At 43.8% G+C, this 131,798-nt stretch overlaps 2 protein-coding genes across 2 annotated transcripts; both read right to left on the bottom strand.

Moving 5' to 3' along the window:
* Nucleotides 1-32,363: 32,363 nt before the first annotated feature.
* On the bottom strand, nucleotides 32,364-76,661 carry LOC123760462 (putative uncharacterized protein DDB_G0286901). Its single transcript, XM_069338032.1, has 3 exons — nucleotides 76,520-76,661; nucleotides 73,216-73,663; nucleotides 32,364-34,668 (listed from the first exon to the last, which is right to left on the bottom strand). Exons 1-3 carry the CDS (start codon nucleotides 76,659-76,661, stop codon nucleotides 32,364-32,366), a joined length of 2,895 nt encoding a protein of 964 aa, XP_069194133.1.
* A 12,764-nt stretch (nucleotides 76,662-89,425) lies between these two features.
* Nucleotides 89,426-90,295, bottom strand: LOC138372553 (uncharacterized). Its single transcript, XM_069338031.1, has one exon. It carries the CDS (start codon nucleotides 90,293-90,295, stop codon nucleotides 89,426-89,428), a length of 870 nt encoding a protein of 289 aa, XP_069194132.1.
* Nucleotides 90,296-131,798: the final 41,503 nt, after the last annotated feature.

The raw sequence follows: 131,798 nt of genomic DNA, 5'->3' as shown, positions 1-131,798 counted from the left end.
AAAACGGAGGAAAGGGTCCTGAAAGATATTGTTGATACTAACTTTATCTCTACAGACAAAAATCAGAAAATACAATTGACTATTTACGATAAAACCAAAAAACGGCCATCTACTCATGGAAAAACTCCCCAGACACCAAACAGAACGCCATGAAGGAAACCAACGTCGTCTATGCCTTTAAATGCCCACTTGAGGACTGCAAGCCACAAAGAACTCTCTATATAGGCAAGACAACAACGTCTCTTTCCAGGCGATTAACAATGCATAAACAACAGGGCTCCGTCAAGGAACATATAATCTCTTCTCACAACCAGACCGTCACCAGAGAAATCTTAACAACACAGAAATCATCGCTAGATACAACGATAGCAGGAGGCTCGACATCAGCGAGGCACTAAAAATCAGAGTCAACACCAGCAATCAATAGCCAATTAATGCACAACTATATTCTACCTACTTCAAGATCCCGAACCAACATAGAAGCAGCAAAAAGGAGGTATGGGCCAATAGGCTTTCTGCAGTTACTTCCATTCTTATGTTTTCATACCCAATTACTACCCATTGTTTCGTGTTCTGGCTTGTGTTGGTCATCTTACCCAAAACATTTGTGCCATATCACCTCAACCAAAAAGAGTTCAAGTATGATGAATTTTTATGTGTAAACTAAGTCTTTGAAAATGTAATAAGAAATTACGAACCACGTTAAGGCGTCAGAAAATAAACAAAAATGAATTTGGGAGAATTGATCTCTGAATTACCATCAATAGTGAAAAGAAACGTAAGAAAGATCGAGAAAATTCGTGTTAGAATTATTAATCTTACTTTTTCGGTCATATTTAATAATATATATATATATATATATATATATATATATATATATATATATATATATAATATGCGAACAAGCCTGAATGGTCCCCAGGACTATATGCGACTGAAAACTTAGTCACTTCGAGTCACTTCGGTTCGAGTCACTTCTGGGGTGTGAGTTTTCAGTCATATATATATATTTATATATATATATATATATATATATATATATATATATATATATATATATGTCGTACCTAGTAGCCAGAACTCGCTTCTCAGCCTACTATGCAAGGCCCGATTTGCCTAATAAGCCAAGTTTTCATGAATTAATGTTTTTTCGTCTACCTAACCTACCTAACCTAACCTAGCTTTTTTTGGCTACCTAACCTAACCTTACCTATATATATAGGTTAGGTTAGGTAGGGTTGGTTAGGTTCGGTCATATATCTACGTTAATTTTAACTCCAATAAAAAAAATTGACCTCATACATAGTGAAAAGGGTAGCTTTATCATTTCATAAGAAAAAAATTATAGTAAATATATTAATTCAGGAAAACTTGGCTTATTAGGCAAATCGGGCCTTGAATAGTAGGCTGAGAAGTGAGTTCTGGCTACTAGGTACGACATATATATATATATATATATATATATATATATATATATATATATATATATATATATATATATATATATATATATATATTAAATATGACCGAAAAAGTAAGATTAATAATTCTAACATGAATTTTCTCAATCTTTCGTACATTTCTTTTCACTGCTGGTGGTAATTCAAAAATCAATTCTCCAAAATTCATTTTTATTTCTAGTCTGACGCGACACTTGAGCGAGTTTCGTAAAACTTATTACATTTTCAAAGACTTTAGTTTACACATACACAACTGAATAGAACTTACACATCTCCGATTTGTTTATATCTACATTTGAGTGAGGTGAATGGGGTGAGGTGATATTAATAGGGTATTAATTTCATCAACACAAGACAGAACACGAAACAATGGGTATTGAATGGAAGTGATTGTAGAAAGCCTATTGGTCCATATTTCTTGATGCTTCTATATTGGAGCGGAGTCTTGAGGTGGGTAGAATATAGTTGTGCATTAATTGGCTGTTGATTGCTGGTGTTGACTTCTTAACGTGTAGTGCCTCGCAAACGTCAAGCCGTCTGCTATCGCTGTATCTATCGATGATTTCTGTGTTGTTTACTAGGATTTCTCTGGCGATGGTTTCGTTATTGTTTAATTATTGGGGAATATAAACCTGGATATGCTATGGAAATGTCAAGACACACAAGCCTGGAAACCCACTTCGGCCAATCATTAGCCAGATACCCACACCCACGTACAGACTGGCGAAACGACTCAACGGCCTGCTGACTCCTTATGTTCCTTGCGCCTTCAGCCTGAAGTCTCCAAAGGAATTTGTTGACTTACTGCGGGGCACACGGGCCACAGGGATAAGAGCCTCGTTGGACGTAGAATCGCTGTTTACCAACGTACCTGTGGACGAGACAATCGGGATGATAGCCGACAGAGTGTATCGTGATCCAGCCTGTACTCCTCTTGACATACCAGAAAATATTCTGAGGAAACTACTCCAAGCTTGTACTAAAGAGGCACCCTTCTTGAGCCCGGATGGGCACATGTATAAGCAAGTAGATGGGGTCGCCATGGGTTCTCCCCTAGGTGTCCTGTTTGCAAACTTCTACATGGGTACCATCGAGCAAAAAGTCTTAGTCGACGTGAACTTGAAACCGGCCATATACTGCAGGTATGTTGACGACATTTTTACACAGGTACCTGATGTCGGACATCTGCAGGAGCTGAAGGAGGCATTTGAGCAGAGTTCCGTGCTGCGTTTCACTTACGAGATGGAAAAGGATGGGAAGCTGCCTTTTCTAGATGTAACAGTCATGGAAAAGAGCGGAGATTTCCACACTGCAGTCTACACTAAGGAAACAAACATAGGAATGTGCCTAAATGCCAACAGCGACTGCCCAGACAGGTACAAGAGGAGTGTTGTTAACGCATATGTCGACCGTGCTCTCAGCCACAGCTCAGAATGGAAGCAAGTCGACGAAGAACTCTGTAGGGTAAGGCAGGTCCTAGTCAACAACGGCTTCTCCAATGGTTTCGTCGAAGACATCATAAGAAGGAAAGTGAAACGCCATGCAACCTCCGAAGAGACAACTAACACAACACCTATACCCCCTATTAGACTATTTTACAGGAACTTCTTTTCCACAGCTCATAAAACGGAGGAAAGGGTCCTGAAAGATATTGTTAATAGAAACGTTATCCCTACAGATAAAAATCAGAGGATACAACTGACGATTTACTATAAAACCAGAAAAACGGCCAGCCTATTCATGAGAAACTCTCCAGACACAAAGCAGAACGCTTTAAAAGAGACCAACGTCGTCTATGCCTTCAAATGCTCACTTGGGGACTGTAAGCTCCAAAAAACTCAGTATATAGGCAAGACAACAACATCTCTTTCTAGGCGTTTAACGATGCATAAACAACAGGGCTCCTTTAAGGAACATATAATCTCTTCCCACAACCAAACCATCGCCAGAGAAATCCTAGTAAACAACACAGAAATCATCGATAGATACAGCGATAGCAGACGGCTTGACGTTTGCGAGGCACTGCACATTAAGAAGTCAACACCAGCAATCAACAGCCAATTAATGCACAACTATATTCTACCCACCTCAAGACTCCGCTCCAATATAGAAGCATCAAGAAATATGGACCAATAGGCTTTCTACAATCACTTTCATTTCAATACCCATTGTTTCGTGTTCTGTCTTGTGTTGATGAAATTAATACCCTATTAATGCCACCTCTTGTTCTGTCTTGTGTTGATGAAATTAATACCCTATTAATGCCACCTCTTGTTCTGTCTTGTGTTGATGAAATTAATACCCTATTAATGCCACCTCACCCCATCCACCTCACTCAAATGTAGATATAAACGAAATCGGAGATGCGTAATTTCTATTCAGTTGTGTATTTGTAAACTAAAGTCTTTGAAAATGTAAAGTTTTACGAAACTCGCTCAAGTGTCGCGTCAGACTAGAAATAAAAATGAATTTTGGAGAATTGATTTTTGAATTACCTCCAAAAGTGAAAAGAAATGTACGAAAGATTGAGAAAATTCGTGTTAGAATTATTAATCTTACTTTTTCGGTCATATTTAATAATATATGTCTACAGGAAAGACTGCTACCAAAATATACTAATATATATAATATATATATATATATATATATATATATATATATATATATATATATATATATATATATATATATATATATAAATATGTGTGTGTGTGTATTACGAAGAAATAGCACGTGATAAACATTGTTAGTGTCAGATCACGAAGGAAGGATTAAGACAGGAATTACCTTAAGTACTTAAGTATTTAATAATACACCTTCAGAAGTATCAATCTGATTCATCCGTATTATTATGATATAAGGAGAGACACTGGCAAACGAGAAGGAAAATACCTTAATATAATTGTAGAGAGAAGTTGTAGAAGTGAAAATAATGTATCGAAGTGGAAGGTTCAGATAAAAAGGATGGAGAGAGTGAGGAGCGGTCGCCGCAGACCGCTTCCTCCCTCTAGCTTGGCACGCATAAATATCGTCACATAATTAACCAATATCAGATAATCCATACTGGCATAGTGTGAGGGGGGGAGGTGGGGGCGGGTGACACCTCCACCCACCACTCTACACCCTGTGTGAGGGGGGGAGGGGACGGGTGACACCTTAACCCACCACACTCTACACCCTGTGTGAGGGGGGAGGTGGGGGCGGGTGACACCTCCACCCACCACACTTTCTACACCCTGTGTGCGGGGAAGGAGCCGGTGGGTCAAACACCCACACGCTCACAACCCCCTGTGAGAGATAGTTGACGTCCCCACAACACACTATTTGAAGGAGGCCGTCTGACACCCCGGGCATCTTCCCCGAGGCCCGGGCATCTTCCCCGAGGCCCGGGCATCTTCCCCGAGGCCCGGGCATCTTCCCCGAGGCCCGGGCATCTTCCCCGAGGCCCGGGCATCTTCCCCGAGGCCCGGGCATCTTCCCCGAGTCCCGGGCATCTTCCCCGAGTCCCGGGCATCTTCCCCGAGTCCCGGGCATCTTCCCCGAGGCCCGGGCATCTTCCCCGAGGCCCGGGCATCTTCCCCGAGGCCCGGGCATCTTCCCCGAGGCTCGGGCATCTTCCCCGAGGCTCGGGCATCAATCTTAGAACGGCGTTGGAGAAATCCAGGACAGAAAATATAGTTGGCACTAAATTTATTCAGAATTTAGATGCAATGTCACTGAACGTTGATTTTAACAAAATCTGAAATTGCATATTGAATACTTCTTGCATAAATAATTAAATCATGAATAGTTGTAAGGCTATCAGTATTGCATGAAATATAAACATGTTGACACATTTCCTCTACAATGGAGGATTGGGGAGACAAAGGAAGAGTAAATATAAATATTAAACACCACAATATGCATTCTAGGCTGATGGGATCAGAAGTGAATTGGTTCACGGTATTGGCTTATTGTTGCCCGTTTTCTCATTGGTCGGCTAGATGGGGTTAAGTGTCCGTTCTCTCTCTCTCTCTCTGTCGCGTCAATTATAACTCCTACACCAAGCTTAAGCTCATTTTGGTTACTGAATGAGTGATATGAAGTCCATCTACAATGTTAATCTGACGCTTATTTTGGTGATGCTGTCACGACGTGCGTGAAGATGTTGAGGATATGTTTGGAGTTGATGGAATATTCTAATAGAGCCATGATGTTGGTGACTGTATCGATGTTGTCGTTCTGCCTGAATATTTAATGGTTCCTGAAGTGCAGTGGTATTCGTCGTAGGTTCACAACCGAGTGTCTGGGTTCGAATCCATCGGTAGAATAGAAACGGTTGCAAATATTTCCCTTTACATGAGGACTGTTCAGCAAGTAGTAAATAAGTACTCAGTAGTTGGGCAGTTGTTCTGGTATGTATCTGCGAAGGTCAGTAGTGGCACACGCACACGCTTACCCCATGCCCGCACACGCTTAACCCCATGCCCGCACACGCTTACCCCATGCCCGCACACGCTTACCCCATGCCCGCACACGCTTACCCCATGCCCGCACACGCTTACCCCATGCCCGCACACGCTTACCCCATGCCCGCACACGCTTACCCCATGCCCGCACACGCTTACCCCATGCCCGCACACGCTTACCCCATGCCCGCACACGCTTACCCCATGCCCGCACACGCTTACCCCATGCCCGCACACGCTTACCCCATGCCCGCACACGCTTACCCCATGCCCGCACACGCTTACCCCATGCCCGCACACGCTTACCCCATGCCCGCACACGCTTACCCCATGCCCGCACACGCTTACCCCATGCCCGCACACGCTTACCCCATGCCCGCACACGCTTACCCCATGCCCGCACACGCTTACCCCATGCCCGCACACGCTTACCCCATGCCCGCACACGCTTACCCCATGCCCGCACACGCTTACCCCATGCCCGCACACGCTTACCCCATGCCCGCACACGCTTACCCCATGCCCGCACACGCTTACCCCATGCCCGCACACGCTTACCCCATGCCCGCACACGCTTACCCCATGCCCGCACACGCTTACCCCATGCCCGCACACGCTTACCCCATGCCCGCACACGCTTACCCCATGCCCGCACACGCTTACCCCATGCCCGCACACGCTTACCCCATGCCCGCACACGCTTACCCCATGCCCGCACACGCTTACCCCATGCCCGCACACGCTTACCCCATGCCCGCACACGCTTACCCCATGCCCGCACACGCTTACCCCATGCCCGCACACGCTTACCCCATGCCCGCACACGCTTACCCCATGCCCGCACACGCTTACCCCATGCCCGCACACGCTTACCCCATGCCCGCACACGCTTACCCCATGCCCGCACACGCTTACCCCATGCCCGCACACGCTTAACCCCCATGCCCGCACACGCTTAACCCCCATGCCCGCACACGCTTAACCCCCATGCCCGCACACGCTTAACCCCCATGCCCGCACACGCTTAACCCCCATGCCCGCACACGCTTAACCCCCATGCCCGCACACGCTTAACCCCCATGCCCGCACACGCTTAACCCCCATGCCCGCACACGCTTAACCCCCATGCCCGCACACGCTTAACCCCCATGCCCGCACACGCTTAACCCCCATGCCCGCACACGCTTAACCCCCATGCCCGCACACGCTTAACCCCCATGCCCGCACACGCTTAACCCCCATGCCCGCACACGCTTAACCCCCATGCCCGCACACGCTTAACCCCCATGCCCGCACACGCTTAACCCCCATGCCCGCACACGCTTAACCCCCATGCCCGCACACGCTTAACCCCCATGCCCGCACACGCTTAACCCCCATGCCCGCACACGCTTAACCCCCATGCCCGCACACGCTTAACCCCCATGCCCGCACACGCTTAACCCCCATGCCCGCACACGCTTAACCCCCATGCCCGCACACGCTTAACCCCCATGCCCGCACACGCTTAACCCCCATGCCCGCACACGCTTAACCCCCATGCCCGCACACGCTTAACCCCCATGCCCGCACACGCTTAACCCCCATGCCCGCACACGCTTAACCCCCATGCCCGCACACGCTTAACCCCCATGCCCGCACACGCTTAACCCCCATGCCCGCACACGCTTAACCCCCATGCCCGCACACGCTTAACCCCCATGCCCGCACACGCTTAACCCCCATGCCCGCACACGCTTAACCCCCATGCCCGCACACGCTTAACCCCCATGCCCGCACACGCTTAACCCCCATGCCCGCACACGCTTAACCCCCATGCCCGCACACGCTTAACCCCCATGCCCGCACACGCTTAACCCCCATGCCCGCACACGCTTAACCCCCATGCCCGCACACGCTTAACCCCCATGCCCGCACACGCTTAACCCCCATGCCCGCACACGCTTAACCCCCATGCCCGCACACGCTTAACCCCCATGCCCGCACACGCTTAACCCCCATGCCCGCACACGCTTAACCCCCATGCCCGCACACGCTTAACCCCCATGCCCGCACACGCTTAACCCCCATGCCCGCACACGCTTAACCCCCATGCCCGCACACGCTTAACCCCCATGCCCGCACACGCTTAACCCCCATGCCCGCACACGCTTAACCCCCATGCCCGCACACGCTTAACCCCCATGCCCGCACACGCTTAACCCCCATGCCCGCACACGCTTAACCCCCATGCCCGCACACGCTTAACCCCCATGCCCGCACACGCTTAACCCCCATGCCCGCACACGCTTAACCCCCATGCCCGCACACGCTTAACCCCCATGCCCGCACACGCTTAACCCCCATGCCCGCACACGCTTAACCCCCATGCCCGCACACGCTTAACCCCCATGCCCGCACACGCTTAACCCCCATGCCCGCACACGCTTAACCCCCATGCCCGCACACGCTTAACCCCCATGCCCGCACACGCTTAACCCCCATGCCCGCACACGCTTAACCCCCATGCCCGCACACGCTTAACCCCCATGCCCGCACACGCTTAACCCCCATGCCCGCACACGCTTAACCCCCATGCCCGCACACGCTTAACCCCCATGCCCGCACACGCTTAACCCCATGCCCGCACACGCTTAACCCCATGCCCGCACACGCTTAACCCCATGCCCGCACACGCTTAACCCCATGCCCGCACACGCTTACCCCATGCCCGCACACGCTTACCCCATGCCCGCACACGCTTACCCCATGCCCGCACACGCTTACCCCATGCCCGTCTCACTCTGCAATACTTCGATTTTTTTTTGTTATAAATGCACACAAGGAGAGTATACATAAGCCTGCGTAGTTTGGACATTAGGAGTGTAAATACTGATAGACAAACTTTGTTAATTCAAGACACGACATTTATGACATAGAATGACTGTGAGTAAGATGTACTAGATACTGCATTAAAGATATCTGAATTAGTTTTGCTTCTATGAAAGTTAGATAGTAAAAGTTAGGTTACTCTTCCTTGTTGAATAAAGAAGATATGACACCCTTAAGTCTGATACTGCATAAGAAGGTGTGTTATGAAAAGATGAAATATTAAGTTAAGGAGAAAAACGAGTTATGATATGAAAAGATCATAGTAACTCATGATACCTACCTTGGGGATACCTTGTGTAGCTTCCTGGGATCAACGGCCCAGCGGCCCGATCTCCGATCAGGCCTCCTGGTTGGTAGTCTGGTAAACCAGGCTGTTGGACGCGGCTGCGCGCTGTCCTGACGGATGAATCACAGCCTGGTTGATCAGGCATTCTTTTGAGGTGTTTGTCGAGATCTGTCTTGAACACTGTGAGAGGCCGGCTAGTTATACTCCTTACATGTAACTGTAGTGTGTTGAAATCTTGAGGCCTTGATGTTGATTGATCTCTCTCGGTGTACTTATTGCACATCTGTTTTTCAACGGGGAGGGGGGGGGGGGTATTTTGTACATCCTATCGTGCATATTGGTCTCATGTGATGTTATTTCTGTGTTCAGGTTTGAAGCCAGTTCCACTATACATACACAATCTATAGGTAAGTACAGTTATGCATGTGGATCGTTGAGAGGGTAAGGAGAACAATTACATGAGAAGGTAATCTTGTAATATCTAACTACACTTAGCTAAGTGTTAAGGAATAATTAAGAACTGACATTGAATAACTGCTAAAAGTTGGTAAGTACAAACAGGTATATGAACCTCTGAGAGGTAAGGGAGAACAATTACTGAAAGAGGTAATCTAAGAATAGCCAAGTACCCATAGGTAAGTACACTAGAACGACCTCGAAATGACTTGAAATTACTGACACAAGTAGGTAAGTTTAATTAGGTTATTTGGATCTGCTAGAGGGTAAGTGAAAACAGTTACTGAAAAGGTAATCCAGGCATGGGTTAAGTACACATAGGTGAGTACACAGGAACGAGAACATGAAATGGTATAGTAAAGATAGGGGTACAAGAGCTAAGTCCTTTACTGTGTTCAAAATACGACTGTTAAAATCAGATTAAAACAATCATGACTGGGGCCCAAGAGGTAGAGCATGTATAGGCAAGTAATGGAAAACACGTACGTAGCAACGCCAACCCGTCCTCATACCTAGTCCATTCCATCCAGCGGTCGACCCCAAAAACGCATTCGTCGATTTAAAAATGCTGTTCATTTAAAAACATATATGTTCTCATATAAATTAATATTATTAGTAGAAGTATGCATCCATCAGTCTCAGGAGAGACTGCATAAAGTTAATATAATTACTAAATATGCACAGTATGCTAATATATTAATATATTAGCATACTGGGCATATTTTGGAATTAGCTAGGTTAGGTTAGGTGATTAGGTTCTGTTGGCGATTATTTATATTTGTAGTACGTGGGTGAAACATTTACAGCGTGGTTGTGGTTCAAATAAAAGTCGTCAGTGTGTAAAGGGGACGGGGTAAATGACACTTTTTGTCCATTATCCCGCCCTTAGTTAACTATTCTAGAGTTCCCTTAGAGTTACCATGGCAACCTCTCTTGTTCAACACCTTGTCATCTAGGTTATTGTTTAACTAGGTACTACACCAACGAGGCATTGTACTTGATCAGCTACCCGTAACTCTAAAGAACTCTAGAACATTCCACTGCCACCACCTGATTCACTCCGCCCTGATTAATTCCCTCTAATGGACGACGAAACAGAAAATCGCCCATTAGACATAATCCCCTGAATATGGATCCCCAGTAATGAATAGGAGGGAGGAATTTACTATTAGATGTTGCTTGTTGAACTAGAACAAGGGAACATCTATTGAAACGATAATGAAACTTACTGGGAACCCATTTCTAATATTTCTCCTCGTGTTGTTCCTTCTTTGCCCCCGTGGAGAGTCCCCCTTCTGCAGTTTTGTACATCCTTGACCCACATCACTAAAGCTTTTACCCCTCCTACGGTTCTGAAACGCTTTTTCCTTGAGCACTTTTCTTCTCCCGCTCCGCTTCCGTCTTCACCGATGGGTCTAAGTCTGCGGACGGTGTAGGCTACTCTGTTGTTTTTCCTGATCGCACTTATATGTGTAGCTTACCTCCGGAGACTACCATCTTCACATCGGAGCTTTATGCTATTCTCTATGCTCTTCGTCTCCTGCGTTCTCGTTGTCAGTCTTCCTTTGTAGTTGTTGTTGACTCTCATAGTGTCCTCATGGCTCTCGGGTCCTTTAATCCGGTTCATCCAGTGGTTGTCGAGATCCAACATTGGCTGTTTCTTGTTCACAGTAAATTTAAGTCGGTTGAGTTTTGTTGGGTTCCCAGTCATGTTGGTGTCTCTTTAAATGAGCGTGCGGATGCTGCCGCCAGAGAAGCTGTCCGCTCTTGTCCCGGCTCTCATAAAGGAATTCCTTATTCCGATTTTTATCCGGTTATCCATTCCTCCATCCTTACCCGTTGACAGGCTTATTGGTCTTTTGTTACTGGAAACAAACTGCGTAAGAGTAGTGTGTCCTCGTGGCCGTCCTCCTACCACCGTAACCGGCGATGGGAAACGGCTCTAGCGTGGTTGCGCATTGGCCATATTCGCTTAACTCGTGGTCACTTGATGGAGCGCCGCTCTGTTCCTTATTGTCCAAATTGCATTGTCCCTCTTACGGTCGTGCATATCCTTGTTGAATGTCCTGACTTCCAGGACGAGCGTGTGTCTTGTTTTCCGACCGTCCCCCGCGGTCGCTTGTCCCTCGATAGTATTCTTGGTGACTCAGATACTTTTGATATCGTTCGCCTTATGCGTTTCTGTTCTCGTATTGGCATCCTTGGTGATATTTAGCGCCCTCTGATTATCCCGCGCATTTGATGGTGCTACATAGCTTCCTCATTTTTGGTGCCTTCTTTTGATAATTACTTACTGGGAACCCATGGTGTTATTGGGATCTAAATAAAACCCAGGATCTAAAGATCCGCATAATCATGAAAGACTAGAAAGGGAACTCACTAAACACGAATAAATAAATAATCAAATTTATTAAAGCACAAATTTTATTAAAGCACAAATTAGTTATACACGAATACTCCCAAACTGACAAAATCTTAATATGGTAAATGACATGACGTTATTAAACAATACATTAACATAGACTTTTAACCTTACTCCGTGCAAAGTCCTGGGCCAGAGGTCGTGACCTTGACACCACCCCCCCCCCCCCGCGGGAGGGGAGACCTTCTCCAGTCGCTGCCCCTAACCATACTGACTCTTCTTAGTCTGCTCTCTCAAGCTGAGACACCGACCTAGGCTAGTTGCCAAATTAATCTTAAGTGATGATTAATAAAGATTATTTTGGTACTGATCGCTGAAGGCGACTTAATATGACACAAAAGATTGTCTGCTCAGATACAGAACTAAGGACATTGCTCCCTTTATCCAGCACTAGGAAAATACATCGTACAGAAAGTCCCGAATGTCACTGTGTATTGAAGTAAGGGCGAAGTGGTAGAACAGCTTGTTGACAGTGCCCGAGTGCATGGAGGGAATTGCGTAAAAAACCCGATTTGTGTATCGGAAAGACTGCGAAATCCATAGTCTTATGTTTAGCTTAGTGAATTCCACCTATGCGTTGATTGCACATATAGTTTTGATCACTGGGTGTTTAAGGTCTTCCAAAGAGTTCCTGGTAATTTCCGGAAATTTAGTGTCATCATTGAGGACGTCGCTGATTTTATTCATATATTCTTCAGTTGGTATCATCTTTGGTTTGTTGCTGCTTTGATTAGTGGGGTTAGGATTTTCGATGAGCATGTTCCTCGTTTTCCCGCCTCATTTAGTAGTTCAGTCTGAAGTGTGTCAGTGGTGATGAACTTTTTCTGTTGTCCTTTTAGTTTATGAATGTCGTCTATAAGCATTTCGATTTCAAGGTGTTTTTTATGGTTTTTGGTTTTTGATTGGAAGTGACAGTTTAGACCAAGACTGAAGAGGTCTTGCTGGTCCTGATTAAGTTAGTAGATTCTGAGGTTTGTGTAGCCATCTTGTAGACGAGGGCATGTTAAACCATCCACCCTTTAAGGCTGTCAATATTTGTAAAGTCTTGGTTTCTACCTACGTTTTGTGTTCATGCTTTTGGGTGATGCAAAGAAATAGAAAATATGGAAGGCGTAACATTTATACTGCTGCTTTGTCGGCTTCACATATGTTGCTGATACCATTATTCGTATAAATATATACATACAAGATTATACAGTTACATATCTGATTGTTAACAAAGAGAACATTAAGAGGAAATAAGTGGAAGTATGTTTCCTAGAGGCTGTAGATTTTTATGAACTCCTTTGACGCCGTGTAGGAACCGAGAACGCAGCAGGCATTCCCCCTCTGGATCATTACTCTCAGGCGCTGGAAGAGAAAACTTGCCGTTCTAGGGTCTCTGGTGTCAATGAGCCTGGAACCAAGTTCATTAAGAATATATATATATATATATATATATATTATATATATATATATATATATATATATATATTATATATATATATATATATATATATATATATAATATATATATATATAATATATATATATATATATATATGTTTCATAGAATATGACCGCATATTCTGTGTTTATTATTTTCTGGTTTAGGGCTTCTATCCCTCTAACTATTTTCTTAGCATCAGGGCTTAGTTGAAATAGGAGTTCTCCAAAACTCACTTTCGTACTTTTAAGGTGAAGAAAAGAAGTGATTTACTATAGAGTGTATTACACTTATTTATACAATTTGCACAACGTTTCGAACCTCCATGGTTCATTCTCAAGTGAACAGATCTTACAATGCTGGTTGATTCTATACCCGCACTGGGTCAGGTGATAATACAATAAAGGTGAAAACATGGGGGGATACATAAGGGATAAATGTGGGGTGAAACATAGAAGTAACTGCAGAAGGCTTATTGGCCCATACGAGGCAGCTCCTATCTAAATACAAAGATTAATCCAGTGTAATTGGCCTGTTATGTTGGACATTGTCTTCTGTGTTGGCATCGTTATGTTCTGGTCTTGTCCTTACTCTCATGGTGGGTAGAGTAAATAGTTCCGTGATTTGGGTGTTCATGGTAGGTTGTTCTATTCTTATCTCAATTGCCTCAAGAATTTGTAATCTTCTTGCATCTTGGGTTTTGTCTATTATGCAGGTATTCTTGTTCAACATTTCTCTTGTTACAGTGATGTCATGGGCTTGTCTCATGTGATTCCTAGGGGCACCGGATTGAAGATGGCATGTCAAACGCCTCGTCAGCTTGGTCGACGTCATACTAATGTACTTAGATTGAATGTTACATCCTTCGTGGGGGCAAGTGTACATGTATACAACTCTTGACTGCTGTAGTATACACCAATATATATATATATATATATATATATATATATATATATATATATATATATATATATATATATATATATATATATATATATATATCATCATATTGCCAGGAGCCCAAGTTATCGCTCCCACCGACAGTGTGCTGCTAGGGGCACCTCTGGGCTCGAGCGCCATTGAGCTAGTCCTCGAAGAAAAGCTGAACGACCTGAGGAGGATGGAGGGAAGAATAGGGGCTTTGGACGCCCACGATGCTTTGTACCTTCTCAGAAGGTGCCTGGCTTTGCCCAGACTGACCTATTTCCTAAGGTGTGCTCCCTCCTTCGACAGCCCAAAATTAACAGAATATGACACACTCCTAAGGTCAATAACCGTGAAAGTGTTAAACCTCTCCCTGCAAGATGACCAATGGGACCAAGCAACGCTCCCAGTTAGACTCGGGGGAATAGGTATTCGCAAGGCGACGCAGTTAGCATTGCCGGCATTCTTATCCTCGACCAGTGCAACAGGTGAATTAGTTAAGGAAATACTACCGGAACACCTAAGAGACTCCATTGGGATTCATTGATCCCAAATTCGCGGAAGGAGCCGGTCAGTGGGACACTCTCGTCAACTCTCATCCTCGACCGACTTTTCCAAATGACTGCAAACAGTCCAAATGGGATAGCCCCATAGTGGAGAACATCGCCACATCATTGCTGGAGGCAGCTTCCAGGAAGGACAAAGCGTGTCTTCTAGCTGTGCAAGCGCCCCATGCCGGGGACTTCCTTGTTGGCAGTCCCTAATTCCGCCTTGGGCACCCGCCTGGACCATCGGACTCTAAGTATTGGTGTTGCCCTGCGCCTTGCCGCCCCTATCTCCACCGAGCACCGGTGTATTTGCGGCCATGCACGGGCAGACCAATACGGCAGACATGGTCTCATCTGTCGTAAGACACAGGGAAAGATTGCCAGACATGAAGCAGTCAATGACATCATCAAGAGAAGTTTGACTTCAGCTGGGTGCCCAGCACAAAGGGAACCTCAGTGTTGCAGACCTGACAACAGCCAAAAACGCCCAGATGGAGTCACCCTGCAGCCGTGGAGGGAAGGTAAACAGGTCGTGTGGGACTACACGTGTGCATCCACATTGGCTGATACCTATCTACCTTACAGTGCAGCTGAGGGAGGCGGGGCGGCCACCTTCAGGGAGACCCAGAAAACTAACAAGTACAGGGACCTAGAACGTTGTTACAGGTTCGTGCCAATAGGCTCTGAGACTCTGGGCGCCTGGGGTAAATGTGCACTTAAGTTCCTGAAGGAGCTGGGCGAGGAACTCATTGGGAAGACTAGAGACCCAAGAGCGGCCATTTTTATGTTTCAGCGCCTCAGTGTCGCTGTTCAGACGGGAAATGCGTGCTGTATCTTGGGTACGCACCCGACCCCCGAGGAGCTGGACGAGGTCTTCGAACACTGATTGGTATATTGTTATATAAGTCTGTGTTTTCTGTAAACTGTAGCATTGCAATAAAATCAAATAAAAAAAAAATAATAGGGGTGGTAGGAGAGGAAAAGATTAAAGTATTCAGTAAGAATCCACAAGGTCTTCTCTGAACACTATTTATTTTCTTCTTCGAGGATGTGGGTCCCTTTAATTAAACCAGTGGTGGTACCCCTAAAATATATAAAAAAAAAAAAAAAAAAAAAAAAAGTTTGGATGAAACAATCGGGATGATAGCCGACAGTGTGTACCGTGATCTGGCCTGTACTCCTCTTGACATACCAGAAAACAGTCTAAGGAAACTACTCCAAGCTTGTACTAAAGAGGCACCCTTCTTGAGCCCGGATGGACACATGTATAAGCAAGTAGATGGGGTCGCCATGGGTTCTCCCCTAGGTGTCCTGTTTGCAAACTTCTACATGGGTGCCATCGAGCAAAAAGTCTTAGTCGACATGAACTTGAAACCGGCCATATACTGCAGGTATGTTGATGACATTTTTACACAGGTACCTGATGTCAGACATCTGCAGGAGCTGAAGGAGGCATTTGAGCAGAATTCTGTGTTGCGTTTCACTTACGAGATGGAGAAGGATGGAAAGCTGCCCTTTCTAGATGTAACAGTCATGGAAAAGAGCGGAGTTTTCCACACTTCAGTCTACACTAAGGAAACAAACATAGTAATGTGCCTGAATGCCGACAGTGACTGCCCGGACAGGTACAAGAGGAGTGTTGTTAACGCTTATGTCGACCGTGCCCTCAGCCACAGCTCAGAATGGAAGCAAGTCGATGAAGAACTCTGTAGGGTAAGGCAGGTCCTAGTCAACAACGGCTTCTCCAATGGTTTCGTCGAAGACATCATAAGAAGGAAAGTGAAACGCCATGCAACCTCTGAAGAGACAACTAACACAACACCTATACCCCCTATTAGACTATTTTACAGGAACTTCTTTTCCACAGCCCATTAAACGGAGGAAAGGGTCCTAAAAGATATTGTCAGTAGAAACGTTATCCCTACAGCAAAAATCAGAAGATACAACTGACGATTTACTATAAAACCAGAAAAACGGCCAGCATACTCATGAGAAACTCCAGACACAAAGCAGAACGATTTAAGAGACCAACGTCGTCTATGCCTTCAAATGCCCTCTTGGGGACTGTAAGCCTCACAGTCTCCGTGGTGTAGTGGTAAGACACTCGCCTGGCGTTCCGCGAGCGCTATGTCATGGGTTCGTATCCTGGCCGGGGAGGATTTACTGGGCGCAATTCCTTAACTGTAGCCTCTGTTTAACGCAACAGTAAAATGTGTACTTGGATGAAAAAACGATTCTTCGCGGCAGGGGATCGTATTCCAGGGACCATAGGAGTAAGGACCTGCCCGAAATGCTACGCGTACTAGTGGCTGTACACGAATGTAACAACTCTTGTATATATCTCAAAAAAAAAAAAAAAAAAAAAAAAAAAAAACAGTATATAGGCAAGACAACAACATCTCTTTCCAGGCGTTTAACGATGCATAAGCAACAGGGCTCCATTAAGGAACATATAATCTCTTCCCACAAACAAACCATCACAAGAGAAATCTTAGCAAACAACACAGAAATCATCGATAGATACATCGATAGCAGGCGGCTTGACGTCTGCGAGGCACTACACATCAAGAAGTCAACACCAGCAATCAACAGCAAATTAATGCACAACTATATTCTACCCACTTCAAGACTCTGCTCCAATATAGAAGCATCAAGAAACATGGACCAATAGGCTTTCTACAATTACTTCCATTCAATACCCATTGTTTTGTGTTCTGTCTTGTGTTTGAATTTAATACCCATTCAATACCCATTGTTGAAAGTTTGTTTTCACCTCATCCACCTCACCCAAATGTAGATATAAAATCGAAGATGTGTAAGCTCTATTCAGTTTCAGTTGTGTGTTTGTAAACTAAAGTCTTTGAAAATGTAATAAGTTTTACGAAACGCACTCAAGTGTCGCGTCAGGCTAGAAATAAAAATGAATTTTAGAAAATTGATCTTTGAATTTCCATCAACAGCGAAAAGAAACGTAAGAAAGATCGAGAAAATTCGTGTTAGAATTATTAATCTTACTTTTTCGGTCATAATTAATATATATATATATATATATATATATATATATATATATATATATATATATATATATATATATATATATATATATATATATAATATATATATATAATATATATATATATATATAATATATATATATATATATAATATATATATATAATATATATATATATATATAATATATATAATATATATATATATTATTAAATATGACCGAAAAAGTAAGATTAATAATTCTAACACGAATTTTCTCAATCTTTCGTACATTACGCTTCACTGTTGGAGGTAAATCAAAAATCACTTCTCCAAAATTCATTTTTATTTCTAGTCTGACGCGACACGGGCGCGTTTCGTAAAACTTATTACATTTTCAAAGACTTCACAAATACACAACTGATTAGAACTTACGTATCTCTGATTTTATATCTACATTTGAGTGAGGTGGGAGGGATGATGTGGCATTAACACAAGACAGAACAAGAGGGGATATTAATAGGGTATTAAAAGTATCAACACAAGACAGAACAGAAACAATGGGTATTGAATAGAAGTGTTTGTAGAAAGCCTATTGGTCCATATTTCTTGATGCTTCTATATTGGAGCGGAGTCTTGAGGTGGGTAGAATATAGTTGTGCAATAATTGGCTGTTGATTGCTGGTGTTGACTTCTTGATGTGTAGTGCCTCGCAAACGTCAAGCCGCCTGCTATCGCTGTATCTATCGATGATTTCTGTGTTGTTTACTAGGATTTCTCTGGCGATGGTTTGGTTATGGGAAGAGATTATATGTTCCTTAATGGAGCCCTGTTGCTTATGCATCGTTAAACGCCTAGAAAGAGATGTTGTTGTCTTGCCTATATACTGGGTTTTTTGGAGCTTACAGTCCCCAAGTGGGCATTTGAAGGCATAGACGACGTTAGTCTCTTTTAAAGCGTTCTGTTTTGTGTCTGGAGAGTTTCTCATGAGTAGGCAGGCCGTTTTTCTGGTTTTATAGTAAATCGTCAGTTGTATCCTCTGATTTTTGTCTGTAGGGATAACGTTTCTATTAACAATATCTTTCAGGACCCTTTCCTCCGTTTTATGAGCTGTGGAAAAGAAGTTCCTGTAAAATAGTCTAATAGGGGGTATAGGTGTTGTGTTAGTTGTCTCTTCAGAGGTTGCATGGCTTTTCACTTTCCTTCTTATGATGTCTTCGATGAAACCATTGGAGAAGCCGTTATTGACTAGGACCTGCCTTACCCTACAGAGTTCTTCGTCGACTTGCTTCCATTCTGAGTTGTGGCTGAGAGCACGGTCGACGTATGCGTTAACAACACTCCTCTTGTACCTGTCAGGGCAGTCGCTGTTGGCATTTAGGCACATATCTATGTTTGTTTCCTTAGTGTAGACTGCAGTGTGGAAACTTCCGCCCTTTTCCATGACTGTTACATCTAGAAAAGGCAGCTTCCCATCCTTTTCCGTCTCGTAAGTGAAACGCAGCACGGAACTCTGCTCAAATGCCTCCTTCAGCTCCTGCAGATGTCTGACATCAGGTACCTGTGTAAAAATGTCGTCAACATACCTGCAGTATATGGCCGGTTTCAAGTTCATGTCGACTAAGACTTTTTGCTCGATGGTACCCATCGAGCAAAAAGGCGTTTCTAGGCGTTTAACGATGCATAAGCAACAGGGCTCTATTAAGGAACATATAATCTCTTCCCATAACCAAACCATCGCCAGAGAAATCCTAGTAAACAACACAGAAATCATCGATAGATACAGCGGTAGCAGGCGGCTTGACGTTTGCGAGGCACTACACATCAAGAAGTCAACACCAGCAATCAACAGCCAATTATTGCACAACTATATTCTACCCACCTCAAGACTCCGCTCCAATATAGAAGCATCAAGAAATATGGACCAATAGGCTTTCTACAAACACTTCTATTCAATACCCATTGTTTCTGTTCTGTCTTGTGTTGATACTTTTAATACCCTATTAATATCCCCTCTTGTTCTGTCTTGTGTTAATGCCACATCACCCCTCCCACCTCACTCAAATGTAGATATAAAATCAGAGATACGTAAGTTCTAATCAGTTGTGTATTTGTGAAGTCTTTGAAAATGTAATAAGTTTTACGAAACGCGCCCGTGTCGCGTCAGACTAGAAATAAAAATGAATTTTGGAGAAGTGATTTTTGATTTACCTCCAACAGTGAAGCGTAATGTACGAAAGATTGAGAAAATTCGTGTTAGAATTATTAATCTTACTTTTTTGGTCATATTTAATAATATATGTCTACAGGAAAGACTGCTACCAAAATATACTAATATATATATATATATATATATATATATAATATGTCGTACCTAGTAGCCAGAACGCACTTCTCAGCCTACTATGCATGGCCCAATTTGCCTAATAGGCCATGTTTTCCTGAATTAATATATTTTCTCAAATTTCTTTCTTATTAAATGATAAAGCTACCCATTTCATTATGTATGAGGTCAATTTTATTTTATTGGAGTTAAAATTAACGTAGATATATGACCGAACCTAACCAACCCTACCTAACCTATCTTTATAGGTTAGGTTAGGTTAGGTAGCCGAAAAAGTTAGGTTAGGTTAGGTTAGGTAGGTTAGGTAGTCGAAAAACAATTAATTCATGAAAACTTGGCTTATTAGGCAAATCGGGCCTTGCATAGTAGGCTGAGAAGTGCGTTCTGGCTACTAGGTACGACATTATATATATATATATATATATATATATATATATATATATATATATATATATATATATATATATATATATATATATATATATATGCAACAATGATCACAAAAACACTGATCCAAGTATGCAGAATAACCACATATGAAAAATAGAAAATGCTTAACGCGTTTTCGGCTAATTCGCCTTCATCAGAGCAAAGTAGAATGAAGATAAGATTGCTGATCAGACTTTTATATCCGCCTGGGCAGATCACCTGACCACCAAAAATAAGTGGGGGGAAAGGAATTATAAGAAAGAAGGTAACTGCAGAAGGCCTATTGGCCCATACAAGGCAGCTCCTATTAATATCTCCAAGTGCCATACGTGTTAAATGATTGCTATATTGTTTTGACGTGCTATATTGAGGCTTAAATAGGGATCCAACTTGTACATACTGGTAAATATTTGTGGTGGTCAGGTGATCTGCCCAGGCGGATATAAAGGTCTGATTAGCAATCTTATCTTCATTCTATTTTGCTCTGATGAAGGCGAATTAGCCGAAAACGCGTTAAGCATTTTCTATTTTTCATATGTGGTTATTCTGCATACTTGGATCAGTGTTTTTGTGATCATTGTTGCATATATATATATATATATATATATATATATATATATATATATATATATATATATATATATATATATATATATATATAATGTCGTACCTAGTAGCCAGAACGCACTTCTCAGCCTACTATGCAAGGCCCGATTTGCCTAATAAGCCAAGTTTTCATGAATTAATGTTTTTTCGTCTACCTAACCTAACCTAACCTAACCTAACCTAGCTTTTTTTTGGCTACCTAACCTAACCTAACCTAACCTAACCTAGCTTTTTTTTGGCTACCTAACCTAACCTTACCTATAAATATAGGTTAGGTTAGGTAGGGTTGGTTAGGTTCGGTCATATATCTACGTTAATTTTAACTCCAAAAAAAAAATTGACCTCATACATAGAGAAAAGGGTTGCTTTATCATTTCATAAGAAAAAAATTATAGTAAATATATTAATTCAGGAAAACTTGGCTTATTAGGCAAATCGGGCCTTGAATAGTAGGCTGAGAAGTGAGTTCTGGCTACTAGGTACGACAAATATATATATATATATATATCGTACCTAGTAGCCAGAACGCACTTGTCAGCCTACTATGCAAGGCCAAATTTGCCTAATAAGCCAAGTTTTCCTGAATTATTATATTCTCAATTTATTTTCTTATGAAAAAATAAAGCTACCCATTTCATTATGTATGAGGTAAATTTTTTTTTATTGTAGTTAAAATTAACGTAGATATATGACGGAACCTAACCAACCCTACCTAACCTAATCTATCTTTATAGGTTAGGTTAAGTTAGGTAGCCGAAAAAGTTAGGTTAGGTTATGTTAGGTAGGTTAGGTAGTCGAAAAACAATTAATTCAGGAAAACTTGGCTTATTAGGCAAATCGGGCCTTGCATAGTAGGCATAAAAGTGCGTTCTGGCTACTAGGTACGACATATATATATATATATATATATATATATATATATATATATATATATATATATATATATATATATAATATATATAATATAATGTAATATAATATTTCTATATATTCACATAAGTTTATATAAATCTTTAAGTAAAACAAACAAGCAAAGTAAACAAGTCTGCTATTTAGTTTGTAATAAAACTGCTGACTTACTGCAGTGGGTTACATGACCAACCCAACATTGTCTGAATATTGCCAGACTGAACCGTTTGCGACATTATTGTTTTCCATTTGTAGTTTGTGCCATTTAGAGAAAGAATGAATGAATGAAAATGTAAGTCAAGAAGCCAAATATTGCAAGAAAGAAACCATTCAGAATGAAGTGAAGGCACGTGAAGTCGGACTGAGACGGAACAACTCCAGGATTCAAACACGCCAACTAGAGTCTGAATTTGGAATTCAATTATTTTTAAAGTATTATAAAATAATTCTATCACATTTCAAATGAGAAATGTAATACAAACACAGAAGAAAAAAATACGATATTTAACAAATACAAATAACGTCATTGGTCATAAAATATATATAAAAAAACTTGTACTTAAAACACTGCCAGTTTCTGAAACCTTGAAAATGTAATTCGTGTCTAAAGAGATATGCGAGGAATGTATTTCACTGACAAGCAAATTACCTTGTTTCTTATGGAGGAAGAGTGGGGGGAGGCGGGGGGTAAGGGAGCTGGACCCCCCCAAAAAGGGGGTCCTGTGACAGATACTGTTAACACTCACTCCTTAACCCCCACCTCCCCTTCCCCAACCTCCTTCTCTGTTCAACCGCTTTACTGTCCAACCCCCTTCACTGTCCAACCCCCTTCACTGTCGAACCCCCTTCACTGTCCAGCCCCCTTCACTGTCCAGCCCCCTTCACTGTCCAGCCCCCTTCACTGTCCAGCCCCCTTCACTGTCCAGCCCCCTTCACTGTCCAGCCCCCTTCACTGTCCAGCCCCCTTCACTGTCCAGCCCCCTTCACTGTCCAGCCCCCTTCACTGTCCAGCCCCCTTCACTGTCCAGCCCCCTTCACTGTCCAACCCCCTTCACTGTCCAACCCCCTTCACTGTCCAACCCCCTTCTCTGTCCAACCCCCTTCTCTGTCCAACCCCCTTCTCTGTCCAACCCCCTTCTCTGTCCAACCCCCTTCTCTGTCCAACCCCCTTCTCTGTCCAACCCCCTTCTCTGTCCAACCCCCTTCTCTGTCCAACCCCCTTCTCTGCCCATCCCCCTTCACTGCCCAAGCCCCTTCACTGCCCAAGCCCCTTCACGGGCCAGCCCCTTCACGGCCCAACCCCGTTCTCTGTCCAACCCCGTTCTCTGTCCAACCCCTTCACTGTCCAACCCCTTCACTGTCCAACCCCTTCACTGTCCAACCCCTTCACTTTCCAACGTCTTCCCGCGGACCACTATTCCCCTCTCCGCCCCCCCATCCCTTTTTGCTTCCCCTTTACACAATTTCCCATTCTTTCCCCCCTCTCACCTCCCTATATTGTGGTAATGTTGTGGTTGTGGTTGTTGTGGTTGTTGAGGTTGTGATTGTTGTGGCAATGTTGTGGTTGCTGCTCTGTGAAATTTAATTATATCAACTGCCACAGTCGACTTCTGCCGAATTCCTGTCTTCCCTAAGGCACACCCCCACAAGTAGCACCTCACTTAGGAACTCCTAAGAAGTTGTTCCTTACAAGGAACAACTTCTCCGTCCAAGGAAACCCTCTCCAGAAGATTCACCTTCTTCCCTCGAGGGACTCCTCCCCACAAGGAACATTTCACCCCCTTCCCCAGGAACCCCTCCTCACAAGGAACACCTGTTACCCCTCAAGAAACACCTCCCAACGAAATCTCTCCCTCGAGGAACACCTCATCCTCCCTCGAGGAACACCTCATCCTCCCTCGAGGAACACCTCATCCTCCCTCGAGGAACACCTCATCCTCCCTCGAGGAACACCTCATCCTCCCTCGAGGAACACCTCATCCTCCCTTGAGGAACACCATCCGCTACCTACACTCGGGGGTCTTCATCTTTCTTCTGTGGTCACCTTCCATTGTTTCCTTTCCCCTATCCTTATTTCCCTAATTACCTCCCTCTTTTCCTCTCCCCCCTCCCTCTTTCCTCTCCCCCCTCCCTCTTTCCTCTCCCCCCTCCCTCTTTCCTCTCCCCCCTCCCTCTTTCCTCTCCCCCCTCCCTCTTTCCTCTCCCCCCTCCCTCTTTCCTCTCCCCCCCTCCCTCTTTCCTCTCCCCCCTCCCTCTTTCCTCTCCCCCTCCCTCTTTCCTCTCCCCCCTCCCTCTTTCCTCTCCCCCCTCCCTCTTTCAAGGTGAATATTGAACTTCATCCCAACCTGTATGACGCCACTCCTCTAACCACTTGGGCTGGACGGGATAGAGCGACGATCTCGCTTCATGCCCGCTGGAGTTCAATCCCCGACCGTCCAAGTGGTTGGGCCCCATTCCATTCCCCACGTCCCATCCCAAATCCTTATCCTGACCCACCTTCCCAGTGCTATATAGTCGCAATGGCCTGGCGTTTTCCCCTGATAATTACGTTCCTTCCTCACGTGACCTAGTTAACGAGGGACTAACGAGGGACTGTCGCTAAGTGGTGTTAAGAACGTGGCATTAATTTAAAGTAAAATTCCATTATATTCTCACATGTTTGTTATATATTCTTTTCTTGAGTTTGTTTCTCTCTTTTTGGTAATCTTAGGGACGAATGATTGCAAGTAAACATTTTATGAATTAGATAGCACGAAATTTTTCATGCAATTTTCAATATTACATTTTCTTGCTGGTATTTAGGATATATTAAAAAATATTGGAAATATTGAGGTTATTAAGATAATTATGGTGACAGGTCAACGAAGGACACTATTATATGTTATTAGTGCTAAAATAATCAGCCTTGATAATCCGCCGGTTGATATAAAGTTCAAGTGATCATCGACAAATTACTTCCAATATAAACTTTAATAATAAAGTAAATAGTTGTTGCGAAAATTAAAAAAAAAAATGCAAGTTTATTAAATACATGTCAAAACTCCCATTTTTAAGGGGGCGTCACTTCCAAATATAAAATAAATGAAAACTGGTTCGATTTCAAACTTTTTTGACTAGTTGTATATGAAAAGGGTTTCATTTGGTCCAAGTCTCAGCATCGTAGCATAAATAGGAAGGGAGAAAAAAAGTATTGAATTGTCAAAATTTTTCCAAAATGGTCAAAAACAATTATCAAACAAAAGTATCAACTGAAAGAGTTGATAGCTGAGAGTCTATGACTCTCAGCTATCACAATAGCATAAATTATAATTAGTTTTATTTAAAAAATTTAGTTAAAAAAATTGCCTTATTTATTTTTTATTTTTATTTTTTTTAATTTTATCTCTTGTTTATCGGGCGATTTGCATAAAATTTATACATCTGATTACACGTAGGCCTATCTGTAAGGGTTCCAATTTTGGAGAAAATTGGTTGATGTCAACCTCAGCCACAGATGGCAACACCTTAGACCTTTTTTTTACTTATTTATTTTCAAGTGACATAAACGTTCAAATCTTTCATTTTGTATTCAATTTACATGAAACTTACACTTTATATGCAAAGTTTGTCTCTAAAATCTGAAGGAAGCGTTTTTTCCTAAGTTCATTTATTGATTTTATAAATAGCAATAAACATGATATATTTGCATAATATTTTGGAGGAACTTTGACTATTTGTATTAGGAAAACTAAAGACGTTTTGGAAAATCCCCTTCTACATATCCTTTATTATATGCTAATGTGTCAGAAAAGTGTCATAGAATGATTATATCTGAAAGATGTGGTTGTAAATCTACACTTGAAAATGTGTAAAATTCGTTGAAAAATAAAATAAAATCTCCCTTACTATTTAGGCTACAGTACTGAAACTTGGAACAGTTGCAGCCATTTTCATATACAACTAGTCAAAAAATATTGGTTGACATTGAACAACTTGTCAAACTGACAAGGTCAAATATATAGAAATATTATTTTTGAACAGGATCAATCTCTTCACGTGTTTAAAAGACATCATAAGATCAGACACCTGTGAGTAGTCTCGCCTAAATTGGCAGGGTGAGGTGAATGGTCTGGGGTACAGGACTAACATAGGTTGCTCGTGGTAGGCTTAAATTAAATGCTTAAAAAAAATTGCCTGTAACCTCCCCTCCCCCCTACCCTCCACTCTCCTACCATGAAAATAGATGGTAGCGAAGATGGTTAGTGATGGAAATCGAGAGTAATGAAGATGGTTACAGAGATGAAGTTAGTGAACAGTAAAGATGGTTTAAAAGATGAATACAGTATGTATACAGCAAGATAGTATGTAGTGAAGTTGTAAGATGAGGGGAGATGGAGGGGGGGACGGGGGGAAAATATGGGGACAAGATAGAGATATAGAAATATATATAGAGATAAGAAGCTAGATAGGTATCGAAATGTAAAAATAGGTAGGGATAGATAGAGAGAAGAAATATAAAAAAAAATACAGAGGCAGGCAGAAATATAGACAGAGGGAGGTAGTGGGAGAGATTAATAAATAGATATAGACAGAGATAGATCTAGACAGCTAGATATAACAAGATAGATCTAGAGAGCTAGATATAAACAGAGATATATCTAGACAGACAGTTACAGACCAGATATATAGATACAGTCAGTTATAGACCAGATATATATATATATATATATAATATTCACATATATCTATGTTTCTATATCTTTCTATCTATATTTGAGATATATAAATAATGTAATATATAAATATATTAGATAGGCAAAGATGGCGATAGATATGAGAGAGACACAGGCAGACGATTCCAGACAACGCTGGACTCTCCCCCTTCCCCCCCCCCCCTCCATCTAGCATTTATTCCTCGCCTAGTTTTGTAAGGCCCACGATACGGGACGGTCACACGCTGCTTGGGGTAGGCCCAAATGCTTACTGAAATATTGCCTGTAACCCAAACCTGATGTACGATTGTCATGACGTAAGGTGAGGAAGAGGGGTAAAGAGGTAGAGGAGAGTAAGGGGTAGAAGATGGGAAAGAGGCAGTGAAGTTGGGAGAACAATGGAACGTGGGGAAGGGTGGGAAGGAAAAAGAAGGGGTGAAATCGGGTGTGGTTAGACACGCACAACTTCCCCCAGAGGTGAGGGGGGAACCCACAACCAAGGGGGTGGTAGGAGAGAGAGTCTCTCTCCTACCTTGAGAATATATATTCTTCCATGAGTAGCAGAATGGATCCGTTCCTGCAAGCGACAGAAGCTGCTCCTTCTGTTATAGAAGCTAGTTATGTTATGTAGCCATGTTGTTTCTATCATGAACAAATCCACAAGGGCCGTGACGCGGGATCGAACCTACGCACGGGATGTTCCCAGCTGCTCCATAGTCAAGTGTGCCACAACATGGTTAAGCGAATTGCAGTCCCGTGCGTAGGTTCGAACCCTCAACACGGCCCTTGTCGATTTGTTCATTTGATATATATCACGCTATTGTGATTTGTGTGTATATTGTTTCTATCATATTCCTGTCTGGGTCTTTCGTCATAAGGCAGGGAGCACGTCATATGACTACTAATATTGTGTGTTGTCCTCTAATTGCTATGGTGCCTGTTATATAGTCACCGAACCCTTCAAAGCCCAGAGTAACCATCTCTTTTAAACTCCAGTGTTTTCTTATCAACAGAACCACTCCACCTCTTCCTTACCTCTCTTCCTTGCTATCTAGTATTGCTATGGAAACACCGCACTTGATATGACCTTTCTTTTGCCTGTGATCATCTGCACGTGTTGGGCGCTTCCAGCAGTCTCTCAGATGCGCCCGACCATAATCATCTTGACTACAACCCTGCTGCGTCTACTAGTAACCTCGCACGTGTTGACACCTGTGTTTTGTGCTGGGGATGAAAGGCAAGGAGGAGACGGGCCACCCACAGGTTCCTCGAGTCTGATATGTCTCACTGTGTCAAGGGACTCTCAAAGGTCACATCACCCAGATGTTAGGCAAGCATGAACGGGGTGTGGAAGGCGTCGAGTGCCGGCAATTGTTGAAAGTACACCGTCTCTATTGTCTCATTAGTATTGCCTTGTGTTGATCTTGGTGATCGACACAAGGCAATCAAGCACAGTATATTTACCTGCACGTCTGGAACAGGTTGGCTAATCATCTTATACTTGTTCAGATATAAGAGGATCGGACTAATCCCACACACGTTTAGGGGTCTCGGTGATCTGACTTAACTCGGGAAAATTCTTATCTCAGTCATTTGTGTATTTCAATTATTGTTATGGTCTCGGTGACCTGTGTTAATTCCCTGATCTATTACTGTCACAGTGACGATTTATTTCATAAATTGTTAGTGTGTGTTGGTTAATTTATGTATAATTATTAGTGTGTTTGTGACTTGTCATTAATTATCGTGCTATTAAGTCCAGATATTTTTATGTGCGTTGTTAGGGATCATTGATCGTTTGTGTGGGTTACATGCTGGTGATTATTATGCGAGTGTACAGTTGTAACAGCTGCCAGTGTCCCTTGTTACTACAAGTGTCGTAACCAGTATGGATCCGACACTTGAAGTCATGACATGACATCAGTGTGTTAGCTCGGGCAATTCACTCTGGAGCCAAGCATGAGAGGCAGGACTCAGGGTCTCGGCAGCGTAGGAACGACTCCTGCTGCCTGTACCTTTGTCCAGCCCTTGATAGTGACGCTCTTCATTAACTTTATTTAGCTCCCTATGTATTAAGTTTGTCGAATAAACCTAACTTTGTTCATTAGTGACTTTCTGCCAACCCTTTCCTAAGTACTACCACCACGTTCTTCTTTTACTACTTAAATTATTGGGAAAATCCTCTGAGCATTGATGCCCCACAGCCTTTACCACTGAATAATAAATGCGGTGTGAGAGCTCAAGTGTCTTTAGCTCTAGAGTGCGTCGACACACTTGTACAAAGCTACCAGACGGTGACGGGATGTACGTGTATGGTCGCTCGAGAGATTAGTGTCCCACATAACCACTACATCCTGTTTGTTCCGCACTTCCTGATGAAAACGGTATGGTTTTTCTTGGTCTACTTTTATTCCGTCAACATCGCTAGCGCTTCCTAGGAGGATATTAAACAAGCGTGGACCTCTGATTGTGCCTGTAGCACCTCTACTCTTCACTGGCTCTGTTCTGCGTTTCTTGCTAAATCGCTGACTCTAATATGTTGTTGTTATTCTGTGCAAATTTGGGACTTGGCCTTCCAACATTTTTCATGTGTGTGTGTGTGTGTTATGTGGTACCCCTCTCTCACCTTTCCAGCGAATACATTTTGAGAGCTATGGGAAGATCTCAATAATTTAAGTGCTTTATCGTGTGTCTGCGTGCCGTGTATGTTCTCTGTATTCCCTCTTATTTCAGCAATATCTCCGACTCTGTAGGGGAAAGTGAGTATCGAGCAGTACTCACGGCGGGACAGCACAAGTGATAAGAATAGTAAGAGCATTGTGGTGGAATGCCTCATAATCCATCCTATCATTTTTCTAGCTGACATTATATTTATACTTGACATACCTTAATGTTAGGTCGTCAGATATCACTATTCCCTGATGTTTTTACATGTTGCTTTCCTACTCTGGGTAGGTCTGGTTGTCTTGTACCCTGTAATTCATTTAAGGTCTTAATTTCTTCCATACCAAAGTAACTGGAATTTATCACTGTTAAGCATCATACCATTTTCCACTGCCCAATCGAAAACTTTATTAACATCAGGCTGTGGTTTTGTCAGTGTTTTCTACACAAGTTATTTTCATACTGAATTTTGTGTCGTCTGCAAAAGATAGCACAAAGCTGTGATTTGTGTTTTGTCGACATTTGATATGAAAAATTTGAAAAAGCAGTGATGCAGTGCAAACTGTGTTCTGTCGCACTAAGTTTTTTTTTACTGTGCTTCTGCTTGATATTATTTGATCAACTTTTACTCTTTCCATTCTGTTTGATAGGAAATTGAATATTCTTCGTCCTACTTTACCAGTTATTCTAGTTGATCTCATTTGATGTGCTGTCACTCCACGCTCACACTTAACAAGTGCCATCGCAAAGTGGGTAAACCACGCCTGCATTCTCGTGTTCTTCTAATGCTTCCGTTTATTTGGCATAGTGGTGAAGTAGCTGCGAAAGTGAGAGAAGAACATCTACATCACTGGATGGTGAGAGTGGAGCACCCACATCACCACCAGTGGAGCAGCCACATCACCACCAGTGGAGCAGCCACATCACCACCAGTGGAGCACCCACATCGCCACCAGTGGAGCACCCACATCGCCACCAGTGGAGCACCCACATCGCCACCAGTGGAGCACCCACATCGCCACCAGTGGAGCACCCACATCGCCACCAGTGGAGCACCCACATCGCCACCAGTGGAGCAGCCACATCGCCACCAGTGGAGCAGCCACATCGCCACCAGTGGAGCAGCCACATCGCCACCAGTGGAGCAGCCACATCGCCACCAGTGGAGCACCCACATCGCCACCAGTGGAGCACCCACATCGCCACCAGTGGAGCAGCCACATCGCCACCAGTGGAGCAGCCACATCGCCACCAGTGGAGCAGCCACATCGCCACCAGTGGAGCAGCCACATCGCCACCAGTGGAGCAGCCACATCGCCACCAGTGGAGCAGCCACATCGCCACCAGTGGAGCAGCCACATCACCACCAGTGGAGCACCCACATCGCCACCAGTGGAGCACCCACATCGCCACCAGTGGAGCACCCACATCGCCACCAGTGGAGCACCCACATCGCCACCAGTGGAGCACCCACATCGCCACCAGTGGAGCACCCACATCACCACCAGTGGAGCACCCACATCACCACCAGTGGAGCACCCACATCACCACCAGTGGAGCACCCACATCACCACCAGTGGAGCACCCACATCACCACCAGTGGAGCACCCACATCACCACCAGTGGAGCACCCACATCACCACCAGTGGAGCACCCACATCACCACCAGTGGAGCACCCACATCACCACCAGTGGAGCACCCACATCACCACCAGTGGAGCACCCACATCACCACCAGTGGAGCACCCACATCACCACCAGTGGAGCACCCACATCACCACCAGTGGAGCACCCACATCACCACCCTGCACCCACATCGCCACCAGTGGAGCAGCCACATCGCCACCAGTGGAGCAGCCACATCGCCACCAGTGGAGCAGCCACATCGCCACCAGTGGAGCAGCCACATCGCCACCAGTGGAGCAGCCACATCGCCACCAGTGGAGCAGCCACATCGCCACCAGTGGAGCAGCCACATCGCCACCAGTGGAGCAGCCACATCGCCACCAGTGGAGCAGCCACATCGCCACCAGTGGAGCAGCCACATCGCCACCAGTGGAGCAGCCACATCGCCACCAGTGGAGCAGCCACATCGCCTCCAGTGGAGCAGCCACATCGCCACCAGTGGAGCAGCCACATCGCCACCAGTGGAGCAGCCACATCGCCTCCAGTGGAGCAGCCACATCGCCTCCAGTGGAGCAGCCACATCGCCACCAGTGGAGCAGCCACATCGCCACCAGTGGAGCAGCCACATCGCCACCAGTGGAGCAGCCACATCGCCACCAGTGGAGCAGCCACATCGCCACCAGTGGAGCAGCCACATCGCCACCAGTGGAGCAGCCACATCGCCACCAGTGGAGCAGCCACATCGCCACCAGTGGAGCAGCCACATCGCCACCAGTGGAGCAGCCACATCGCCACCAGTGGAGCAGCCACATCGCCACCAGTGGAGCAGCCACATCGCCACCAGTGGAGCAGCCACATCGCCACCAGTGGAGCAGCCACATCGCCACCAGTGGAGCAGCCACATCGCCACCAGTGGAGCAGCCACATCGCCACCAGTGGATAGTTTTGTCGAGAAAAAAACTTATAAAACATTTTCCATGACTGAAGATAAATACATAATTCATGCAACCGACAAGAACAAAAAAAAAATTAACGATGAATTATCTGACCTTTTTTTACCACAAAACATTTTTTATACATTAAAGAGAGTCCAAAGACGGAATTATTCCTTGTAACTTATTTAAATACTCATTAATATGCATAGTCACAGAGATTGTCGTGTTTCGGAGTGAAGAGGATTAAATGTGATTTTTTATTTTTTTACCGAACTCTAATTAAAATATGTTTACGCTAATGACCAAATTTAGACTCGTTTTTAATCCCTAATTGCTTTGCAAATTCTTAAATGTTGCAATTTGGAAATATTCGGCTTTTGTGTTAGGGTGAGGGTGTTGTGGTCTCTGATAATGTTTTTGTTGTCTATGATGTTTTTGTTGTCCCTGGAGATGTTTTTGTGGTCTCTGGTGATGTTTTTGTGGTCTCTGGTGATGTTTTTGCGGTCTCTGGTGATGATTTTGCGGTCGCTGGTGATGATTTTGTGGTCTCTGGGGATGTTTTTGTGGTCTCTGGGGATGTTTTTGTGGTCTCTGGGGATGTTTTTGTTGTCCCTGGGGATGTTTTTGTTGTCCCTGGGGATGTTTTTGTTGTCCCTGGGGATGTTTTTGTTGTCTGGGGATGTTTTTGTTGTCTCTGGGGATGTTTTTGTTGTCTCTGGGGATGTTTTTGTTGTCCCTGATGATGATTTTGTTGTCCCTGATGATGATTTTGTTGTCCCTGATGATGATTTTGTTGTCCCTGATGATGATTTTGTTGTCCCCGATGATGTTTTTGTCTCTGGGGATGTTTTTGTTGTCTCTGGGGATGTTTTTGTTGTCCCTGATAATGTTTTTGTTGTCTCTGGGGATGTTTTTGTTGTCTCTGGGGATGTTTTTGTTGTCTCTGGGGATGTTTTTGTTGTCTCTGGTGATGTTTTTGTTGTCTCTGGGGATGTTTTTGTTGTCCCTGATAATGTTTTTGTTGTCTCTGGTGATGTTTTTGTTGTCCCTGATGATGTTTTTGTCTCTGGGGATGTTTTTGTCTCTGGGGATGTTTTTGTTGTCTCTTGTTGATGTTTTGTTGACCCTGATGATGTTGTTGTCCCGGGTGATGTTTTTGTTGTCTCGGGTGATGTTTTTGTTGTCTCTGGGGATGTTTGTGTTGTCTCTGGGGATGTTTTTGTTGTCTCTGGGGATGTTTTTGTTGTCTCTGGGGATGTTTTTGTTGTCTCTGGGGATGTTTTTGTTGTCTCTGGGGATGTTTTTGTTGTCTCTGGGGATGTTTTTGTTGTCCCTGATGATGATTTTGTTGTCCCTGATGATGATTTTGTTGTCCCTGATGATGATTTTGTTGTCCCCGATGATGTTTTTGTCTCGGGTGATGTTTTTCTTGTCTCTGGGGATGTTTTTCTTGTCTCTGGGGATGTTTTTGTTGTCCCTGATGATGTTTTTGTTGTCTCTGGTGATGTTTTTGTTGTCTCTGGTGATGTTTTTGTTGTCTCTGGGGATGTTTTTGTTGTCTCTGGGGATGTTTTTGTTGTCTCTGGGGATGTTTTTGTTGTCTCTGGGGATGTTTTTGTTGTCTCTGGGGATGTTTTTGTTGTCTCTGGGGATGTTTTTGTTGTCTCTGGGGATGTTTTTGTTGTCTCTGGGGATGTTTTTGTTGTCCCTGATAATGTTTTTGTTGTCTCTGGGGATGTTTTTGTTGTCTCTGGGGATGTTTTTGTTGTCTCTGGGGATGTTTTTGTTGTCTCTGGGGATGTTTTTGTTGTCCCTGATAATGTTTTTGTTGTCTCTGGGGATGTTTTTGTTGTCTCTGGGGATGTTTTTGTTGTCTCTGGGGATGTTTTTGTTGTCTCTGGGGATGTTTTTGTTGTCTCTGGGGATGTTTTTGTTGTCTCTGGGGATGTTTTTGTTGTCTCTGGGGATGTTTTTGTTGTCTCTGGGGATGTTTTTGTTGTCTCTGGGGATGTTTTTGTTGTCTCTGGGGATGTTTTTGTTGTCTCTGGGGATGTTTTTGTTGTCTCTGGGGATGTTTTTGTTGTCTCTGGGGATGTTTTTGTTGTCTCTGGGGATGTTTTTGTTGTCTCTGGGGATGTTGTTGTTGTCTCTGGGGATGTTGTTGTTGTCTCGGGTGATGTTGTTGTTGTCTCGGGTGATGTTTTTGTTGTCTCTTGTGATGTTTTTGTTGTCTCTTGTTGATGTTTTGTTGACCCTGATGATGTTTTTGTCTCGGGTGATGTTTTTGTTGTCTCGGGTGATGTTTTTGTTGTCTCGGGTGATGTTTTTGTTGTCTCTGGGGATGTTTTTGTCTCTGGGGATGTTTTTGTTGTCTCTTGTGATGTTTTTGTTGTCTCTTGTTGATGTTTTGTTGTCCCTGATGATGTTTTTGTCTCGGGTGATATTTTTGTTGTCTCTGGGGATGGTTTTGTCTCGAGTGATGTTTTTGTTGTCCCTGATGATTTTGTCTCGGGTGCTGTTTTTGTTGTCTCGGGTGCTGTTTTTGTTGTCTCGGGTGCTGTTTTTGTTGTCTCGGGTGCTGTTTTTGTTGTCTCGGGTGCTGTTTTTGTTGGCTCGGGTGCTGTTTTTGTTTCTATTGACGTTTTAATATTTTATTTTCTGTATGTGTTATCTCTGTTGATGTTCTGTTCTCTCTCACTGTGTTTGTTGCAGACACGAGGCTGAATGTTTAGACATTATGAGTTCTTGTATATTCTCTGTGCGCGCGCGTGTCTGGGTGTATATTGTGTATGTCTGCGCCCAGCTGAAGTGTAATAGTCTAGCTGTTATCATCTACCAGTATGATTTGTCTAATCACCTAGTTGTAATTACCTAACCATAGTTACATTACAGTAATCACATATATTGCGTATTCTATCACCCTGCTGTAATGACTTAGGGAGCCTTTCGGCGAGCGGACAGCACGCGAGACTTGTGGTCCTGGGTTCGATCCCAGGCGCCGGCGAGAAACAATGGGCAGAGTTTCTTTCACCCTATGCTCCTGTTACCTAGCAGTATAATAGGTACCTGGGTGTTAGTCAGCTGTCACGGGCTGCTTCCTGGGGGTGGAGGCCTGGTCGAGGACCGGGCCGCGGGGACACTAAAGCCCCGAAATCATCTCAAGATAACCTCAAGATAGACTCTCATGTGCCTTAGTGGTCTTATGCTGTACGTTAGTGGTCTTATGCTGAACACCGGTACAAATATGCTTTAAAAATCTTAACGTATATCCCCCCCCCCCCCCCCCATTACTCCACCAGGTATATTCCATGCGTGGTTCCTTCTAATGTAAAACTATTACCAAACCAACTAATGAGTTTTATTAATTGGTAAAAGACAATTTACAAATGAGGTGGTAGAGGTGCTGGGAGTAAAAATAGAGAAAATAAAATATTTTAAATAAATAATAAATAAACAGATAAACAAAATAGAGAATTGCCTTGATAATTTGGCACACCCAATACCTAATATTATCTTCCTAGGTGATTTCAACCTGCCTAGTCTAAGATGGAGAATAGCAAACAATAATATTATACCGGGAAATCATACTGGACATAACCAGCCCCAGATTAAAGAACTACTTAGATTCTGTGACAAATTTTCCCTCAACCAGCAGATAACAGAGCCAACTAGGAACAAAAATATTTTAGATCTGGTCTTCACAAACAGTTAAGACATAATCACTGACATTAGGATCTCAGATACTAATTGTGGCAGATCCTTTACATATTACAATTAATGATGATATTGAACCTTGTGCATGCGACTTACGTGAACGCGCATAGCTCTATAGTCACGAAAGGATCTGCCACAATTAGGACAATTAGTATCCTTTACAATTGTGGCAGCATTTACATACACTTCAATTGCTCACTGAAGTACAAACTAGCATCGATACTCAGAATAGATCTAAAAATGATCAAGTGAGAGGGGTTATTCAGTAAATTCAATTTTAATGATAAAAAGACAGACTGGGAGACAATAAACAGGGAACTTAGACATTCAATGGGAAACTGTTCTAAGTAAAAAAAATCCAATAGAAGGGATAGAAAAACTTACTTCGCAAGCATATCAAGTCTGTCTGGAACATGTTCATTTGAGGACAGCCAGAAAGAGGTCCAGCGTAAAAAGAGAGCGCAGACGACACTACAAAAGAAGGAAAACAATAACGGAAATGCTTAAGCAGACACAACTATCCCTACAAAGAAGGAATAATTTAAACAGATTAAAGAAATCGAGCAGAGACTGAAGCGTTAATATCAGATTGAATAAATGCAACTAGAACATAATACAATACTAGAAATAAAGAAAACTAAATCTTTATTCATATATTCGAAATCAAATGCAAAAAACCACTGCCAGTAATGGATCTATTCGTACGACTGAAGGTTCATACACTGAGAATGACAAAGAAATTGGTGAAATCCTGAAAATAACGGTACGAGGACATGTTTAGCATAGCGATAAACAGCATGAAAGTAAAAAATCTACTACTATCGATAACTACTTTATGCATGATAACTGAACCCTTGTAAATATAACTGGTATCAACACGAGTGTGGCAGATTTGAAAGAAAAATTTACAACATGCCCATGCACTCAGCCTCGGGTCCAGACTCATGGAAATCATTATTTATAAAGAAATGCAAAGTGCCAGTGGCACAGGCACTTAGTATAATGTGGAGGAAGAGCTTGGACACGGGAGATACCAAATGAGCTTAAACCAGCAGATATAGCTCCTCTACACAAGGAATGAAGCAAAGAATTAGCTAAGAATAATATACCAGTTGTACTAACATCTGTTATGACCCCAGGTATCCTGAAGGAGGAGTCTACCTGTCTGAGAGTTATTCCACCTACCAGACCTAATTGAGAGGTCAGAGGAGAGAGAGAGATTTATTTATGTATGTAATAAAGGGTGGTGACTAAATTATAAGTATGAGCAGAGGATGAGTATGTAAATAAGTGACATGAAATGAGATGTCGACGCTTTGGTGACATGTGAGGCTCGAGGGACGACGGCATGACCTTGAGCAACAGGAGTCGCGTTTTGCTGAGCTCCTGGCAAAGAAGGAACCCTTAGTTGTGTGCTCCTTCAAGAGGAGGTAATCAAACAGGCGTTTATGTGTGAAGCCTGAGGATGACTTAATGTACTAAAGTCAGGAGCAGAAGAGCTGGGAGGCCGTCGTAAAGAAACTTTGGTGGAGGTCTGAGAGGCTGACCTCTGGGAGCCCCGCAGCTGAGCGCCCTCGAGACAGAGAATTCAGCGGTTTGTTTGGGGAGGAGTTGATGGAACAACTTCGAGGCCAGGAAAGAAGTTAATGGAGAAACTTAAGAGGCTGGAGAAGTGTATGCTGAAATCTGTGGGAGAGCAGAACTCCATAGTGAAGAGTTGACCTCAAGCAGTGGAAAGGAGCAGTGAAGAGTTTCACGTGTGTCTGTTGAAACAGTGGTGAAGCATCACTAATGTTGGATGAGGACTTCGTTGTGCAGCAGTTTAGGAGAACTGCAGAAGAGCCTTTTTGAGTATTTTGGAGGACCTTGAGATGTACATGGTAGTTAGCCTCACAGAGAAGAAGAGGTTTATGGTGGATATACAGGAATGTATAAGGGTAGTGCTTGAATGCTTATTGGCATGAAATATGCCATGTAAGGTGAGAGATTGATTTATTCTTGTGTTGGGGAATATTTATGTAGATGTTTATGGTGTTTCCGTCCCAGGCTGAGTTTTATATACTTTTAGGGCTGAGTGTGCGATATTATTGTGACGAGATTGTAACCCCATTTAGTGAAGGAGTAGTAAGTGGCAAGCCAAGAGTTGAGCAGCCACTTAATATGGACTCTTGATGAAGCTAGGATATGATATTGGAATGCTACCAGGTTGTAGCAGCTCAGTGTTGCATGATAATATATTTACCTCTTTTTTTTTTTTTGTCATGTATTGTATATGTTTTCCTCGTTCATTAAATGTACATTGTTAACCAGCTTTTCCTCTTGTCCTGGTGAGGCTTCCCAAAACGTAGGGGGGGGGGGGGCTAGAGAAGGGATCACGGCTGCGGACAGGGTGGCAGAAAATACTAATTTACAAAAGGGGGGATTGAGGAGATCATTCCAAACAAAAAGAGAGTGGGGAGTCACGGCGGCTCAAATAGGGTGTGTACACAAGACAACGAGGGCCAGTGTTGGAGCTGCACCCCTAAGTATGTGGCGATGAACCCCCTCTCCGAAATCAAAAGGCGTACAGGGTGATCTCCTGAGTAAATTTCAAGCACTCCAGTGTCCATTGCTGGTCGACTGATGGTAGAGGGAGTGTGGCTGCCGAGGTCGGTTGTCTGTTCAAGCAAAGAGTGTTTGGGGGACGTTGTCCGCCTGTACGCAAGTAACAGTCTGGTGCAACAACCAGAGCTTTCTTTGCAGGTTTAAGTTCCATAAGCCCCAAGCCCTTCAGGCCAGAACACATCCTACATAATAAAAGTATCAGAGAGTCAGGTCACTTTTTTCATGTAAACCAATGACCTCCACACCCCAGGCCAACGTGGATTTAGAGCAGGAAGATCATGCCACTTCAGCTACTTGACCACTACGACAAAATCTCTGAGGCATTAGAAGAAATAAGAATACAGATGTGGTATACACTGACTTTGCAAAGGCATTCGATAAATGTGTCTATGGAGTGTGGGGAATCGACTTGTGAGGTTTATATTTATTTAATTTATATGAATTTATATATAATTAATATTGACATTAATTTATATATTTCGATAGCAATTTGTCTGATGTTTTGCGGACTATATTTCTGCAATATTCTCACAAATCGACTCCTTGCACATTAGGAGGGGTATATTAAATTCCTATATTTGCAGCCAATCAAACTACAGTATTAAACTACTTAGATTAGTAATGAAAATTAAAATGTCATATCTCATTGTACAACAGGCTTAGTCCACCAGGTATAAACAAGGATTATGACACCAAATAATCCTCCTGGTTAGGGCTAGCATCTCCACCCCTGTACTGGAGTACTAAACAACTGTACTGCTTCCTCTTCTATACCTGTCAGAGGGCACTAGCTGTAATGCAGGAATCCTATATATATATATATATATATATATATATATATATATATATATATATATATATATATATATATATATATATATATATATATATATATATATATATATATATATATATATATATATAATATAATATGACAGCTACATCAGAGGAAATACTGGTATTTTATAAGATAAGGACCTAAAAATAATTACCTGGAATGTGTCGCATTCTCGTGGCCTAACCGGAATTAATCCTATCTACCTGACATTACCGGCCGGAAATAATTAGATAAGATTTCGGAAAGACACTTCCCTCGTTTAGATGTTGACTGCGTGTTGATGATGGAAGAAGCACTAACTTGATCTCCATAACACTTCGTCCAAGGGGGAATTATAGGAGCTGAACTCGCTCCTGCAACTCTGGTCTTAACAATGGCTGACCTCTCTCCCACTGACGCCTGGCTCTCTGTTTCCAGACATCAGTAAGTGATAGAAGGGTCACATTTACTCTATTTTGGTACTGATAATTAAGTTTATTCAAATGAGATGTTTTATGATGTTAAAAGTTCAAAGACTGCTGGATTAAGAATAATTCCCAATATAATAGCTGGTGAATTTATAGCTATGTGGCAATGATATCTCGTTTTCTATTGACGGAAATTTCTACTGTGCTACATTTTCTATGGGTGAATTTATATATACAACACAGCAGCAATATTATCTGCTTATTGTATTTAATATTAGTAAATGGTGTCGGGTTTTCCGACATGGAGTGATCGCACACAAAATGAGGTCAATTGGAATATCTGGCAAAGTAGGACGGTGAATACTCAATTTTCTGTCGAACAGAACACAGAGTAACAGTCAACCAAATAAAACCGAATCAAATCACAGTTAAAAGCTCTGTACCTCAAGGTACAGGCTCAGGGTAAATCACGATGAAAGAGGGAAGGAGAATTGAAGGAATTGCGAATGTGAGGGAGGGAGAATAATAGATGAAGGTAGAGGGGAGAGAAACAGACATAGACCAGCTACCCCTCCTAGTAGTAGCAGGCATCCATCAGTCTCGGAAGACTATGGTGTTGCACTCTGTTGGTATGGAGTGGCCTCACCAGGGCACAAAGCCAGGGTAGGTTATTGAGGAGGAGAAGCTGTTACCCAGGCAGCAGGTCCCCCTTCTCCACGGTGCCGAAAGTCTCCAATGGATAGGTAAACGCCAATACGATTGATCCTAACGTCGTCGCAGGAACTGAGAATTCCGGAGATGACCTCAAAGTTGGTGAAAAAAAAAAACACAGGGACTCCAAACCCGGAGACCGCCGTGGTCGGGGCCGGAGAAGAACCACCCCATCAAGGGTATGAACGACCCCAGCCTCCTGAAGCAGAGACTGGGCCGTATAGGGACTGGGACTTTCACCCCCTCGAGAGGTGAACGTCCCGGTCCTGCACCTACGGGTTCCAGACAGAGAGCGTCACAGCCCTATTTCACCCGAGGTCGGCCTCGGTCAAGACCAAGCAGAAGAAAGAGTGATACTTATCATAATTGTGGTATTTAATAATTAAGTGGCAAGCCAAAAGTTGAGAAGCCACTCAACTCAATGAACAAGAGAGACAGACGTAGACTAGCAACCCCCCTCCCCTATCTATATAAAAAGTGTGTCTGTGGAAAATTGGAAGCTAGACCCCTTACGTAACTATCCATGGTGATTGGCTATATGACGAAGTGTCATAAGGTGGTTGGTGCCAGCTCTTACGCCACCCTTGAAGGGCACTCCACCTCCCCAACACCTTCACGAGGTTGTGGCAGTGAAATGTGCGAGGAAAAGTCCTAAGAGTATATGTAGCATTCATTTAAATAATAGTAAATACAGATACTAACACTCAAAACGAATATTCAAAGAAGTTTTCTTTCTGGCCACAACTTTATTACAGTGATGTAGAGTGTGTGTAGCGAAATGGTTACCGCTATAGAGGTGTGATGGTGAGTGTGGGGGGGGGGGGGGGGTTGAGACGCAGAGGGTGTAAGTGGAGAGGCTCTCGTGTGAAGTTGTTTACTGTACTCGCTTATTTGTGCTTGCGGGGGTTGAGCTCTGGCTCTTTGGTCCCGCCTCTCAGTTGTCAATCAACTGGTGTATAGGTTCCTGAGCCTACTGGGCTCCATCATATCTACACTTGAAACTGTGTATGGAGTCATGCACCCTCCACCACGTCACTGCCTAATGCATTCCATTTGTCAACCACTCTGACACTTAAAAAGTTCTTTCTAATATCTCTGTGGCTCATTTGGGCACTCAGTTTCCACCTGTGTCCCCTAGTGCGTGTGCCCCTTGTGTTAAGGAGCCTGTCTTTATCTACCCTATCAATTCCTTTGAGAATCTTGTATGCGGTGACCATGTCTCCCCTAACTCTTCTGTCTTCCAGCGAAGTGAGGTTTAATTCCCGTAGTCTCTCCTCGTAGCTCATACCTCTTACCTCGGGTACTTGTCTGGTTGCAAACCTTTGAACCTTGTACAGTTTAGTCTTATACTTGACTAGATATGGATTACATGCTGGGAGCTGCATACTCCAAGATTGGTTTGACATAGGTGGTATACAAAGTTATGACTGATTCCTTACACAAGTTTCTAAATGGCAGTCTTATGTTGGCCAACCTAGCATATGCTCCTGATGTTATCCCCTTGGTATGGGCTTCAGACGACAGGTCTGGCATGATATCAACTCCGAAGACTTTCTCTCTGACTCTTGAAGCATTTTATTTCCGAAATGATATCTTATATCTGGCCTCCTGCTCCCTACATTACATTGCATTTGCTTGGGTTAAACTCTAACAACCATTTGTTCGACCATTCCTTCAATTTGTCTAGGTCCTCTTGAAGCCTCAAACAGTCCTCCTCTGTCTTAATCATTCTCATAATTTTGGCGTCGTCAGCAAACAGAGAGGAATGAGTGTATACCCTCCGGGAGATCATTTACGTATATCAGAAACAGGATAGGACCAAGTACAAAGCCCTGTGGGACTCCACTGGTGACTTCACGCCAATCTGAGGTCTCACCCCTCACTGTAACACTCTCCTTCCTATTGCTTAGGTACTCCCTTATCCTCTGGAGCACCTTACCAGTTACTCCCGCCTGTCTCTCCAGCTTATGTACCAGCCTCATATGGGGTACTATGTCAAAGGCTTTCAGACAGTCCAAAAAAAATGCAGTTCACCCAGTCTTCTCTTTCTTGCTTAATCTTTGTAACCTGATCGTAGAATTCTATTAAGCCTGTAAGGCATGATTTACCCTCCCTGAACCCATGTTGGCGATTTGTCACGAAGTCCCTTCTCTCCAGATGTGTTACCAGTTTTTTTCTCACGATCTTCTCCATCACCTTGCATGGTATCCAAGTTAAGGACACTGGTCTGTAGTTCAGTGCCTCTGGTCTATCACGCTTTTTGTATATTGGGACCACATTAGCCGTCTTCCATATTTCTGGTAGGTCTCCCATCTCCAGTGATCGACCTTCTATACACTTTAGAATGTGGCAAGCAAAGGCCCTCTGCACACTCTTTCAATACCCATGGTTAGATCTTATCTGGATCAACAGCCTTTCTCACATCCAGATCCAGCAGGTGTCTCCTGACCTCATCTCTCGTAATTTCGAACCCTTCCAAGGCCGCCTGGTTTACTGGCCCCCTCTCCTAGCGCAGTGACCTCACATGGTTCTATTGTGAAGACTTCCTGGAACCTCTTGTTGAGTTCTTAGTCATTCTCTGTGTACCTGTCCTCGTCTGTTCTAAGTTTCATTACCTGTTCTTTCACTGTTGTTTTCCTCGTGATGTGACTGTGGAGTAGCTTTGGTTCGGTCTTAGCTTTGATTGCTACATCATTTTCATAATTGTTCGCTGTTTCTCTTCTCACACTAACATACTCATTCCTGGTTCTCTGGTATTTCTTTCTGCTTTCTGGTGTTGTGTTATTTCGGAAGTTCCTTCACGCCCTTTTATTCAGTTCATTTGCTTCCATACATGCCCTATTAAACCATGGATTCTTCTTTTCGTCTCGTATTTTTCCTTTTGGGCCGGGATAAACCTGTTTACTGCCTCGTGACACTTTTGGGTGACATAGTCCATTATGTCTTGAACAAACTTAGCTCTGAGGTCTGTGATGAAAGTTGTTGAAAAAGTTGTGAAAAAAGTTGTTTGCAGGGTGTGAATATGGTTAAGAACTGATAGGTGTATGTACGTGGAGTATGTGGGCAGGTTTTTTCCTTCTCTCTCCTTCAGACGTGGCTGCACATTCATAAGGCTAATCAACATATATAGATTTTCTTCTGTCCTTCATGGACAGAGTTAGAGATCTGTTAAACATACAGTTCAGTATCTTATTGAAGAATTAATCACAGAAAGTGATGGAAGTGCTTTTAAAATGCTAACCTAACCTATAAACATCAATACATATATGCAGATTTACGTCTGCCCAACATAAACAGTGTTCGAGGTGTATTTTTACGTAGTGTTATTAATGTGCGTTTACAAAGGTGAAATGTAATTATGACCAGCTTCCACATAACCTGGGCCTCGTAGCCTGGTGGACAGCGCGCAGGACTCGTAATTCTGAGGCGCGGGTTCGATTCCCGCACGAGGCAGAAACAAATGGGCAAAGTTTCTTTCACCCTCAGTGCCCCTGTTACCTAGCAGTAAATAGGTACCTGGGAGTTAGTCAGCTGTCACGGGCTGCTTCCTGGGGGGTGTGTGTGTGTGTGGTGTGGGAAAAAAAAAAAAAAAAAAAAAAAAAAAGTAGTTAGTAAACAGTTGATTGACAGTTGAGAGGCGGGCCGAAAGAGCAAAGCTCAACCCCCGCAAAAACACAACTAGTAAACACACACACACACACACACACACATTGTCATCCACACTTCCGTGAACATAAACATTCCATTCACCTGGACTGTGTGGGTCTCAAACCCTGGACCCCACGCGTGAGAGTCCGAACCTCTATCGACTGGGCTATGAGTAGTCTTAAAAAGCACATACATAAATATACACATATTTGGCAGTGATTGTGAGGTTGTGTGCGGGGGGGGAGGGGTTGATGAGAAGAGTATACTTAAGGAAAAATGGGGTGTGTGTGTGTTCTCACCTAGTTATGCTTGCGGGGTTGAGCTCTTGCTCATTGGTCCCGCCTCTCATCCACCAATCTACTGGTGTACAGACTCCTGAGCTTCTCGAGCTCTATCATATCTACCTATGAAACTGAGTATGGAATCAGCCTGCACCACATCACTTCCTAGTGTATTACATTTACTAACTACTGACACTAAAAAAAAAAAGGTTCTATCAAATGTCGCTGTGGCTTATTTGGATACTCAGCTTCCACCTGTGTCCCCCTTGTACATATACTACGTGTTAAATAATCCATCCTTGTCTAGCCTGTCAATTCCTCTGAGAATTTTATATGTGGTGATCATGTCTCCCCGAGCTCTTCTGTCTTCCAGCGACGTGAGGTGAAGTTCACTCAGCCTTTCCTCGTAACTCATGCCTCTTAGTTCTGGGACTAGCCTAATGGCATAACTCTGAACTTTATTTTAGCTTCGTCTTGTGCTTGACAAGGTACGAGCTCCATGCTGGGGCCGCATACTCCAGGATTAGTCTTACATATGTGGTATTTAAGGTTCTGAATGATTCCTTACATAGGTTTCTGAAAGGCAGTTCTGATGTTAGCCAGCCTCGCATACGCCGCAAATATTATTCTTTTGATGTGAGCTCCAGGAGACAGGTTTGGCGTGATATGAACTCCAAGATCTCTATCTCTGTCAATTTCGTGAAAGACTTTATCTACCATTTCTCCCATTCTGTATCCTGTGTCTGGCCTCCTATTTCCTCCACCTAGTTTTATTTCCTTACATTTACTTGGGTTGAAATTTAGTAGCCATTTGTTGGTCCATTCCTTCAGTTTGTTTAGGTAATCTTGTAGCCTCATACTATCTTCTTCCGTCTTAATCCTCCTCATAATTTTTGCGTCATCAGCTAATATTGAGAAGAACGAGTCTATTCCCTCTGGGAGATCATTTACATATATCAGAAACAGTATAGGTCCAAGGACTGACCCCGGCGGGACGCCACTGGTGACGTCTGGTCACTCAGAGATCTCACCCCTCACTGACTCGCTGCCTTCTGTTGCTTAGGTACTCCCTTATCCTGTGGGCTACATTCTCTTTCACTCTTGCCTGCATCTCCAGCTTGTGCAATAGCCTCTTCTGTGGTACTGTGTCAAAGGCTTTCTGGCAATCCAAAAATATGCAGTCTGCCCAGGCGACAGGAGATGCCATCCCAGGAGACACCTGGGATGGTATGCACTCACCTACTTGTTCTCGCCTAGTTGTGCATGTAAGGTTAAGCTTCTCTCTTTTTCTGCCTCTCAACCATCAGTCAACTACTATACACGTTTCTGGACTTATTGTGTTCTAACATATTTGAATTTGAAGCTGTGCATGAAGTCTGCCTCCACCACATCACTTCCTAATTCATTCCATTTGTTACCTACTCCTGACACTTAAGAAATTCTTTCTGACAAAACTGACTCAATTGAGTACTAGTTACCACATGTGTACCCTTGTTCATATTCCACACGTGCTAAATAGATTGTCTTTACATACCTTGTCATTTCCTCTGAGAATGTTGTAGATTGTAATCATGTTTCACTTTGAAGTTATAATTATCTGCAACGACTGCAACTACTTGCGACAACACCTATCCCAGTGGTGGTCGGACTGCAGACTATCAATTGACAGAAATTATATGGGAGAGTAAACGCCAAGATTCGCTGAATCTCCAGTGGAGATTGGTGTTGCTCAACACCAATCTCCCAACGAGCATTCAGGTATCTCCTGTCACCGAGTCTTGCTCAGTGACAGCGAGCAAATTTTACGCCTTGCTCCAGTGCGAAAATGCAATTCAAGAGAAATTCCTGCAAGGGGTTTTCAAACCAAATTTATGTTGTTTAGTGTCAGTGGATTCTCAATACCTGGAGACGGTACCCAATAATGAAGCCGAATGTGAAAGGGAAGCACTTGGAGAAATGCTGTCGACTAGTCTGTTACTATTAATAGGTTTATTCAATTAACTTCCTGATACACAGGGAGCGTGGCTTTACGTTAATCAAGAGCATCACTACAAAACTATGCAAATCACACGCAGCAGGAATTGTTCCCACAGCGCTAGTATGAGGAGACACAGTCTCTCTACCCATTCGTATCAGTCAATGTGAACTAACTGAACACTTGTGAACACTCTGACGCCAATTGCAACTGACACAATCCAAGGTACATAGATTGGAGTTCGAGCAGAACTTTCGGGTAGCACACAATAAATACGAAATGCACAACAAAACAATCAGTGACACAATAATGAACTCAGCAATATAACAAAATGATTAATCAGACGCACGTCACTGAGACGATCATTAATCACCAAAATAAACACACGTCACTGAGACGATCATTAATCACCAAAATAAACACACGTCACTGAGAATATAATAAATCATGTAAATAGACAGGAGTCACTGAGACAAGAATAAATAAATAAATGCAATAACAAAAGTCACCGGAACTCTAAATGTGTGGAACGTGTAGGTTAATCCTCTTACCCAAAGTATTTCCATGCAGGTAAACGTTCAGACTCTTGTAGGTCACCTGGTTAGTTCTATCCTCTCACCTGTTCTATCCAACACCTGTTATGAGTGGACAAGGAAATATACTTTATCAGTCAGCTAATCAATAAGATCAACACATGCCACCTTAGAAGAATAGAAGAAATGTTCTACTTACAGTAGGCCGGTCTTAACACAATCCCATTACGCATATCCCCAACAGCTGGCTGATGACCATCCGGCTGCACTGATTCGGCGAGGCATGACTGGGCTCAGGGAATGCACAGATGGCGGGCACTTCCACACTCTCATCTCAAATACTACCACACGTGCATGAGCGTGCAAGGTTATTCGTTCGATGTAACAGGTACTACAAGGAAATATGTGAGGCATGGATAGGGGAGACGCAGGATGCTTCACGGGAATGGACAACACCAGCGGCGGGATCAGAGCGCAGTGCTAATCACGCCCACTCAGCGTGGGTTCTTACTCACGAACCCAGAGTCGGGTAGCAAGCTTAAATTCACTCCAGTCGTTCAGTAATCGAGCAGCAACGACCTGTAGAATAGTTTTATAACTTCAACCCTTCACTTTGCACATGGATGTATTAGATTAAACCCGATCGTGCTCTACAGCAGTCAGTTACTCCTGGTAGCGAGCACATGGTAATCTTCTCTCTACAACAGTTCTCACTATCGCCACTTTGAATCAAATAAATTGTGTGTATCGTGATTTTGGGGGACGGACGGTAGTTAATTTAAATGCAAAGGAGTAAGTAACTTATAACAGTTTCTGGATAGCGATCGACATCAATTTGGCCATTATTAGTACCTTGCAAGTCCGTTCAAGGTGAACTCCCTGCTCACAATGACGCCTCAGAGTTACACGCTGCTTGCCCAGTTGTAGGCCTTGTCTTGCCTACTTGCTTACCTTGCCGCTACTTAGTGGAGGTTCCACGGATCAACGTTCTCAAGACCCGGTCTTTACCTAGGCCACCCCTAGATGTCTGGTAAACCAGGCTGTTGGACGCAGCTGCTCGCAGCCTGACGTATGAATCACCGCCTGGTTGATCAGGTATCCTTTGGACGTGTTTATCGAACTCTCTCTTGAACATGGAGGCCGGACTGTTGTGCCCCTTACGTACAGCAGGAGTGTGTTGAGAAGCTTGGCCCGTTGATGTTCATAAGAGTTTTGCATATCAACGGGGCTATTTTGCACATCCTGCCATGCCTACTGGTTTCTTGTGATATTTGTGTGTGCAGATTCGGAACCAGTTCCTCTAGTATTTTCCACGTGTTGATTATGTATCTCTCTCGCCTGCAGTCTAAAGAATTCAGAATTAGAACTTTTGCTCAGTCGCAAAAATTTAGATGTTAATAGAGTGTATTCAAGCAGTAAAGGATCATTGCATGTTCAAATCTTCAACTTTAAATGGGGCTGTTATGGGGGCTCTGCACGGGCTGTCCAATAGTCAGGTAAAGGAATAAGTCAATAGCAAACAAACATAGTTGCCTAATCCAATGGCAATCCAGCACACAAGTCAACTAAGTCTATGATGCTATGGAAGAGTACTCACGAAAGTTAGAGACCTGGACCCATATTTACGAAGCTCCATGTATTTCTTCGTAAGTATGTGTGCTACGAAGGTTTCTAAGTACAGACTAAGAACGCGCCAAAGGGCGATTCAGAAAAGTATACTTACGAAGATTTTTAATTAGTTCACTTAGGTCTCGCTAGATGTCACTAGGGCTTTTAGTTTGGCCAATCAGAGAGAAGGTAACATTTTTCATCTTTCAGCTGTAGCCAATCACGACGTTGGCATATCCGAGCTTATCCGTGATGCACTTGCCACCTATTTACGTCGAATTTTCTTATAAAAATTAGTATATTTCGAAGTAAAACATTTTTTCAACTTGTACAGTTAGCACCGCCATTGCAGTAAACAAATATGTTACATTTTTTGTTTACCTCCGTAATTCTAAGAGATAGTGTATAGCTTTCCTTGTCGCTCCCAAGATTTGAGATGCGATGGTATATATTTACGTTTATATTTACCTAAATTTACCCAAATTTACCCAAGGGCCGCTAACTATAAATAAATAAATAAATAAATAATTTTTTATTCAAGAAAAGTATATACATAGTTGATTTACAGATATAATGTTGGATCTATAGATAGAGCTAGTACATACAATACCTAAAGCCACTATAACGCATAGCGTTTCGGGCAATTCGAAGTCGAGGCCACGTCGAGGTCGAGGACAAGTCGAGGCCACTATCTAGTGGCCTCGACGAGAACAAAAAGCCGGGGGCTTGTTAAGTCCCGCCAATTATCCTAATGATATTTTCTAGCTGGATTTTGGCATTTACGGCATCAGCAGGTAGGCGGTTCCATGGGTTTATAACTGTCTGGGTGAAAAAACATCTGTTTTCAGTCTTACTTGGGAGGACATACTCTCCAACACTCTATCTGTGATTGCCCTGTTATCTGTGACTTCAGCCAAATGGTATGAGGTACTTTGAGCTCTGTAATTACTTCATACACTCAGGAATATTGGAAGATATTATTGTGCTGTACCCAGATTTTACTATTGGAGGCTAACATATATATATAATATATATATATATATATATATATATATATATATATATATATATATATATATATATATATATATATATATATATAATAGATATATAATATATATAATAGAGGGAGAGGCCCAGGGGACGGACGTGTGGCGGAGGAGCTGCTGCCTTCTCAGCCATTACCCTGAGACATCTTGGCCTCACCGTACCAAAACTCAACCATATTCACCGTGAATACACCAAGCAGACGTGGGAGTGGCCGGAAGTGCCTACGGTGTACCATCTATGTGAAAACTTATCAAAACTTATCAAAACAGGTGGGTTGGCAGTGTGGAGTCATGGAGGCTGGTGTGAGGGGCCAGGATGGACCCTGCAGGCCTCCCATAGTGAGGGGAGGTGGGGGGTGAGTGGGGGGTGTTGTGTGGTCAGGAGAGAGAGGTGGGGGTTACGCGTGTGCCAAATAGTGTTTTGTGTTTTTCTTTTTTTGAAAGTTTTGTTGAACAAGTTACGTTGTCAGCGATAATTGGCGCAACATATCTATCATATGGTTAGTACATCACACGTGCAGTGAGTCAGATTACAAGTGTGTGATTCATTCATTATTGTGCAGTGATATACGGGGAAATTATACCAGTGTTAGTGTCGCCCTGACCCCCGCCCCCACCCAGCGCCCAGGCCGGGAAGTACCTGCTCTTCCCCCTCCTACCAACCCCACCACGTCGCCTCCCCACCCACGAGGCCACCTTGCCACCCGCCCATAGAAGCCGGGAGGCTCCCATGTGTGTCTACGCCACCCACCCACCCACCCAATGTATACCCACATATTGTGTAGTGGGTGTATACCCACACTTTGTATAGAGGTGGTATATGTATTACCACTCATCTGAGTAGTAGGTGCCACGGCCAGCTGATCATCCCCCCAGCCTCCAACCGCCGCCCACCCTCCAACCGCCGCCCACCCTCCAGTCTCCACCCGCCGTCCACCCTCCCGCCCAGCGCCCGCCCAGCGCCCGCCCATGTCGCAGCTCTCGACAGATAGCCAGGCTTCTCCAAGCCAAGATGAGCCATCAAGCAGGGATAGACACAGTAGATGTCAGACGTGTGACAGGGTATGCTATATCCGGTTGAGGGACGATAATGTGCGCATTCATTCCAACAACGGAGTCAGGTGTTTGGGTTCTGAGCGCCCTCCCAGGGAGAACACCAATCAACAGCCCACACCGCCCGTAAGGCAAAACACCTCCCAGACCTTCATTCCCACAGAAAATTTATTAGAAGCTTTCAAAGCAACATCGGCCAGAACCTTCCAACACATCCCTAAAGCAGCCCGCCCCCATGCAGCAGCCAAATTATCTGCCCTCCTGAGAAAGGTCAACAACTCTCCTGGAACGACCCAAGCATGGCACAACCTCCTAATGTTTGGCAACATATGTCTAGCCACCCCTGCAAGGAGAGACAAAACCTTAGTTGCCTCAGTCATCAAAGCTATAAATGATTTTCCCAGGGAGGACAACCAGGTGCGCCTTCCCACTCGCGCGAGAAACACCCACGGCAGGAAGAGCAACAGTGGCATATCCGAGACATCAAAAATCAGAACATCAGTCACCAAGAAAATAGAAGAAGGAAACACTATTGGCGCAATACGAGTCATCACCAGTGAGGACTCAATTGCCAACAGAGATGCCGCAACAGCTCAAGCCCTAAGGGAGAAACACCCACCCAGGACTCCGCGTGAGGACGACATTGTACAAGTGGGGGCTACCGGAGCAGAACCTCTCTGGGTGGCTGAATCTGTGGTCCATAAAGCAGCCATGTCCTTCCCTACAGGATCAGCAGGTGGGTTCACAGAACTAAAACCCAACCACCTCAAGCAAATGCTCAACCCTGCACTGGGTGACATTGCAAAGAACCTCTTGGTGGAACTAACCAGATTCACCAACACATGTCTAGCTGGCAACATACCAGCGTCCATAAGACCTATCTTTTTTGGAGCATCTCTCTGTGCTCTAAAGAAAAACGATGGAGGGATCAGGCCAATAGCTGTGGGCAATTCTCTCCGGCGTCTCGTCGCAAAGGCAGCTGCAAGAACAGTTAGTGATGCAGCGGCCAACATGCTGAAGCCAAAACAGCTCGGGTTTGGCATTCCACAAGGGTGTGAGGCGGCAGCCCATGCAGCTCGAGCCTTCATCGCCAACATCACAGACGAAAAGGCCCTTATCAAGCTAGATTTAAAAAATGCCTTCAATTTGGGGCGGAGGGATGCTGTACTCCGTGCGGTTCATAGTCATTTCCCTTCCCTCTACCCTTTTGTACATTCATGCTACAGTATGGATCTTAAGCTACTTTTTGGCGAACATGAAATTGACTCGCGAGAAGGCGTCCAACAGGGTGACCCCCTTGCTCCTCTCCTTTTCTGCTTAGTCATCAAACAAGTCACAGAGGTCCTGTCCAGCGAGCTTAACATCTGGTTCTTGGATAATGGTACCCTAGCTGGTTCCCAAGACTCCCTCCTGGAGGACATCAGAAAAATCCAGGAGCAAGGTGCAGTTTTAGGCCTCACCCTGAACCCTTCTAAATGTGAAATAATATGTTCCAACCAGGGCATCGTAGAGAGAATAGAGGGTCTTCTGCCAAATATCCATAAAACTAAACCTGAAGACAGCACACTCCTAGGAGCTCCCCTGGGGTTGAAAGCCATCGATGAGGTCCTTGATAAGAAAATCGCCGACCTTAAGAGGATGGATGGGAGGATTGAGGATATTGATGCTCATGATGCACTCTACCTCATCACCAGATGTCTGTCCCTCCCCAGGTTAACCTACTTTCTGAGGTGTTCACCATCTTACAGTAGCCAAAAACTAAGTGAGTATGACCGGTTACTGAAATCAATGCTAGAAAAAGCCCTTAACCTCTCTCTCGATGACCTACAGTGGAAACAAGCCTCTCTTCCCGTAAGACTTGGGGGCCTCGAAGTTCGAACAGCAACGCAAATCGCTGTTCCAGCCTTCCTGTCCTCCTTATCAGCATCCGACGACCTTGTGAAGGAAATTCTACCTGCCCACTTACATCAGCTGGCAGGTGTACATGATCCCAATTTTACACGCTGTGCCACAGAGTGGGCCTCTCGTGCAGGCCAATCACCTCAACCACCATCCCCAAAAGCCCACAAGCAATCCAGCTGGGATGGCCCCATTGTAGACCAAGTTGCTGCAGAGTGCCTGGGTGCTGCAACAACACAACACGACATTGCTCGCCTCACAGCAGTAGCAGCACCACATGCAGGGGATTTCTTGTTAGCAACCCCAATGTCGGCAACTGGCACGCGTCTCACACCACACGCCCTCCGAATTGCTGTGGCCCTCCGCCTTGCTGCCCCAATCCACACCAGATATAGGTGTATTTGCGGCGAGGTGGTGGCTGACAGGTACGGCCACCATGGCCTACTCTGCCAAAGCACAGGGGGGATGGCACTCGAGGCACAATGAAGTTAACGACATCATCAAGAGGAGCCTCACCACAGCTGGATGCCCAGCTGAAAGAGAGCCCCGTTACCTAACGCCCCGTAACTCTGATGCTCTTATTGGTCGCCCGGATGGTATCACAGTGAACCCCTGGAAGAATGGCAAGCAGTTGGTATGGGACTACACGTGCGTATCAACCCTGGCTAACACCTACATTAACCTCGGTGTTGCACAACCTGTAAAATCTGGGGGGCCACTTGACTTGGGCATCTGTTCACCCTTGTAGCAGGGTTAGGCTGTCTTAGGGGACATTCTGTCCACACATAGGAGAATAAGTCACTGAGGTCTACCCTCTGCGAGTCCTAACCAACCAAGTGGAATATCCAAGTGTTTATCCAAGTGGTCTGAGCACTCTCAAACCCACTGAGAGTGCTCTTCCCCTCAGAGCAGGTTTATGACTGTTGGCGCTGATGACTGGTAAGGCTTGCTGCCTGCCCTGCCATTTGTCATGTTATTCATCAGCACATGGTTATAAATGGTATTAACCAGGTATCGGACGAGGTTAGAGCAACAATTAATGCCGCCTGAAGAAGCAGGTATGGAGGAGGTAGCTGCTGGACCCTCAGGGCTCTCCCCTACCATGACCAGTGACACTGTCACCCCACCACCCAGTGATGGGTTTGTGGAGGTGCTAAGTAAGAGTCAGAGAAGGAAACAAGGGAAACAGAAGCCTGGTGAACAACAGGGTGGAAGGCGTCCGATAGCACCAAGGAGCGAGTACACACGTCTGACCTTCCCTAAAGGCACGAGTGTGGCTGACAGGATTGTGTGGAGTAAGAAACTGAGCGTGGTGTACCCACCTGGCTCTGCAGGCGTGCTTCGTCCACATGTCAACTCTCCATATGTGTATGTTTCAAGAGAGAAGCAGCAGGTTGTGGAGGCTCTTCTACAAGGGAAAATAGGTGATGTAAAGCTCTCCCCTCTAGATAATCCAACACGGAACAAGAAGATGGATGAATACCTAGTCTACAGGTACAGTCACAGGTATCCACTAGAGTGGGCCTATGAATTAGACGGGGTACACAGAGCACGAAGATTGACCAAGAATGGTAAGCCTACTGATCAAATAATCATAGTCTGGAAAAAGCCTGATCCGCCACCTGACCAGTATTGGTTTGGTGGGTTGTATGCGCCCCCCAGCACGTTCAGGGTGTGGGAGCCGAACCCTGTGGAGTGTTACGAGTGCTGTGGCAGTGGCCACATAGCTAAGTACTGCTTCTGCCCCACACCCAAGTGTGCTCTCTGTTCCGGTCCTCATCCACTGAAGGACTGTCAGTATAAGAAGACCAGAGACCAAAGAAAGCAGGAACAGGAGCAACAGAACACTGCAACAGAAGCAGGGCAACATCCTGAATCTGTGGCTCCGTCTAAACCGCCGCTGAAGTGTTTCAGATGTGGTATGGAAGGAGTCACCATCTGGCACTCAGACTGTACCAAACGGCCAGCCTCCCTTGGCACAAGGAGGCAAGTGCCCGAGACACAACAAGTGTCTACTGATGCCGGCTCTAGTACTGTTGACCCATCCCATAGTGGTGACAGTACCAGCAACGCCCCTGACAACACACAACAGCCTGATACAACAGTTAAAGAACAGTTGGCAACCTTGCAAGCACAGGTAGCTGAACTGACTGAAATTATACAGGCGCTACGTCAGGCTCCTTCACAAGAGATACAGCAGCCTCTATGCAGCTGTGTCACAGCCGTGGCCCGCGCTAGTAAAGGTTCCTGTGGTGGTGGTGGTGGTGGCGGCGGCGGCAGCAGCAGCGGCTGCGGCGGCGGCGGCAGCAGCAGCAGCAGCAGCAGCAGCAGCAGCAGCAGCAGCGGCGGCGGCGGCGGCGGCGGCGGCGGCGGCGGCGGCGGCAGCAGCAGCAGCAGCAGCAGCGGCAGCGGCGACAGCAGCGGCGACAACGGAGGCGGTGGCAGCGACGTCGTCAGTCAACTCAGGGATGACAACAGTGATAGTGACACAGAAACATTAACTGAACAAGGAAGTCGACCTGCATCAGAATATTTTAAAATGATTCATGACCTTAAGGAACGCGCTCAAGCCAAGTACGAGAATGAAAAGGATAATATTCTGCGTGACAGTAATTATGCCATACGACTTACAGAGAGCATTCACTCGCGGACCATCCCGAGTTCCTCAGTGATCAAGAATCTAATGATGTCACCAGATGTTCCTGACGACACCAAACGCCAGGTTGGTGTGGCTCTTTACGTCGTAGAGTCACTTATTGACGCATTGTGTAAGTGGGACAAGGACAACAATGGGACCACCAGTCCCAGGGAGGAACACCACCAAGACGATGGCTGCTGTTGACACAAGAACCATTAGGTTTCTCAGTTGGAACATTCGTAGCATCAACAAAAGACTGAATGACCTAATTGCATATGTTACCTGTAACAACATAGATATAATTGCTTTACAGGAGCCCTACACGTCCAATATGATAAACAAAACCCCACCAAAGATCAGAGGGTATGCATCCTATAATAACAGTAACGCCACAGGCCTATTAACTTACGTCAGAAGTGATTTACCGCACATTCTTGTGAGCACGTCACACAATGTACACACACAGTACCATCACTTTCATGTACAAACTACAGCAGGCCACTTTTCATTCCTCAACGTATATGCCAGAAGCCAGAAACTCAATGTAACATTGTTCCCAGATCTAGACAATCATGGGACAATATACATGGGAGATTTTAATGCTAGACATATTACGCTGGGAGACAGTACTAACAACGATAATGGATGCAAATTTATCAAATATGTTTATGACAACAGATTAACCGTGTATACTACGGATACCCAAACTCATTTATTGGGAGGCAGACTTGATTATGTAATGGGTAGAAACCTTGTGCAAGATAGGATGGAATGTTCGTTGGTAAATCACTTAGTTAGTGATCACTATGCAGTTTCTGCTTCCTATGAGGTACAGTGTGATGTACCTAATAGACATCAGAGACGGAAAATGAATATTCCATATGGCTTGCATGACCACTTTATTAATTGTATATTAAAATGGTATCAAGATTACACAATAACGAATGTACAAGCCTTCTCCAGAGATCTCGTTGATACGATTACTACCTACTACGACACATGGGTGTGTTGGGGAACAGGTCGTAAGCCTAGCAGAAGTGGGCAACACCTGCCACCACCCAAGTGGGTCCTTGACCCCGTATTTGTTAAAGAACATGAACGAGTAAAGCAACTTGGAGATACGTACAAACGAACCAAAGCACAAGGTGACCTGCATGCATTTCTAGTTGCAAATAGAGAGGTGAGAGACATGAGCAACGTTATACGTAATAAACATTGGGAAGAGTTCCTACAAAGTATAAATGAGCAAACAACACTTGTTGAAGTTTGGGAAAAGATACGAAAAATCTCTAGAAGCAGCCCAACCAAACCGCTGCACCACAGCCCACTAGAACAAGCAAACATCCTCCTTGATCAATGGGCACTAACATCGAGCTACGACTCACTCCCAATTAACATACAGCACAAACTTGATGACACACGCCCCAACAGACAACGAACCATCAATCTTGCCTGTACAGCTATCGACGTGTCGGACCTTAATGATGTAACTGAATGGGAATTAAATCATGTACTAAAGATGGGAAAATCAACTGCTCCTGGAGAGGACGGTATTACTTACAGTCTACTGAGATTAGTCTCACACGTACCAGGTAATCCACTATTAGTGTTGTACAGAATGAGTTTACGTGAAGGAGTATTACCTGATGCTTGGACAAAGAGTGTCATTGTTCCTATCCCCAAACCACACTCAGATAATTATAGACCCATATCTTTAACATCGTGTGTTTGTAAAGTGCTTGAACGTATTGTTCTTAACCGACTCATGTATCGTATACAGGGGCACCTGTCACCCCAACTGTTTGGATTTATGCCTGGGCTCAGTACACAACACTGTTTTGCTGAGTACTTCGCACATATTGAAGCTTCCCCCCAAACAGTCTTCATCGACCTAGCAGCAGCTTTTGATACAGCAAACAGAGGAATCATACTGGAACAGCTTGCCGAGCTGGGAATACAAGGAAAATTACTGAAATGGATAAAGGGCTATTTGTCTAATCGAACAGCATATGTTTTGTTTAATGGTGTTAAAAGCACAGAGAGCAAACACTTTGAACTGGGAACTCCACAAGGAGGGGTCCTCAGTCCCTTATTGTTCAACGTTCTGATGCATAAACTTATTAAAGATCTTCCAACTAATAATGAAGACACTGTCATTTGTTATGCTGATGATATATGTTTACAGGCTGCCACCGAGCCTAGAATGCAAGTTCTGCTCGACGCTTTTGCTACTAGAGCTGAGGAATGTGGCCTCCTTATCTCTGTACAGAAAACTCGTGCCCTCATTCCATGTGGTATTCCACCACCCAATTATCATATAGATGGGCGAGCACTTGAGAACTGCGAGTCTTACAGATACCTTGGTGTCCCCATTAACGACCCTGGGTACCTTTCTTCTCTCAAGAGGAGACTTTGGGAGAGATTAAAGCCCTTGCGGGTCCTTGTTGGTGTCAATCATGGGCTTAACGTGAGACTTGCTAGAATGTTTTATGTATCATTTATACGCTCTGTGATTGACTACAATGCTCTACATCTCACACTGTATACTGACAAAGAGCTGAAATCTCTTGAAACCTTGCAAAATGAAGCTATGCGTCTCATCCTTGGGGCTCCAAAGTCCACGAGAATAGTTAACATGAGAGCAGAGTTAAAATTACCTACCGTAAGTGAGAGAATCTTGTCTATTAGCACAGTTTTCGGCGTGAAGGCATTGAGTAGATCTAGACAACACATGAAGTTTCAAGCTAAACTTTCTAATATGCTACACTCACCTGAGGTCTATAGAAGAAGAACGAAATCTGATTATGTATATTGGTTCTACAAGGTAGCCAACTCCATCAAAATATTAAATATGTACCCAACTCGACTAATGATTAATCAGCCAATTACTCCATGGGATAACTGGGATCTATCAGTTGATTTTGTAAATGCGCCCAAGAAAGATAGTGTGCACACTACATTGTTAAAACAGTTAACACTGAAAAGCATCACTGAAAGTACTCAGAGTATGGGTAACGATGTTTATCAGTGCTATACCGACGGCTCTGTAGAAGAAGGTGGACGATGTACCGGATGTGCATGTAACATATTTGAACAATCTTCTCTCGTACATACAGCAATGAAGCGCGTCAATGACTGGGCAAGTACAACTCAAACCGAACTTGCAGGCATATACCTTGCCACTGAATTTTTAAAAGACAAAGGCAGTGGACTTATATACTGTGACTAGCAGAGTGCACTCCTGGCATTGAACGCACATAGTAGTGACACCCAGAAAATAGTCAGTGATATTCGAATGAATGTTTTAGCTGCCAAAGAAAACAGATTTGAGATTAAATTCCTATGGATACCATCACATGTTGGCATCTCAAGGCATGACACTGTTGATATGCTTGCTAAGTCAGCTTGCAGAAAACCAGTGGTAGAAATTGATATGGGTGTTTCATTAGCAGTGACAAAGAGAATACTTAAACAAATATCTAATGAAAATCTCACCGACCTAACAAATTCTCAAAGACCTGAAAGTTGTAGCATTAAATATTATGATAGATATCGTGAGGAGACATTCACATATGGGACTAATAGAACAAGAACCCGGCAATGTGATGTTATAGTGGCCAGAATACGCCTGGGATATAGACGTATCTGGCAGCTTTCTCAAAACCCAAATGTCGAGTACACAATGTGTCAACTTTGTGAAAGAGAAAACATGCACTCTCTTGAACATTATATTGTAGAATGTCCCATACTGACTGACTTTCGCCCTCCTGGGCTAAGGTATGCTGAACTCTGTAGTTACTATATGAGTACTGGAACACTTGATGATATATTGGACTTGTATCCAAAATTGACCATGTAATGTATCAATCATACAATGTATGTATGTGATGTAACTATATAACCTGAGCTTGTAAAAGCACCTTCATCACCTTCAGTGATTAAGTGCTTAATTGCACACTAGTTTCTTTATCAGCTACCTCACCCTGTCAGGGTAAATGAGACAAATGTATGTGAATGCATGTATGTGTGTATATATGTATGTGTATGTGTGTGTGTGTATGTATATGTATGGGTATAAAGCATATATGGAAGCTGATCAGAATTACATTTCACCTTTGTGAATGTACATTAATGACACTATGTAAAAGACACATCTAATACTTTATGTAGGGCGTACGTAAATCTGTGTATTTTTGTATTTACGTATGTAGGTTAGCTTAGCATTTTAAAAGCACCGAATCACCTTCTGTGGTTGAGTGTTCAATAAACCCTTGAACTGTATGTTTAACACTTCTCTAACCCTGTCCATGGAGGACAGAAGAAAATGTATATATGCTGGTTAGCATTGTAAATGTGTGGCCACGTCTGTGGTAGAAAATAATAAAAAAAAAACTGCATCCAGGGTTCCTGCCCGCCATCTGAGGAGCTGGAGGAACTCGACAACCTATGATAACCATCTTTGTAACCCATATGCAACTCCTTTTTTGTAACAAAGTTCAAATAAAGTAAATATATGTGTGTACATACAAAAGAATGGGGGTGGTAGGAGAAGATAATATTAGTGTTCAGTGAGAAACCAGAAGGTCTCCTCTGAATACTTTTTATTTTCTTCTCCGAGGCTATGGGTCCCCACATTGGCACCAGAGGTGGTACCCTCACAAAAAAAAAAAAAAAAAAATATATATATATATATATATATATATATATATATATATATATATATATATATATATATATATATATATATATGCGAACAAGCCTGAATGGTCCCCAGGACATATGCAACTGAAAACTCACACCCCAGAAGTGACTCGAACCCATACTCCCAGAAGCAACGCATCTGGTATGTACAAGACGCCTTAATCCACTTGACCATCACGACCGGACATAATGAGGTGATAGCCGAGGCTATTTGAACCACCCCACCGCCGGCACTCGGATAGTTATCTTGGGCATAGCATTTTACCAAATCACCTCATTCTTTGGGGCAACACGTGAGGAACACAAATGCGAACAAGCCTGAATGGTCCCCAGGACATATGCAACTGAAAACTCACACCCCAGAAGTGACTCGAACCCATACTCCCAGAAGCAACGCATCTGGTATGTACAAGACGCCTTAATCCACTTGACCATCACGACCGGACATAATGAGGTGATAGCCGAGGCTATTTGAACCACCCCACCGCCGGCACTCGGATAGTTATCTTGGGCATAGCATTTTACCAAATCACCTCATTCTTTGGGGCAACACGTGAGGAACACAAATGCGAACAAGCCTGAATGGTCCCCAGGACATATGCAACTGAAAACTCACACCCCAGAAGTGACTCGAACCCATACTCCCAGAAGCAACGCATCTGGTATGTACAAGACGCCTTAATCCACTTGACCATCACGACCGGACATAATGAGGTGATAGCCGAGGCTATTTGAACCACCCCACCGCCGGCACTCGGATAGTTATCTTGGGCATAGCATTTTACCAAATCACCTCATTCTTTGGGGCAACACGTGAGGAACACAAATGCGAACAAGCCTGAATGGTCCCCAGGACATATGCAACTGAAAACTCACACCCCAGAAGTGACTCGAACCCATACTCCCAGAAGCAACGCATCTGGTATGTACAAGACGCCTTAATCCACTTGACCATCACGACCGGACATAATGAGGTGATAGCCGAGGCTATTTGAACCACCCCACCGCCGGCACTCGGATAGTTATCTTGGGCATAGCATTTTACCAAATCACCTCATTCTTTGGGGCAACACGTGAGGAACACAAATGCGAACAAGCCTGAATGGTCCCCAGGACATATGCAACTGAAAACTCACACCCCAGAAGTGACTCGAACCCATACTCCCAGAAGCAACGCATCTGGTATGTACAAGACGCCTTAATCCACTTGACCATCACGACCGGACATAATGAGGTGATAGCCGAGGCTATTTGAACCACCCCACCGCCGGCACTCGGATAGTTATCTTGGGCATAGCATTTTACCAAATCGCCTCATTCTTTGGGGCAACACGTGAGGAACACAAATGCGAACAAGCCTGAATGGTCCCCAGGACATATGCAACTGAAAACTCACACCCCAGAAGTGACTCGAACCCATACTCCCAGAAGCAACGCATCTGGTATGTACAAGACGCCTTAATCCACTTGACCATCACGACCGGACATAAAGAGGTGATAGCCGAGGCTATTTGAACCACCCCACCGCCGGCACTCGGATAGTTATCATGGGCATAGCATTTTACCAAATCACCTCATTCTTTGGGGCAACACGTGAGGAACACAAATGCGAACAAGCCTGAATGGTCCCCAGGACATATGCAACTGAAAACTCACACCCCAGAAGTGACTCGAACCCATACTCCCAGAAGCAACGCATCTGGTATGTACAAGACGCCTTAATCCACTTGACCATCACGACCGGACATAATGAGGTGATAGCCGAGGCTATTTGAACCACCCCACCGCCGGCACTCGGATAGTTATCTTGGGCATAGCATTTTACCAAATCACCTCATTCTTTGGGGCAACACGTGAGGAACACAAATGCGAACAAGCCTGAATGGTCCCCAGGACATATGCAACTGAAAACTCACACCCCAGAAGTGACTCGAACCCATACTCCCAGAAGCAACGCATCTGGTATGTACAAGACGCCTTAATCCACTTGACCATCACGACCGGACATAATGAGGTGATAGCCGAGGCTATTTGAACCACCCCACCGCCGGCACTCGGATAGTTATCTTGGGCATAGCATTTTACCAAATCACCTCATTCTTTGGGGCAACACGTGAGGAACACAAATGCGAACAAGCCTGAATGGTCCCCAGGACATATGCAACTGAAAACTCACACCCCAGAAGTGACTCGAACCCATACTCCCAGAAGCAACGCATCTGGTATGTACAAGACGCCTTAATCCACTTGACCATCACGACCGGACATAATGAGGTGATAGCCGAGGCTATTTGAACCACCCCACCGCCGGCACTCGGATAGTTATCTTGGGCATAGCATTTTACCAAATCACCTCATTCTTTGGGGCAACACGTGAGGAACACAAATGCGAACAAGCCTGAATGGTCCCCAGGACATATGCAACTGAAAACTCACACCCCAGAAGTGACTCGAACCCATACTCCCAGAAGCAACGCATCTGGTATGTACAAGACGCCTTAATCCACTTGACCATCACGACCGGACATAATGAGGTGATAGCCGAGGCTATTTGAACCACCCCACCGCCGGCACTCGGATAGTTATCTTGGGCATAGCATTTTACCAAATCACCTCATTCTTTGGGGCAACACGTGAGGAACACAAATGCGAACAAGCCTGAATGGTCCCCAGGACATATGCAACTGAAAACTCACACCCCAGAAGTGACTCGAACCCATACTCCCAGAAGCAACGCATCTGGTATGTACAAGACGCCTTAATCCACTTGACCATCACGACCGGACATAATGAGGTGATAGCCGAGGCTATTTGAACCACCCCACCGCCGGCACTCGGATAGTTATCTTGGGCATAGCATTTTACCAAATCGCCTCATTCTTTGGGGCAACACGTGAGGAACACAAATGCGAACAAGCCTGAATGGTCCCCAGGACATATGCAACTGAAAACTCACACCCCAGAAGTGACTCGAACCCATACTCCCAGAAGCAACGCATCTGGTATGTACAAGACGCCTTAATCCACTTGACCATCACGACCGGACATAAAGAGGTGATAGCCGAGGCTATTTGAACCACCCCACCGCCGGCACTCGGATAGTTATCATGGGCATAGCATTTTACCAAATCACCTCATTCTTTGGGGCAACACGTGAGGAACACAAATGCGAACAAGCCTGAATGGTCCCCAGGACATATGCAACTGAAAACTCACACCCCAGAAGTGACTCGAACCCATACTCCCAGAAGCAACGCATCTGGTATGTACAAGACGCCTTAATCCACTTGACCATCACGACCGGACATAATGAGGTGATAGCCGAGGCTATTTGAACCACCCCACCGCCGGCACTCGGATAGTTATCTTGGGCATAGCATTTTACCAAATCACCTCATTCTTTGGGGCAACACGTGAGGAACACAAATGCGAACAAGCCTGAATGGTCCCCAGGACATATGCAACTGAAAACTCACACCCCAGAAGTGACTCGAACCCATACTCCCAGAAGCAACGCATCTGGTATGTACAAGACGCCTTAATCCACTTGACCATCACGACCGGACATAATGAGGTGATAGCCGAGGCTATTTGAACCACCCCACCGCCGGCACTCGGATAGTTATCTTGGGCATAGCATTTTACCAAATCACCTCATTCTTTGGGGCAACACGTGAGGAACACAAATGCGAACAAGCCTGAATGGTCCCCAGGACATATGCAACTGAAAACTCACCTATCAATGAGGCTATCACCTCATTATGTCCGGTCGTGATGGTCAAGTGGATTAAGGCGTCTTGTACATACCAGATGCGTTGCTTCTGGGAGTATGGGTTCGAGTCACTTCTGGGGTGTGAGTTTTCAGTTGCATATGTCCTGGGGACCATTCAGGCTTGTTCGCATTTGTGTTCCTCACGTGTTGCCCCAAAGAATGAGGTGATTTGGTAAAATGCTATGCCCAAGATAACTATCCGAGTGCCGGCGGTGGGGTGGTTCAAATAGCCTCGGCTATCACCTCATTATGTCCGGTCGTGATGGTCAAGTGGATTAAGGCGTCTTGTACATACCAGATGCGTTGCTTCTGGGAGTATGGGTTCGAGTCACTTCTGGGGTGTGAGTTTTCAGTTGCATATGTCCTGGGGACCATTCAGGCTTGTTCGCATTTGTGTTCCTCACGTGTTGCCCCAAAGAATGAGGTGATTTGGTAAAATGCTATGCCCAAGATAACTATCCGAGTGCCGGCGGTGGGGTGGTTCAAATAGCCTCGGCTATCACCTCATTATGTCCGGTCGTGATGGTCAAGTGGATTAAGGCGTCTTGTACATACCAGATGCGTTGCTTCTGGGAGTATGGGTTCGAGTCACTTCTGGGGTGTGAGTTTTCAGTTGCATATGTCCTGGGGACCATTCAGGCTTGTTCGCATTTGTGTTCCTCACGTGTTGCCCCAAAGAATGAGGTGATTTGGTAAAATGCTATGCCCAAGATAACTATCCGAGTGCCGGCGGTGGGGTGGTTCAAATAGCCTCGGCTATCACCTCATTATGTCCGGTCGTGATGGTCAAGTGGATTAAGGCGTCTTGTACATACCAGATGCGTTGCTTCTGGGAGTATGGGTTCGAGTCACTTCTGGGGTGTGAGTTTTCAGTTGCATATGTCCTGGGGACCATTCAGGCTTGTTCGCATTTGTGTTCCTCACGTGTTGCCCCAAAGAATGAGGTGATTTGGTAAAATGCTATGCCCAAGATAACTATCCGAGTGCCGGCGGTGGGGTGGTTCAAATAGCCTCGGCTATCACCTCATTATGTCCGGTCGTGATGGTCAAGTGGATTAAGGCGTCTTGTACATACCAGATGCGTTGCTTCTGGGAGTATGGGTTCGAGTCACTTCTGGGGTGTGAGTTTTCAGTTGCATATGTCCTGGGGACCATTCAGGCTTGTTCGCATTTGTGTTCCTCACGTGTTGCCCCAAAGAATGAGGTGATTTGGTAAAATGCTATGCCCAAGATAACTATCCGAGTGCCGGCGGTGGGGTGGTTCAAATAGCCTCGGCTATCACCTCATTATGTCCGGTCGTGATGGTCAAGTGGATTAAGGCGTCTTGTACATACCAGATGCGTTGCTTCTGGGAGTATGGGTTCGAGTCACTTCTGGGGTGTGAGTTTTCAGTTGCATATGTCCTGGGGACCATTCAGGCTTGTTCGCATTTGTGTTCCTCACGTGTTGCCCCAAAGAATGAGGTGATTTGGTAAAATGCTATGCCCAAGATAACTATCCGAGTGCCGGCGGTGGGGTGGTTCAAATAGCCTCGGCTATCACCTCATTATGTCCGGTCGTGATGGTCAAGTGGATTAAGGCGTCTTGTACATACCAGATGCGTTGCTTCTGGGAGTATGGGTTCGAGTCACTTCTGGGGTGTGAGTTTTCAGTTGCATATGTCCTGGGGACCATTCAGGCTTGTTCGCATTTGTGTTCCTCACGTGTTGCCCCAAAGAATGAGGTGATTTGGTAAAATGCTATGCCCAAGATAACTATCCGAGTGCCGGCGGTGGGGTGGTTCAAATAGCCTCGGCTATCACCTCATTATGTCCGGTCGTGATGGTCAAGTGGATTAAGGCGTCTTGTACATACCAGATGCGTTGCTTCTGGGAGTATGGGTTCGAGTCACTTCTGGGGTGTGAGTTTTCAGTTGCATATGTCCTGGGGACCATTCAGGCTTGTTCGCATTTGTGTTCCTCACGTGTTGCCCCAAAGAATGAGGTGATTTGGTAAAATGCTATGCCCAAGATAACTATCCGAGTGCCGGCGGTGGGGTGGTTCAAATAGCCTCGGCTATCACCTCATTATGTCCGGTCGTGATGGTCAAGTGGATTAAGGCGTCTTGTACATACCAGATGCGTTGCTTCTGGGAGTATGGGTTCGAGTCACTTCTGGGGTGTGAGTTTTCAGTTATATATATATATATATATATATATATATATATATATATATATATATATATATATATATATATATATATATATATATATATATATATATAATATAATTGAAAACTCACACCCCAGAAGTGACTAGAACCCATACTCCCAGAAGCAACGCAACTGGTATGTACAAGACGCCTTAATCCACTTGACCATCACGACCGGACAAAATGAGGTGATAGCCGAGGCTATTTGAACCACCCCACCGCCGGCACTCGGATAGTAATCTTGGGCATAGCATTTTACCAAATCACCTCATTCTTTGGGGCACACGTGAGGAACACAAATGCAAATGAGTTTTCAGTTGCATATTGTCCTGGGGACCATTCAGGCTTGTTCGCATATAATATAATATAATATAATATTAGTATATTTTGGTAACAGTCTTTCTTGTAAACATATGTTATTAAATATGACCGAAAAAGTAAGATTATTAATTCTAACACGAATTTTCTCAATATTTCTTATGTTTCTTTTTACTGTCGGTGGTAATAGAAAAATCAATTCTCCAAAATTCCTTTTTATTTCTAGCCTGATGCGACACTTGAACGCGTTTCATAATAACTTATTACATTTTCAAAGACTTTGGTTTACACACACACAACTATAACCTGCAAACACTAAACAGAGTTTTACTATGCTATCATTTAAACAGCTTTCGTCTTATATACTCGCATTTGGGTGAGGTGATAACTTACAACAGCTTTGGATGAGGTGAACAAAACTTTCAACACAAGACAGAAAACGGTGCAATGGGTATAGAATGGAAGTAACTGCAAAGGGCCTATTGGCCCATATTTCTTGATGCTTCTATATTGGTGCGGAGTCTTGAGGTGGGTAGAATATAGTTGTGCATTAATTGGCTGTTGATTGCTCGTGTTGACTTCTTGATGTGTAGTGCCTCGCAGATGTCAAGCCGCCTGCTATCACTGTATCTATCAATGATTTCCGTGTTTTTTGTTAAGACTTCTCTGGAGATGGTCTGGTTGTGGGAAGAGATTATATGTTCCTTAATGGAGCCCTTTTGCTTATGCATCGGTAATCGCCTGGAAAGAGGAGATGTTGTCTTGCCTATATACTGAGTTCTTTGAGGCTTGCAGTCCCCAAGTGGGTATTTGAAAGCATAGACGACGTTGGTCTCTTTTAAACTGTTAGGCTTTGTGTCTGGAGAGTTTCTCATGAGTAGGTTGGCCGTTTTTTTGGTTTTATAGTAAATCGTCAATTGTATCTTCTGATCTTTGTCTGTAGGGGTAACATTCCTATTAACAATATCTTTCAAGACCCTTTCCTCCGTTTTAAGAGCTGTGGGAAAAGAGGTTCCTGTAAAATAGTCTAATAGGGGGTACAGGTGTTGTGTTAGTTGTCTCTTCAGAGGTTGCATGGCGTTTCACCTTCCTTCTTATGATGTCTTCAACGAAACCATTGGAGAAGCCGTTGTTGACTAGGACCTGCCTTACCCTACAGAGTTCTTCATCGACTTGCTTCCATCCTGAGCTGTGGCTGAGAGTACGGTCGACATAAGCGTTAACGACACTCCTCTTGTACCTGTCTGGGCAGTCACTGTTGGCATTGAGGCACATTCCTATGTTTGTTTCCTTAGTGTAGACTGCAGTGTGGAAACCTCCGCTCCTTTCCATGACTGTTACATCTAGAAAGGGCAGCTTCCCATCCTTCTCCATCTCGTAAGTGAAACGCAACACAGAATTCCGCTTAAATGCCTCCTTCAGTTCCTGCAGATGTCTGACATCAGGTACCTGTGTAAAAGTGTCGTCAACATACCTGCAGTATATGGCCGGTTTCAAGTTCATGTCGACTAAGACCTTTTGTTCGATGGTACCCATGTAGAAGTTCGCAAACAGGACACCAAGGGGAGAACCCATGGCGACCCCATCTACTTGCAAAGAACAAATTCCTTTGGAGACTTCAGGCTGAAGGTGCAAGGGACAAAAGGAGTCAGCAAGCCGTTGAGTCGCTTCGCCAGTCTGTACGTGGGTATGGGTATCTGGCTAATGATTGGCCGAAGTGGATTTCCAGGCTTATGTGTCTTGACACTTACCCCCTATTAGACTATTTTACAGGAACTTATTTTCCACAGCTCATAAAACGGAGGAAAGGGTCCTGAAAGATATTGTTAATAGAAACGTTATCCCTACAGACAAAAATCAGAAGATACAATTGACGATCTACTATAAAACCAAGAAAACGGCCAACCTCCTCATGAGAAACTCTCCAGACACAAAGCAGAACGCTTTAAATGAGACCAATGACCTCCAAGCCTTCAAATGCCCACTTGGAGACTGTAAGCCTCAAAGAATTCAGTATATAGGCAAGACGACAACATCTCTTTCCAGGCGATTAACGATGCAAAAGCAACAGGGCTCTATTAAGAAACATATAATCTCTTCCCACAACCAGACCATCTCCAGAGAAGTCTTAACAAAAAACACGGAAATCATCGATAGATACAGCGATAGCAGGCGGCTTGACATCTGCGAGGCACTACACATTAAGAAGTCGACACCAGCAATCGACAGCCAATTAATGCACAACTATTTTCTACCCACCTCAAGACTCTGCACCAATATAGAAGCATCAAGAAATATGGGCCAATAGGCCCGCTGCAGTTACTTCCATTCTTCCCTTTAACTTACAAAATATTATACCCATTATTTCGTGTTCTGTCTTGTGTTGAAAGTTTGTTTTCACCTCATCCAAAACTGTTGTAACATATCACCTCACCCAAATGCAGGTATAAAATCGAAGCTGTTTGAACTCTGTTCAGTTATAGTTGTGTGTGTGTGTGTAAACTAAAGTCTTTGAAAATGTAATAAGTCTTACGAAACGCGTTCAAGTGTCGCGTCAGGCTAGAAATAAAAAGGAATTTTGGAGAATTGATTTTTCAGTTACCATCAACAGTGAAAAGATATATAAGAAACATAGAGAAAATTCGTGTTAGAATTATTAATCTTACTTTTTCGGTCATATTTAATAATATATGTCTACAGGAAAGACTGCTACCAACATATACTAATATATATATATATATATATATATATATATATATATATATATATATATATAAAATATATGCGGAAAATCCACAGAGAAATGGAAAAGAAAGATGCCTTTAACTTTATCAATAGGCTTTTTCCGTATACAAATGATCAGTGTTTCGTGATCGTCAACTGCATATATATATATATAAAATATTATATAGAAAACTGAACCTCGTTAAGAGATCGAACCCAGACAGCCAGGCGCTCTATACACTTTCGCATATCTAGTACCTTTCCCACTTTACCACACACATCTAAGGTACTAGATACGCGCAGGTGTATGGAGCCCCTGGGTTGCTGGGTTCGAACCCTTCAGGAAGACGAGTTTTCTGATATATACAACATTGGCCCCATTCAATGCTTGTCGCATGTAATTTATATAAGACTGTGGAACACTGAGCTCTAAAGATGACTTGCATAACATAATCTGGTTGATCGTCGACTTGGTATCCAACAGCTCTTGCATTACCATTGTCCCGCCCAGCCAAATGGGTACCCATAGATAACCAATAAGGCAGACAAAGGCCCCAGATCAGAGGATTCAAAACAGTGTAACAATGAATCTGTATTCTTGGAGATTCCTCACTGATTTACATGTCATACACTCATTCTCACAATTTAAAACAGTCACGAAATTCCATTCTCTAATACTAGCCGAATTCTTTTGTGTTAGTGTTGTGAGGTTTAATTCCAGTAGCATTTTTTCGTAACTCATACTTCTTAGCTCTGGAACAAGTCTACTAGCATTTTATTGAACTTTATCCAATTGTATTTGTTTGATTTGTTATGGACTTCACTCAGGAGCTGCATACTGCAGGATTGGACTGACGTATGTGGTATACAACGTTCTGAATGAGTCCTTACACACGTTTCAGAAGGAAGTTCAAATTTTGGCCAACCTAGCATATGATGCTGATGATATCCTTTTGATGTGGCCTTCAAGGGCCAGTTTGTGTGATATCAACCCGCAAATCTTTCTTTTTATCCGATTATTGAAGGATTTTTTCTCTGAATTGGTATCTTATGTCCAGTAAATAATGAAAATAGCCAGACACCTATTTTCATTATTTTACTCGAGTTAACTAAGAGTTTTATTGCATCATTTTCTCAAGTCATCTTGTGGATTCATCCTATCTTCACTTGTACTCTCTCATAATTTTAGCATCATCAGCAAACACTGAAAGAAAGGAGTATATTCCCATGGAAGATCGTTTATACATTTGAGAAACAGGTATTTCATTAATATTGAGTGTATCTTGCCTGCTATTCCTGCTTGCTTCTCCAACTAGCCTCTTATGAGGTATTGTGTCAAAGTTTTATGTTTGTCAAAGAAAACAGTCTGCAATCCCTTCTCTTTCTTGCCTATGTTTTGTCACCTAGACATGAAATTCTATTAAACATGTGCGGCACGATTTATCATCCCCGAACCCGTGTTGATGGTGTGTTACAAAGCCCATTCTTCCCAGACGTTTAACAAGTTTTTTACCTAATGATCATCTGTCACCTTGCATGGTATACAAGCTCGGGACATCGGCCTAACTTCAATGCAGACACTGAACCTTTGTTGTCCAGTTCCTGGTGCCTGTCTCCCATTTTGTATATTGGTGGTGCATTAGCTGTATTCCAACTTTCTTTCACTTCACATGTTGAATTTTAAGGTTTGTGCATCCAGTAGCTCTCTGCATCCAATATTCAGGGTGAACATGCTCTCAATGCATGTTCACCCTGAATTGGTTCCCTATTCTACCAGTCTATCTCACGGTGGTTGAAGTCTCTCGTTATTAATAGTCTGGATTCAGTCCTGCAGGTGAACAAATCTGCTCTCTATATTACATTTATGGTTGTCATTATTTCTATCATATTGTCGTCTGAGTCTTCAGTTATATAATGGAGGGTTATATTCTAATACTATTATCATCTTTGATGCTCCCATTGTCCAATTGCCAGTTATGTACTCTATGAATCTTTCACTGTCCGAGATAATCATCTCTTTTTAAACTCCAGTCCTTCATTATCAGCAGAACCACTCCGCCTTCTCTTCCTTCGTATTCTTTCTATACAGTATTCCTGAGGAAAATGCATTTGTTATGATGCCTGACAATTTCATTTTTCTTTTAGTGCTACTGCATCTGGGTTTCCTTTTCGTGACTTTAACTATAAGTTCTCTTACTTTATTTTTAATCATTTCCTTGTTTGTATATTATCTTGAAGCTCGCTTTCTTCTGTCCATTATTACTTACTCGCGTACTGGTGAAGGACGTTGATCTGGGCGGGAATATTTTGTGTGGGTTTCTGGTTTTGTGAGTACGTTAGGAAGGGTTTGAATGGTGGTTTGTGTGGTGGGAGACGTGGAGGGTGTGTTGGGCTAACATGGACGGTGTATTGTCAGATAATAGCTCACTGTTAGGGAGACTTTACGAGCAGAAAATTGGCGTTGTATCACTGGAGATAATTACAGAAAATAGGCAGACACAAACAGTACTGGCAATTATTGGCCCGTTCTCCTCAGAGAATAAATATATATTGATGGAGTCGCAAATACCACAGAATCTGTGTTGTAAAAAGCCTTTCACAGAAGCCTTGCGAGATATTCCGGTAAAGAAGCGCTTGTCAATATTGGAAAACCGATAATAAGGAACTTTAGCTCATGAATCAAACTTTTGAGGAGTTCCCTCGTTTTTCATAGCTTTTTAGACATGTTTCGACGTGAATCCCGTTTTTTCCTCCCCCCATGTGGGGAAACTTGGCTCGGATGATGAAGGTGAAGTCGAAGTCAGCGTTCGATCCCTTGCAAGCGATAAATTAAACTGGGGGGAATTTAGATCATGTTTGTTGACGTGAAGCAAAACTTGTTTGAAACATGTATTTTTGTCGTAATCTTAAACTAAGTTATAACATCACACAACGTAACGCATAACATCACACAGCATGAAGCACCATAGCATACCATCACATAAGACATCATAACATCACATAAGACATCATAACATCACATAAGACATATAACAATAACAACACAAAGCATCACTACATAGCAACACCAGGATCCACACACAATGCTGAACAGTCAGCATTAGCGCATGCCGCTATGCCTCTGTCCGCACGTGCCTGTTCCCATGTGCTGGTGTTTATACTTGACCATACACCGCTTCATCTACCCATATCTGCCCTTATATCTGTTCAATTGTCCATACCTACTTATTCACCTATTCATGTTTTCATGCACATGTACATGTGTCTATATCTACTTATTCACTTGTACATCTGTCCATTTCTTCCCATAAACCTGTTCTTAGGGTTCACATCTAAACACAAACCTGCAAATGTGTCGTTACCTACCCATGCACCTGCACATTTGCTCATATTTACCGAGACACCTGCACTGGTATCAATACCCATGCAAAAGTACGTATGTTTTTATCTACCCATACACCAGTACATGGGTTGAAATCTACCAATACAAATAAATGTACACATCTCAATATCTACCAATTCACCAGTACACTAGTCCATATCTACCCAATATACATGCAAATGTTTATTACACACTCATACTGGTAGCCGGTTTTCTTTTATACATATCTCATAGAATATGACAGCATATTCTGTGTTAACTATTTTCTGGTTTATGGCTTCTATCCCTCTAACTAGTGCTCTTGTATCAGGGTTTAGTTGGAAGAGGAGTTCTCCAAAAATCAAGCAAATTTCGAGGTGAAGAAAAAAAAGTAAATAACTGTAGAATGTATTACACTTATTATAAAATTGCACAACGTTTCGAACCTACATGGTTCATTCTCAAGTGATAAGAAAATACTGTTGTTGTTATAGATTCAGCTACTGGGAACAAAAAGTTCCAAGTTGCACGGGCTATGGTGAGCCCATAGTGGACTTACCTGGCACAGGAGCGGAGCTGTAACTGGTTTAAGAAAATAGGTTGTTGTTATTTTTGTTGTTGTTGTTGTTTCTGATTCAGCTACTCAGAACAAGAAGTTCTAGAAGCACGGGCTATGGTGAGCCTGTAAGTGGTGGCTCTTTGGAGCCATTATCTGTATCAACAGCTGATACTAGAGATCTGGCGATGGGTGGGCGGTCTTTATGGTGGTTTTCAGCTGTACCAGTTATGGAGCTGGAGGGTTAGTATAGACCTCCTAGGTTTACCGTTTTTTCTTTGCCTGAGACTTTGGCTGAGCAGTGCTGTCGTTGTCGTTTGGTGACGTGGCCTCCACGAGGAAGTCTTGAACCGCGTAGATGTCGTATTTGTGGTGCGGTGGTGGAGCTCCTACTCAGATTGCTTCGTCTGAGGAGTCCATAACCTCCGTAGTTGGTGTTTTCGTCTTTCGCCTCGCAGCCTGAGGTAGGCTCAGGTGTCGTCGGATTGGTGGTAGAAGATTTTTCAGGGTGGTGCTGTTAGTATTTGTGGACAGCACGTCTGCTAGTGCGGCTGCTGAAATGATGGTTGGAGTGTTGGGAGCTGGACAGGGAATTACCTCTGTGCCGTCCGGGTCTTGGGTGGTTCTGGAGTCTGTGTTGAAATCGATCTCGTGGTCGTCCTGGTGGTAGTCTCCGGAGTGGTAGTGGAGACAGTGAGACTTGCGCCAGGGGCCGTGATGGGGGCCAGGCCATTGGCTAGGTATAATGTGTTCAGTTCACTGACAAAACGGTGGTTGTCCGGTCTGACAAGCCTTTCCGCTAGTCTAATAAGACCAAGAATAATGCCTGCACGTGATGCAGGGGGCTGCAAAGGAGCCAGTGGGGCCTTGGGTCCCCATTGTGAAGGCTGGGTTGCCTGGTTGGAGGAGCCACTCTTTAGGAAGGCTGAAAAGTCTTCATGTCGGTTGGTGGGAGCTGAGGTGGTGGGTTGAGCACCTGTGGATTTGGTCGCAGAGGTAGAAGGGTTGTTTTTCTTGGCTACAACCTGAGACTTGGTTTTCCTGTCTGCGGGGGGCAGCGGTAGGAAATTGCAGGGTGATTGCCATCACAGAGCAAACAGCGATGGACTGTTGCCTTGCATATGGAGTAGTGATGGTCTAGTGCACACAGGCTGCACGTCTGGACGGGGTGCAGACACTTGTTGGTGGGATGGGAGAGCTCGTAGCACTTGAAGCACTGCTGGATCTCATGGTATCGTTCCTTTTTTTCTTGATGGTGTTGCATTTGCAAGCCAAAGCAGTAGAAACCTTATGCGGCAGCCTGGGTGGCCGCAACTATGGTGATGAAAGTAATCTTCATTGATGATTTGTTAGTGCTGAAGAGAGCAAAATACGTTGTTGTTTTTAGATTTAGCTACTCAAAACGAAATGTCCATGTAGCATGGGATATGGTGAGCCCGTAATTGAGTTCGGTTATTCACGATAACCTTATTACTCTGATATTTGGTCAAAGTTTTAAATGGAGGTGGGGTTTCCTCCTTTTTCCTTGTTTCTTTTTCGCTTCTGTTTTAGTCGTGTTTTAATAACATTATCTTGGTGGCAGATGTAGGTGCAGAATGTTCACTAGGGAGTCCTATTCTTTAACGGCTTTTCTAATCATTGTAGTGGCTGCGGAATATGCATCTAATACAGCTGCTGTCGCTGGATTAATTTTTAGTTTGATGCGCAGGGCTTCAGTAGCTTCACATTCCAGTAAGTAGTGCAATTGTGGCGCCTCTGCTTCTGTTCCACAGATATGACACTCTTTAACTATTGGTATAACTATATATAACTATATAGATGTCACGTCAATGATGGTAAAAAAAAAAATGCTTTTTCTGAAAAAAAACGTTTTTCATAAGTTTTTCATGCGAGGGAAAAATCTTCGAAACCTCTCTACCGATTGCTTTGAAATTTTGACACAACGTTGCATTCGGATAGAGGCGTCTTTTTATATATCTACTATATACATGCCTCACCTGTGACAGGAAAAATCATGTTTTTTTGAAAAACAGCACCATCTCTTGGACGTAAGAGCATCACACGTGCTATACTAAATATGTTAGTTCCATTTCAATGTTACTGATTGCATTGATAAATGGAATTTTCATAGATTTTGATTTATTTTCATTTTGATTTAATTATTTTGCGTGAATTGCGCTGAAATTGAACTGTGTAGTTTACCATACCGTTCAATTCGTGAGTATAGTTTATTAATTTTTTTTTCATTTAATTGTTTAACTTTTTCTTATATTTCAGTGATGTGAACATCAGATCACTTGATGTTCCCAATTTCCTGATGGGAACATCAGACCTTTTGGGAAGGCATCGGACGAGGGAGTGGGGAATGATGGGGCTGATGAGGGGACGGAAGTGAGAGACGGTGGGGAGGACGAGGGGACAAGGGAGGGGGAAATGTTGGAAGGACGAGGGGACGGGGGAGTTTGAGATGGTGGGGATGGGGGAATGGAGAACGGAGGGGAGTACAAAAGGACAGGGGAGTGGGCATGGTGGGAAAGAAGAGGGGATGGTGGAGTGGGGGAGGGTGAGGGGGGGGAAATTGTAGGGAGGACTGGGGAACAGGAAAGGTTGCTGTGGCCGGTTACTGCTAGTGTGTGTGTGTGTGTGTGTGTGTGTGTGTGTAATATATATATATATATATATATATATATATATATATATATATATATATATATATATATATATATATATATAATATATATATATATATATATATATATGTCGTACCTAATAGCCAGAACGCACTTCTCAGCCTACTATTCAAGGCCCGATTTGCCTAATAAGCCAAGTTTTCATGAATTAATGTTTTTTCGTCTACCTAACCTACCTAACCTAACCTAACCTAACCTAGCTCTTTTTGGCTACCTAACCTAACCTTACCTATAAATATAGGTTAGGTTAGGTTAGGTAGGGTTGGTTAGGTTCGGTCATATATCTACGTTAATTTTAACTCCAATAAAAAAAAATTGACCTCATACATAGAGAAAAGGGTTGCTTTATCATTTCATAAGAAAAAAATTATAGTAAATATATTAATTCAGGAAAACTTGGCTTATTAGGCAAATCGGGCCTTGAATAGTAGGCTGAGAAGTGAGTTCTGGCTACTAGGTACGACATATATATATATATATATATGTCGTACCTAGTAGCCAGAACGCACTTCTCAGCCTACTATGCAAGGCCCGATTTGCCTAATAAGAAAAAAATTAGAGAAAATATATTAATTCAGGAAAACTTGGCTTATTAGGCAAATCGGGCCTTGCATAGTAGGCTGAGAAGTGCGTTCTGGCTACTAGGTACGACATATATTTATATATATATATATATATATATATATTTATATATATATATATATAATTAATATAATATAATTATAATTAATATTTAAACTCTTCACTAATGTATTAGTTTATATACAACTTTAACTATCATTTCATAAAACAAGTGTTGAGTGTAGGAAAAATTTATTATTCATTTAATAATCGCAATTATAATATTAATACCTTAATGTCTATCATTAATATACTAGAATATAAATTGCATAATAAACAGCAAGACCCGTTTTGCCATGATGGCGAGTAATTGGAACAAGATGACAAATTATTGTTTACAGTTTTCCGACATCAAGCTATCCATTATAAGATATATAAAATTATTTAACTCGTAACAGGAACTCAATAACATGAATAAAACGCAAAAGATTAATTGCATAAACTAATTACTCTATTAAATTATATATATTTACTCAGCTTGTATGTTTTACGTAAATAAATTCAGTGTATAGGCTCCATCATCATCACTTTGAACTACACCTCATGTAACCTTGATCTGATTTAAATAGGATTTCAAATTTTCAACAAACCATCAACTTTTGACTGCAATTCTTTAATAATTCGAACCATCAGCTGGAGGTATTTTCTTCCTGATGTCTGGTATTGTCCGGGGAACATTGCATTACTATTTATTTCAGTTTCTCTAGGATTTTCAGTTTTCTCTTCTGCCATTACTGTTTTATCAGTGAATCAGTAGTCCTTTATTCCATTCCATCTAGTAATTACATGCACATCTTGGGTGTGTAATTACCAAAGTGTAGTTAAAGGATGAGTTACGCTCGTGGTGTCCCGTCTTCCCAGCACTCTTTTTGTCATGTGACGCTTTGAAACTATTGACTGTTTTGGCCTCCACCAGCTTCTCACTTAACTTGTTCCAACCTTCTACCACTCTGAAAAAGTGAACTTTTAAAGTTTATTTGGCATCTTTGTCTCCGTAGCTAAAATCTATGACCTTTTGTTCTTGAAGTTCCAGGGTTCCAGAATTCTTCTTTATCAATTTTGTTGATTTATGATACTATTTTTTACGTAATGATCATACATCTTTTTGTTCTAGCTTCGGTATATATAACACGTCTAGCCTCACCTCATAGCTCTTGTCTTTCAGTTCCGGAAGCAATTTTTGTTGTATGTCCTTGTACGTTAAGCAGTTTGTTAATGGGCTTTTAGAGATATGGGCACTATACATATGCTGCATATTCCAGTTTTTGCCTCACAAAAGTTTTGAACAATTTCTTTAGTATTTCATTATCCATGTATTTAAAAGCGTTTCTGAAGTTCGTAAGCGTAGCAAAAGTTTCTTGCACATTGTTCTTTGTATAACTCTAGTGACAGTCTACTATCAGGAACCACCCTTACCTTGAGGCGATTCCAGGTGGTGAAGGTCCCCGCAGTGTCTGTGACTAGGCCTCATAGATCTCTTTAATTGTTAGAGTTCTTTAATTTTTTTCCGCAAAATTTTATGTTGTGTGTGGCTTATTTTCTCCTGTGCCACATTTCCTAAGATGCATTTATTCTAATCGAATTCAATTTGTCACATGGTGCTCCAAGCACTTGCAGGCGATGAGTCACAATAACGTGGCTAAAGTATGTTGACCAAATCACACACTAGAAGGTGAAGGGACGACGACGTTTCTTGAGAATGAATTGAATGAATCGAAAACACAATCGACTTGAGAATGGTCCTGGACGGACCGAAACGTCGCCGTCCCTTCACCTTCTAGTGTGTGGTCTGGTTAACTCCAAGCACTTATTTTGTCTAGGTCATTTGTGAAGGGCATGACAACCGGCTGCGTCTCGTACCTTCCCTAGTAGCTTAGCATCAGCAGCAAACATGTTCATATAATTGTGTATTACTTCTGGTAGAACGTTTATATAGACGATGAGCATTACTGAGTGCAGGAACTGATCCCTGTGGTGCTCCACTAGTAGCACTCCAGAAAGATACTTTGCCTCCGAGTCTCCCTGTCACCCATCCAGAATGTTCGTTTCCAAAACAGCCTCTCGTGTGTGACTGCCAAAGGCCATTAGGTCCAGATAAACAAGGTCAACCCAATCATCTCTTTCCTGAAGAATTTGTGGCTCAACGGTAACAAATAAGTAGACTTCTTACACAGGATCTTACTGCTCGAAAAACATCTTGAATATAATTAAACCATTTTTCTCCAGGTATTCTATCCATATCGTTTTATTTATTTTTTCAAGTGTTTTGATCACACTTGACAATGATACGTGTCTATAGTTCACATTGTGCGACCATTTTTGTAGATCGGGACTATATTTGCGATTTTCGTTACATCTGCTAAGATTCATGTACACAAAGATGTCTGGAATATCATTTGAAGTGGAATGCTCAGCTCAGGTGACCATTCTCTTAGAACGCAAGGTGAAACTCCATCTGATTCAATTGCTTTATTTCTTCCAAGCTACTTCAGTAATTTTCCCAGTTTGTCTCGAAATACCTCTAAGTACTCAATAATGTACTTCGGAATTGGTGTTGTCGGGTTCTCTGAAAACTTTATTTTGCAGAAACACACTTTGCTAGTTTTCATTTAGTATTTCACGTATATCATTTTCATTCTCTGTGAATCTGTTTCCCGTTTTCAAACTCTGAATTTTATCCTGTAACTGCAATTTGCTTTTAATGAATTTAAAGAATAGGCCTGGTTCTGTTTTACATTTGTCCGCTATTCCTTTCTCAAAATTGTTTTCTACTTGTCTTCTCGCGGTTCTCCTGGACCAGACAAATTTTCTAGCTCTTCACTTCTGTTTTGACATAAATTTGTTGTGCCTTTATATATATATATGTGTATGTATATATATATATATATATATTGTGATGATAATCTCCTTCAAGAGATTGAGCCTGCTCTTCCCTCCCAAGTTCGTCGCTATATACATCCCTATACAACTAATATGGAAGAAATATCCAACAAATACAACTCCAAGGTTTGCCAGAGAGCAAACGTATTCAAAACCGGGAACACCTGCTCCCCCCCCCCCCACTCGAACCACCCAACTACCTGTACGTCGCCTGCTCATCGCTGATTGGCTGCGTGTCCAGTTGCACCTGCCCTCCACCCGCCACACTACCTGATGTCTGGGGCCACACGACCTACAGACCTCAGAATATCCAGTGCTTTCAACAAGTTAACACGTCTCGTTGGTAGACTAAGCTGTGGCTTACGTGTACTAAGAGAGGTGGCAGCTTAAAGCCAATATTCCTGCACCTCTTATTTGATTGTATATTGTTCACTTGTTATTACTCACTTGTCTTAACGTAACTTTTAATTTTGTCATTTGATTATTCTTATGATTTTGATTGATTTTGATACGAATTTTATGTCCATTTTATTCATGTTTTGCTTTTCTAACGTAAATAAAATCTCATTGTTAAATTTACTTGTGTTTTGTGTGTCTTCCCTTTACCTTACCACAGACGAAGTTCCAGATTTTCTATTTTTTGTTTCTATATGTGACTAGGCCATACCCCTAGCTTATGAACAGCCGAACACCAACGCGTTACCGTCACAATATATATATATATATATATATATATATATATATATATATATATATATATATATATAATATAATATATCAAAACTTTACATAAATCTCATATACTTTATTGCCTAACAACGTCCTTCTAATCAAATTCATTAAAAAACTTTTAAAGTTCCCCATAATATCCTCTGCTGAAAGCAAGTTTTTTTCAACTGCTATATTTCCTCGTTCTCTTCTAGATTATAAAGCATTGCATATTTTTTTCCCCAAAAAACATGGTCTCTCTAGCCAAAGGGAGGAAGGTAATGAATAACAAATATCGCTTCTTCTTTCCTGGTGAATATCAGATCCAGCACTGAAGAAACATCCCCTTTCCCTCATTCTCGCATCTTGATACTTCTTGTTACATAAATGTCTCTTAAGATGAAGTTCTCGAAGTTGCCAGTCCAAAAGTCCTCCGTTCTAGCTTCGCCGGCCTCCCAGTCTATGCATTTCAAGTTGAAGTCACTCACTACCAACAGTCGTGATCTATCCTTATCCGCTCTTACTATAATAGATCTCATGGTGTTATGAGACCCCTCTTGCGTGTCATCCAAGCTTCTCCTTTGTCCATGAGTTGCTTGACTGTGGACTGTAGGCATTTACGAGTATCAGTTTGACATCCTGATCACAGATCTCCAGTGCCCTTGTGTAAACTTCTCGTGAGTTGGCGATCAAAAAAAACCTTTGCCTTCAGCTGTTCTTTCTTCAGCGCCACAACGCCTCTACCTTTCCTGTCACGTCTCCAAACTGAGCAGCTCCTAGAGAATACGATCTCATTTAAAAGTATCATCTTATATTGTTGCACTAGGAGACAAAATTCTAAGACATTTTAAGCTGTATTACATCGTTTAGCTTCAGCATTTTTTTTATCTTGCTTCATCTATGTTAGTATATACGATTTTCAGGAAGATGTTCCGTCTCCCTTTGTCCTTTACTCCCCCTTTCTCAAATTATTTTGTTGGTTTGTTTTTTGCACCATTTCAAAAATGCAAACCAACAAAATCATTAGACAAAGAGGGTATAAAGGACAAAGGTAGAGGGAAAATGTGTGTGTGTGTGTGTGTGTGTGTGTGTGTGTATATTTACTATGTGTGCTGCAGAATCGAGCTATTGGCTCATAGAGACCGCCTTTTTAACCCATTTATTTTTCCTCTTATGTCTACTACAGACCTTTCTCTGACACACGCACTCAAACATACACACATCCCTAGGAAGCAGCCCGTAGAAGTAGTCTAACTCCCAGGTACCTATTTACTGCTAGGTGAATAGGCGAATCAGGTTGAAAAAAAATCTGCCCATTTGTTTCTGCCTCGGCGGGAATCGAACCCGGGCCCTTAGGACTACGACTTCCGAACGCTGTCCACTCGGCTGCAAGGGATCCCCCTCGTGTGTGTGTGTACTCACCTATTTGTACACGCCTATTTGTGCTTGCGGGGGTTGAGCTTTGGCTCTTTGGTCCCGCCTCCAACCCATTCTCGCAAATTTAATAAGTCAATATTGACTTATTAAATATGTGCATAGGTGACATACTTAACATAATAGTTTCCCTTGAAAAGCTTCATAGAAAACACCGACCTTACCTAACCTACTTAGTATGTTAAGATAAGCATCTTATTGCTTCGTAATTACAATTATTACCTAACCTATACCTATAATAGGTTAAGTAACAATTGTAATTACGAAGCTATAAGATGCTTATTTTAACATACTAAGTAGGTTAGGTAAGGTCGGTGTTTTCTATGAAGCTTTTCAAGGGAAACGATTATGTTTAGTATGTCACCTATGCACGCAACTAATAAGTCAATATTGACTTATTAAATTTGCGAGAATGGGTTGCCCGCCTCTCAACTGTCAATCAACACACACAACTGTGTGTGTGTGGTGTGTGTGTGTGTGTGTAACCCGCCTATTTGTACCTGCAGAATCGACCTCTAACTCTTGGACCCCGCTTTTCAAGCCGTTGGATGTCTAATGCAATGACTCCTGACCTATTTCCCTATCATACCTGTTTTTAAAGTTATGAATGGAGATAGCCTCTACAACCTGCTCCTTTAGGTCATTCCATTTATTCACTTCCCTTACGTTAAAGGAACACTTTATAAGGTCCATATGACACATCTGAGTTACAAGCTTCCATCCGTGTCCTCTTGTTCTGTTGATATTCATTATAAACAATTCCTCTGTTTCCATTGTCAATTCTTCTAGGCATTTTATACATCTGTATCAATTCTCCGTGGCGTAGTGGTAAGACGCTCGACTGGCGTTCCGCGAGTGCCTTGTCATGGGTTTGTATCCCGGCTGGGGAGGATTTACTGGGCGCAAATCCTTAACTGTAGCCTCTGTTTAATTCAACAGTAAAATGGGTACTTGGTTGTAAAAACGATTCTTCGCGGGGGTCGTATTCCAGGGAATATAGGCTTAAGGACTTGTCCGAAACGCTACGCGTACTAGTGGCTGTACAAGAATGTAAGAACTGTGTGTGTGTGTGTGTGTGTGTGCGTGCATGTATATATATATATATATATATATATATATATATATATATATATATATATATATATAATGTATATATATATAATATTTATAATATGTATTTAAAAAATTCCCCCCCCCCCCCCCTACTCTTTTCCTCCTCCCTTCTAACGTCGTCAGGTTTTGTTCCTTCAGTCTCTCTTCGTTCCTCATCCCTCGCAACTCTGGTACGAGTCTCGTTGACGATTTACTGTGTGTGTGTGTGTGTGTGTGTGTGTGTGTTTAAATTTGTGTACACATGTTTGTAAGTTGTTGAGACCATATGTGTGAGTGTGTGAATGAACAACGTTATATTTTACTCGTTGTGATTATGAATGAAGACATCTGAATGTAGCGCTTCGCGTTGTGGTGCGTGTGTGGCTATCAATATGAATGAAGGAATGTGCAGTGTATACCCGTGCGTGGGTGTGTGTGTAAGGCCTGAGCGTGTCTGTGTTTGCGTGCAATTCGCTCATATTATTCCATTTCCAAAATCAATATGCACCCCACCTCTCACTCTCGCTACCCAGCCAGCCAGTCTGTCAGGCGACCAGTTTGGCGACCAGTCAGCCAACCAGGAATCCAGCCTGTCAACGAGCCAGCCAATTATTCTACCAGCCAGACTGCAGGCAAGCATGCCAACCAGTCCAACGCATAGACAACCTCCCAAACACCCAGTAAGAGTCAATTAACTCGATCATCCTACCAGACAAAAAGCCAGTCACCCATCCTCCAAGTCTGTCGACCATCCACCCAATCAGTCTTCCTTTCACCCAGGCAGCAATCTATCCACCCAGCCAGTGGATAATTATTCTTGCTTCTGTCGACCAGAAGCAAGTCAATCCAGACATCCAACCATCCAGGAAATACCCTAAACGACCAAACGCCAGCCGAAATAATCAGTCTTTCAGCCAATCAACCAGGAACATGATCAACCGATGTGCCCATCAACCGAACAACCAATCAGCTAATTTACCATGCATAAAGCCAGATGACATACAAGTCAACTAGGCGAGAGACTAGCCAGCTTACCAGGAAGTAAGCCAATTGCTCAGCCAATACACCAATCAACCAATTTCCTTCCCGCAAAACCCATTCATACGTCCACTAACTCATAGGATTCATTGATTGTCAGGTCAATATACCCCATTTAGTACTACTGTCTGGGGTCATAAATAATGCGATCGTTATCACTTTTGGTTCCTATAATAATGGCTCCTTGGTCATTTTTACCTCCATTCCATGCTAATAGAAATCCTTGTAATGATTCTTTGGTTAGGGGTCGTGAGTTATTCACGAAAGTGTCAGGTCGATATGATGGATTGTATGCAGTGTGTGTACTTTCTCGACACATTAATTTCCTGTTATCAGATTACTCACCAAGATGTGCTTACTTAACGTGTTGAAATGCTGATCACTAAAGCTATGTGATGGCAATCATTCCTTCGTCACGGCCAGCGCACGACAGGAAAGGCCTTCGTTGGCTCATTCATTCTAAATATCAATGACTTGCGAGTCTGTAACTCTGATTAAATAACGTGTTGGAAGGGTCAAGCCTTGAACCACTTAGTTGCAACTGTTTTCGTAACTCATCCAAGTGTCAGGCATTCGATGCTCCTTGTTGATTTGCTTCTTCAGTTCCCCCCTCCCCCCCATGTAACATCACAAGTCGTTATTAATCTTCCTTATTCATCATCTCGTCCAGTGGTGAGGTCCAGTTCCAGCGCTCTCCTCGTGCCTCAGTTCAGCTTCTTGCAAAGCTTTGTCCGTTTACCGGATTTACTTTGGTGGATGAGGTGGACATCCATGCCGGTGCTGCGTACACACCAGCGGCTCTCATACAGGATGTGTCGAACCTGAACAAATCGTAACAATTCAGTTTCAATTTCTTTCTTTATTATGCACCCCATACTCATCCCATGTACCTGTATATATAACATTAAATCATAACAGCCAAAGACGAAGACTTGTTTGTTATCATCACTTCGGGCACCTGATGATAAATGCCCCAGCATTAATATGCTTGGGCAGCATATTAATAATTATATTCTGCCCAAGCAGATTTCTTATACTGCCAAGTTCAGTTTACTGAATTAATGTTGATGTTTAGAAACAAAACGTATATCTTTTTAAGTGTTGTTCAACCTTTCCTTCAACCAATCCCTATAACAACTTGCAGGAAATAATTTTATCGAATTCGCCGCACACTTCTTTATCATTCCCAGTTTACCATCATTTTGCATGTTCTAATAATTTTATCCTTTACCGACATCTTCGTCTTAATGTAACTATATAATACTTTAGTCTGCCCCTTTTCCTTGGATCATCATCATCTCTCAAATGTTACTTATTTTTGTCTGAATTCTTTTGTGTCGTCAACCTTCACCCTACACATGTTGTGCTTCACATCTGTTCTGCCTTATTTTACCTATTATTTTTGTATCAGCTCTCGCTCTCACCACAACCCGTCATCCTAATAGAACTTCGCATTTTGATGTATACCAGGAAGTCATCTTAAGGGAAAACAATTTGTCGGGCTAAAAAATGGTAACGGTTCACGAAATTGATATACTGTCCCCGTTTTCTGTTATGGGTCTTGTGGTAGGTTAAGATAAGGGCACTTTAGTACGACAGTTTATTGACGTTGGGGAACCTTAGGAGGCCGGGCTGCTCACCAAACGCGTTACTTTTTTTTATCACCCATATTCTAATGGTATAAACCTTCCTTCAGTATCCTTGTACTGGCTCGTTATGAACTGCCACTAGTGACACTTTTTCATGCCCTGACCTGGTAGTGGTCGTTATGGAAGGTTGTCTTTCAGGCGCCTCAACCCTCCCGCACGCCACAACCTTCGTAACAACTATGTAATCAAAGCTACAGTGGCCGCTGGCCCTCCTTGGTATTCCATGTGTGTGTGTGACTACCTATTGTGCCTCCAGGCTCGAACGCCGGGTTTTGGACCCGCTTTTCCAACCACTGAGATGTCAGATTCAATGAACCCCACAACCTGTTCCACTATGTAAAACATGTTTTGTTAATTTAAAATTTGTGTTGTTTTCAAATGTATTTTTTTTAGGGCAGAGTTTTACAGTCATTTTAGTTTCCGCCAAGCATCGAAATTTTGACAAATAATATTGTTTAGTATTTAATGAAGTACACTTTGAGGCACCGAGTCGGATTGCCTATAACCAGTCGCCATTCAGCGAGGTCACGCGTCCACAGACCAACAACAGGGCACAGACCAGCCACGTCCTTATAGTAACTCTGGCCTCCAACATCATCAAAGTAAACTGCAAATTCTGTCGGCCTGTCTCGGTACACGGTGACCTGCCGTCGTCCTCTAGTAAATTCCACTCTTTTTGTTCTTGTTTTTAACCTTGATGTTAAAAGTTCAGCTCTTGACTTTGTGAGAGCCGAGTCCCCGATCAGGTCATCCAGTTCGCGTTCATTTGGAAAGGGAAGTTGATAGTTTCTTGATTACCGCTCTTTGCTGACCGTTGACAAAGTCATTATATCCTCTTCCGCCTGAAATAAAAAAAATACCTTTTAATTACAAGTTTTAGTAACTAAAAGTACAAGTAATATAGTAATATTTCTAACAAGTAACAGTTACTTACATTTGCTGGTGGCTGTGCTATTGATGAATGACAGTCATGAGGAACGGCTTCAACAGAAGACGGCGTGTGTGTATGTGTGTGTGTGTGTGTGTGTGTGTGTGTGTGTGTGTATACAGACCAACTCGCCTTCCTTGACCTTCCTGTACCATCACTCATGAAGAAACAGCAGTCGTTATGGTGATTCTTAAGTTCACTCAACCACTTGGGCTGAACGGTAGAGACACGGTCTCGCTTCAATCAGGTCGGCGTTCAATCCCCAGACCGGCCAAGTGGTTGGGCACCATTCCTTCCTTCCCGTCCCATCCCTAATCCTGACCTCTTCCCAGTGCTATATAGTCGTAATGGCTTGGCGCTTTCCCCTGATAGTTCCATTCCGTTAAGTACTCTAAGAATAGCAAAGGGCATAGAACCTCTTAACCATCCTTCTTGAGTAGATCGACAGGTTCCGCCCATTATATAAGGGGCCCAAGGCTTGTCTTGGTTACCCACAGGCATCTTAAAGGGCAGTTTATGGGTTATCCAGAAACTGGAAACATTCACAATGTTATGTGATATCTGCTTTGGTCCAAAACACACTAGCCAAAACATCCATAAACATAGTAGCAGAATGTATCTGCCTTTTTTTATTTTTTGTTGCACTATTTGAAATTTAGTAAAAAAATTCAGATTTGCAATTCTAGAAAGCAAACTGAAACGAAAAACTGTGATTATTTTTTTAAATTTAAAAAGAAGATTTGAGATATGCAGGTGAAAAGGCTATTCACACTAATATACATATGACTCTTCAGATTCTAAAAGTCAGAATTAAAGTAAAACTATGTTATGGTTGATGATAGAGAAATAATAAATTTGTTTGAATCAATGTTAAAAATGATTGAGATACACCGAAAAAAATTATAAATTTCGTGCAACATTTGTCACATAGTGAAATTATATATTATATCTACTCTTGAAATTATGTCTGAAGTTTGTGTGTATATACTTGTTGTGCCTGCAGAATCGAGGTATTAACTCTTGGATCCAGCCTTTCTAACAAATCTATTTTTTCTCAATTACTTCTACTACATATATTTTTATCACACACATACACACACACACACACACACACACACACACACACACACACACACACACACACACACACACACACACACACACACGCGCGCGCACCCCCTCCCCCCACACACACACACGCGCACCCCCTCCCCCCCCACACACACACCCCCTCCCCCCACACACACACACGCGCACCCCCTCCCCCCACACACACACACACGCGCACCCCCTCCCCCCACACACACACACGCGCACCCCCTCCCCCCACACACACACACGCGCACCCCCTCCCCCCCCCACACACACACGCGCACCCCCTCCCCCCACACACACACGCGCACCCCCTCCCCCCACACACACACGCGCACCCCCTCCCCCCACACACACACGCGCACCCCCTCCCCCCACACACACACGCGCACCCCCTCCCCCCACACACACACGCGCACCCCCTCCCCCCACACACACACACGCACCCCCTCCCCCCCCCACCCACACACACACGCGCGCGCGCGTGTATGTGTGTGTGTGTGTGTGTGTGTGTGTGTGTGTGTGTGTGTGTGTGCGTGCGCGTGCGTGTGTGTGTGTGTGGGGGGGGGTGCGTGTGTGTGTGTGGGGGGGGGGTGGTGCGTGTGTGTGTGAGGGGGGGGTGCGTGTGTGTGTGTGGGGGGGGGGTGGTGCGTGTGTGTGGGGGGGTGGTGCGTGTGTGTGTGGGGGGGGGGTAGTGCGTGTGGGGGTGGTACGTGTGTGTGTGGGGGGGGGGTGCGTGCGTGTGTGTGGGTGGGTGGTGCGTGTGTGTGCGCGTGTGTGTGTGTGTGAGTGGGTGGTGCGTGTACTCACCTAGTTGTACTCACCTAGTTGTGCTTGCGGGGGTTGAGCTCTGGCTCTTTGGTCCCGCCTCTCAACTGTCAATCAACAGGTGTACAGGTTCCTGAGCCTATTGGGCTCTATCATATCTACACTTGAAACTGTGTATGGAGTCAGCCTCCACCACATCACTTCCTAATGCATTCCATTTGTCAACCACTCTGACTCTAAAAAAGTTCTTTCTAATATCTCTGTGGCTCATTTGGGCACTCAGTTTCCACCTGTGTCCCCTAGTGCGTGTGCCCCTTGTGTTAAACAGCCTGTCCTTATCAACCCTGTCGATTCCCTTGAGGATCTTGAATGTGGTGATCATGTCCCCCCTAACTCTTCTGTCTTCCAACGAAGTGAGGTTTAATTCCAGTAGTCTCTCCTCGTAGCTCATACCTCTCAGCTCGGGTACTAGTCTGGTGGCAAACCTTTGAACCTTTTCCATTTTAGTCTTATACTTGACTAAATATGGACTCCATGCTGGTGCCGCATACTCCAGGATTGGTCTGACATATGTGGTATATAATGTTCTGAAAGATTCCTTACACAAGTTTCTAAAGGCTGTTCTTATGTTAGCCAACCTGGCATATGCTGCTGCTGTTATCCTCTTGATATGAGCTTCAGGGGACAGGTCTGGCGTGATATCAACCCCCAGGTCTTTCTCTCTCTCTCGGACTTTTGAAGTATTTCATCTCCCAAGTGATACCTTGTATCTGGTCTCCTGCTTCCTACCCCTATCTTCATTACATTACATTTGCTTGGATTAAACTCTAACAGCCATTTGTTCGACCATTCCTGCAGCTTGTCCAGGTCTTCTTGAAGCCTCAAGCTGTCCTCCTCTGTCTTAATCCTTCTCATAATTTTGGCGTCGTCAGCAAACATTGAGAGGAATGAGTCTATACCCTCTGGGAGATCATTTACGTATATCAGAAACAGGATAGGTCCGAGTACAGAGCCCTGTGGGACTCCACTGGTGACTTCACGCCAGTCTGAGGTCTCACCCCTCACTGTAACTATCTATCTACCTAGCTATCTACCTAGGCAGAGTCGTCATCTAGAGTACCACGTCTCCGAATGGTTTCTCACGGGAGGGCGGATGGCCCGCCCCTACACCCGCCCACGAGTGGGTGTGGCGGCGGCCGGAGGGACCCCCATGTGCATACCTGACTACCCTCCCGCTCCGGGGCCTTGCTAGGAGCTTCTGGCAAACTTTTTTAATTCATTTCCACATATGCTGTTGTCAAGTCACCATACCTGTCGCTTAAGCAGTTTGTTGTTTTGCCCTCAACTTTAGTTGTTTTTGATGATACTGAGTACTCCTCTGGTTGTGTGATGTGTCTTGTATAAGAAAACCAAATACAACAGATTTTTTCATTGCACTAATCCATTATCATTATCATCTTAACTCTTGCTGGTGAGATATGCCAATTATTATTTTATATATTTTAGTTTGTGGTGTTAGGGAATGTGAGCGCTTATGGGTAGCTACCCCTATGGGTAAGTTCAGGAGGCCTGGGCCATGACTGCGAGGCTAGAACTATAAACCAACTTAAGGTAAGGTGTACCCCGCCACATGCCTAGTGGTTAGGGGAAACGACCTGTGGTCATGTCTGCGGCTACACGACCTGTGGTCATGTCTGCGGGCTACACGACCTGTGGTCATGTCTGCGGGCTACACGACCTGTGGTCATGTCTGCGGCAACACGACCTGTAGTCATGTCTGCGGCAACACGACCTGTAGTCATGTCTGCGGCTACACGACCTGTGGTCATGTCTGCGGCTACACGACCTGTGGTCATGTCTGCGGCTACACGACCTGTGGTCATGTCTGCGGGCTACACGACCTGTGGTCATGTCTGCGGGCTACACGACCTGTGATCATGTCTGCGGGCTACACGACCTGTGATCATGTCTGCTGCTACGCGACCTGTGATCATGTCTGCTGCTACGCGACCTGTGGTCATGTCTGCTGCTACGCGGCCTGTGGTCATGTCTGCTGCTACGCGGCCTGTGGTCATGTCTGCTGCTACGCGGCCTGTGGTCATGTCTGCTGCTACGCGGCCTGTGGTCATGTCTGCTGCTACGCGGCCTGTGGTCATGTCTGCTGCTACGCGGCCTGTGGTCATGTCTGCTGCTACGCGACCTGTGGTCATGTCTGCTGCTACGCGACCTGTGGTCATGTCTGCTGCTACGCGACCTGTGGTCATGTCTGCTGCTACGCGACCTGTGGTCATGTCTGCTGCTACGCGACCTGTGGTCATGTCTGCTGCTACGCGACCTGTGGTCATGTCTGCTGCTACGCGACCTGTGGTCATGTCTGCTGCTACGCGACCTGTGGTCATGTCTGCTGCTACGCGACCTGTGGTCATGTCTGCTGCTACGCGACCTGTGGTCATGTCTGCTGCTACGCGACCTGTGGTCATGTCTGCTGCTACGCGACCTGTGGTCATGTCTGCTGCTACGCGACCTGTGGTCATGTCTGCTGCTACGCGACCTGTGGTCATGTCTGCTGCTACGCGACCTGTGGTCATGTCTGCTGCTACGCGACCTGTGGTCATGTCTGCTGCTACGCGACCTGTGGTCATGTCTGCTGCTACGCGACCTGTGGTCATGTCTGCTGCTACGCGACCTGTGGTCATGTCTGCTGCTACGCGACCTGTGGTCATGTCTGCTGCTACGCGACCTGTGGTCATGTCTGCTGCTACGCGACCTGTGGTCATGTCTGCGGGTTAATGATCCGCACAGCCCAGTTTACACGATCCGCAAATTACACAATCGATTATAATAATTGTTTTTAATGAATTCAATGTTGTAATTACAGTCATTAATGCAACTAACTTTTATTTTTGTAAATGGGAGAGTAATTTCCAAATGAAGCGGAGCCACGTTCATGGCACTGGAATTTTGTGTGTGTGTGTGTGTGTGTGTGTATATATATATATATATATATATATATATATATATATATATATATATATATATATGAGAGAGTGTCAGGGACACTGCATCCCATCTGTTCATCTATCAATTCATTTACACATCTAATTCTCCAATTCTTCATCTATTCATCATATTTCTCCAATTATCTGTCGGTCTATCCATTTATACATCCATCATTCTATTCACGGACTTGGCCATCCCTTTGTCTTTCTATCCATATATCTATCCATCTCTATCCTTCTATCTATCCATATGTGTATCCATCTTTCTGTTCATGTAGCATTCTATCCAGATAACCTTCTAGCCTTTTATCCATGCGCCTACTCACCTTCCAATCTATACATCTTTCCATCCAACTATCAATCTCTAACACTCTATCCTTCCATCTATTCGTCTGTCCATCCATCTATCCCACCTTTCAATTCTTCTACTCTTTTGGCTCTCCATCTATCTATCCATCTATCCACACATTCATCCATCAATCTATCCATCCATCTGTCTACTGCCTCTGTCAGTCTCTCTCTCTCATAATTTAAGACTATAATTGTGTGGGTGGTTGCCAATGAGAGGAGATCAGATGTGTGAAATACTGAAATGAAAGAGAATACAAGAGAAAATGTCTGTCTATCTGGATATTCAAACATGGGGGCCACACAGTAGGGATAGCCTCACCCAAATTAGCAGAGGGAATGGTTTGGGGTATAGGATAAACATAGGGTGGTCGTAGTCGCCAGAATACACAAAGGAATAGTGTGCCTTGGTTCACATTAAGACAACTACGACGATTTTTGCCACAGACCGCCAGCTTCACAGCTGAATATTTGCTAAACAATCTTGAAGAAATCTTATAGTAATATGCATCACTCTTCACTGGTCTCGGAAATGTTACTTTTCTGCTACTACAGGAAATATTAACAATTTTGCATTTCCTCACCATTAACTCATCTCACTCGTGACCACCCACACATTAGGCAATTATATCTTCGATAATAGAAACAGAGACCGAGGCATACACAGAGTGAGACACACAGACAGACACACACATTGAGAGAAACACAGTAAATCGATGGATGAATTGATAAATGGAACGGATTTGGTGTTACGTCCACTCCAAGGTCTCTCAAATCGTCACAGGTAGTAGTTACCCTTCATTATGTTCCGTACATTTGGTCTCCTATCGCCTAGTCCCATTTACACAACTTTACACTTGCTCGTGTTGAGCTCCAGTAGCCATTTTTCTGACAATCTCTTCAACTTGGTAAATTTCATTTGTCAACCAACTCCATCACTAGACGAATGGGAAATGGAGGATAGAATCTGATACCAAAATTATTAAGTTTTAATTTAAATCGTGATTCAAGGACGAACTACGAAGGGGAATGATATGGACGATCAGAGAGTACTGATTTACGGTCCAACAGATCCAATCACCTAATTTTTTAATCAACTAGTGGACAAAATGTTTGACCACGCATCATTGCTTTTGAATCGTGATGTAGCATCTCAGTATTCATGTCGTGTCCACCAGAAGGGTCAGTAATAGTAATTTAATGAGAGGAACCCTACTGACTGGAGAGGGATAGGAAAGGGAGACACCTTGACACCCGTGTGTATGACCAGAAACCCTGCCCCACCAGAGTTGATACACGTCTCCTGCACTTGTAAATCCAACTGTGCCAGGAGATGTGAATGTAAGAGTTCTGGACCGAAATGATGCGTTATGTGTCGAGACTGTCGAGGACTGTCATGTATGAATACTGAGGAAGACACTGAACGTATATCTGATGACGTAGATAACTTTTGTCATAAAAAATACCATTATTGGTTTGGCATCTCTTGTTGAGATGTTTTTTTTTTATCCAGCCTGTCATTTTTTTCCTGTTTGGATAGCTACTTAGTTGTATATGTTAGAAGTAAGGCTTTCTGTCAAGATTATCCTTTACATTGCTTTTTCTCATTAGAGTTGACTGAATTTTATGTGTGGTTGTCGTTTTAATGGTTTCGACTTTACCATTACAAAGTCGGTGGAACTTCTCTACATTGAACATTGTGTTGTTTTCTGTGACTCGCTGAATCACCTGATTTATATCAGTGGGAAAGTCTGCGGTCTCCTCTGCATTGTGTACTGTCATAAACATCTTGGGGTCGTCTTCACAGGATGGTAGGTTACAATAGTTTGTCATTCGCTACGCCCGATATAGTAATGAGAACAATTACTAGAGCAAGTACTTGTAGCAAGAACCTGGTAGACTAAGCATTCCACGGTTGATGATCCGGATTTTACTTTGTTGGTAATTACTCTTTTGAGTTCTGCTCGTTAGGAGAGATGAGATCATTCTTCCTACTTTGCTAGTAATTCCGTTTGTGTGCATTCTTTGTGCAATTACACTATGGTCACATTTGTGAAAACTTTTGCGTAATCTGTATATGTTACATCATCGTTTTGTTTGTCTTCAGGTGGCATCAAAGGCTGCCATAGTTGGGAGCATCCTGCTCTAAACCCATATTGGCCAGCATTATGTGCACATTGTGAGACCATGTGGTTTGCGATCTTGCTTTTAAGCGCCCTTTAAAGGTGTTTATGATGTGTGATGTTAGTGCCATTGGTTAATAACGTCTGTGTACTAAGCTAGTTCTGGAGTAGAGCAACCGCCGCCATTTTAAGGGTGTGGATAATAACACTGATATCCAGGTGAAATCTCCCAATTATTTGAAGGCCTATAATATATATTTTTTTTCTTTGTAAATATATTCCGTGACTGGGTCTGAGGAGGAGTGCATGGACATTCTGCCTACGGCTACTTCAGAATCGAGTAGAGTTAGTGCAAACCGATATATCTGTAGAAGTTGGCGTCACATTCATAAAAACATTTTATTTGTCGATCTTCAAATTAGTTTAAGTGCTAAATTAAAATAGTCTTACTGTATCCTCGGTATTTCACTCATTTGTTTGTGGTCGTCAGTGAAAGTTTCACCATCTCTTGTCAAAGATTAAATAAATGATTCGTTTTTTCCCTAAACTCTGCAAAGGAGATGAAATATTTTGGGTTCGGCCTAATTTCACTGACTCTCCTTTTTCTCTCTCTCTCTCTCTGCCCCTTCTGGATTATGTATAATTAGTGAAGCTTTAGTTCGATCGCTCACACTTTTTTACACAGCCAACCTTATCGTTCATGGAGAGAGTGGAGCGTGTGGGTGGATATGTGATCTGTCCTAGCCTATGAAGAAGGTGCCATTCTCCTCTAAACTTTTTATCTTTCATTTTTCTTAATGGTATGTGGCTTGATATATATATCTAGTGCTACTGCTATTATTTTCTCCAGGAACGTATTTAGGTTTGCGTTATCAAACTATTCTTTTACGCTTATTTATGTTAGGTAGTGCTTTATTAGTTACCAGGTAATGTGTGTTTACAATACAAATTTATTTTGCTGAAATTTCTTCTCTCTTATTTTGATTACACTATTTGCTGGTTTATGCCAAATCTGTTTCACATCAGCAGGAGGATATTTCTTTGTGAATATTCATCTTGAATATTTCTTGGAATTTTACCTAATATGAAGGTGCCTGTCATTTTTCTTTTAATTTTAGGAGCAGTAAATTTAAGCCACTAGCTAAAATGATGATCGGCGGCTGGGCTTGTGAGATTTTCTAAGAAGTATATCTTCATTCAACAGCTTCTTATCTGCAGACGATGAGTCACAGTAACGGGGCTGAAGATATGATGACCAAACCACACATCAGAAGATGGAGAAACGACGGACCGAAATGTCGTCGTGTCTCCGTCTTCTGATGTGCAGTTTCGTCGTCAGGCTTCTGATCTGCATTTGGTGATTTATGTACAAGTACAATTACCTCGCTCAATATTTCTGTTTTAATTATCAGTACTTCCACTATATTATTTGTGTTTAGCAGCTTAGTGCTGATGAGTGTGTGTCATGTCGAGAGCTTAGACAGGGCAGTGCTTTGCTGACACAAGTCCTGCAGGTTGTGTTTCTCGTCACATCTGAAAAGATTGTGTACTGGTAGCAATATTTTGCTGTCGCATTAGTTCTTTGTGTGAGTTTCAACTACAGTTGTAAATGCTGTATCTTATTTAGGTGGTTTGCAATAAAATGGAAAATGTGAATAATGATATCGTATGTGTGGATATGCTGAGCATTTTACTTGGTGTTAATTTTGGGGGGACTAGTAGAAGTGCCAGCTAGTATTCTGTCTAGGATTTGACAAAGTTGTTGGTAGCTCTTTGGTCTAACAATTCTTCTTCTTCTTCTTCATTTTGCTAGAAACCATGCCTGTGGCTGTTTCTATATATAGTTGCTTGCATTCATTGTTTTATTTTCCTCGTTTCCTGGATATAAAATCCTGGGCAGTCTGTCGTAACATTCCCTTATTAAGCGATCTGTTAGGCAGTTATGGGTGGAAATTTATATTTTTGGGGGGAATGACATGGGGCTGTATTAAGGGGTAATTCCTCATTTCTTTTGGTGATTATATCTGCATATTTCATAAGATCTTATAGATAAGCCATATTTAAATGTATTCAATGCATAATATCAGCAGATCGTATTGAGTTTGTCACTTTTGGTCTATCTCTTCTGACCTCTCTCTGCTGCATCTCTGTTGAAAATTGTGGGTGGAGATTCCATAAATTCCTCGTGTAGCTCAGTCTCTTCTTTGTTGTAATTTTATTTTCGTTTCGATGTGCGCTCAAACATTGATTATTCCGGCCTCCAGCCCCCATACTTACGTCTCGGTGTTCATCCATGTGGTCACAAGCTAGCGGTGCCATTCAAAGTATATATTTTCCGAGTCATATTTGCAATTCACTGAAATTTCTGAAATCAGAGTCAAAAGGGATTTTATATCCTATTCAGAACAAAATATTTTTATGAAATTCTACAGTCTTCAGGAAGGTGGAATTATGTTCATCACAAACTCAGCAGAGTGTGTGTTTAGCAGAAATTTTTTAAAACCTGGAAAATAGACACAATTAGTGTGTACGATTGCACAACATAATTGGCAATTAATATAATTGGGGTACTCTGAATTGTAATCGCATTTTACGCTCAGCTTATCTGAATTCGCAATTGTTTATTTCAGCAAAGTTATATTAGTATTATTCTGTGTCGTTGGTGCAGTCCCTGATCTTCATTTATCAACCCAACCTCCTATCCTAGCCAGAAATGAACGATCCAATGCAACCTACTTAACCTAGCAAGTTTGATGTGTAGCAAATATTTTCAAAGTAGGCTGCAATTGTAACACTGGTTATCATAGCCTAGGAAGCACGACCTCTTAGTTGTGAGTGGAAGGGTTGGCAGGTAGTCACCTCTGTGGAGCAAATATTACACGTAGATAGTTCATTATTAGCTACAGTCTCCTAGGGTCTGAAATTATGTAGTTCCTGAGTTGTATTTAGTTTTCCCTCGAGATTCTCTCCTAATTGCTCCATCTGTTTCTTGCAGTCATCATTCATCAGGGTTATCTGCTCTTTCCATCAGTTTTCATAGTCCTCTCCGTTTCTGTATGGGCTTCATTATCTCTTCCCACTCCATAAGTTTTTCTGTAAACTGTGATAAAATTAATAAAATAAATAAAAAAAGAATAGTGGTGATAGAAGAAAGTATTAAGGTGTTCAGTGTGAATCCACAAGGTCTTCTTCTCGGAATACTCTTTATTTTCTTCTCTGAGGCTATGGGTCCATACAATTGCACCAGTGGTGGTATCCCCATATATATATATATATATATATATATATATATATATATATATATATATATATATATATATATATATATATATATATATATATATATAATACTCGACATAGAAAAAAGGCCTACACATTTTTAGAGAGAAACAGAGAGAAAGACAGTGAGAGTGATAATGTGTTTAGTATGTTCAGCCTTCTCAACTGTAAGCTATCTAATCCAGTGACCCTTGATCCTTATAGTTTCTGATCATACTTGTCACACATGACCACTCATAGTACACTCCTGCTCTCCAGGAAGTGTTGTGAGTATACACTTTAAAATATAAAAAAAAAATTTATAGAAAATTAAAATAAAACTATGTTTAGTTTACGAGTATATATACCTGAGATTATGAGGATTATGAGGTACGTGTGTGTACCTGAGGTATATCTGTGTACCTCAGGTTTACCTTTGCTCGAGATGTTTAATTGTTTACCCGTGTTTTACATTCGTATCTGATGTTCACCTGCGAATCTGAGGTTTGTTGCTCGCTTGGCTTACCCGTGGACCCGGAGGCTTACCCGTGGACCCGGAGGCTTACCCGTGGACCCGGAGGCTTACCCGTGGACCCGGAGGCTTACCCGTGGACCCGGAGGCTAGGCCCATGGACCCGGAGGCTAGGCCCGTGGACCCGGAGGCTAGGCCCGTGGACCCGGAGGCTAGGCCCGTGGACCCGGAGGCTAGGCCCGTGGACCCGGAGGCTAGGCCCGGTGGACCCGGAGGCTAGGCCCGGTGGACCCGGAGGCTAGGCCCGGTGGACCCGGAGGCTAGGCCCGGTGGACCCGGAGGCTAGGCCCGGTGGACCCGGAGGCTAGGCCCGGTGGACCCGGAGGCTAGGCCCGGTGGACCCGGAGGCTAGGCCCGGTGGACCCGGAGGCTAGGCCCGGTGGACCCGGAGGCTAGGCCCGGTGGACCCGGAGGCTAGGCCCGGTGGACCCGGAGGCTAGGCCCGGTGGACCCGGAGGCTAGGCCCGGTGGACCCGGAGGCTAGGCCCGGTGGACCCGGAGGCTAGGCCCGGTGGACCCGGAGGCTAGGCCCGGTGGACCCGGAGGCTAGGCCCGGTGGACCCGGAGGCTAGGCCCGGTGGACCCGGAGGCTAGGCCCGGTGGACCCGGAGGCTAGGCCCGGTGGACCCGGAGGCTAGGCCCGGTGGACCCGGAGGCTAGGCCCGGTGGACCCGGAGGCTAGGCCCGGTGGACCCGGAGGCTAGGCCCGGTGGACCCGGAGGCTAGGCCAGGTGGACCCGGAGGCTAGGCCCGGGGAGGTCAGCTCATGACTGTCTCCAACACTCAGCTGGTGAGACTAACGTCGTGCTGTTGACTCCATCACCAGTGAGACATGAGCGTGAGGCAGCAGGCCGCCATCCCTCGGTGGAACACGTCACTCTCGGGTACCCGAGACCTTAATGGTATTACTCCTTAGAGTCGGCCTTCCCTCAGTCAAGGTCTCCTTGCCTTTGTTGCAGCTCCTGCTTGGGTGTCAAGCCGCTTGGGTCGTACCGCTGAGTTGGTGTGGTATTAGAGCGAAAATTGAAGATGGATGCACAAGAATTCGTGTAAGTTGATGCGGACTGAACTGTGGCTACTTGGAAATGCTTAATAAAAAACGGGATGGGGGGGGGGGGAAGGGGGTTAGGTGTCAGAGGGTTAGGAGTCAGGGGGAGGGAGTGGGGCGGGGGTTAGGAGTTTCGCGAAAGTGAATGAGGGTAATTTTGGTCGACACTTTGAGTGACATGTCCCGTTTTCTTTGCTTGACCTTCAGTGTTCTCTTGTTGTGAGATCATTCAGCGTTGAGTCATTTCTTCCCTTCTCTCTTCCTCAGCCCTCTCCCCTCCAGTCCTTCCTTCCTAATTTTTGTCTTTACCTCACTGCTCGCTTCTTCCTTTCTTTCTCCGTCTTACCCTTTTGCATTGTCCTCTTCTTATTTCTCTTCCGTGCTGTCGTCTGGCCGCCATGTTACCCAAGGGACAAGGAACAGTACATGCGGCTTGTAGGGCCGCCCTTGGTATCCCTCTCCTCCCTTCAACTTCTCTTACCCGTGACTTAATCTACCTCCCCTCATACGCTACCCGTCACCTCATCAACCCCCTCCCCCCCCACCGCCCCCTCAACATCCCTTGACCTCATCAATCTCCCCTCAACTTTCCTTAATTGTATGCTCCAACTTTCCTTAACTGCCCTTCTCAATCTGCTGCAAGCTAATGTTGTTGATTTGAGAGTTGCCAGTCATCTGATCATTTGTGGAGTTCATGTTGATCTCTTTGTAAGGCCTCACCATCATTGTCACTTCCAACGTTAGTATAAATTTTAGCGCCATCTGCTAACTTGGTGATGTAGTGTGAAATATTCTCACTGGTGTAGTCATTGATGCGTTCAACAAAAAAATGTTGGTCCCAAAATGGAACCTTGCGGTACCCCACTCACCACATTTCTCCAGTCAGATTCGTGTACATTTAATACGACCCTTTGCTTTCTTTGTATTAACCATTGTTTTATCCATTCAACTTGTCTACCATTTATACCGTGTACTAATCAACCCTTGCCAGTCTTTAATGTAATACCTTATCAATAGCTTTAGTGAAGTCCATGTATACTACGTTCACTCGTAGTTCTTTGATTGGTTGGTTAACGTCTCCAAAAATGAGAGCAGGGGTGAAAGGCAGGATTTATTTTTAACAAAACCATATTGGGTTGCTTTTACTAGATTGTTCACGGTGTGGTGGTGGTTGAATTCCTCCCTTAGCACTCGATCCATGAGCCTTCTGACCAACCAATAGTCATACCTTAGTCCTGAACTGCTCAAATGTTTGGACTGGAAGGTACAGCGATGGTCTCGCTTCATGCAGGTCGGCGTTCTATCTCCGACCGTCCATGTGCTTGAGCACCATTCCTTTTCTTCGAAAAATCAAAAATTCTTCTCCTTAAATCACTGGCAGGCATTTTGAGTCCAGCTAAAGTTAGGTCCAAAACATCGTGTCTTTACGATGTTTAATTTACGATGTTTACTTGAATAGTAACATGTCATCATTCTTAATTCTTAGCTAAATGTCACTCACTGTACATGCCTAAAATACTCATGATCCCCAGAGGAGCCGTCACTTTCTTACTGTCTACCTCTCCTTATCACTCTCCCTCTCGTCCACCCCTCAACCCAATCGTCCACCCATTCCCTCCCATCCGCCCTTCCCCTCCCATCCACCCTTCCCCACCATTCCCTCTCCCGTCCACTGCAGGAATATGCATTACGTCAATTTCCGACAGATTCCTTGATTGGAGATTTCCGATGCTTCTCGCACGAGACGAGGGGGAGGTGTGGGGGAGGGGGATAGAGGGGAGGGGTGGAGGTGAAGGGAAAGGAGGAGGGGAGGTGTGGGGGGGAGGGGGATGAGTGGTATTCGAGGAAGCCATCAGTTATCGGAATCGTTCGCGATACGTTAAGCTGAAAATATTCCCCTTGTCGGTGGGCGCGCCTCCCTGTCTGTGTGTCGTGCTCGGCCCCCGGCCTCGGCCCCCGGCCTCAGCCCCCGACCCCCAGCCCTCGACCCCCAGCCCTCGACCCCCAGCCCTCGACCCCCAGCCCTCGAACCCCAGCCCCCGACCCCCAGCCCTCGAACCCCAGCCCCCGACCCCCAGCCCTCGAACCCCAGCCCCCGACCCCCAGCCCCCGACCCCCAGCCCCCGACCCCCAGCCCCCGACCCCCAGCCCCCGACCCCCAGCCCCCGACCCCCAGCCCCCGACCCCCAGCCCCCGACCCCCAGCCCCCGACCCCCAGCCCCCGACCCCCAGCCCCCGACCCCCAGCCCCCGACCCCCAGCCCGCGACCCCCAGCCCGCGACCCCCAGCCCGCGACCCCCAGCCCCCGACCCCCAGCCCCCGACCCCCAGCCCCCGACCCCCAGCCCCCGACCCCCAGCCCTCGACCCCCAGCCCTCGACCCCCAGCCCTCGACCCCCAGCCCTCGACCCCCAGCCCTCGACCCCCAGTCCCCGACCCCCAGTCCCCGACCTCCAGCCCTCGAACACCGGCCCTCGACCCCAGCCCCCAACCCCAGCCCCCGAACCCCAGCCCTCGAACCCCAGCCCTCGAACCCCAGCCCTCGAACCCCAGCCCTCGAACCCCAGCCCTCGAACCCCAGCCCTTGAACCCCAGCCCTCGAACCCCAGCCCTCGAACCCCAGCCCTCGAACCCCAGCCCTCGAACCCCAGCCCTCGAACCCCAGCCCTCGAACCCCAGCCCTCTCTCTCTCTCTCTCTCTCTCTCTCTCTCTCTCTCTCTCTCTCTCTCTCTCTCTCTCTCTCTCTCTCCCCCCCCCCCTCCCCCCCCTCCATTCCGTTCTCTGTCCCTGGAACACACACTACCGGGTGGGGATTGTCTGGAGCCCATCCTACCGTGCCTTTTATCCGTGGAACATATTCTGTGGTGTGGGATTTTCTTGGAACACACCTGACCGTGCAAGGTGTGCCTGGAAAACTGCATGGCAAGTGCCTGGAACACATTCTGTCGTGAGAGGTGCGCCTGCAACATATTCTATTGTGACAGGTGCACTTGCAACTCATTCCACTGTATTGTCTTGTCTGGAAGACATCTTAAGGTGTGATGTACGTCTGGAACGCATCGTGCCGTGGGTGCGTGTATACCAGATATACATACTATGCTATGGGGTATGTCTGGAACACGTCTTGCCTTTTGCGATATGCCTGGAACACATGGCAGAGTGCATATATAGCCATATAGGGTATTCATGAAACATATTCTACTGTGTCGGATTTGCATATATAACATCTTACCATGTGAGGATTGCCTGGAACGCATCTTAGCATGTGAAGTATTGCTGGAACACATCTTGATGCATAAACCTGAATTACATCCTGATGTGAGGGATACTCTGGAATTCTATGGAGCATATCCTGAAGTGTTCAATACTACTGGAACACATCTTTCCATATGGAGGCATGCCTGGAACAAAATAAATCTGGACTTGCTTAAAACATATCCTACATGTCTGGATATGAGCCTGGAGCACATCCTGCCGATGGTAAATACCTGCAACACATCTTGAGGTATGCTTGGAAAACTTCATGCTGTGCGTATTCCTGTAACATATTCAAACGTGCAGATTGTGCCTGGAACACATTTACCCTTTGTGGATTGAATGGAACACATCCTGTTGTGTGGGTGTGACTACAAACCCGTTGGAGTATACCTGGAATATATCTTGCTATGCTTGGTATGCCTGGAACACATTCTGCCGTGTTATGATTGACTAAAGCACATGCTTTTGCCTTGGGTATAACTGCATCACATCGAACCACGTAGTTACGTCTAAAAACTACTGCCTGTGTGAACATACTATTCAACTAGTCAGCCTGTTCCAGAGAATTTGAATACCTTGTGAGTTCTGCTCCTGTACGAACCGCTCAATAGGTCTGACGACAAAGATAAGGTCTGCGGTACATTCAAAGAGCACTGGAACCCAGCGACAGTGATATTCCGAGACTGTGACCTCGCAGTGATATTTATTGCCATTATGTAATGCTCAGTGATGTCCGTTTCGGCACACCAGGTCTCGACCTATGACCAGCTCGAACGACAAGAGGTACGTCCCCTGTCTCCCCCAGTGGCTGAAGGAAAACTGACGGTGGTTCAAACCAAATAATGATAATTAGATTTTTTGGGCTTAAGACCTTTCAACCCCTGGAGTTTCATTAAGGCCATCATAGCTGATTACTGGCTCACCAGCAAACATAATACAGGACTGGGATGAACTCTCAGCAATATACATGGAGAAGTTTGCCGCCTGCTCATCATCCCAGAATGATGCAATGGTCAACTACTCAGATCAAAGTGATGGTAATAAACACTGATTGTAGCTTGTTAATAACGGTGCCCATTAATTCGTGTGAGGCAGTCGCTGCATGCTGTATAGCGCAAAGAGCGGACTTAGTCTGAAAAATAACGTTAAGAGAACATAATCTATGACTGATGAAAGCAACTCGGCGCCGAAGACCGATGTATGCAAAGGCAAACGAAACCTGAGGAAACATTCGCTCAATCATTCACTAGCACCTAGACATTCACTCGTCTTGGAACCGTTCCTTTTTCTGGCAGCCAAGATAGTGGGAATGTAAACATGGTTGAAGCGCTGATGCACCTCCTTTTCCGCGAAAAATTTCTTCCAGACTGGGTGCCAATATGTACAAATTTGAACAAGAGAGAGACTCCCAAGTCTCTGACCTTCATAGCATCAGATTATCCACCTTAGTGACGGTGGTACCAGCTACATGAAGTAGAGCCTGACTGCCGGGGAACGGAACCTGCAGCAGGACATTCCAGGCTCTGTGAGAACTGCGGCGACATTGTCACGGTGGACAGTAGTGTCGGTAGCCACGGGTCCAGCGTCGAGGCAGGAGCAGCCGCGATGGAACTGGTGGTGCTCAGTAATAACATTGTAGGCTGGGTGGGAACTATAGTGGTTTTCCATTCCCTCAGAAGTCACTATCTTAAAGGCAGATAGATGCGATGGAAATAGAGAGAAACCACATTTGCCTTCAAATACTTCTACTCTGTCAGGTAAAGCAGGCTCCAAGACACATGTAAACAATCATTCTGTATTACATTAAACTGCCTCAGGGCTGTTTCACTCGTTAAAGTGAAACATTACTTAATTTAGATGTAATCAATAATACAGTATTAATAAAGATTTAAAGTTGGCTCCCCAAGAAGTTCTGGTTCTTCACACTAATACGGGAGCTGCTGTATTTAGAAACTAAGTACTCAGTGTGAGCTGCTATACGAAATATCTGACTGATATCGCGTTGAAAACAAGGATTAACGTCATGTTCGTGGGCTTGAAAGAATGGCGGAAAAACGACAACGACACGTTTAATGGCTGAAAACTAACCCCCCTCCCCTTCCACTGCATTGCCCAAAGTTGGACAGACTCAACTGCAGCTTAAACCTGCCCTGCCAAAAATTGCACATTGGGAGAGACATGCCACAACGCAAAATAATCAGCATTCAGTGTGCATTTCAGGTTTCTGGGAACGGAAGCAGGAAACTGTTCCTCGTTATAACTAATGCTAATATAAGCGTAGTTTAAAACACTGCCCTATGTCACAGGCTATTATGTAATCGAAAAATGTAGGGAGGTTGTGCTGGCAGCTGAAGGCTTGCAGTGTATTTTATTTCAGACTCACCGATCTTGAGTGCTTCCGAGTGTGTGGAAGCTACACTGTCAATTATCTAAGAATACTCTAGACACAAGGGGAAAAAAAAGAAACTATTTATTAGTAATTTTCTCCATGACCTTATACCAGCAGTCAATTAACGCAATAAGATGGATCTCTCAACTGACTTGGTTTTTTGGGGCTCGGAACAACATGCGAGAAGCACAGTGAGTTTGGGAACGGACATATCATCCGAATCGCGTTCATCACCACCTGCAACTTATACAGATTTTACTGACTAAGATGGTTCAACCTCTCATAAATCACACCAGGAGACTTGGGGCTCTTGCATTTACAAGATTGTAGTACAAGGACAAATTCATTCATAGTTAAGAGGTTGTAGAGCTTCTATCCGAAAATCTGGATGGTAATTGACCGAACTATTGTGTAAGCAAACCTCCTGGCGGGGGTACTGGCGATGTCCAGAGGGGAGTCGCTGATTGTTCCACCAGATAAGGAGAGGGATAGGGGTACAGGACTCTATATTTTTTTTATATAGCCTGAGGATTACAGACTAGACATAGCCGCGAGGAGTGCCTTTATTGATCAGTAAAACAGTTCCACCAGGATTCAGGTTTGGCTGCTGTAACTATTCTTCTAACCTGAGCTCTAGCATATTTATATGATAGTTTTGTGTAGGGTGTTTATTGAAAACCCTGTAAAGTCTATAACATTTTCTAAATGCTTGGCGGAGTGCTGGTATCCACCAGGGAACTCCACACTATAGTGGACATGATGAAGTTCTAGACAGAGCTATATCTGCGGCCCCAGTGAGTGAAGGTGAGACATTGTGAACTTACACGTTCATATCATCACCAGATATATCAAGATTGGCAATCTGTAGGAAGAGACCCAAATCTCCTTCCTTGAAATTATAGCAAGGAACATTGAGTGGAACTGTGGCATCAGAGGTGTAAGAGAAGACTGAGTGGGAAATGGTCACTTCCCAGGGAGTCGTCATAAATATTCCAAGTCATGCTTGATGCTGTATTCGGAGAGAGCAAAGATAAATCTATAACAGAATCGTTGCCAGACTGATCATCAACGCGACTATCACTACAACCATTCAGAAGAGAGCAATTCATATTGAGAAATAAATTCGCTACTTGGATGCTTCACCTATGAGCCTGACAGCTTCCCCACTCAGGATGATTCGCATTAAAATCTCCAACAATTACTTTACGACGAGAAAATTCATCATAAAGATAAATAAGCCCATCAACATCAAATGCCTCAGAACCAGACCAGTAGACTAAGCAAACAGGGAGGTTCCCTTCCTCCAAATTTGGCTCTGCAAAATTAACGTGATGTTCCCTTTTCTACTTATGGGTCCTCGGTTAGATAATTTAGTACATCGTTTTAGTGACATTGTAAATGCTGGAGTGGATGGGCCAGACAGCCAGAGTTGAACCCTGAGGTACTACCATGTTAAGCAAGATGTTGTGTACAAAGATCACAATACTGCAACCTTCATCTATTCTATACTAGCGGTGATGATGTTCATCCTTCGGATTTTAAGATGATCATGACTTCAATATATCAGGTCAAAGTTCGGTGGCTGTGTGTCAGACGATGGAGGGTGAGACCAAGCTGGGTCCGGAAGGGTCGGCCCCACACAGGCCATATATGGGTGGGTGCTGCTTCAGAGGGGGAGGTTGCTCTAGCTTTGCACATGGCGTGTTTCCTCTGGGCCTCTGCAGTCTATGTTCTATCATATGGGCGCCTGTGGCAACTTTGCTTTTCTAAGTTGGGCAGTCCTGAGCAAGCGACTCACAAGTATTGCTGTTGATGTGCAGGTATTTGAAAGTCTCTTTCAAACAGTTCTTGAATCGTTTCTTCTGCCCTGACCTGAATGTATGATCTGATATAATTTTCCATACAGCAGCTGTTTTGGGAAACAGCTGTCAGGCATTTTCACAACATGGCCTGCCCATCTGGTCAGAGTTTTCTGTCGGAGGGTGCGGACGCTGGAAATACCGTCCATTTCCAAAACCTTGGTGTCCGGGATTCTATCTTGCCACCTGATGTGGAGGAGTCTGTGAAGACAACTCAAGTGAAAGTGATTCAGCTGTTTGACATGCCTGCTGTAGACAGTGTAGGGCCAAGGTGCAACCAGCATTTAAGCATCTACTTACGAATCTGTATATCATTTCTCAATCTTTGACGACGCTGTTTACATTTAATAAACAGTTTACTAGCATCAGAACTTCTAAACCAAATGCTATTATTGATATAAACAGCCTCCTAGTGCTTTGGAGCTAATAAACTGTTTAATAATTGTAAATAAAGCTGCCAAATATTGAGAAATGGTTTACAAGTGCGGAGTGCGGAAGTACTTATGTAACTTCTTGATGATCCAGGTCTAGGTTATGCTGGTATGGAGAAGGGTGGCGAGTACCACTGCAAGGTAGACTTTCAGTTCGGTGGTAAGGCTGAGGCCCCTCCACTCCCAGACATTGTCACTGAACGTTCCAAAGGCAGTGTTGGCTTTAGCCATCCTGTTGTTGACTTCTCCATCTATGTTCACCGCTCTTGAGCGTATAGTGCCAAGATAGGTGAAGTTGTCAAGTGCCTGTAGGTTCTGCCCCCTTGACTGTTACTGGTAGGGTATTCCTGGCACGGCGTGGTACATGACTTCAGTCTTTTTGATGCTGATAGTCCGAAGTTGTCGCAGGCTCATGAGAAGCAGTCTATTTCGGGCTGCATCATTTGCTCTGTGCTGGCATTTTGGGCGCAGTCATCAGCAAACAGGAAGTCTCTTATTACAGTTTCGTTCTCCTTTGAAACGACCTGGGGCCACCTGAGGTTGAACAGCCCACTGTCAGTCCTGTATCTGATGAGTATTTCATCCTGGTAATCATGGAAGGTATCAGTGAGCATGACCGAGAATACCATGCTGAAGAGTGTTGTGGCGAGAATACAGCCCTGCTTCACACCGGACGGCCAAACTTCTACATTATCTTCCATAAGCCATCTCTCCTGACGATATCGAAGGCCATGGTCAGGTCGACGAAGGTCACGAAGAAGTTGCAATGTTGTTGTTTGCATTTTTTTCTTGGAGCTGGCATACAGCAAACATCATATCGACAATTCCGTGTTCTGTGCAGAAGTCGCAAGACTGACAGTTGCCCTTCTTCTTATAGATGTGAACTCTGCTGGCATCTTTTAACTGTTGTAGGACCTTCCCTTCATGCAACATGGACTGGAAAAGGTTTGTCAGTTTCTGCATCATGGTTGGGCCTCCTGTTTTGTCCACCTCAGCAGGGATCCTGGTGCTTTGCCACAGGAAAGCTGCCGGATGGCCTTCCTGGCTTCGTTTGTGGGAGGTCTATGAATGTCCTGGTTGATCTTCACTTTAGATAGGTGAGTAATGGCATCATCATTGAGGCAGGGCGGTTAAGAACATGTTCAAAGTGTTCAACCCATCTGTCCAAGATCTGCTACTCCTCCTTTGTCAGCAGTTGAGTCATATCTGCAGTGAGAAGGGAAGTAGAGCCAGAGAGATGTGGTCCGTATACAGCCTTTAGAGTGTCATAGAAACGGTTGGTGTCGTGACTGTGAAACCTTGGATTTCATTGACTTTCTTGCTAATCCATGCATCCTGCATCTCATGGAGTTTTCTTTGCATCTTCGGGCACTGGCAAAGGGCATCTTTCTTCCCTCGAGATGTAGGGTCATCTGTAGTGCACAGAACAGGTATTTTTTTGTGCAACAAAAACCTAGATCTCCTCATGGTTTTCGCCGAACCACTTCTGTTTTCTGCAGGTCCGAGATACTCAAGGGCAGTAGAGTAGACTGCATCTAGGAAGGCTGCCCATCTCGCCTCAATGCTGTCCTGGCCATTCTGAGGTGTGTCCATCCTTCCTTCCTTGGTCGTTGGAGAATCAGAAATTTTGCTGCTCTTCAACTCAGAGACATTGAGTTGAAGTCTCCGAGACAACTCAGACATATTTGTGGCAATGGTAAAGTGGTAGAGTCTGAGAATAAAAGTGCATGACTATTGGTTAGGAGTGTCTCCTGTAGACAAGTAGCAGAGGGGCTTTGCAATCCTAAAAGAAATTAAACTTACACTTGTTTGGTCGTAATGACACAGAAGTTCCATTGTAAAATGGTGAAAGTTTTGGTTAAATGGATCGAGGTTACTTCTCAGGGTGGAGCTTCATATGAGACTTGTTGGTGTAGGGGAAGTTCTAGGGGACCTCGATCGGTCGCGAATAGTGTCACTTTCCATAAAATTATTGGACGTTGTAGTGTTCTGAGTTGCTGGGGAAGTCTTGGTTGTAGGGTTGATATAAAGCCATTGCTTGGTTACTGACTTTAATACTTATGATACATGACTAATAATGATACATGCCTAGCAGCGTCCAAGCCTGGCGGGCGTCCTGTACGTTGTTTGTTGTTTACATACTCTCTGCTGGTGGAAGGCGGCAAGTTTCTGGACCTGTCACCTGCTGCGATGACCTTCAAATGGAACACAAGAAGCAGATTTGGGATATTGGGTAGGTGACTGGGAGCGAAGAGACGAAGCCGTGAGACGTAATGCACCTTGAATGAGGGTTAGTATAGCGATAGTACACAGCTGAGGTCGTTGTACAGTTGAAGAATAGGAGGCAGAGGCTGTCGGGGAGGATTTCTAATAGACCTGCTCTCTAGCCTCGAACCACAAAGCACCAGTCAGTACCTCAGTTGCGCACACCTCCTCCTTAGTTTTGAACACAAGACAAGCTTGGTCTCTACTGAAATGGAAGACATGGAAATTGCAGCACTCTGTAGCCTCTGTACCACGACCCATTGTGGAGCATTTCCCACAATGTAAGTATGAGATGTTAAATATACAAGCAATTGACTCGCGACCATACTTTTGGCATGTAAAGCATCCGAGAGGACGCGGAATAAAAGGATGAATCTTTCATGACACAATTGTTCAGTGGACTTTGATGTACCAAACGTTAGTTTCATCTCGTGGGATTTTCCTCCATTCACGATTCATAGCATTAGTCATAAAATCAGCACCGACGACGTGTTGATCAGCTATTTCTGTTATAATATCTTCCTCATCCATGCCAACCAAACCCCTGCATTAGACACGTCATCAGCAGACATTCTTAGTCACTGGGATAGAGGCATCAACATCCTAACTATGGAACTTGCACAGTGTAAACAACTCCTGGACTTGAGTAGAGGCGCAAGCCGTAGTAAGAGGAGAGTCATCAGCCATTTTCCAAATATTATCAACGGGACCCCAACATCCATCAATAAACGAAATTCAGGGAAGTATGAAAGCCCTTGAACCAGTCGTTCTGAGGGAAGCAGATGTCATGAATCAAGGGTTAATGAGTTGCAATGGCCGTCAGGGATAGTTTGCCACCCCCCTTACCCACAGAGGGGGTGCCTTGGTCATGGCCCCCCTACCCATAGGTTACCCCCCCCCCTCCCCAAGAGACCAGCCTATTGAAAACAATTCTCCAAATATATATTATAAAATTGTCTTGGGGGGGGGGGGGGGGGAGGGGGATCAGCAACCTGCCAAATAATAAAGACCCCGATATGTTGGGGCCGATAACGGGAAGCTACAGCAACGAATTCCTCGCACTGGATACCGATACTATTTGGTCAGGTGTGAAAACTACATTTAACGGTCTTCTGGGAAAGCTTACGACTCCCAGCGACGGTGTGGCGCCGCCAGGGTGCGACAAACAGCTCACTAAGACACGTCTCAGGATGATGATGGACTGTCTAAGTGTGTCCTGTGGTGTTTGTGAGTTACTGAGGAAGTCTTGGTTGTAGGGTTGATGTAAAGTCATGACTTGGTTACTGACTTTAATACTTAATATGAGTACATGACTAGTAGCTACCAAGCTTGGCGGGCGTCCTGTACGCTCTATTCTTTACCTTCTCTCTCTGGCGTCTCAGCCGCCGCACATAGAAAACGGATGGTACCATTTTCTGTGAACATGACATCCCTCCTTTTCTTTAAAAAGAATGAATACAGGATGTCTACCATGCTTGTAGCACAAAGCAAAGTTATTGACACAAAGTAAGTTATTACCATATCAAGAGATACTGCATACATTTAACATTAATTAAGCACACAAAGAATTTAAACAACTTAATCTTTTCCACAAAGGATTTCAATGTTAAAAATACATATGCAATGTTAAACAAACATGAAAGAAACTGTAATACAAAGTTACAAAATATTGAATGAGATATCTGCATTATTCAAACAATATTAAATTTAGTTTAGCATAATAAGTAAATACTTTTCATTACATAGGAACACAATTAATCATCAAATCGTGTAGGGCGTTTAACATGACGTTTAGGACGAGAGTCCTTAAATGCAATAACATCCCTTGATGAATTGTTTGTCGGGTTATAACTATTTTTTTCTTTTTCTTTTGCACGACTTTGCACTTCATCATTTTCTACACTAGTTGGAATCACTTTGAAATAAGCCATATTACGTGTTATACTATGATCTCTATTACTAGCTGTTACCATAGTTCCTTTTACACTAATCACTTTATATGGTTTTGTATCATACGGCATATCTAACTTTCCCTCTTTTTTCTTTTTAACGAGAACAGTGTCACCAACCTTTATGAACTGTTCCTTTGCACGTTGATCATGAGCAATTTTCATTTTGCCCTTGGCTAGTGCATCCTTCTGAGCGAGACGTTTATCCGTTACCTCGGCTGGCATGACGGGTAGTGCGATTCTCATAGGACGTCCAAATAAAAGTTCACCAGGTGACTTGCCCAGTGTTCCATGTGGTGTTGCACGGTAGTTCCTGAGAAAAGCATACATAGCTTGTTTCCAGGATCGTCCTTCGGCATGAGCACAGCGTACCGCTTTCATGAGAGGTTGCATGAATCTCTCAACTTCTCCATTTGCTTGAGGATGTAGTGGCATCACACGGCGGTGTTTGAATCCAATATGCTCAGCAAAGTTGACAAAGTCTTGTCCATTGAATGGCGGTCCATTGTCTGTCTTGACAACTTCGGGAATGCCAAAGTTTGAAAAGATCTTGTCGAGTTTCGGGATGACAGCCTTTGCAGATGTGGAAGTGATGATTTCTACTTCTGGATAACGTGAGTGATCATCAATGACTACCATCAAGTACTCTCCAGTTGGTAGTGGTCCACAGAAGTCCATCGATACTTCCGTCCATGGTGCAGCAGGTAGTGGTGAAGGTTGTAGAGGTGTTGGTCTTGAAGTATCCACTGCAGCTTGGCAAGGGACACAGGCATCATGCATATCCTTTGCTTGACGATCAATGCCAGGAAACCACACCTTTTCTCGTAGCAGCTGTTTCGTCCTAACAAGACCTTGGTGTCCTTGATGTGCAAGCTTCAGAGCACGTTGCTGGAGAACAGCTGGAATCACGATACGAGTACCTCGCAGCACAGTGTCGCGTTGTTGCGTAACACTTAATTCTGTCTGGATGCGTTCAAGTGCTTTGAATGCATCTTGGTCAACTCCTGAGGGTGGGATGCGTGGAAACTTTTTCTTAGTCAATGCATCCACTGTTGCTTGCAGAGTTGGGTCCTCTAGGGTTGCAGTACGGATTTCATCAAGAGTGAGAGCCTTAGGGACTGCATCACAGGTTACAGAGTGTACATATTCCTCGGCAACTTGCTGATGCTTGGTGATGGTGAAACTGTTTGCAGGATGTCGACTGATGTAGTCAGCGGGATTGCCTGCACCCGGCTTGTATTTCACCGTAAAGTTGTATGGTTGCAGACGAAGAGCCCATCTCTCAATGCGAGCTGGTGGTTTGGACTTTGGATTATTGAAGATGGTCTCCAACGGTTTGTGGTCAGTGACCATCGTGGTGAAGGGCGCACCAAGCAGATACACATTGAAGTGTTCACAGCCCCATACAAGAGCAAGAGCTTCCTTCTCTGTCTGACTGTATCGTTGCTCAACATCTGTGAGAGAACGGCTGGCGTAGGCAATTACTACTCTGGAATCTGGTTGACCAGGTTTGTGTTGGGCTAACACAGCACCTAAACCAACAGGACTAGCATCCACCGTTAACTCAGTGTCCATTGATGGATCAAAGTATGCAGCAGTCGCATTCTCTACTAGTGCATCTTTCACAGCATCAAATGCATTTTGCTCGATATCGCTCCAGTACCATGATGCATTTTTCTTCAGGAGCTCACGTAGAGGCTTCGTAATGGTAGCAAAATCTGGAATGAAGCGAGAACAGTAGTTTGCCATTCCCAGAAAACTATGTACTTCAGTGGACGTTGAAGGAGGTGCAGCATTCTTGATATCTGCAACTTTCTTAGGATCTGGAGACAGACCTTTGTCACTAAGTACATGTCCAAAGAATTCAATTTTATGTTGATTGAACTCACACTTTGCTCGGCTTAACGTCAGATTCTTTTCTCGTAAGCGTTGCAATGTTGCACGAAGAGCTTTGTCGTGTTCAGCTTGGGTACGGCCATAAACAATGATGTCATCAGACATGTTGTCAGCATTAGGTATATCTTGCAATACCTGGCTGATGATGTGCTGGAATACCTCGGCAGCACTGTTGATACCAAAACTCAGGCGCTTGTACCTATACAGACCTCGATGTGTCGTAAACGTTGTGATGAAGCGACTCTCATCATCAAGTTCAAGCTGATGATAGCCCTTGTTTAAATCTAACTTGCTGAATACAGTTGCACCATTCAAGCGGTAGATCATATCATCTACAGTGGGTGTAGGATGGCGTTCATTACCAGATGTTGCGCTGACATCATTTGGCAATCTCCTTTTGCGACGACTGGCATCTCCTCCTGCCTGTCGACCTCCGTCACACCTCATGCGACCTCCGTCACATTCACTCCAGACATCGAGCACCCACGAGTTATTCATGCCCTTGGGTAACTTAAATCCTCCTCTTCATCACCAGCATCTTCGCCACAGGGACATGTCATGTTCACAGAAAATGGTACCATCCGTTTTCTATGTGCGGCGGCTGAGACGCCAGAGAGAGAAGGTAAAGAATAGAGCGTACAGGACGCCCGCCAAGCTTGGTAGCTACTAGTCATGTACTCATATTAAGTATTAAAGTCAGTAACCAAGTCATGACTTTACATCAACCCTACAACCAAGACTTCCTCAGTAACACACAAACACCACATTGGCGACGAGGATGGGATTCACGCATTATTGCCTTGTTGGGAACACGCATGTCCACACAAATGCGTATCTCATCTGGATTCTTCGGCTTTGGTGGAGTGACAATTGGGCTTACCCATGGTGTTGGGCCTGTTACTGGTTCAATGATATCTAGTTCTATCAGCCTATCAAGTTCAGCATCGACTTTCTTGCGAGTATGGAATGGTTGTCGGCGATGTGGTTGGGCAACTGGAATTACATCTGGGTTGATATGCAGATGTACTTTGCTATCAGTATAACAACCTATGGATTTAAATCGATCAGAAAATTCAGCAACAATACCATCAACATTGTTTGCAGATTCCACTGCTACAGCATTAGAAAGCTGAAGTAGCCCCAATTTGGTTGAAGTCTTGTAACTGAGTAAAGACTCCTTTGCATTCCTAACAACATGGAATGTAGTAATGAGCATTGCATTCTTTGACTTAATCTCTGCAGTGAAAGTTCCAATCACTGGCAAGGCTACCTTTGAAGCATAGCCAGTGGCTTTGCCATTATAGTTCTCAAGCTTTTTGAACTGTTTTTTAAATTTTTCATAGTGGCACTCAGCAATGGTGTCAATGTTTGATCCAGTGTCAATGAGAACTTTGAGACAAATACCAGCAATGAATACACATGTCTCTGGGTTGTTTGGAAGATCATTCCATTCTGTGATTGCTTGTACTCCATAAGTATAATCACATTCACTGTCATCTGAGAATGGTTGTAATGAAATGTTGTCTTGTATATTATTAACATTCTGGATATGAGGTGCAATATTGTGTTTACCACCTCGACCCCTATGACCTGATCCTCGTACAGTGCTTTTATTCATTGACTGTGGTTTCTTTAGTGCGGAACGACACATAGCACCAAAATGACCTAATTTTCCACACTCATAGCACTTCTTACCTTGAGCAGGACAAACATTATCTTGGTGTGGGTAGTCTCCTCCACAATTGTAACATTTATTGTTGACACCCTCTGATGTGGGTCGTTGTGACTGCTTGAGCCTTGTTCCTTGACCCCAGTTGTGACGCGGTTCTCGGCTAAATTTACTGTTAGGTTTGCCATGATATCTTCTTTGATCACGGTGTCCTCCCTGAACCTTACGTACCTCATCACTGTTAGCAACAGTGGCAGAACCGTTATTAGCACTGCACTCCATGACACGAGCATCACGTGCAGCATCTTCCATTCGACGAGCCATATCCAGTATCTTGGTAAGAGAACTGTCATCATCAACAAGTTCTAGAGCTCTTCGACGAAGACGTGTAGATGTGCATGATTCAATTATTTGCTGTTTGATTTCTTTGTCAACATCAGCAAACTCACAATGGGCTGCTAAACCCTGCAGACGTGTGTGGTATTGATCCACAGTTTCATTAGAGAGTTGTTTTGCTCTCCTGAAATGCATAATTTCCATAGCAGTATTTTGCCTTGGTTTGAAATGCTCTGTTAGTTTGGCTTTGGCAGTGCCATAATCTTTGGCACCACCAGTGTCTTTCAGTGTGTCAAAGATGTCACAAACTCTATCACCTGCATAATGAAGTAGAAAGGCACGCTTTCTTTCAGCACTTTTGATGTCAGAAACTATCAACAAATTTTCAAACTTTTTAAGCCATTTGACCCACCTCTGTGACAGGTTTGTCTGGTCACAGTCAGGATCAAATGCAGGAAACTGAGGTATATTTGCCATTTTTACTGAATAAATGTAACTTATCACTTAAATGTTCCTCAGAATATTAAACACTTACTGCACTGTATATGTTAGTCAAGAATTCACTGTAATTACTTTAATTTTGCAAAGCACACAAGCATTTTAATGCAAAAGTTCACAACAGTGCACAATATAGCAGCAACTGACTTCTTACCTAGCCCTTGTGTACATGTGTTGTTCCTACTCACAGCAGTTGGTACAGCAGTTGGTACAGCTATTGGTGCAGCAGTTGGTACAGCAGTTGGTACAGCAGTCAGTTCAGTGTGATGAATTTTGTAGCACGAAGCGTCGTTTCGTAACCAAAACATCAGGTTTTGTACACATCAAAGCATCGTTTCGTACACAACGTCGGCAGATTCCTCAGTACAGTTTCTTCAGCACAGCTTGGGTAGCACACAGCTTGGGTAGCACACAGCTTGGGTAGCACACAGCATCGGTTAGCACACAGCATCGTTTAGCACACAGCATTGGTTAGCACACAGCATCGGTTAGCATACAGCATCGGGTATGGCGCTCACAGCTTCTCTTCCTCCTCCAGGCAGCATGCTTCTCCCTTGTGTTTGAAACTGAACAAATACCTGCGTTCACAGTTCATCCTCGTCGCCAATGTGGTGTTTGTGTGTTACTGAGGAAGTCTTGGTTGTAGGGTTGATGTAAAGTCATGACTTGGTTACTGACTTTAATACTTAATGAGTACATGACTAGTAGCTACCAAGCTTGGCGGGCGTCCTGTACGCTCTATTCTTTACCTTCTCTCTCTGGCGTCTCAGCCGCCGCACATAGAAAACGGATGGTACCATTTTCTGTGAACATGACATGTCCCTGTGGCGAAGATGCTGGTGATGAAGAGGAGGATTTAAGTTACCCAAGGGCATGAATAACTCGTGGGTGCTCGATGTCTGGAGTGAATGTGACGGAGGTCGCATGAGGTGTGACGGAGGTCGACAGGCAGGAGGAGATGCCAGTCGTCGCAAAAGGAGATTGCCAAATGTTGTCAGCGCAACATCTGGTAATGTCCAGATATTGAGCAAAATCTGATAGATATTATTTCATCTCGCATGAATTAATGTGTCAGCATCTCCAGATGGTTGATACGTATGAATTCATTCCAGAGTTTACTGATCATTCAATTGTCTTTATTTTATATTAGGATATTTGATTTCAACTAATTCCCAGACGTTTACCCGTTTGTAGTGAAGCAGTGTGTTTCCTGACGCAGTGGATGAGCAGAATGTTTCTCAGGATGAGAGCGTTACCTGTAGGAGGCAGTCAGCACTGTGCAGGATCGTAACGTCTTGCAAGATGGCCTAGAGATAGGCCAAGACGCTTCACTCATGCCAAAGTGACAAGAACCCATGTGAGGTGGGATCCTTCTGGTGTTCCACCCCCTGTTGATCCTGTTTCGTTTGCTGCTATGTAAGTAGGGCCGACCCAAGGAAGGGGTGTGATAACGGGCAACAGTGTGCTGGAGTCCAGGAGCTGGTCTCATGAAAGCAGTTCATCAGAAGCTTTGTTAGTAAACTCCGTGACAATACAAGTTACGGTGACCATAGGAACACTAGTCCAAGAATGCGGAAAACCACATTAAAAATCAGAAATGGTTGAACGCGTTTTTGGCCAATTTATGCATTCTCTATATGCCCTTGCATCCGTCTTACTGAATGATCAGTAAGGCCTGAGGAGGCCTAAAATAGCCGAAAACGCGTACAGTATTCTCTGATTTTTCAATGCGGTTTTTAATGCATGTTTTCATTTCTCTCTCTCTCTCTCACACACACACACACACACACACACACACACACACACACACACCACACACACCACACACACACACACACCACACACACACACCACACACACACACCACACACACACACCACACACACACACACCACACACACCACACACACACACCACACACACACACCACACACACACACATATATATATATATATATATATATATATATATATATATATATATATATATATATGTCGTACCTAGTAGCCAGAACTCACTTCTCAGCCTACTATGCAAGGCCCGATTTGCCTAATAAGCCAAGTTTTCCTGAATTAATATATTTTCTCTAATTATTTTCTTATGAAATGATAAAGCTACCCATTTCATTATGTATGAGGTCAATTGTATTTTATTTGAGTTAAAATTAACGTAGATATATGACCGAACCTAACCAACCCTACCTAACCTAACCTAACCTATCTTTATAGGTTAGGTTAGGTAGCCGAAAAAGGTAGGTTAGGTTAGGTAGGTTAGGTAGTCGAAAAACAATTAATTCATGAAAACTTGGCTTATTAGGCAAATCGGGCCTTGCATAGTAGGCTGAAAAGTGAGTTCTGGCTACTAGGTACGACATTATATATATATATATATATATATATATATATATATATATATATATATATAGATATATAGATATATAGAGATATAGATATATAGATATAGATATATATATATATATAGATATAGATATATATATAGATATATAGATATATATATAGATATATAGATATATATATAGATATATCTATATATGTATGTATGTTGTCCCTAGTAGCCAGAACGCAGTACTCGGCCTACTATGCAAGGTCCGATTTGCCTAATAAGCCAAGTTTGTCTGAATTTGAACACTTTTCTAATTTTCTTCTTATGAAATGATAAAGCAATACATTTCATTATGTATGAATTCATTTTTTTAATTTGAGTTAAAACTAACGTAGATATATGACCGAACCTAACCTACCCCTACCTAACCTAACCTCCCTCAACCTAACGTAAACTAATATAACAAAGTCAATAATAATATTAATTCAAATAAGCCATAAATAGCTTGAATCCCCAGACATATATGCAACTGAAATATATATATACCTTGCTGGAACCTTGATTTCAGCAAGGTTTAAGAAGCCATCTCTGGGTCGTGGAATCGCCATAGGTCCTCCAAATAATGTTGTCAGTTACTTGATGATCCTGGTTTCGGTTCTGAGGTGATGTCGATCTGTATGGATGTCGAGGTGTTGGTCGATTCGAGTACGGAGGTCTTCGTCGATGTTGGTGTTTCTTCATTGGTCTGTAGCATGAAGTAGTCGCGCTTTGCTATCGTTGATCTCATTTTCTGCTTTGTGTATCTGTACCACGACCCAGAGATGGCTTCTTAAACCTTACTGGAATCAACCTCACTGAGGACCAAATCACTCTCTTGAATCTGGGAATAAACTGTCACGTTATGTACAGACCAAGTGAGATGGCCCGGAAAGTGGAGTTGGAGATCCTATTGGACGACGTATTCGACCTCGAGACACAAAAGAAGGTTAGCACTATAGACATCTTGCCTGCGAAATTTATTGCAGGAGGAGGAAAGATTACAGGTAACTACAGAAGGACCATACTGTCCCCCGAGCTCCAAGCGGCAGCTAAGAGCCTTCGTGAGAATAAGGAGATAGTCGTCAGGAGAGGTGACAAGTCGCCAATATACGTTATTCTGAAAAAAGATGAATATCTGGCAAAAATGAACTTCATACTCTCCGACCAAACTAAATTCCAAAGGGTAACGAAGGACACTACAGCCGAATTGAAAACGAAGGTAAACAGATTGATCAAAACTGTGAATGCCAAGAAATACGGACTCCACCTGCCAAAGATTATAGGGGAATTCAAACCTGGGTATGCATATGGGAATGTCAAGACTCACAAGCCTGGAAACCCACTTCAGTCAATCATCAACCAGATACTCACACCCACACGCAGACTGGCTAAACGACTCAACTGCTTACTGACTCTTAATGTACCTTGTGCTTACAGCCTAAAGTCTCCAAAGGAATTCGTTGACTTACTGCGGGGAGCACGGGCCACAGGGATAACAGCCTCTTTGGATGTAGAGTCGGTTTACCCACGTACCTGTGGATGAAACATTCGGGATGATAATGGACAGTGTGTATCGAAATCCGGCTTGTAATCCTCTTGACATACCAGAAAACATACTAAGAAAGCTACTCCAAGCCTGCACTAAAGAGGCACTCCTCTTGAGTCCAGATGGGCACATGTATAAGCAAGTAGATGGGTCACCATGGGTTCTCCCCTAGGTGTCCTATTTGCTAACTAATACACGGGTACCATAGAGCAGAGGGTCTTAGTTGACATGGACTTGAAAACCGCCATATACTGCAGGTATGTTGACGACATTTTTACACAGGTACCTGATGTCAGACATCTGCAGCAGCTGAAGGTGGCATTCGAGCAGAATTCTGTGTCAAGTTTCACTTACGAGATAGAGAATGATGGGAAGCTGTCCTTTCTAGATGTAACAGTCATGGAAAGGAGCGGAGTTTTCCACACTGCAGTCAACACTAAGGAAACAAACATAGGAATGTGCCTCAATGCCAATAGTGACTGCCCAGACAGGTACAAGAGGAGTGTTGTCAACGCTTACGCCGACCGGGCTCTGTCACAGCTGAAGATGGAAGCAAGTCGATGAAGAACTCTGTAGGGTAAGGCAGGTCCTAGTCAACAATGGTTTCTGTAACGGTTATGTTGAAGACGTCATAAAAAGATAGGTGAAATGCCATGCAACCTCTGAAGAGTCAACTAACACAACACTTATACCCCCTGTTAGACTGTTTTACAGGAACTTCTTTTTGACGGCTCATAAAACGGAGGAAAGTGTTCTGAAAGATATTATTAATAGGAACGTTATCTCTACAGACAAAAATCAGAATATACAGTTGACAATTTACTACAAAAACACACAAAAAACGGCCAACCTATTCTTGAAAAACTCTCCAGATACTAAACAGAACGCCTTGAAGGAAACCAACGTTGTCTATGCCTTCACATGCCCACTTGGGGACTGTAAGCCCCAAAGAACTCAGTATATAGGCAAGACAACAACGTCTCTTTCTAGGCGATCAACAATGCACAAACAACAGGGCTCCATCAAGGAACATATAATCTCTAATCACAACCAGACAATCACCAGAGAAATCCTAACAGGCAACAAAGAAATCATCGTTAGATACAGCAATAGCAGGAGACTCGACATCAGCGAGGCCCTACACATCAAAAAGTCAACATTAGCAATCAACAGCCAATTAATGCATAACTATATTCTACCCACTTCAAGACTCCGAACCAACATTAAACAAGAAGCAGCTGGAGAAAATATGGTCCAATAGGCCTTCTGTAGTTACTTTCATTCTTATGTTTTCATACCCAATTTATACCCACCTCACCCAAAACATATGTGTCATTTCACTTCACCCAAAACGAATATAAGCTTGATATATGTTGTGTAAACCAGTCTTTGAAAATGTAAGAAGTTCTTACGAAACGCGTTTAGGCGTCAGATCAAAAATAAAAATTAAAAAAATTTATTTTGGAGAGTTAATTTTTCAATTACCCTCAACACTGAAAAAAAACGAAAGAAATATTGAGAAGACTCGTGTTAGAATTATTAATCTTACCCTTTCGGTCATATTCAACAATATATATATATATATATATATATATATATATATATATATATATATATATATATATATTTTGGTTGCAGTCTTTCCTGTAGACATATATTATTAAATATGACCGAAAAAGTAAGATTAATAATTCTAACACGAATTTTCTCGATCTTTCTTACGTTTCTTTTCACTGTTGATGGTAATTCAAAGATCAATTCTCCAAAATTCATTTTTATTTCTAGTCTGAAAGACTAGAAATAAAGAAAAGACTGAAAGACTAGAAATAAAAATGAATTTTGGAGAATTGATCTTTGAATTACCATCAACAGTGAAAAGAAACGTAAGAAAGATCGAGAAAATTCGTGTTAGAATTATTAATCTTACTTTTTCGGTCATATTTAATAATATATGTCTACAGGAAAGACTGCAACCAAAATATATATATATATATATATATATAACTGAAAACTCACACCCCAGAAGTGACTCGAACCCATACTCCCAGAAGCAACGCATCTGGTATGTACAAGACGCCTTAATCCACTTGACCATCACGACCGGACATAATGAGGTGATAGCCGAGGCTATTTGAACCACCCCACCGCCGGCACTCGGATAGTTATCTTGGGCATAGCATTTTACCAAATCACCTCATTCTTTGGGGCAACACGTGAGGAACACAAATGCGAACAAGCCTGAATGGTCCCCAGGACATATGCAACTGAAAACTCACACCCCAGAAGTGACTCGAACCCATACTCCCAGAAGCAACGCATCTGGTATGTACAAGACGCCTTAATCCACTTGACCATCACGACCGGACATAATGAGGTGATAGCCGAGGCTATTTGAACCACCCCACCGCCGGCACTCGGATAGTTATCTTGGGCATAGCATTTTACCAAATCACCTCATTCTTTGGGGCAACACGTGAGGAACACAAATGCGAACAAGCCTGAATGGTCCCCAGGACATATGCAACTGAAAACTCACACCCCAGAAGTGACTCGAACCCATACTCCCAGAAGCAACGCATCTGGTATGTACAAGACGCCTTAATCCACTTGACCATCACGACCGGACATAATGAGGTGATAGCCGAGGCTATTTGAACCACCCCACCGCCGGCACTCGGATAGTTATCTTGGGCATAGCATTTTACCAAATCACCTCATTCTTTGGGGCAACACGTGAGGAACACAAATGCGAACAAGCCTGAATGGTCCCCAGGACATATGCAACTGAAAACTCACACCCCAGAAGTGACTCGAACCCATACTCCCAGAAGCAACGCATCTGGTATGTACAAGACGCCTTAATCCACTTGACCATCACGACCGGACATAATGAGGTGATAGCCGAGGCTATTTGAACCACCCCACCGCCGGCACTCGGATAGTTATCTTGGGCATAGCATTTTACCAAATCACCTCATTCTTTGGGGCAACACGTGAGGAACACAAATGCGAACAAGCCTGAATGGTCCCCAGGACATATGCAACTGAAAACTCACACCCCAGAAGTGACTCGAACCCATACTCCCAGAAGCAACGCATCTGGTATGTACAAGACGCCTTAATCCACTTGACCATCACGACCGGACATAATGAGGTGATAGCCGAGGCTATTTGAACCACCCCACCGCCGGCACTCGGATAGTTATCTTGGGCATAGCATTTTACCAAATCACCTCATTCTTTGGGGCAACACGTGAGGAACACAAATGCGAACAAGCCTGAATGGTCCCCAGGACATATGCAACTGAAAACTCACACCCCAGAAGTGACTCGAACCCATACTCCCAGAAGCAACGCATCTGGTATGTACAAGACGCCTTAATCCACTTGACCATCACGACCGGACATAATGAGGTGATAGCCGAGGCTATTTGAACCACCCCACCGCCGGCACTCGGATAGTTATCTTGGGCATAGCATTTTACCAAATCACCTCATTCTTTGGGGCAACACGTGAGGAACACAAATGCGAACAAGCCTGAATGGTCCCCAGGACATATGCAACTGAAAACTCACACCCCAGAAGTGACTCGAACCCATACTCCCAGAAGCAACGCATCTGGTATGTACAAGACGCCTTAATCCACTTGACCATCACGACCGGACATAATGAGGTGATAGCCGAGGCTATTTGAACCACCCCACCGCCGGCACTCGGATAGTTATCTTGGGCATAGCATTTTACCAAATCACCTCATTCTTTGGGGCAACACGTGAGGAACACAAATGCGAACAAGCCTGAATGGTCCCCAGGACATATGCAACTGAAAACTCACACCCCAGAAGTGACTCGAACCCATACTCCCAGAAGCAACGCATCTGGTATGTACAAGACGCCTTAATCCACTTGACCATCACGACCGGACATAATGAGGTGATAGCCGAGGCTATTTGAACCACCCCACCGCCGGCACTCGGATAGTTATCTTGGGCATAGCATTTTACCAAATCACCTCATTCTTTGGGGCAACACGTGAGGAACACAAATGCGAACAAGCCTGAATGGTCCCCAGGACATATGCAACTGAAAACTCACACCCCAGAAGTGACTCGAACCCATACTCCCAGAAGCAACGCATCTGGTATGTACAAGACGCCTTAATCCACTTGACCATCACGACCGGACATAATGAGGTGATAGCCGAGGCTATTTGAACCACCCCACCGCCGGCACTCGGATAGTTATCTTGGGCATAGCATTTTACCAAATCACCTCATTCTTTGGGGCAACACGTGAGGAACACAAATGCGAACAAGCCTGAATGGTCCCCAGGACATATGCAACTGAAAACTCACACCCCAGAAGTGACTCGAACCCATACTCCCAGAAGCAACGCATCTGGTATGTACAAGACGCCTTAATCCACTTGACCATCACGACCGGACATAATGAGGTGATAGCCGAGGCTATTTGAACCACCCCACCGCCGGCACTCGGATAGTTATCTTGGGCATAGCATTTTACCAAATCACCTCATTCTTTGGGGCAACACGTGAGGAACACAAATGCGAACAAGCCTGAATGGTCCCCAGGACATATGCAACTGAAAACTCACACCCCAGAAGTGACTCGAACCCATACTCCCAGAAGCAACGCATCTGGTATGTACAAGACGCCTTAATCCACTTGACCATCACGACCGGACATAATGAGGTGATAGCCGAGGCTATTTGAACCACCCCACCGCCGGCACTCGGATAGTTATCTTGGGCATAGCATTTTACCAAATCACCTCATTCTTTGGGGCAACACGTGAGGAACACAAATGCGAACAAGCCTGAATGGTCCCCAGGACATATGCAACTGAAAACTCACACCCCAGAAGTGACTCGAACCCATACTCCCAGAAGCAACGCATCTGGTATGTACAAGACGCCTTAATCCACTTGACCATCACGACCGGACATAATGAGGTGATAGCCGAGGCTATTTGAACCACCCCACCGCCGGCACTCGGATAGTTATCTTGGGCATAGCATTTTACCAAATCACCTCATTCTTTGGGGCAACACGTGAGGAACACAAATGCGAACAAGCCTGAATGGTCCCCAGGACATATGCAACTGAAAACTCACACCCCAGAAGTGACTCGAACCCGAAGTGTGAGTTTTCAGTTGCATATGTCCTGGGGACCATTCAGGCTTGTTCGCATTTGTGTTCCTCACGTGTTGCCCCAAAGAATGAGGTGATTTGGTAAAATGCTATGCCCAAGATAACTATCCGAGTGCCGGCGGTGGGGTGGTTCAAATAGCCTCGGCTATCACCTCATTATGTCCGGTCGTGATGGTCAAGTGGATTAAGGCGTCTTGTACATACCAGATGCGTTGCTTCTGGGAGTATGGGTTCGAGTCACTTCTGGGGTGTGAGTTTTCAGTTGCATATGTCCTGGGGACCATTCAGGCTTGTTCGCATTTGTGTTCCTCACGTGTTGCCCCAAAGAATGAGGTGATTTGGTAAAATGCTATGCCCAAGATAACTATCCGAGTGCCGGCGGTGGGGTGGTTCAAATAGCCTCGGCTATCACCTCATTATGTCCGGTCGTGATGGTCAAGTGGATTAAGGCGTCTTGTACATACCAGATGCGTTGCTTCTGGGAGTATGGGTTCGAGTCACTTCTGGGGTGTGAGTTTTCAGTTGCATATGTCCTGGGGACCATTCAGGCTTGTTCGCATTTGTGTTCCTCACGTGTTGCCCCAAAGAATGAGGTGATTTGGTAAAATGCTATGCCCAAGATAACTATCCGAGTGCCGGCGGTGGGGTGGTTCAAATAGCCTCGGCTATCACCTCATTATGTCCGGTCGTGATGGTCAAGTGGATTAAGGCGTCTTGTACATACCAGATGCGTTGCTTCTGGGAGTATGGGTTCGAGTCACTTCTGGGGTGTGAGTTTTCAGTTGCATATGTCCTGGGGACCATTCAGGCTTGTTCGCATTTGTGTTCCTCACGTGTTGCCCCAAAGAATGAGGTGATTTGGTAAAATGCTATGCCCAAGATAACTATCCGAGTGCCGGCGGTGGGGTGGTTCAAATAGCCTCGGCTATCACCTCATTATGTCCGGTCGTGATGGTCAAGTGGATTAAGGCGTCTTGTACATACCAGATGCGTTGCTTCTGGGAGTATGGGTTCGAGTCACTTCTGGGGTGTGAGTTTTCAGTTGCATATGTCCTGGGGACCATTCAGGCTTGTTCGCATTTGTGTTCCTCACGTGTTGCCCCAAAGAATGAGGTGATTTGGTAAAATGCTATGCCCAAGATAACTATCCGAGTGCCGGCGGTGGGGTGGTTCAAATAGCCTCGGCTATCACCTCATTATGTCCGGTCGTGATGGTCAAGTGGATTAAGGCGTCTTGTACATACCAGATGCGTTGCTTCTGGGAGTATGGGTTCGAGTCACTTCTGGGGTGTGAGTTTTCAGTTGCATATGTCCTGGGGACCATTCAGGCTTGTTCGCATATATATATATATATATATATATATATATATATATATATATATATATAATATATATATATATGCGAACAAGCCGGAATGGTCCCCAGGACAATATGCAACTGAAAACTCACACCCCAGAAGTGACTCGAACCCATACTCCCAGGAGCAACGCAACTGGTATGTACAAGACGCCTTAATCCACTTGACCATCACGACCGGACAAAATGAGGTGATAGCCGAGGCTATTTGAATCACCCCACCGCCGGCACTCGGATAGTAATCTTGGGCATAGCATTTTACCAAATCACCTCATTCTTTGGAGCACACGTGAGGAACACAAATGCGAACAAGCCTGAATGGTCCCCAGGACAATATGCAACTGAAAACTCACACCCCAGAAGTGACTCGAACCCATACTCCCAGGAGCAACGCAACTGGTATGTACAAGACGCCTTAATCCACTTGACCATCACGACCGGACAAAATGAGGTGATAGCCGAGGCTATTTGAACCACCCCACCGCCGGCACTCGGATAGTAATCTTGGGCATAGCATTTTACCAAATCACCTCATTCTTTGGGGCACACGTGAGGAACACAAATGCGAACAAGCCTGAATGGTCCCCAGGACAATATGCAACTGTAAACTCACACCCCAGAAGTGACTCGAACCCATACTCCCAGGAGCAACGCAACTGGTATGTACAAGACGCCTTAATCCACTTGACCATCACGACCGGACATAATGAGGTGATAGCCGAGGCTATTTGAACCACCCCACCGCCGGCACTCGGATAGTAATCTATATTTACTATCCGAGTGCCGGCGGTGGGGGTGGTTCAAATAGCCTCGGCTATCACCTCATTATGTCCGGTCGTGATGGTCAAGTGGATTAAGGCGTCTTGTACATACCAGTTGCGTTGCTCCTGGGAGTATGGGTTCGAGTCACTTCTGGGGTGTGAGTTTTCAGTTGCATATTGTCCTGGGGACCATTCAGGCTTGTTCGCATATATATATATATATATATATATATATATATATATATATATATATATATATATAATAATGTATGTGTGTGTGTGTGTGTGTGTAAATCACGAAAATTAACACGTCATGAAAAATGTGTGTCAGACCAAGAAGAAGAATTGAAACAGGAATTTCCTTAAGTACTTTCGTATATTAATACGTCTTCAGAAGGAATGATTTACAAGTCAGTAAGTTTGGACATGTACAGGCATGAGAGAGAGGTGAAGTGAAGCGAGGCACAATGACAAATCTATGAATGGGATTAGGTGGATATAAATAAGAACTGCATCATATGGGACAATAGGCCCATACGTGGATAATAATAGCATAAGATAAGTGGATATGAACATGGAATTAGTGAGAAAAATGTGTATCAATGATCCTACTTAAATCGCCCTTTAACTGATAAATCAAAAATGGATCCAAATTATACAAACCACTGCAAATGTTCAAATTACATGATTTTGTAATCTGTATTAAAGCCGATTCAATTGTTTCTAATGAAAGTGCTTTTACAATTCGTTATTGAAGAAGCAATCTCCCAATCAATTTGGTGGGACTTTTCTGACAAATGAACAAACAAAGCATTAGATATTTGGCCGTGTCTTACAGAGTATTTATTTTGCGAAATTCTACATTTCGAATCTTTACATGTTTGCCCAACATAGAACCTATTACAGTCTTTACAAGGTATTTTATAAATGACACAATTATTACTACAAGGGCTATTTCTAATAGTTTACCAACAGTATTTTCGTAAATAATATATATATATCAAAACGTTTCAAAGCCTTGAAAATATTTTCAAACCCAGAAAAATATGGTAAACATAACACATTCTTTGGGCGAATTTTCTCACTTCATATATTATAATATGTACGACGTGCTTTGCTATGACAAACCTACAAAAAACTCAGTGGATAACAAAGCTTGAGGCCAACAGAATCAATATTTTTAAACTCTTCAACTAAGAATTCTGGACGAACAACCCGAAGAGCTAATAGATACATAGAGGAAAAAATTGATTGTGTCACATTGTATCTGTGCCAAGAGAAATAATGAACATAAGATAAATTATTCGTAGGCTTTCTTTAAACACTAAACTTTACTGAAAAACCCTATGAATAAGTGTGTCTAAGAATGGCAAACATATATCAATTTCTGTCTCCTTAGAGACAGAAATTGTAGAGGTGACTGGTAATTAAGTAGCTACAAATTCGTTTGTATTTACATCTGTAGGCCATATACACAAAATATATATCAACATATCTAAACCATAGATATTGTGTATATGGCCTACAGATGTAAATACAAACGAATTTGTAGCTAATTAATGTTGATATATATTGTGTATACGGCCTACAGATGTAAATACAAGTAAATACACAACTGCTAGCGCGTTTGCCGAGATGATGGTAGGAGTGATGGGAGCTGAAGAGGGAAATACCTCTGTGCCACCCGGGTCTTGGGTGGTCTGGAGTCTGTGTCGAGGTCGACCTCGTGGTCGTCCTGGGGGTAGTCTCCAAAGTGGTAGTGCAGGCAGTGAGACTTGCGTCCGGGGCGGGTTCCAGGCCATTGGCTAGGAAAAGTGCGTCGAGTTATTTGATGAATCGTTGATTGTCTGGTCCGGCAAGCCTTTCCACTAGTCGAATAAGACCAGGGATAATGCCTGCACGTGATGCAAGGGGCTGTGCGGGCGCTGGTTGGTCCTTAGGTCCCCAGCATGGAGACCACGTGATCTGTTGAGAGGAGCCACTGCTAGATAGGGCTAATACGGTCGTAGTCTGCAACTGGCTTAAAGAAGGGAGGCTCGAACTGGTCAGGTCCAAGGTTTAAGGTCACGGCGACTTGCCTCTGGGTGGTCGGCGGCGTGGTGGTCTTCTCTCCAATCTTCTTCAGTTCCTCCTTTCTTTCTGTGCAGAGGTAGGTGGCGGCGACGTGCTGTTCTCCACAGTTCGCGCATTTCTTGGTGGTGGCGGTACAGTTCTTGTAGTTGTGTGTATCGGAGACTGAGCTGCAGTTAGCCGTTTGATCTGGGCACTTAAAGTGTTTATAGCTGAAAGACTTGTAGCACTGTCTCGCGTTGTAGACCTTCTCCATGGCAATCTGGTTTGGGGAGGAGGGGAGATTCTAAAGCACTTGAACCCGTTCTTCACTGCTTCCTGGGCCCTGTTCTGCTGTTTCGAAGGTCATCTTCATCGTGGGTCGAGTGGCGTCGTTTGTCTTGATGTGTAGAGCTGTCGTCGCTTCCAGAGTAGGGCTTTCTTCGTTCACTTGCCGCACTATGGTGCCAACACTATAGGTCCCTCACTATGAGTTACCTCACCCGCTGGTTAGCGGGTGAGGTAACGATTAACGAGGCCACGATTACCGTTGCCTCGTTTCCATGCATATGGACGTCAACTGGTCCCACTGATGTTGCCTTGTCAATGGCTGCTGCAACTTCGTGCTCAGAGTGCTTGTAGACTCCCAGGAGTCGCACTTTCACTTTGCCATGTTCTCTGGCAATGGCTCTGATTATCAGGAAAACCTGGAGTGTAGAGTGGTTCGTCGGGAGCTGTGTGGGCACATTCCTTGCCAGCAGGAGAGGTGTGTGCGTGGAAGCTTGAATGGTGGGATGTTGTTGTTGTTTTAGATGTAGCTACTCAGAACGCAATGCCCATGTAGCACAGGCTATAGTGAGCCCGTAATTGAGTTCGGTTATTCGCGATAACCTTGTTACTGTGATATTTGGGTCAAAGTAGAGAGAGAGGTGGGAGGTCAGGCACATACAAATAGGTATGTGGTGAAAGATAGGGGTAAGAGGCACGGGTCAATGACCTATACATACAAAGGTTAGTCGGATGTAAACGGCTCCATTTAGTGAGAATATTAATATATACAAGCGAATGACCTCGAGGAGAAATAGGAACAAGAGATACTTAATGGTTTCTAAATATATTTGAACACTTCTTCAAAATTTGTAACAAAATAGATAAGTGGACTACATATAGATAAGCACAGCGAAGTGATACAAGCAGGGAGAAGCTTCCTCTGGAGCCAGGGTGATGTTCATTTACCATTGGGAATAGTTACCAAGTTACTCTAAGATATTTATTAAATATTCTTAAATATATTAATTTAAAAGACGGATTAAGTGTGTACAATCATTTAATTCTTGTTAAATGTGTTAGTAATTTGTATTAAAGGATATTCTGTTTCTTTTTCAAATGCCCTGACATTTGGTGATGAAAAATTAACTCTTCGGCTCGATTTAGTGAGAATTTATACTTGAAATATTGTGTATGGAATAAACTGAAACAGGACACATTTATTGGGAGGGTTTATCTTTCATTACTATTTGTAAGAGTTTAAGTAATGTTACGGTGGAATGTTGCTTGTTTATCAATCTGTATTTATAAATAATATACGTTAACATGTTGTAATCGTATATCACATTGGAATGAGTAGTACATTCAAAGCCGCCAGCTAACATTTTTATTAACATATACGTTAATTAACATTAACATAATTAACATTTATTATTTGAGTTTAAACCTGAAAATGCCATAAATCTTAATAAATCAATAGACACACGGATGCTCACTGCTACAATGAACAATATCCTTCATAAATGGAACAGCAAATCCCCAACACTTGCTCGCAGAGGAGAGTACGGTCTTGCGCTCAGCTGGTGTCTTGATAATTGCTTGTCGACAGTGCCATTATTTCAAAAATTAAATCCCATTTGCCTAGACTTGTATCATTCTGAATAAGTCCCCATCCAGAATGAAAAATAAGTGGATTTGTCCTATAATTTCTCCTACCTCTCTCTCCCCCGTCTTCTTAAGAGGACCCCATGCATGGGGGGGGAATAGGAACATATGTTAAAATTCGTAATGGGAAGCTGTTCGCTCGCCGTGATTCCCGAAATGGTCGTCATTAGGTTACAAATCTGCTCATCAGTTGCAGTGCTCGACTCTGCCCAGATGCGAGGCTCACATATCCCACCAGGCTTTAGAGGCTATGTTCTCGCGCAAGGAAAGTGCGGGAAACGAATCAATCAACATGTGAGGTTTAGCCTCTTCTTGGGGTTAAATTGCTGTTTTTTTTAGGAGGGGGTGGTTTAAGTTGGGATTCTGTGCCAGAGCTCAGGCAAGGTGTGGGTAAATGCAGCTCCTCTACGGGCGGACACCAAGGTAGCTTCTGTGTGACAAGCGACGTGTTTGGCCGCTCTGCTGACTGTTGTTTGTGTTTAGAGCCGGATGAAACAAACAAATTCTTCTGCAGATGATGCATGTTTACCTTTTCGTCATGAATGTCTGACATGAATGTTTTCTTATCACAGGCCAACGTCACACACACACTCGCACGCGCATAAGCCCGCCAAACACACGACCAATCTACGACGTTCCTGCAGCGTCGTAACGTCGACAAGTTGTAACAACTATGAGGCAAGATGTAACAACTTTCTAACACGTCATAAAAACATAATAACAAGATGTAAACACTTTTGTAACACTAACAATAAGGACCGTTACGTTGTGACTTTTGCAGGGAACACACTTATTATGTGCACACGTACGCACAAACTCTCAAACACTTGTATACTCATACACAAACATACAGACGTATGCATACATATTTAGTCACAAGCATATACATAGTCACATAAATATATTTTGCCCCTAATTCCTCCCATTCTCATTATTTCTATTCCACACATTTCTCACACGATACATTTCTCATACGATATCGGTTCAAATATTATGACAAATATTTTTGTGTGTTCGAGATTTACTTGTCAATATGCGGGGATATCGACCTGTCCTTCACTCATACTCCTCCAAGCTGTGGCCGGCCTCAAGACCGAGTGTGTTGAGAAGCTGGCTTTCTTGGATATACTGGTTTCTGACAGAAGTAATTGATTTCATGCTAGTGTTTATAGAAAGCCCATCTTGACTGGATTGACACTTTTTTTTTATCCATCTTTATTTAAAAAAAAAATTTAGTTAAAAACTGTACGCTACAGGTTATATTTATGAAGACTATTTTCATAATCAACCTATCCTCCTGTTTATGGTACCTATTGTGACGGTCGTCAATAGTCACGAATTCGTATGTATTTAGCTTTTAGATGCAAATTGACTAGTAAGAAATTCTTTAAAAATAAATTAAGTTAAAAAACAAACTAAACTATTCCTAGGCCTAGGAAGCAATGCTAGGCTTCAGCTAGGTTTAGCACGATGCTAAGCTCAAAGTATTGCTGCCGCAGAGATATGAAGGAATTCTGCCTCCGGTGGCCATATAGGCAGAATATTCAGAGATCAGATGAGGTTCCTTGTGCCCGTCTTTTAACTCGTCCTCTGACAACAGTTACTTGTTCCCAGCCTGTTGTCTGGTTCCTGGAGTCCAACCCTCTGTCGTCTTGATACTTCCTAACAATGACAGCTGTCGGCGAATTTTCATTTGCTCGCTGTTAGCAAATCCGACTGCCCCAGTTGCTTCCTTCTCTGCCAAACAGCCTCTTGTAAGCCGGCCATCATACCATTGTATGATTAGTAACTTCACGTTTTCTGACAGTCAGTTGAGCATGTGACCTCTAGGCGCGTGAACACCGAGTAGGTTCCTCTCTGGGAAACAGCGAGGAGTGTCTCCCATATTACGTTAGTGAGCGTTTCTCTCATTGGTAGGTTTTCACTTTTCACAATGTGCCAACTATGCTTGATGTCATCACTCGTTATTGCCTCGCAAAAGTCAATTAACGCAATGACAGAATTGCAGAATCCCATCGAATGCCACATATTTTCACAGCAAAAATTCACGTTTGAGTATTCAAGAAACAAAATGAAGCCGCCTATAAAAATCTAATACTAAAAATTTGTTGTTGAAATAGTTTGTCAGGCTATAACAAAGGCAGTATAATGTCACGAAGCCATATCATGTTCTAGCATCAATCTTCTGATTAGTTCTTAGCAACTTTAAGACAAGTTGGGA

This window comes from Procambarus clarkii, chromosome 39, assembly GCF_040958095.1.
Source record: "Procambarus clarkii isolate CNS0578487 chromosome 39, FALCON_Pclarkii_2.0, whole genome shotgun sequence".
In the NCBI taxonomy this organism is placed as follows: Eukaryota; Metazoa; Arthropoda; class Malacostraca; order Decapoda; family Cambaridae; genus Procambarus; species Procambarus clarkii.
The sequence above is the reverse complement of the archived record's forward strand: the minus strand, read 5'-3'. Positions and strand labels throughout refer to the sequence as shown.

What these genes read in the sequence shown, in the direction of transcription:
- LOC123760462 (XM_069338032.1), bottom strand. Translation starts at nt 76,661, where the DNA reads ATGGCAGAAGAGAAAACTGAAAATCCTAGAGAAACTGAAATAAATAGT. An exon ending in ATTGCAGTCAAAAGTTGATG is followed by an intron (nt 73,664 to 76,519) that starts GTTTGTTGAAAA and finishes TGCCCCCCGCAG; the next exon opens with ACAGGAAAACCAAGTCTCAG. An exon ending in AAGACCCGGACGGCACAGAG is followed by an intron (nt 34,669 to 73,215) that starts GTAATTCCCTGT and finishes AAACGTCAATAG; the next exon opens with AAACAAAAACAGCACCCGAG.
- LOC138372553 (XM_069338031.1), bottom strand. Translation starts at nt 90,295, where the DNA reads ATGACCACAGGTCGCGTAGCAGCAGACATGACCACAGGTCGCGTAGCA.